Source organism: Dermacentor albipictus, chromosome 6 (assembly GCF_038994185.2).
Source record: "Dermacentor albipictus isolate Rhodes 1998 colony chromosome 6, USDA_Dalb.pri_finalv2, whole genome shotgun sequence".
In the NCBI taxonomy this organism is placed as follows: Eukaryota; Metazoa; Arthropoda; class Arachnida; order Ixodida; family Ixodidae; genus Dermacentor; species Dermacentor albipictus.
Genome location: NC_091826.1, coordinates 85,229,132 through 85,354,005, shown reverse-complemented (window position 1 = coordinate 85,354,005; position 124,874 = coordinate 85,229,132). Strand labels below are relative to the sequence as shown.

Below are 124,874 nucleotides of genomic sequence, written 5' to 3'. Positions count from 1 at the left end.
ACTGAGAGGTTCCCCAATGAGCTCAATTCATTTCTATCAGGCTGCGTTCCTTCTCATTACCCCTGGCACCTATGACTTAATGGTATGATAAACGTACCATTTCTTTGGTACAAGAACTTGATCATTAATCACAAATTTACGTTTCCTTCACATCGCGGTGAGAATGATTTCACATTTTTGGACAATATTTCCTGCACTTACCACTGCAATTTCTCAACACGTGTTCTCAGTCATTTCTTGTTCGCAATGTCCAAGGGTAATGGAGACAAAATTGTCAGCTATTACCAGTCAACTGCTGAAATATTCCGCCATATTGCTTTTGCCTGATGTGAACTTGTGATGTGAGCCATTTCTTGCATGCATTAGGAGAAGGAGGAGGAGGAAATAATTTTATTGCGTGTCCTGCGAGTTGTTCGGAAGGGCCAAAGGCCCCGCCTACGTGACGGCCAGGTGTTCGTGGGTCCTGGAAGCATCCTCGGCCAGCTGGACGGCCCATAGTTGACCTCGAGGACGGGGCTGAGCAGCGCGGCTTCCCAGCGCTTGTGAAGGCTGTTGCTAGAGACCGCGTTCTCATTATTGTTATGTATCCCTTTGGTTAAAAAAATTGCACTACAATACACTTTACCATGGAACCAAGGTAGCGATGTATCCTATTGCAACCGCCGAGACTCTTTTATGTACAAGATGTGTATGCAGCCGGGTTCCCTTGCCGCGCTTCTCACTAAACGCGCTGCGCCATCTAGAGGCACCGCCACAAAGTCCTCACCTGGTGAACTTGTGAATAAGTAATGAGACAAGATTTTCTGAGCGTAAATGACGCGGGTTTCATTCACGTATGCACTGGATAAATTTTTAATAAACATTTTGCCATTGCAGAGCGGCCTACCAAAGGGTCACACACACAGTGACCCAAGTTGACGTCAGAACAGTTCATTTCAGAGTGGTACACAACTAGCAGCACATGCCATGTCGCACAAGCAAGCATGGAAGATTTTCATTGAAGGGTGGCACATAGCTCAATGACTCAAACTGGTCAAACGGTTGGTTTCAAAGTTAGCTTCCACAGCACCACAGCCCTACGCTGTGTCCGTTAGATCAGACTATCAGTGAAACCGCTAAATCTAAACAGGTAAAGGTAGTTAGTACTCTGAAAGCGCCGCAAGTTCCCTGTAAATGGCGAACAAATTAGTAAAGAAATTGTTTTTTGTCTAAAATTTGATATCTTGTACTTCGCTACCAGCTATAAAAAAGCTGATGCATTTGGTGGCTAGCTTTCCTTTATGATCAAATAAAGGTAGCAAAAAAGTGATAGACTCGCTAATGGGCTTACTCGATATAACGTTATGTTGCGGAGAAAGACAACGCCGATTCGATTGTCAGCGGATTGATTGTCAGTGGGAAGGGTTGTTTAGAAAAAATCCTGGTATCACGCATGTGCTTTATTCTTTGGCGACTTATGAAGAAATTCCGAGCCACCATTAGTGGCTAAGCGACCTGTGCTCTCAATGCGATGTTACTCCTAGTGCAATGTGGCCCAATCTACCATCGCTATAGTATACCTAATTTACATTCCCAGAGACTGCGTAATTCCGCAATAAAAAATGACGCAGATGTTCCTTTTTAGTTGCCTACATTTTCCAAGGTGGCGTCGTATTCTCCCACCATGCACCCTCAGCACAAGTTGTCCATAATTTTTGGTGCGACTCCACAGTGCACGATAACTTTGGTTATTAAGAGAGGGCAGTCACAAAGTTCTGGTCGCACGGCGAGGTCCTTTCGATCATCTTAGTCATGAACTGGATGGGACCGATGCATCACTATATTTAGGAACCCTTCACCAAAAAGAACTAGGGAAAACCCAATCCAGATGTGTAGTTCCATGAACGGCTTTATCCTTCCATTATATTCTTTCAAACGCCTCCTCATTGCAGTGCTAACTGGAGCACAAGCCATTATAGATAATTTTTACTGGGGGAGAGGGAAGAAAACGTTGCGTTATTTCATCTACGTGATATTGTTACTGAGCTCCGAAATTGCAGATAATGTATGGAAGGTAAGTGAAAGTGCTCAGAGGCAATCGTTCCTTTAATTCGTTCTTCTTACTCAAGCTGTCTCTAAAGGTTCTGTTCTTGGTAAACGTTTTTGCGATTGTTTGCGTTTGCTGAAGTTTTTATAACATTTTCATGTGGGTATTAATGTGAAAGTTACATCCTTTTAATTTCATTAGACAGTTCATTTCTTTCTATCTACTTGCGCTTATATGGTCAGGTGGTCACAAAATTTATTGTAATGCAACGGCTGATTAGTTGTTTGTGCATTTGCAAGCGGTTAAAAGAAAGCTTTAGCTCGGGTGTTCCTCTCTAAATACATGTTCATGGGGAATTTGTTTTTCTCGGCAACCACTGAACCGAATTTGACGAGGTTTGTTGCATTTACAGGAAAAACTTAAACTATCATCACCATCATCATCATCATCATCATCATCAGCCTAGCTACGCCCCGATGATGTGCTAATTGTGGCCATGTTGTCCCTGCAAACTTCTTAGTCTCCTCCGCCAACATAACTTTCTGCCGCCCCTTGCTACACTTCCCTTCTCTTGGAATCCAGTCCGTAACCCTTAATGACCATCGGTTATCTTCTCTCCTCATTACATGTCCTGCCGATGCCAATTTCTTTTTCTTGATTTCAACTCAGACGTCATTAACTCGCGTTTGTTCCCTCACCCAATCTGCTCTTTTCTTATCCCTTAACGTTACATTCATCATTCTTCTTTCCATAGCTCGTTGCGTCGTCCTCAATATAAGTAGAACTCTTTTCGTAAGCCTCCAGATTTCTGCCCCGTACGTGAGTACCGATAAGACAGCTGTTATACACTTTTCTCTTGAGGGATAATGGCGACCTGCTGTACGTTGATTTGGGGCACAACAACAAAAAGAAACATAAATAAAATAATTGTTCTACAAAAAACGATAATTCGCTACGTTGGAAACATTGAACGTCTGGGAAACACACGCAAATCATTTGAAAGGTTCAGTATCGTTCGGGTTGACAATATTTACTCATACCGCTTGTTGAACACACTCTACTTTTCAAACAGAGAACTCTCGGACTTTATTACAGCCTTATCATGTCTAGAGCGTCGTGTTATCACAGTACCTACAAGAAACACCCATATATGGTCTATACCGCGATTTCGTACAACTTATAAATATCAAACTTTGGCATACAACGTCCCAACAACACTAAACACGTATGAAAACACAACCAGTTGCAGTAAAAAACAGTTACGTTCTTTCTTTTGTTCTATTGTTTGCTAGTAAAAGACTCAGTATCTTAAAATATCTACTATATATAACATATATGCTGCTTGCAAATCGGTTATTAAAAACATTAATTTTTTTGCAGCATTTTTAGAGTGTTTGTGTGAGTGTAAATATGCGGTACTATGTGTCGAAATTTGCATATGCATTTTCATGTGCATCGTATTTCAAATGTATTTGTGTGATTTATGAATGTTATATTATGCATTGTGATCTGCATCTTTTTCATTTTTTGTAACAGTGTATCTTAGTACTTTTCCTCTGCACTTTGTATAGCCGCTGCCATGTAACGGTTACCTGGGCCCCGTCAAGCCGTTTTTACGGCTTTTAGCCCAGCGGACCTTCCAGCATATTTTCTGGTAAATAAACTTGAATTTGAATTTGAGTTTGAATGATCTGAGAATGCCTGCCAAGCGGTCCCCAGCCCACTCCCATTCTTCCGATTATTTCAGTCTCATGATCCGGTTCCGCAGTCACTACCTGTCTTAAGTAGATGTACCCTTACCACTTCCAGTGCCTCGCTACCTATCGTAATCTGCTGCTCTCTTCCGAGACTGTTAAGCATTAATTTAGTTTTCTGCAGATTAATTTTTAGACCCACCGTTCTGCTTTGCCTCTCCAGGTCAGTGAGCAAGCATTCCAATTTGTCCCCTGAGTTACTAAGCAAGGCAATATCACCAGCGAATGGCAACTCACTAAGCTATTCCCATTAACTCTTATCCCCAGCTCTTCCCGATGCAGGTCTCTGAATACCTCCTGTAAAAACGCTGTGAATAGCATTCGAGAGATCGTATCTCCCTGCTTGACACCCTTCTTTATTGGGATTTTGTTGCTTTCTTTATGGAGGACTACTTAAAATATAGCGAATGTTTTTCTTATTTTTTTGTTGAACTTGTCCATTTTTTAGCTAAAGATTGGAAAAAAATCTATAAACTTTGTGAAAACGAAACTGTCAAGTTTACAGCTCGCTAACTCAGCAAGAAGAAATGATATGACAATTCAGTGAATAGCATCTGATCGTAGATCTAAAGGGGACAAAACATATATGTTACACATTAATCTGAAAAAATCTGTAAACTGGACATACAGCTTTTCCAGAACCCTTGTGCGCTGCGTAACGAATTCACGTAAGATATAAATTGACATATATAATTTGTCCGCTTTGAATGACCTAATAGATGCCTCTTACAGAATGGCGATATCTGTTCATGATGCTGAGATATTAATTTATAAATTTCGTGCGTCTATCTTTTTTTTTATCATGAGAAGCCTACAAACACTGACACCAAGGACAACATAGGGGAAATTACTTGTGCTTAATGAATGAAATAAAGAAACGATAAATTACTAAATGAAATAAAGAAACGATAATATAAGAAACCTATGTTGTCCTTGGTGTCAGCGTTTGTAGGCTTCTCATGATATGACATATAAAAATCGGGCCCCTCGGTCAACCCCCTTTCATATCTTTTTTTCGATCATTCCAATTTTTGTAAATTCTTTTGCCAAAATTAACGCCTGAACGGAAATTCCGCTTCCAACTGTCACTAGAATTGAACTTTCTCTCTCAAACGAAACAAATTTAATTAAAATCGTTCCAAGGGTTATCTCAGAAAATCGTTTTTGCATTTTGTATGTGTTTGAGTTGGCCGCATCGGAGTTGGGCCCGAGCTGAAGCTTCCTCTTAAGAATGATGCCTCTACGTCACTCAGGCTAGATGTATTACGTTTTCTTTGAAATTGTATAAAACAAGACTCCCATTAAAATATTTATAATATTTCTGTGTCTCCTTCCCTCCCGTATTAATCACCGTATGTAATCGACGAATTTGTACTTTGCCTAAACGTCGATGTGCTGCCAGCGCTTTTGTTACAAAACAGAATTACCTATTAAGATTGCGCTGCGTAATTTTGTGTTTAGCCAATCCAGCGCTTTCGTACTAACTCTAACGTCGTTCGTGTGGGTATTCAACTGTATGAATATTTGACATAGTGGACACGAAGATATCAGCACTCAGCGCACTCATTCCCCACCGCGTATCGCTTTGAAGATAGCGGCCACCGCCGGTACAGGATCCCCCCCGCCTCCCCGCTCACTATGCCTTGCGCACGATGGAAGACAGCACGCTTCCTCCCCTTTTTCCTCCCTTGTGCACACGAGATTGAGCCATCATCGTCGGTTCACCCTCGCGCGCTTTCTCTCGACATGGAGCATACGGTGGGCGGCGATGATGCTATCGTGCTTGTACTTTATGCACAACATCGCGGAGACACAGCCGACTACCTCAGAAATGTGCACCGCTTGTACACATAATCGTTATACCAAAAAAGAGGTTTAAATATGTTTCTCCGCCTTCTAATGACCTAATTGGGGCTTGCTTGTATATACTGTATATATGGCTTCAGCAGCTTGGTGCTCGTCCAGTAAAAATGAGAAGAATCGGGCTCAGCACGCCAAATATAAAATAAATATCAGGGAGTTGTTCATTATTAAACGTAGTTTCGATACAAGATGATAATAACGATCAGGGGGGAACCCTGAAGAGAATATTCATCAATATTCATCATATATCAGAACTGAAGCAAGAGGAGAGATATGCGGTCTCCCGGTGATCTAGAAAGACATGATTAACAATCTTACCGGTCATTGAAGATACCGGCTAAAGTGTGGCATCGCAGCCTGAAAGCAATACGGGAGTGTCCCTTCTTAGCCTATTGGCTTTTTTATGCTCAAACGCATTCACCTAAACACGTAGACGAGTCTCTCATTAAAATGGATGCGCCTAAAATGTCCTCCGAAATAAATGTGCCGCCCTCACCCTGTGAGTTTTGAAGAGCGTTCATTGGCACCGCAGTAAGTAGTAAGCGTGGCAGCAGCTGTAAGTGTACAAGCATTATGGGAATCATGCACGTAAACTGTCATTGCAGGTCAAGTGCTACCATTTATTCTACCATATCTTTAAGATATTAGTCGAATCAACTCTGAGATACGCCTTTGTATAGTAGTAGACACAAGACCTTGTTATTCTTCAGAAGCATGCCAAATTCGTGTAGAGGCAGGTGATCGGGCCAAGCTTGGGCACTAGTCACCTGCGTCTTTGGTAAATGTCTAGACGGAAATTAGCCAAGGTGTTCTCGTTATTTTATCTCCTGCAGGGCGCCCCAGCGAACACGGTGTAAATGCGCTCACAACGTTTAACAATGCACAAAATATGCAGGCTGCAACTTCTGAACTTCAGTTTTTTCACATCAAACGTTGCGAGACGTCCGTTTGAATAGCAATGTTTGTTTTTTTTTTGTTCATTCGGCTGTCTTCGGCCGTTTTGTGCAAAAGTAATACCGAATATATCAAATGCCAGTTTTAGTGTTCATCGCTTCAGCTTAAAACGCCTCGTGATGTGTTCAACGTTAACAAGTCCCTTACCCGCTAGAAATCAGAAGCGAACTTCAAAAAAAAAAGTTTGAAAACTACGCGCTATTGATTTCCATATCCGGTGGACTGAGTGTCAGTGTGTTTCCCTACGTGATTATGCAGGGTGCTTGCACTTCCTTTCCTGTTTTTATGGTGACGACCTCCAACTCTGGAGCTGTCTAATTATCTGATGCCACGTAATAAGATTTCTGTATTTAGAAAGCTTCCAGCCTTCCTTTGCAAAATAGGCAATTTAAGTGGTGTGTAAATTTGGAAGCTTGGCCGAGTTAAGGCTTCTCATTGATGGTGTCCACAACATTGAATTTTATGTGCACACACTCTCTAAAACACTGCCGTGTGCTTGTGAACACACTCGATATAAGGTGCAGTATCGACATGTAAATCATGTAGCAGGCTAGCTACTTGATCACATTTTGTATGTAGCCGTGCGCATCGGCCTCGATGCACGTGCCACTGAGAGTTCGACTTCGCCACCGCTCTCGTAAATGTTGCCGTTACTGGTATGCATACCGGACCTTCAAAGAACATATCTGATGTTGATGCCTCACAGAATGTTCCCATGGCAGACTGGTTGAACCTTTTTGGATGAAACGACAGAATATAGAGTAACACTAGAATTATAGACGTTGAAGCTGTTTTACGATGTGCTATCGGTTCATTAGGTGCAGCCTTTACAACTTGTCTGTCTTCCCTGTATACAGTGTTAAGAAAGGTTACATGGGCAAATCATTATAGAGATTCGCTTAGTATTGAACTCGCGCTTAGCTTGATAACGTTTACGTACATCGGAAATACAGCGAAGAAAATCAGATTCCGGGCCCTGGCACTAATATTGGAATAAACGTATCGTTCTTTAGCAATCGTCATAGTTCCGCTGTTTCCTAGCAGTTCATAACGATATTGACGTCTGTTTTGCTGGAGAGAAGTATAGTGCAACTTGGAGTACTTTACAGTAATTTAGACGAAAGGCTAATAACACATGCAACGGAAACAAACAAGTGTTCTGCATTTTTCCGCGTCCTTTATCACTTTAGCTCGCTGAACTTGAGCAGTGAAGGAATATGAAATCGTCAAGTTTTCAGTTTTATTGCAATTCTGTTAGTTCTTAATGCAACTTTGCGCGGTATTTGTAAACATGAGCCCTTTATTCAAATAGGCTTCTAGATGTTTTTTCTTAATGCAAAAAAATTACATAACGTTTCATCTGCTGGGCATATTAGCTAACACAGATTTGAATTATTTAGGTGTTGCAGTCAGATGTTTGAGCTTATCTAAAACGCATGGCTTTTTAGGCCTTATTATTAAATTATTAAAATATGTTCCACTATAGGGCAGAGTAATAGGCATTACTACAAAACGCCGGCGTAGGTTGTTCTAATGAGTGAATGTGGCTTGACCTTTGCCACCATGATTTCCACTAGAGATGTATATAGAAGTAAATAGATGACTCATTCCCTACTTTCATTTGTCTACATTTAAGAAAGCAATACCCATTTCATTTCTGTGTGTATCGGGCATACCTCTGTGTCCATGGCGCCAGTTCTTCATTTAGGCAATTTCGGTGAAATCTTACCCTAAAGAACATGGATGGTTTCTCGCTGATCACGGATACTGATTCCAGAACTTTGCCACCAATTCTCGCCATGTTCTCTTCATATCAGCAAGGAACCAATTAGATTATGTATGTAACATATCTGTAAGATATATGATAGTTGATGTTCTTACTCGTAAAAGAAAACGTTTCTCTCTAGGAACACACTATTCGGTGATAACGACCGTGTTAGCTTTGTGTTGAATAACTTAAAAAAGTAATACAGTAAAGCTTTCGCCCTTTACCGGTGCCGGTTACCTACATGTTGTGTACGTAGTTGAGTTTTTCCGTTCTTATCCCGACCCCCTTGAAATCGTGCTTCATGATTGCGTTCTAGCAATATCGTAGGTAAGCAGCTGGTTATTTTTTCGGGCCGCTTCTAATTGATATAACACAATCTACAGATACATGCAAGGCACGGTTTTTCACGTACGGGCTTGAAATCGTTAACTGTCTAATGATTTCTTTTGTTGTTTATGGGCAAATTCTCGATCTTATTCTAAAAGCTTGACTACTTCCTCCAGTTTTTTCCCCAATAACCACAGCACACTTTCTTTTGAAAATATGACTGCTTCTAAGCAGATCTTCCAAGAAACCAGATTTGTTTTTTTAAGGCTCTCTGTGCCCGTGGACTCCGACCAACAAAGCGCCTTCAATATTCAGATATACATGCTGATTATTCTACACGCAGGTGCCGCAGCACTGCCCATTTAAAATACAGAATCGCGTCTCCAAAGTTCGGGCTGGCATTCGCCACTGAACATCAGCATAAACAGTATATTGACCTCTATAGTCGCCTTTGCTATGTCAAGGCTGACGTCTCTTACCAAAGGTCTGTTAGCGAAAATGTTTCCACCAGGACGGCCTCACCTGGAGTTAGGTTACACCGCCCGGTCTTATAAACAAATCTTTAGTTCAGTACTAGCGCTATGTTTGCGGCTACTTGAAATGCTTTTCAATGCGCTTTACTGAAGCAGGCGGCCTACGCACAACTGCTGCCTTGTCTTTGGTATTTACGAGAGCGTGCAAACACAGTCATGAAAAAAGTAGCAGTGCAGAACAAAGCAGAATGATGTTGTAGCTGTCTTTGCGCATACTTAACACCTTACTAATTTGGTGTCCCAAGAAATACGCACTAATGAAAGAGTTGTCCATTGCAATATAAAACTAGCTGCTCTAACAAAATGCACAGTGCACAAAGTACATACTACAAGCCATATCTGAAATCACAATGAAAATAATTACCTGATGACTCCAGGATAATGCGTCTCTTCTTTTGCCGCTTTCTCTCTTGTCCGTTTCGTTTACCTGTGGCTTCCTCGACGCTAAGCATTTCAGAATTTCAGTGAAAAGATAGATGCTTTCTAGAGAAGAGGCTCACAGATTTCCCAGTTTCAGTGGACGACATTTCCCAGTGCATCTTAAGCGCCGTATGTGTTGATATGTGTCGTTAGAACACTATGCCTGATAAAAAAGTAAGCTTTGTCTATTACTACGTCTAATACAGTATATTAACATTTCAAGCTCAGAGTATTCTGCTAATACATGCTAAATCACTTAGAACAGCTTCGAGGTGCAGTGGGAAATTAAGAGAAGGAGCGGAAGAGAGGCAAACACAGGAAAATTAGAATGTGTTTGGACCCCTTGGCTGCCCGTAGTGAGATTCTTGGTAACCCAGTTTGGTGGAGGCAAGGAATGCATGTTTTAACAGCTGGGGAACGGAAAGTCGACTGGCTTTATTCAAAAATAAAAGCAGGTTTGGCGAGTGGCAGTGGTGGCGCCTCAGTCGAGCAGCCGCTTCGGTTCCAAGAAAGAGCAGGGGGCAATGACCCCCATGGCGAGGCAAAGTAGATCTTCCGAGCAAGGGGCAATGGCGGAAGGAATGAAGAGTTAATGTTCGCACGCGGTCGCGCGACACTGTCACCTCTTTGCCACGAACGTCAATCTTCAAGGTTTACTCCGAAGCCAGTGGGGGCTTGATAGACGTGTGTGGTTGAGTCCATTGTCGGCAATCTAAACACAGGCTGCCCGAGGGCGATACATAGTGGTGCGGAACGAAGGTGCTCGAGCCAGGAATGTAGCCTATCTAACCGTTGCGTGGCCACTCGCGGAGTGCTTTTCTGGGTGCCGAAAAAATGGCCTAGAATGCGGATTGCTGACCCATAGAGCACCTTGGCTGCGCTGGCTCTGAGGCCATCCTTCACTGTTATTCGCAGCCCGAATACCACCAAGCGCGACCTTTCCACCCAGTGGTGTTTGTCGAGGGTGGTGATCAATGATGCCTTCAGTTGTCCGAGTAGAAGCTCGACCATGCCATTGTTCTATGGGTGGTAAGCCTGCTGAGCCTGTGAGTGCCTGCTGAGTAGGGCAGCCTGCTGGCTGCCCTGGCGCCTGCTGCTGTGGCAGGGCAGAAAAAAAGCGAGCTATGGAATTGTCCACCTCGTTTAGTAGTTATGTGGAAAGGGCAACCGTACCGCAACGCCCACGTAGCAACAAATGCTTCCGCCACTGTTTCGGCCTCGATGTCTAGTAGGGGCGTCACCGCAGGCCAGCTGTAGTTTCGGTCGACACGCGTGAGGTGGTACCTGAAACATATGCACGGCAAAACAGGCCCCGCCAAATCTAAATACAGGTGATCGAAATGGGTGCACCTCTGAGCGTCTCTTCCGGGTCAATTTAATGGCCCGTGCAGTGAAGCGAATATAGGCTACCGAAACTGATGGCGCATCAATGGGCGAGAAGCTACCTGCGAGCTACCTGACCGGTGCTATTGTGTAAGGAAGCGGCACCTCTGCAAGATGGAGGTACCAGCATTTTCTCCGCAATTGACGCAGCTCGGGGTCGTTTTGCTGGGCAGAGGCTAGAGCTACGAAATCCACAAGGCCAGCAGGCACAGCCCCGATATGCGACCGTGCGCCAGCTGCCTGATTTTCATTCTGAGAGATATGGCAGATATCCGTAGTAAACAGTCTGATTACGACTGTTCTTGAAAACTAAGGCAAACGGCTTGTGGTCTGTCAGAATGTAAAGGCTACAGTGTAAAGGCTACAGGCTATGGTAGATAGCAATGAGGATAGGGTAATTCATACCTGCTCATAGAGACTAACATGGATAATGAGCGGAAGTGGCTATTTTGCTCTGTTTTGTAACATTTCAACATTCTGTAACTAGAAAAGTTTATGATATTTTCGATTTCAATGTTATTGCTTAGGCTTCTACTTTTTTGTCTCTTCGGTATCGGAATGGCTTGCGTCTGGACAACTGATATTTTCTGCAAGTTACAATGTGTCGTGGTTCCCGTGCTAATTTAGAATAATTGGAATGAGAAAAAAAAAGATTGTGATATAAGCTAAGATTTCCAACCAAAGCAAAATTTAACAAATTCGTTTTAAAATTCATTAAATTACTTTGTTTACAGGAACTTTCCTCCGAAAGTTGACGGCAATCTGAGCATTTTTCCCCGTGTTCTTGCTTATTTCGCTGTCGGCCATTTTGGATTCCATCGCTCGGTCACGCCGCTAACGACGACGTCGGATTTCGTGTAGTAATGTGCGAATGCATATAATGCATTGGCATTATTACTAATCTGGGCATTATCTATTTATATAAATAATGTTAATAATAAAATAAATACAGAAATAGTCACGCACTGCAGTGTCGTGATATTTATGTGAAGCGCTGCAAAAAATTCGTGTACCCTAAAGGACGGTGAGGCGCAGGTTGTCGACGTGCCCCTGCATATCCTTACTGCAACCGACAATGTGAAAACTAGGGCTATTCCTAAGATAAGTAATGTTGTACTGCCTAATAATGTCGTTGCATCGCACATATTAACGCGATAGCGTTATGGGCCTCGTGTCGCAGGAAAGCTGGCGTCGGCGTCCCGCCTCCAGCGTTTTCTACCACGCATACCCAACCACGCAGGCCCTCTGTGTAGCGCAATGAAGTTACTGAAGAAATTGAGTTTTTCGCAGTAATACGTGCCAGAAAAATTGTAAACTACGACTTACAAACAACCTACAGATATCATAGCGTGGGATTGTAATTTGAATATAGTCGAAAACATAATTCTATTGCGCAGAAATTAAACATCAGCCCCTTTTCCAGCGTTTCTGCCATTCGTAGAGCGGCGCGCTGCTCTCGGTTCCTTGCAACAACACCATCCTGATGGTGCTCGTCTCCGAGCATCGCGACTCACTCAAGAGGCCGCGTTTCTACCAGAAAACTCGCCTTCGCACATAGCCTTTGCTGCCAGCGTTTCAGGGTAAATATTGCGGTTGCCTACGCTAAAGTTGCCGGAATGCGTGCGAAGCAGTCAGGGATCTTTGAATGCTATCGCCTTCCACTCTTAAAGATGAAGCTTAAGCGCCCCCCAAATTTTCCATACGGTATCTGCAGTCACAATTAATGTTTCAATGCTTTAAAAATCACGTTTCAAATATGATTTTCATTCCTTATATCATTTATGCTAAATAGCAGCTCATATATAGTTTGCTTGTGTGAAGCACTGAATATTTTTTTTTGCGGAGAACGAATTTAACAAAATGATGCAACCGAAGTATTTTGCTAGGTACACTATGAGAGCTACAGAAATAGTGAGAATTCCACTATGATCATTTGTTATTATTTCATCAGAGGCAATTTTGGCAGACTAGTGTATTGCGGAGCTTACATCTGCAGAAATTTTGGTTTCTAAAGTTTTCAATACCCAATGCCAAATGTGCTCTCCTATCCATTTAAGCGTAATTCCTCTGGTATTGTTGTGACATAAAAGGTGTGGCTAATTTAATCTTAGCTTCACATTTAAATATTCCAAATAGTCAGTTCTCATTACACGATTTCCTGCAGCTGTATCCCATACTTGATGACACGATGTAGGGGACGGGCTCAACCACAAAGAAGAGGCATACAACACTTCGCTATTGTCGATATCTAAGACCGATTAATTCTAATGGCCGGTCACTGTATCTCTCTGGGTTCCAAGCTGACGCATTTATTTCTTATTGCGCCATAATATAATATTCTATGAGTTTTGCGACCATTTTCTTCACCAGAATAATGATTCTAGGTGTTCAACTGCTTGCAATCTGAATGGTATGTGCAGTGGCAACTAAAGTTCCAATTCTTTAAGAAGAACCTTTCAAATATGCATTTCCTTGCTTAAATTGTTGGAGTTAAAAAGCATGTGATGTTCTTTATTTTTGTGAAATGTTTAGTTTTTTCTTCGTTTGCTTGGAATGAACTAAACAGAATGGCGGAATCTATGCATTTTCTAGGTGTGTTCTAAAATCTACAGATTTTGGTGATAATTACGCGGAGACTTGTCGTTATTGTTTCCTGAGAGGAAATTTCTGTAGACTCCTTTACTGCTGAGAGCATATTTACCCACAAACTGCGGTCTCCCGAGTATTCCGAAAACGATGCAAAATATACTGCCGGAAGAATTCAGGCGTAATGCCATTGGTGGGGATCTCGCATAAAATTTGTGGCCAATATAGGTTCCTGAACTTTACATTCAAGCTTTCGAAATCCTCAATTTTCTTTATAGGCTTTCTCATAGCTGTAGACTTCCCTCCCAGGTGGCACGTCAGGTTGGGCCAACGTTGGAAACATATTGGCACTTCTTGGCCCAATGACGGCCTAAGATTAACAGCGTGGTTCCAATATTGGCAGTGCCATTCTGATTCCTGGCCCAATTATGGCCCAAGGTTAACAGCGTGGCGCCAATATTGGCTGTGCCATTCTGATAGAGATCCAATGTTGGCCCAGTTTACACAGTCAGTAAACAATATTGGCTGTGCCATTCTGATAGAGATCCAATGTTGGCCCAGTTTACACAGTCAGTAAACAATATTGGCTGTGCCATTCTGATAGAGATCCAATGTTGGCCCAGTTTACACAGTCAGTAAACAATATTGGCACTGCCGTTCAACAAGGCGGGAATTATTGGACTGACTTTCGTATGGATTTGCCAATATGGGTTACTAGTTGGCTTTCTTTGGAGGACATTGGCCCGTAATAAGCCAATTTTCGCCTTGTCGGCTTTTAGTGCTCTACGACTTGCTGAGATTGAACAACGTGTTTTGAAAACTAACGCACTGATCACAGGCACACTGTGCAGGAACCAGGAATATGTTCTCCCATGTCAACTCCATGAATGGTACACCGCCATTATTGCACTTCTAATTTACCGAAATGCGTCCCCTAAAGAGATAAGCCAGTGTACCACGTAGCAAGCAGGGGAAGTCGCATAAATTTACCCGCTGCTTTATTGATCGTGAATAAGAACTTGAGCTTTCCATAAGAAGCAACGGTATTGAGAATTTGCCTGCGCATTGTATATTTTGCATGTACGCTCGTGGGCTTTAGTGGGTCAGGATTCTGAGGAGAATCGAGAATTACAGTGCCTCAGAGCTGATGGAACCATTTTATATTGCATCGAGATGGAGCGCATATGTATTAGTGAAACTATTTGTTTGTTTAGCATGCATGGCATGTTGCGGCGACATAATCATCATGCTCCTGTTATAATATATTTGTTTGTTCGTGCAGGTGTAGTAAGCTCCTTGTATGAATGCCCCTGACAGAAAAAAAAATAATTGCATGTTTTGCCATTTGCGTGTCAACAACCTCTTGTCTTTGCCTTTAGTAGGCACGACGCATTCCGGATTTCTTTTTTCGGCCTAGCTTTCCGTCCTTCAGCCGCCCCTTGCTTCTCCCCCCACGCACCCAAGTGAGCCTGGTCAATGCTATGAGTCAAGCGTTCAGACAGCCATAAGCTGCTGTGTCGAATTGGGTGCTCTCGGAAGCATAGGGGAAAGCGGCGGGGTCACTATTGTCCTCCTTGTGGCCCTCCCTCGCCGTCCCCCCAAAATGCGGTCGGGCTAGGTTCAGCGGGGGAAAGTGGCGTTTACGCCGTATTCTTTGTTCACCCTTTCCTTTCGCTCTTTCCTTCTATGCGTCGCTAGCACGCCGACTGGGTGCAACACGGCCTGAGTGCTTGCCGTCTTGTCCGTTCTTGCCAGCGCACTCCTCTCATGAAAAATGCTCGCTTGCGCTCGTCATTCCTACTGAGAAGCCTACATGTTGAAATACGCAGCAATGTGGCCACGAATTTTTGTGAGTGTTATAATTAATATAGACGAAACAACAATTAGAAAAAAAGTCGGCGCCCGTGGCCACCGTCTTCGATGTGGAATGAACTCGGATACAAAGAAGCATGGATCTTACAATGGTGAGTGCATTTGTTTTGCGCATGTTATAAGTTTTATAAGGAGCAATATCACCCAAGCTATATCACCCAAGCAATATCACGCGTTATATATATTACTGAAATAGGCCTGGCTAATGTAGAGTGCCTGTAATTAAATAGCTCTTTTTATTTGCAGCCTTTGAGTAGTGCCTGGAGTAGAACCACGTGTAAATCTCTGTGAATTTCACCCAAATTCCAGGACTGTGATTTTATCAAGCCACGCGCGCGGCCTGATCCTGCTAGTGATACCGAGGAACCACGCTTCTTCTCACTGTTATAGGTCAAGCATCATTTTCAGCTGACAGTATTTCTTTCTTTTCGTATAATAAATGCCTCTTTTACTAGTGTTTCCTGACGGAACTTCTCGGTTTCCAGATTAAAAATTTCGCACGAAGGCCGCATTGTGTCTACACAGTCTGAAACTAGGCTTTTTGTGCTGCAGCAGGTTTTGCTGCGATTTTTTAATTATATAGTGCTACGCTGACTAGGTGTGGGCTGTAAAGAAACGGACGGATAATGCGCATTTTATGTCTGTTCTAAATATTACGTTACACCTTGTACAAGGTATGCCATATATGCCGAAATATTAAGAAGTGTTACGTGACAAATCTCTTGCAAGAAAGTTTCTTGATTCACCCCTTCGAACTCTCTGCTCAGACTTATAATATTGTTTCAGTATGGCGATTTTTCAAATGAAAACGCTCCCACATACATTTTTCATACCAACATCTCTGATAATGTTTCTTTCTCTTTTACAGTGCAAGCCTTTCCTCCAACTAATGGTGAAGTCGCTATGGGATATGGCAGCAATATCAACGAAACCACCATGCTATCGTAGTCCTCGGGGGCCTGATAAGCCCGCTGTCATCCAAGCACTGACAAACCTGCCTACCGACGTCAGCTCCCTGCGCTGAAACCCCTGGCCAGCCCACCGTCCTCGGCACCTTGCCCAATTCCTATCATGAGGGCAGTGCCTGTAAATAAACTGTTTGAAGATAACCGAGCGTCACCGATCTAGGTCCATGGAAAATGCGTGTTTGCGAAAATTTATTCGCAAATAAACTGTCATAAACGTCAATTTCAGTATTCTTTTATTATTATTTGCAAGCATATATGGCTTCTGCTTCTTGACATCTTTTTGTCGAGCTTTCCTAGCTACTATTGAGGAAGACGGTAAGGGGACAATTGCTACAAAAAATGCCGCTAGCAAAACGTTTGCGGTAAGAATGTGTGCGTGCTCTAAAGCCAGCATAGCTAGAATATTCGTCATGCAAAGGGCATTGGCTCAAAGCTGGCATTAATAATGGCAAGGATATGGCTCAACACTGATTCTACGCTGGCAGCACGATGGCTGCTGCATTGGCATAACATTGGTCCAATCTTGGCTTTAACGCTGGTCCTACGATGGCTGCTGCATTGGCATAACATCGGTCCAATCTTGGCTTCAACGCTGGTCCTACGCTGGCAGCACAATGGCTGCTGCATTGGCATAACATTGGTCCAATCTTGGCTTTAACGCTGGGCCAGCATTGGATTGGGTTGCACTTTGCCAATATGCCAACATTGGTCCAACATTGATACCAATTTCTGCCAGCATTGGGCCATGGTTGGACCAATGCTGGTGTGCTGCCTGGGCTGATGGCATGATGTAGCACAAGGGCGCAGCCAAATGAAAATGCTTCCAGGGCACGCCAGAGGCTCGGCGTGTTCTGTGTGTCAGCTTTCTTATACCCATTCCCTACATCATGTAAATACACAAGCACTAACTTTCGGAACAAATTTGCTTCTTTTAGCCCATACATTTCCCAGGATTGGTGGCAGGATAGATTATCTGGTGCGAAACCATAATTTTGTGTCATCTTCTTTAAACGTTGCCTGCACTGGATTACTTAGTGGGCACCTAACTACTCACCACAGTTTTTGTACAAGCATCCCGCCGGTTACGAAAACTCAAACTTGGTAATATTTCGAGTAAAGATGCATTCGTTGTTCTTCTAGCTGCGCACGCCTTACAGCAATCATTTATTAGTAAACAAAATGCCACAACAACATCACACTTGCAAAAAGAGTACTCGATTGCTTCAATTCAAATGTCATCGAAGACTACAACTTAGCGCACTGTTTGTTCAGATATGTTGCGTAACCTTTCCCAACATGTGTAGTTTATCGTTGTCATCACGATTAACCGAACCTTAGTGAACATATTCACTTCAAAGTCCTCCCATACTAAATTCGCCAGGGTGGAATTGTTCTTAAAGTTCTCGAAATCGAATTGAGTGAACTCAGGAAACGTTGTTGTGTCCAGTAAAAAATTGGTTATCAGGCACTGTACTATAAGACCTGAAAAAAAGGAGAGAATATATTAAAATAATGCAATAGTAGGAGATAGCGACGTTAATTCATTTCATAAAAGTACACTAGAAAAATTGACACTCATATTTCAGCTTTTCATCCGTTCCTCCTCGCAAGATTTGTTTTTCATCCCGGGGTATAGCATGGTATAAAGCATCTGGCGCTTGGAATAAACGTGCTTGTGTTTGGAATAGATTTTCCTGGGGCTAAGCCGATTTGTGCTGGTGCTAGGGCTAAATATGTTGGCCCTAGAAATATATGTTTGGCACTTGGGCCAATACAATCTGCCACTAAATTTCTTTCCGTGGCGCTTGGATAAATCTTTCAGCTCATGCTTGGAATAAAAATCAGCCGGAAACCCTGTTCAGGAAAATAAAGATGGTACCATACACGTCTGTGTCGACGGTCGACGTATAAAAAAAAAAAATTACCAGCAAGAATGTGTACCGGTTGTCACGTATTCACGATGCACTAGAATGCTTACAAGGTAGACGATTATTTTCCCCTTGGGGTCTGCCTGCTGACTACTCGCTTATTACTACTGGCCTGTGGCTGACGCTCACCGCCTAAAAACAAAGTTTGTAAGGTCATGGCCTCCGAGATTTGCACGCTCCGGCTGGTTTTCCTCCGGCCGTCCCAATCGCATGAAGAAAGCGTAATTTCGCAGGGGGGTGTGGCCGGTTCCTCTACGGCGCGACGCTCTCAACTGAGGCGTTGTAGGCGTCGGGGGATTTTCGGGTGCTCTGGTACTGTTGCCGCAGCTCGGATAAGGCGAGAAAAGAATGTTTTTGCACTGTTTACTTATTTTGTACTGATATGCAAATGACGGCTCAAGGTGTAGAGGGTCAAAGTGCATGCGGGAGCCTATTTTCTGAAGTGCTTAATTTTTTTTAGCAGACATACTTTCGCTACATTCAAGTGAGCACACAGAAGTGGAAGGTATTTGCAAAATATCGCCACGTGCTGGAAACGTATTATACTTCGACGTTTGCGGATTATATAGACGCGTTTATGATTTTGTGAGCCAGTTTCAAAGCTGGCTCACCAACGCAGCCAGTTTCAAAGCAGCTTAGCCAGCTGGTATAGGCGCTTGCTTTTGTATGTGCATTTCGCCGTGGGGATATGGCGAGAAAGAAAGCGTAGCGCCACCCGCCCAAAGAAATGTGTCGCAATCCCCACTGTAGTTAGATTGATGTATAATTAAGAGGGCTCCGCGGCATGGCGTGCCTCATGATGATACCGTTTTTTTTCCGCTTTTCTTTTTTTTTTGCCGACATTATTGTCGACATATCGACAATAGCGAAGTGTTGTATGCCTCTTCTTTGTGGTTGAGCCCGTCCCCTACATCGTGTCATCAAGTATGGGATACAGCTGCAGGAAATCGTGTAATGAGAACTGACTATTTGGAATATTTAAATGTGAAGCTAAGATTAAATTAGCCACACCTTTTATGTCACAACAATACCAGTGGAATTACGCTTAAATGGATAGGAGAGCACATTTGACATTGGATATTGAAAACTTTAGAAACCAAAATTTCTGCAGATGTAAGCTCCGCAATACACTAGCCTGCCAAAATTGCCTCTGATGAAATAATAACAAATGATCATAGTGGAATTCTCACTATTTCTGTAGCTCTCATAATGTACCTAGCAAAATACTTCGGTTGCGTCATTTTGTTAAATTCGTTCTCCACAAAAAAAAAAAATATTCAGTGCTTCACACAAGCAAACTATATATGAGCTGCTATTTAGCATAAACGATATAAGGAATGAAAATCATATTTGAAACGTGATTTTTAAAGCATTGAAACATTAATTGTGACTGCAGATACCGTATGGAAAATTTGGGGGGCGCTTAAGCTTCATCTTTAAGAGTGGAAGGCGATAGCATTCAAAGATCCCTGACTGCTTCGCACGCATTCCGGCAACTTTAGCGTAGGCAACAGCAATATTTACCCTGAAACGCTGGCAGCAAAGGCTATGTGCGAAGGCGAGTTTTCTGGTAGAAACGCGGCCTCTTGAGTGAGTCGCGATGCTCGGAGACGAGCACCATCAGGATGGTGTTGTTGCAAGGAACCGAGAGCAGCGCGCCGCTCTACGAATGGCAGAAACGCTGGAAAAGGGGCTGATGTTTAATTTCTGCGCAATAGAATTATGTTTTCGACTATATTCAAATTACAATCCCACGCTATGATATCTGTAGGTTGTTTGTAAGTCGTAGTTTACAATTTTTCTGGCACGTATTACTGCGAAAAACTCAATTTCTTCAGTAACTTCATTGCGCTACACAGAGGGCCTGCGTGGTTGGGTATGCGTGGTAGAAAACGCTGGAGGCGGGACGCCGACGCCAGCTTTCCTGCGACACGAGGCCCATAACGCTATCGCATTAATATGTGCGATGCAACGACATTATTAGGCAGTACAACATTACTTATCGTAGGAATAGCCCTAGTTTTCACATTGTCGGTTGCAGTAAGGATATGCAGGGGCACGTCGACAACCTGCGCCTCACCGTCCTTTAGGGTACACGAATTTTTTGCAGCGCTTCACATAAATATCACGACACTGCAGTGCGTGACTATTTCTGTATTTATTTTATTATTAACATTATTTATATAAATAGATAATGCCCAGATTAGTAATAATGCCAATGCATTATATGCATTCGCACATTACTACACGAAATCCGACGTCGTCGTTAGCGGCGTGACCGAGCGATGGAATCCAAAATGGCCGACAGCGAAATAAGCAAGAACACGGGGAAAAATGCTCAGATTGTCGTCAACTTTCGGAGGAAAGTTCCTGTAAATAAAGTAATTTAATGAATTTTTAAACGAATTTGTTAAATTTTGCTTTGGTTGGAAATCTTAGCTTATATCACAATCTTTTTTTTTTCTCATTCCTATTATTCTAAATTAGCACGGGAACCACGACACATTGTAACTTGCAGAAAATATCAGTTGTCCAGACGCAAGCCATTCCGATACCGAAGAGACAAAAAAGTAGAAGCCTAAGCAATAACATTGAAATCGAAAATATCATAAACTTTTCTAGTTACAGAATGTTGAAATGTTACAAAACAGAGCAAAATAGCCACTTCCGCTCATTATCCATGTTAGTCTCTATGAGCAGGTATGAATTACCCTATCCTCATTGCTATCTACCATAGCCTGTAGCCTTTACACTGTAGCCTTTACATTCTGACAGACCACAAGCCGTTTGCCTTAGTTTTCAAGAACAGTCGTAATCAGACTGTTTACTACGGATATCTGCCATATCTCTCAGAATGAAAATCAGGCAGCTGGCGCACGGTCGCATATCGGGGCTGTGCCTGCTGGCCTTGTGGATTTCGTAGCTCTAGCCTCTGCCCAGCAAAACGACCCCGAGCTGCGTCAATTGCGGAGAAAATGCTGGTACCTCCATCTTGCAGAGGTGCCGCTTCCTTACACAATAGCACCGGTCAGGTAGCTCGCAGGTAGCTTCTCGCCCATTGATGCGCCATCAGTTTCGGTAGCCTATATTCGCTTCACTGCACGGGCCATTAAATTGACCCGGAAGAGACGCTCAGAGGTGCACCCATTTCGATCACCTGTATTTAGATTTGGCGGGGCCTGTTTTGCCGTGCATATGTTTCAGGTACCACCTCACGCGTGTCGACCGAAACTACAGCTGGCCTGCGGTGACGCCCCTACTAGACATCGAGGCCGAAACAGTGGCGGAAGCATTTGTTGCTACGTGGGCGTTGCGGTACGGTTGCCCTTTCCACATAACTACTAAACGAGGTGGACAATTCCATAGCTCGCTTTTTTTCTGCCCTGCCACAGCAGCAGGCGCCAGGGCAGCCAGCAGGCTGCCCTACTCAGCAGGCACTCACAGGCTCAGCAGGCTTACCACCCATAGAACAATGGCATGGTCGAGCTTCTACTCGGACAACTGAAGGCATCATTGATCACCACCCTCGACAAACACCACTGGGTGGAAAGGTCGCGCTTGGTGGTATTCGGGCTGCGAATAACAGTGAAGGATGGCCTCAGAGCCAGCGCAGCCAAGGTGCTCTATGGGTCAGCAATCCGCATTCTAGGCCATTTTTTCGGCACCCAGAAAAGCACTCCGCGAGTGGCCACGCAACGGTTAGATAGGCTACATTCCTGGCTCGAGCACCTTCGTTCCGCACCACTATGTATCGCCCTCGGGCAGCCTGTGTTTAGATTGCCGACAATGGACTCAACCACACACGTCTATCAAGCCCCCACTGGCTTCGGAGTAAACCTTGAAGATTGACGTTCGTGGCAAAGAGGTGACAGTGTCGCGCGACCGCGTGCGAACATTAACTCTTCATTCCTTCCGCCATTGCCCCTTGCTCGGAAGATCTACTTTGCCTCGCCATGGGGGTCATTGCCCCCTGCTCTTTCTTGGAACCGAAGCGGCTGCTCGACTGAGGCGCCACCACTGCCACTCGCCAAACCTGCTTTTATTTTTGAATAAAGCCAGTCGACTTTCCGTTCCCCAGCTGTTAAAACATGCATTCCTTGCCTCCACCAAACTGGGTTACCAAGAATCTCACTACGGGCAGCCAAGGGGTCCAAACACATTCTAATTTTCCTGTGTTTGCCTCTCTTCCGCTCCTTCTCTTAATTTCCCACTGCACCTCGAAGCTGTTCTAAGTGATTTAGCATGTATTAGCAGAATACTCTGAGCTTGAAATGTTAATATACTGTATTAGACGTAGTAATAGACAAAGCTTACTTTTTTATCAGGCATAGTGTTCTAACGACACATATCAACACATACGGCGCTTAAGATGCACTGGGAAATGTCGTCCACTGAAACTGGGAAATCTGTGAGCCTCTTCTCTAGAAAGCATCTATCTTTTCACTGAAATTCTGAAATGCTTAGCGTCGAGGAAGCCACAGGTAAACGAAACGGACAAGAGAGAAAGCGGCAAAAGAAGAGACGCATTATCCTGGAGTCATCAGGTTATTATTTTCATTGTGATTTCAGATATGGCTTGTAGTATGTACTTTGTGCACTGTGCATTTCGTTAGAGCAGCTAGTTTTATATTGCAATGGACAACTCTTTCATTAGTGCGTATTTCTTGGGACACCAAATTAGTAAGGTGTTAAGTATGCGCAAAGACAGCTACAACATTATTCTGCTTTGTTCTGCACTGCTACTTTTTTCATGACTGTGTTTGCATGCTCTCGTAAATACCAAAGACAAGGCAGCAGTTGTGCGTAGGCCGCCTGCTTCAGTAAAGCGCATTGAAAAGCATTTCAAGTAGCCGCAAACATAGCGCTAGTACTGAACTAAAGATTTGTTTATAAGACCGGGCGGTGTAACCTAACTCCAGGTGAGGCCGTCCTGGTGGAAACATTTTCGCTAACAGACCTTTGGTAAGAGACGTCAGCCTTGACATAGCAAAGGCGACTATAGAGGTCAATATACTGTTTATGCTGATGTTCAGTGGCGAATGCCAGCCCGAACTTTGGAGACGCGATTCTGTATTTTAAATGGGCAGTGCTGCGGCACCTGCGTGTAGAATAATCAGCATGTATATCTGAATATTGAAGGCGCTTTGTTGGTCGGAGTCCACGGGCACAGAGAGCCTTAAAAAAACAAATCTGGTTTCTTGGAAGATCTGCTTAGAAGCAGTCATATTTTCAAAAGAAAGTGTGCTGTGGTTATTGGGGAAAAAACTGGAGGAAGTAGTCAAGCTTTTAGAATAAGATCGAGAATTTGCCCATAAACAACAAAAGAAATCATTAGACAGTTAACGATTTCAAGCCCGTACGTGAAAAACCGTGCCTTGCATGTATCTGTAGGTTGTGTCATATCAATTAGAAGCGGCCCGAAAAAATAACCAGCTGCTTACCTACGATATTGCTAGAACGCAATCATGAAGCACGATTTCAAGGGGGTCGGGATAAGAACGGAAAAACTCAACTACGTACACAACATGTAGGTAACCGGCACCGGTAAAGGGCGAAAGCTTTACTGTATTACTTTTTTTAAGTTATTCAACACAAAGCTAACACGGTCGTTATCACCGAATAGGGTGTTTCTAGAGAGAAACGTTTTCTTTTACGAGTAAGAACATCAACTATCATATATCTTACAGATATGTTACATACGTAATCTAATTGGTTCCTTGCTGATATGAAGAGAACATGGCGAGAATTGGTGGCAAAGTTCTGGAATCAGTATCCGTGATCAGCGAGAAACCATCCATGTTCTTTAGGGTAAGATTTCACCGAAATTGCCTAAATGAAGAACTGGCGCCATGGACACAGAGGTATGCCCGATACACACAGAAATGAAATGGGTATTGCTTTCTTAAATGTAGACAAATGAAAGTAGGGAATGAGTCATCTATTTACTTCTATATACATCTCTAGTGGAAATCATGGTGGCAAAGGTCAAGCCACATTCACTCATTAGAACAACCTACGCCGGCGTTTTGTAGTAATGCCTATTACCCTGCCCTAGAGCGGAACATATTTTAATAATTTGCAGGCCTAAAAAGCCATGCGTTTTAGATCAGCTCAAACATCTGACTGCAACACCTAAATGATTCAAATTTGTGTTAGCTTATATGCCCAGCAGATGAAACGTTATGTAATTTTTTTTGGATGAAGAAAAACATCAAAAAGCCTATTTGAAAAAAGGGCTCATCTTTACAAATACCGCGCAAAGTTGCGTGAAGAACTAACAAAATTGCAATAAAACTGAAAACTTGACGATTTCGTATTCCTTCACTGCTCAAGTTCAGCGAGCCAAAGTGATGAAGGGCGCGGAAAAATACAGAACGCTTGTTTCTTTCCGTTGCCTGTGTTATTAGTCTGTGGTCTAAATTCGTCTTTCGTCTAAATTACTCTAAATTACTCCAAGTTACACTATACTTCTCTCCAGCAAAATAGACGACAATATCGTTATGAACTGCTAGGAAAAACCGGAACTATGACAATTGCTAAAGAACGAAACGTTTATTCCCATATTAGTGCAAGTGCCCGGAAACTGATTTTCTTCGCTGTATTTCCGATGTACGTAAATGTTATCAAGCTAAGCGCGAGTTCAATACGAAGTGAATTTCTCTAAAGATTTGCCCATGCAACCTTTCTTAACAGTGTATACAGGGAAGACATACAAGTTGTAAAGGCTGCACCTACTGAACCGATAGCGCATCGTAAAACAGCTTCAACGTCTATAATTCTAGTTTTACTCTATATTCTGTCGTTTCATCCAAAAAAGTTCAACCAGTCTGCCATGGGAACATTCTGTTAGGCATCAACATCAGATATGTTCTTTGAAAGTCCGGTATACATACCAGTAACGGCAACATTTACGAGAGCGGTGGCGAAGTCGAACTCTCAGTGGCACGTGCATCGAGGCCGATGCGCGCGGCTACATACAAAATGTGATCAAGTAGCTAGCCTGCTACATGATTTACATGTCAATACTGCACCTTATATTTAGTGTGTTCACAAGCACACGGCAGTGTTTTAGAGAGTGTGTGCACATAAAATTCAATTTTGTGGGCACCATCAATGAGAAGCCTTAACTCGGTCGAGCTTCCAAATTTGCACACCGCTTAAATTGCTTATTTTGCAAAGGAAGGCTGCAAGCTTTCTAAATACGGAAATCTTATTACGTGGCATCAGCTAATTAGACAACTCCAGAGTTGGAGGTCGTCACCATAAAAACAGGAAAGGAAGTGCAAGCACCCTGAATAATCACGTAGGGGAACTCTCTGACACCCAGTCCACCGGATATGGAAATCAATAGCACGTAGTTTTCAAACTTTTTTTTTGAAGTTCGCTTCTGATTTCTAGCGGGTAAGGGACTTGTTAACGTTGAACACATCACGGAGGCGTTTTAAGCTGAAGCGATGAACACTAAAACTGGCATTTGATATATTCGGCATTACTTTTGCACAAAACGGCCGAAGATAGCCGAATGAACAAAAAAAACATTGCTATTGAAACGGACGTCACACAACGTTTGATGTGAAAGTATTCAAGTTCTGAAGTTGCAGCCTGCATATTTTGTGCATTGTTAAACGTTGTGAACGCATTTACACCGTGCTCACTGGGGCGCCCTGCAGGAGATAAAATAACGAGAACACCTTGGCTAATTTCCGTCTAAATATTTACCAAAGACGCAGGTGACTAGTGCCCAAGCTTGGCCCGATCACCCGCCTCTACACGAATTTGGCATGCTTCTGAAGAATAACAAGGTCTTGTGTTTACTATTATACAAAGGCATATCTCAGAGTTTATTCGACTAAAATTTTAAAAACATGGTAGAATGAATGGTAGCACTTGACCTGCAATGAGAGCTTACGCGCGTGATTCCCACAATTCTTGCGCTTTTACAGCCGCTGCCACGCTTACTACTTACTGTGGTGCCGATGAAGGCTCTTCACACTCACAAGGTGAGGGTGGCACATTTATTGCGGGCGACATTTTAGGCGCATCCATTTTGATTGAAGGAATCGTCTACGTGTTTAGGTGAATGGCGTCTGAGCATAAAAAAGCCAATAGGCTAAGAAGGGACACTCCTGTATTGCTTTCAGGCTGAGATGCCACACTTTAGCCGGCATCTTCAATGAGTGGACAGATTGTTAATCATGTCTTTATAGATCACCGGCAGACCGCATATCTCTCCTCTTGCTTCAGTTCTGATAAGGGAATATTCACTTCAGGGTTCCCCCTGATCGTTATTATAATCTTGTATGGAAACTCCGTTTATTAATGAACAATTCCCTGACATTTACATTATATTTCGCGTGCTGTACTCGATTCTTCTCATTTTTACTACATATATGCAGTATTTATTTATTCAGCATTGATTTAGACACAGTGAAGGTCTTGGATGGCAAGGCTAAAGGCAGTACATTGTGTGCCTGACTAAGGCCCTGTCACCCATACATTGCTCAACAGTGCGGTAGCATATAACATACAGATAGTATACACACATATCAATAGCGTGGATTAGACGTACATAGCATACATTGCAAACATACGTGCATTAAATACAACAATCACGATACAACTTTCTAAGTAGAAACAGTTTAGGATCAACAGAGTAATATGAACACGAAAAAAAAACACTTTATATATATATACAAGCACAAAATGAAACGCACTTAAAATAATTGTACATAAAACACACAAAAAACCAATTAGCACAATGTCAATCAGAATAAGAAAGCAAATATTTTTTCATGGCACTTTTAAAGCAGTTTAATGATCTGAAGTTTTGCGCGATAGTGATCGTGTTAGGATATGCATTTATGAATGATGGGACTAAGTATGCTAGTTGTTTTTTACCGTAGTTCGTTCTGCAAAATGGAACTCTAATATGGTCATGCCTGAAATTGTATTGGGTGTAACTTGAAAGGTGGTTTTGTTAAAAAATTAGTGCATTTTTCACGAGTTCACCTCGTATGTATATAGCGAGCTTAAGTTCGTACAGTTGATTATTTTTAAAAGTGCATGCTTTATGAAAAAAAGGTGCCGCGTGATCGCGGGGTCCAAGGTTCTCAACACAGCGAACTGCTTGTTTTTGGAGGCATATCAATCTATCCCAGTTTCATTGGAATGTAGTCCCTCATACCAACAGGCAATAACTAAGATGAGACTGAATTAAAGCATAATACAGCCTGCGTTTCAACCAAGTAGGAACAAGGTATCTAATTTTAAACAATATACCTATTGACCTACAAATGCTAGAATGAATCTTCGTTACATGAGGTGTAAAACTCAGGTTCTCATCAAAAAGCACATCTAAAAATTTAAAAGCTGAAGTCGGCTCGATTACACAACTATTGAACTTCACACAAAAAGCACAGTCATCAGGCCTATTTTTAGGCTTAAAAACCACATATTTCGTTTTATTGACGTTTAATTGCAGGTGGTTTGCTGATAACCAAGCCGGAAGTTGATTTAACCAATTATTAGCTGTAATTTCTAGCACTCGTAGACTGTCACCTGAGGAAAGCAAACTTGTGTCGTCAGCAAACAAGACTATGTCTGGAGTAAGCGGTATGTTTACAATATCGTATATACAAGCAAGCCCGAATTAGGTCATTAGAAGGTACAGAAACATATTTAAATCTAAGCCTTTTTATTGGTATAGCGATTACGTGTACAAGCGATGCATATTTCTGAGGTCGTCAGCTTTGTCGCCGCGATGTTGTGCATAAAGTACAAGCACGATAACGTCGTCGCCACCCACCGTATGCTCCATGTCGAGAGAAAGCGCGCGAGGGTGAATCGACGAAGATGGTTCAATCTCGTATGCACAAGGGAGGAAAAAGAGGAGGAAGCGCGCTGCCTTCCGTCGTGCGCAAGGCATACTGAGCGGGGAGAGGGGGAGGATTCCGTACCTGCGGTGGCCGCTATCTTCAAAGCGATACGCGGTGGTCACTGAGTGCGCTGAGTGCTGATATCTTCGTGTGCACTACGTCAGATATTCATATGGTTGAATACCCGCACGAACGACGTTAGAGTTAGTACGAAAGCGCTGGATTGGTTCAACACAAACCTACGCAGCGCAATCTTGATAGGTAATTTTGTTTTGTAACAAAAGCGCTGGCAGCTCATCAACGATTAAGTAAAATACAAATTTTGTCGATTTCATACGGTGATTATTACAAGAGGGAAGGAGACACAGAAATATTCTAAATTTTTTAATGAGAGTCTTGTTCTAGCACAATTTCAAAGAAAACATTATATATCTTGCCTGAGTGACGTACAGGCATCATTCTTAAGAGGAAGCTTTAGCTCAGGCCCAACGCCGACTCGACCTACTCAAATACATGCAAAATGCAAAAACAATTTTATGAGATATCCCCTGCACCGATTTTAATTAAATTTGCTGCCTTTGAAAGAGAAAGTTCAATTCTAGTGACAGTTGGAAGCGGAATTTCTATTTCGGCGTTAATTTTGACAAAAAAAGTTTCAAAATTTCGAAAGAACGAAAATAACATAGAGGCACGAAGTTTATAAATTATTAGCACGGCATCAAGAACGGATATCGCCTTCTCAAAACGGCAACCATTAAGTAATTCAAAGCGGATCAAATCGATATGTCAATTTATATCTTAAGTGAATTTTTTACGTTGCGTACAAGGGCTCGGCAACAGTTGTATGTCAATTTTACTGATTTTTTGAGATTCATGTGTAACATATATATTTTGTCCCCTTTAGATCTGCAACTAGATGCTGTACACATAATCGTGACATCATATTTCCTTGCTAAGTTAGCGAGCTGTAAACTTGACAGTTTCGTTTTCAAAGAAATTATTGATGTTTTCCAATTTTTATTTAAAAAATTGACAATCTAAAAAAATAAACAAATGGTCACTATATTCTGAGTAGTCCTCCATGAAGAAAGCACGAAAATCCCAGTAAAGGAGGGCGTTAGGCAGGGAGGTACGATCTCTCGAATACTATTCTCAGCGTGTTTACAGGAGGTATTCAGAGACCTGCATTGGGAAGAATTGGGGATAAGAGTTAATGGAGAACAGCTTAGTAACTTGCCATTCGCTGATGATATTGCCTTGATTAGTAACTCAGGGGACAAACTACAATGCATGCTCACTGACCTGGAGAGGCAAAGCAGAAGGGTGGGTCTAAAAATTATTTTGCAGAAAACTAAATTAATGTTTAACAGTCTCGTGGGGAAGAGAACAGCAGTTTACGATAGGTATTGCGAGGCAGTGGAAGTGGTAAGGAAATACATCTACTTAGGGCAGCTATTGACTGCGGATCCGGATCATAAGACTGAAGTAATCAGAAGAATAAGAAGGGGCTGAGGTCCATTTGGCAGGCATTCTGAGATCATGAACAGCAGGTTGCCATTATCCCTCAAAAGAAAAGCGTATAACAGCTGTGTCTTACCAGTACTCACGTACGGAACAGAAACCTGGAGGCTTACGAAACGTGTTCTACTTAAATTGAGGACGACGCAATGAGCTATGGAAAGAAGAATGATAGGTGTAACGTTAAGGGATAAGAAAAGGGCAGATTGGCTGAGGGAGCAAAGGCGAGGTAATGATATCTTAGTTGAAATCAAGAAAAAGAAATGGGCAAGGGCAGGACACGTAATGAGGAGGGAAGATAGCCGATGGTCATTGAGAGTTGCGGAATGGATTCCAAGGGAAGGGAAGCGTAGCGGAGGGCAGCGGAAAGTTAGGTGGGTGGATGAGATTAAGAAGTTTTCAGGGAAAACACGGCCAGAATTAGTACATGACCGGGGTAGTTGGAGAAGTATGGGAGAGGCCTTTGCCCTGCAGTGGGCGTAACCAGGCTGATGATGATGATGATGCAGCGAGGAGGCGTTTGGAAGAAAATAACTGGAAGGATAAAGCCGTTCATCGTACTACACATCTAGATTGCGTTTTCCCTATTTCTCCTTTTTGGTGAAGGGTTCCTAAATATAGTGATGCGTCGTTCTCATCCAGGCCATGACTAAGATGATCGAAATGACCTCGCCGTGGGACAAGCCCTTTGTAACTGCCCTGTCTTAATAACCAAAATTATCTTTCGCTTTGGAGTGGCACCAAAAGTTATGGACAATTTGTGCAGAGTGTGCATGGTGGGAGAATACGGCACCACCTTGGAAAATGCATTCAGTGTTTCTAGTGCGAACATCATTGATCAATAATAGATAAAAATGTAACTAAAAATGGTGCCGAAAAAAACAATATAAAAGCTCCCGCGCATTTAGGCAACTAAAAAAGAGCATCTGCATCATTTTTTAGTGGGAAATTACACAGTCTATGGGAAAGTAATTTAAGTATACGAAAACGATGTTCCGTTGAGCCAAAATGCACTAGGAGTAACGTCGCATTGCGGGCGCAGGTCGCTGAGCCACTGATGATGGCTCGGAATTTCTTCATATGTCGCCAAAGAACAAAGCACAAGTGCGTTACCAAGATTTCCCCTAACCAAACCTTCCCATCGTTGAGAATCGAATCGGCGACGTCTTTCTCCGCAACATAACGTGATATCCAGTGAGCCCATTAGCGAGTCTGTCACTTTTTTCTTACCTTTATTTGATTATAAAAGAAAGCTAGCCATCGAATGCATCAGTTTTTTTATAGCTGGTAGCGAAGGACCAAATATCGAATATCGCACAAAAAACTATTTCTTTACTAATGTGTTCGCCATTTACTGGGAACTTGCCGTGCTTTCAGAGCGGCGAATTCTCTCTTCATCTCTATTTATCTAGCCGTTTCACAGGTAGTCAATGGTGTAACGGATACAGCAGGGCTGAGGTGCTGTGGAAGCAAACTTTGGAACCAACCGTTTGATCGATTTTGGTCATTGAGTAAGGTGCCACCCTTCAATGTACCTCTTCCATGCTTACTAGGGGCACATGGCAAGTGCTGCTAGTTGTGTACCACTTCACACTGAACTTTTCTGACGTCAGCTTGGGTCGCTGTGTATGCGACCCTTCGGTAGGCCGCTGTTCAATGGCAAAATGTTTATTTAAAATTTATCCAGTGCATATTAGAATGAAGCCCGCGTTATTTAGGCTCAGAAAATTCTGTTTAATTGTTTAATCATAAGCACACCACGTGGGACCTTCGTGGCGGTGCCTCTAGATGGCGCAGCGCGTTTAGTGAGAAGCGTAGCAAGGGAACCCGGCTGCATGCACGTGTTGTGCATAAACAAGCCTCGGCGGTAGCAAAAGGACGCATCGCATCCATCGTAAGGTGAATTGTAATGTAGTTATTTTTTTTTTACTTAAGGGATACATAACAATAAGGAGAACGCGGCCTCTAGGAACTGCCTTGGCACGCACTGGGAAGCCGCGCTGCTCAGCCCCGCCTTCGAGGTTCAAATATGGGCCGTCCAGCCGGCCGAGGATTCCGCCAGGGCCCACGAACACCTGGCCGTCACCTAGGCGGGGCCTTTGGCCCTCCCTAACAACTCGCAGGAAACGCAACAAAATTATTTCCTCCTCCTCCTCCTAATGCATGCAGGAAATGGCTCACATGACAAATTCACATCAGGCATAAGTAATATGGTGGAATATTTCAGCAGTTCGCTGGTAATAGCTGTCAATCTTGTCTCCATTATTCGTGAACATTGCGAACAAGAAATGACTGAGAACACGTGTTGAGAAATTGCAGGGGTAAGTGCAGAGAATATTGCCCAAAAAGTTAAATTGTTCTCGCCGCGTTGTGAATGAAACGTTAATTTGTCATTCATGATCAAGCTTTTGTGCTAAAAAATGGTACGTTAATCGTGCCATTAAGTCATAGTAACCACGGGTAATAAGAAGGAACGCAGCCTGTTAGAAATCAATTGAGCTCATTGGGCAATCTCTCCGTATAACGAACGGACGTTTGTTGTATGAATAAGAACACAATAAAGGTTTCATCTGCTCTTGGTACAGTGCTTAGAGATAAGACACAGACAGCATACATGTGTTGACTTACACATATGCGTTCTGTATTCATTGTCCTGATGCTTATGTGGTTCACCAGGGTAGTCAAAAACAAACTGGTCGCAATTTGTCCTATTGTGCATTCTCAGACATGAAAACTGCTATATTTGGGTGCAACCAGGGAAATGAAATTAAAGTTGAATACCTCCTAAAATCCATGGAAGAGCTGTAGTCCATACGGAGAGAAAAAAGTGGGCAAATACTAGAAAAAAAAAAGCGCAGGCATATGGAACAAACGTAGCTCGATGACACACGAGCTTAAAATGAAGAGGTCAGGATGCGTGGGCCATGTATCGGATACAACACACATTCGGTACTATGTTAGTGAAACTAGTAAAAGGCCCTTCTCCAGGAACCAGTCTGAAACAATCAACACAGCACTTAAATTCTGGTGCGTGAAATACTAGCCAGTAAGGGCAGGTGAAATCAAAAGAGCATAACGATGAACTTTCGTAAAAGGTTGACGTTCGACATTAAATGCAAAGCTGAGAGTTAGAGTTCGCGAAATGCCACACCGGCAATGTGTTCGAAATGACAAGCGACTATAAATTGCTTGTTTGCCTGCAAACAAATACTAGTTTGTCTCTGTATTAGTGGGTATGCCTCAGAAGTTTTTGTCATTGAGTACAGGACGAAATATCCCTTGCAAACGGTTTGTGCATTAGCCGAGGTAAGACAATGCCCTTTCTTTCTTAATACTTCGGCGTAACATTGAAGCCACATCTAAGTAAATGAGGCTAGAAAATAAGACAAGGCCACCTGACGGTACAAGTAGGAGGGTGTTAGGGTGGTTACAAGCAGTGGTAATAGTACTTTGGCACAGCAACAGCTCCCGTCCTCTATCGAAGAAGTGCGTTTTGTCATCTTGAACGCGGCGGCATGCAAAACGTCAACATTCGATTAGAGGCGTTATTAATTTTATGAGTGCAATCTTGCGGAACATATTGCGCCAGTTCGGGCATTGATAGCGCGATAAGTATACCCAAAAAATGTACACAAGCAACCAGCAAAAGCCAGACACACATAAACATGTGCGTCTTATTTTGTATTTTGTGTGGCTGGCGTTAATCTCCCGGGAACGATATGGCGGGCTATGCTACAGGTCCCAGTGGCCTGTTTCACATACAACGGTATTAGTACCATACGCTATTGAAAAGCATGCAAGGAACAACGTGATGGCGGCGGACGTGGTATTGCGTTGTCTTCACATTTATTCGGGACGACCAAAATGACGAGCGTAACGGTGGCGTCTAGAACGGCCGATAGTGTTAGGGCTTCTTTTTTTTTCTTTCTTGTGGATCACGAGCCGAGACACAGATGAGAGCAGTCGATGTGCGATGACGTGTGCGATGACGTGACACAGTGCGATGACGTGGCTAATTTCCACCCAAGGATTATTTCATGTAAGCAGCAAGGCAGTACAATAAACTCCACTGTATCAAGAACCTTCTGAATAACGAGTCAGCTGACGCACACAGCGGTTAGTTGAACAGGCTGGGTGCTGGCAGTGCCAAGCACAACACCAGAAAGTGACATGGAGTCCTTCCCGAGTCCTCGGAAATGCATCTCACGTAAGCAGAAGCCAGTGTTCCCATGTGAATGAGTGCAAATGCAGCGGTCCTTTAACGTGTGCTTCGAAACTGTTTTGCCATGATGTCAGAGGCCTTGATCGTTTAGGCGAGCTTGCACGTCTAGCTTTTAGAAATGGACACTGATAACAAAATAAAAGACGCATACCTGTCCGTGTATTTTATTCTGCTGTCCGTGTCCGATTTCTTGCACCTAAAAACATTTCTAAAAGCCACGTAGCAACTAGACCGGCAGCAGACGTCGCACCTCAAGCCTCCTTTAAGAGGGCCTTTATTCCCAGTATGTTTTCGTGATAAATATATTATTTCGTTATTGATTGAATATTCGCTTGCACCAAGCTGCCTGAGACCTTTCTTTTATTGGAACGTGAAAGCTGCGAAGAAATGCTTTATTTTTAGGACTTGACGATTTCTTCGATTAAGAGCCGAATAATTTGCTAATCGCTAAGTCACAGCTGATCTTTAAGAAGTGTTAACGTGTGCAAAAGTGTAAAAAAATAGCTTAATGTGCCATCTGAAACTCCTTGGGAACTCTTTGCGATATCTGAAAATATACGAATATATGCTTGTGCTCACCTCGTTGTAATTCGTCGTCCGAAGAGACGTATTGAACTGGAGTTGGTGTTGGTTCTTGCCTTAACGGTAGTGCAGCAACTGACACGGCACGAAGGAAAGACAATAGCGTGTACAAAGCATTGACTTTCAACTGACAAATATGTGTCATATGCTAATTACGCGAATCATCATAACACGAAGCCAAAAGAGGAATCTACTTAATATGAAGCTTTAGCTCGCGGCTAAGATCGCTTTTCTCCAAAAAGAGCTAAACCACTAAATGCATCGCTCATATAGCCGCTGTAGTGATTTTAATAAAGTTGGTTCAATTTGAAAGAAATAAAACTATGTTGTTTCCTCTTGGAAGCAAAATTTCATTTCAAAGCCGGAATTTTCACAACTGCCAAAAAGTTGTGTACTTCAGATGAACTGAAGCCAAAAGTTGACGAATCATTAACTTGGCACACACATGTAAAAAAATAAAAGATATAGAAGTTCTCTAAACTGCCTCCTTTAGGGTACCTTGAGTGGACAAATTTGGTATTTCAAGACAGGGCTTTGGTCCAACTGTTACAATGTTTGAGAGTGTTTTCCAAAATTCTACTAAAAGCTTAGTGGTATGCTTCAGAGTGTTGTGTAATACGCCCACTCTGTTTGTTTGGATGTGTCATTACGTGCAGTTCACAGTGGCGTAACATAGCTCTTTAATCATACACTGTGGTGTTTGCTGATTTATACGTGGGTTTAGCTAAATGGTGCAATATTGAATTAGTTAAAATACAATTATTGTATTAAACACATTTCCACTGCCTACAGTCATTATTTTTACATTTTCTTTAAAGGGAAGCTGAAGAGTATGTTGAATTCAATAAGACTATCATATACGGATGCGGGAACCATATAAACCATGTAGGTAAAATTTGTTTTTTTTTTCAATTAGGAGCGACGTAATCGTCGGTTGAAATTGCGCTGTAGCTCCGCCTCCCGTTGAGTGAGCGAGCGGAGCGGAGACCACGAACCGCGGTGTTGTGACGTCAACTCTGTTTCGCTTCTTCGCAGCGTCCGCGACCGTGCTTGACGGCACTTGTTTCTGCGTGCATGCCATCGTAATCTGGTTCGATCGACCCTGCATTCCTTTGTTGGTGTGTTTGCGTGTATGTAGAGCGGTAGTCAGCGTGCGTGGTAGTCAACGTGAGTGGTAATCAACGTGAGTGGTAGTCAACAGATGAAGGTCACTACACGTACTGCATGAACCGGGAAGGTTTGCACGCGTTTAAACCGTCTTTGTAGATTGCTGACAGCTTTGGACAGCGCACAAATGCCGACGATCGCATCCCCGCTTACGTTCCACGAGGAGGCATGCAGGAACACAACACTACAGTTGTTTGACCGGAAACGAGCTCTCTAGATCGGCGAAAGATCGGCGAGATCACTAGATCGCTTTGCAAAAAACATACTCACCAAAGAGCATTTTCAACACGAGGAGTTCCCAATACTTTGCTTTCGTTCGCGTCGAAAGCACTGCTCGCACCAGCATTGTTTGCTTCTTCGAGAGGCCGGCTCTTCGCAATCGGCTCGTACATGTAGGGAGTAACGCCGAACTCCTCAGAAAAACGCAGTCTCTCTAAATTTTCCATTACCGTCTCAGAAAAACAGCACCAAACTACCTGGCACCGCGCTTCATGTGTAGCGGCAGCGGTCGGTTACTAGAGTTGACGTCACGAGGCGCACCGACCAATCACAGGCGGAAACGAGAGGCGCGAGCTGGGCGTGTCCGCTGCTGCACTTTTCGTCGAAATAAAATATATTTGCGCTTTCTTTCACTCAATTTCGATACGATATTCGAATTCGGAGGGTTAAAAACCATTATGTACAGTTGTTCACTCATTTTTTCTGGAAAACCTTTCAGCTTCCCTTTAAATATAAAGAAGACCTAATGAAGATCGGCAGGGTTTTTACGGATAACAACGTGCTCGCAGTTCCCAAAAATGAGGGATGACTGACAACCAAAGTTGAAGCGTCCTCTTAAAGATCAAGGCATCCTGTGCGGCAGTGACTATTGTTGACGAGTACCATGCCTACAAAATAAAGCAATTAACACCGCATGGCTGTGCTCACGCAAAATCGAGAAAAGCAGCGGCATCTTTTCAAACGAAGCAGCACCCAACATTTCTTTCTCATTTGATTAAGATGCGCCAAATTACCTCCCACAAGTCGCATTTCCGGCAAATCCTGGCGCTTTCAACCATAAAACTGAACTGAACTGAACTGAATAACATTTATTCTAAGCGCCAATAAACGCAAACACGAAGAAGAGCCACATCGTCGCTGGTCGCTTGGCACTTTCGGGTTTCCTTGATGCTTGGAAAAATCTTTGGTGCACAACGTACAGAGTGACGTAGAGGTGGATCGCGAATTTTTCATGAGGGCCTAGAATTTGCTGATCGACAATTCGCTCCGATTATGTTACTTCAGAAAGAAATAATAATAACAATCATGTTATTACGCAAAATAAAAAAGATAAACAGTCTGTATGGCTCCAATCCCCCGCAAACAACAAAACCTTGGCTCTGTCCAGCTTCGTGGAACTCGTGTATTGTTAATTCTTGCACAGGGTACGTGATACAACCATTATACTTTCTACGAACAAGAAAATAACGGTACTAAAGCATAACATAAAAAAAAGTTGCTTGCAATTGTGAACGTTTATAACGTATTTCTTTTTTCAAACTGCTCTACTTACGTTAAATTGGCTGTACAAGCCAATTGCTAAAATTGTTTGGTTTTTAATTCTAGACTTTACATGAGGAGGTCAAGGAAACTAAATAATTGTTGAGTTATTTGCATACGTGCATCATGCATTTTAAACAAAATTAGTCTGGGGCTACAATGGTTATTCATCTTCAAAAAGTTGATGCAGCAATTTTATGAGTTTTTAATCTCTATGTCATCCACACTGTCATGGTTGGCCAATCTGGCTTGCTGAGTGAACAATTTGGAGAGTCATGTTCTAGAATATGTGCATTGGTTACTCAAAAATGTCAATACCATGTTGACATTTTATGCATTGAACTAAAGGTTAAGGTGGTAATCAGGGGAGCCTCCCTTTAAAGAAATGATTCAGTGTCATTAGCATAGTTGACGCCTGGCCCTTATAGGGCAATGGTTTGCAAAAAGAAACAGCACATAACCTGGCTTACATTGTTCATGAGAATTCATTTTTATTGAATATTAAGTTGTATGTACCTGTCAGGTGTTCTTGCATGTCGTTTAATTGCAGGTAAACTGTTTTGTCCCCCTTGCATGTGACTAAAAATTAAAACGAGACAGATCTTGTATCGGACTGTCGCCCTTGACCTTGCCTTCAATACAAAGCTAGTCGCAAGCCAAAGTAATTTGTTCTCGTCCTGTGTTCTTGTTCTAAATTACCCAATGGCACTTGCTGCCTATCAATCACTGCTGGCGGAAGAAATTTTGCCAGAACCTTCGCCCTGAATACCGAAACTTCTGAAGGAAAAAGTTTTCTTTTGTGAGTGCCTTTAGGTAACACTTTCCCATAACAAATTAAGCATGAATCATGGTTCTCTAAATTGGTTGTGAAAGGTCGTACTTGTGATTACTCTACATTTATTATATATATATATATATATATATATATATATATATATATATATATATATATATATATATCCTGAGCATTATTCATACGCTTCATATTCTCACCTGTACATACTCATCATCATCGTTTTGGGGCGTGGTTGTGGGGCTCTCACTCAAGAGAGCAAAGAAGAGACTGGCTGCCTATACCTCGTCTCAGAAGTGGGGGAGTGTGCTGTCCGGTTCCTTCGTCCTCTCGCTCCCGGTCTGTCTCCAGCGTCACCTACGCTACATCGCCGGAGCTTCGCTCGGGTCGCCGCCTCTACCAACTGCACTCAACCATGACGCAAGACCAGCAGACCAATACCACGATATCCACCTTGCCTGCTCCTGTGGGAACCCCTTCTTGAACAGACCCCTCAGAGGGATCCACCGGTGTTTGCAGGGCTTCCAGGTGACGACATTGAAGACTGGTTGGAGCTATACGAGGACGTGAGTGACTTGAACCACTGGAACAAATCAGCAAAACTTGCTCACGTCGACTTCTACCTAACCAGCGTTGTGAAAACACGGTTTTACAATCATGATCTTGATTTCGTCAACTGGGACACCTTTAAACACCACATAGGCCTGATTTTCGCGAACTCATCTGTCCACTGCGATATCGCCAAGAAGCTTGCTGAGCGTGTTCAGCACTCGGGCGATTCTTACCCTTCGTACATAGAGGACGTCCTCGCCCTCTGTCGCCACGTGAACACCTCGATGGCAGAGAGTGACCGTGTACGCCACTTGCTTAAGGGTATTGGGACTGTGGCATTCAATGCTCTTGTATTGCCGAATCCGACTACCATTGCAGACATCATCAGCACGTGTCAGCGTCACGATGAGCTTCATGTGCTCCGCCTACACTCTGATACACCTAATCCAAGGCGTCCAGCAACAGCGAGCTACGTGCCTTGACTCGCTCCATCGTCCTTGAGGAACTGCACGCCCAAGCTTCGTCAACCCCTTCTGAGGTCCATCTGATGCCTCCTGGGGGCGGCCTACGCGATATCGTGAGGCAAGAGATAGCTGCCGTGACCTGCCCGCAAGTCCCGATCCCGCCCCCTATCCCTACACCAACATACGCTCAGGTTGCCTCTATGTGCCACCTTCCCAGCAGCCCCACAACAGGCACCTGCACTGCACGTGTCCCTGAATACTATCACTACAAGACCACCACCTGTTTCGTCTTACAACGCATGCAGCGCCCACCTAGACCGGTTTGCTACAACTGCGGCATCCGTGGCCGCATTTCAAGGTTTGCCCACGCCATCAGCAAGATGAAAGACGTGGCTATGACAGGTTTGAAAGAGATGAGTTTTCTGGCTTTGTACCACAACGTTGGCGTTCTGACTACGATTACTATCCACGACGTTCCCCATCTCCACAGGACTTCAACACTGCCGGTTCATTGCGTTTCCCGCGTCGTCGCTCTCCATCAACGATGCGGCGCTCCTATTCCCCTTTTCGACCGGCTACTTCGTCCTCCGATCACCGCCCGGAAAACAAAATGGTGCCGCTTCAGAAGGGAAAGCCGCATCCTTTGGACAACGTGGAACTCCTCCGGAGCGCCAATAAAATGTACTTTTGATGTGTGTTGAAGGTGTCCGAATCGAAGCCTTGGTTGACAAAGGTGCATTCCTTTCCGTTATTAGTACTGACTTGTGTTCTCGATTGCGAAAAGTGAAGACACCGTATAATGGCCCTCCCCTTCATTGTTCTAATGCAGTCTTTGTTAAACCCTCCGGTGTTTGCACTGCGCGCGTTTTCATTGATGGCATCCTTCACCACTTTCAGTTCATCATGCTGTTTTCAGGTACCTGCGAGATGATTTTGGGATGGGACTTCTTTTCCTCCGCTTCAGCTTTCATCTTTTGCCGTCAGCGAACTATTCATATGATGGACACTGAATCTTCATCCGCTGTCGATGTTCATAGCCTACGTTTCGTGACGTCTACCGACTGCTTCATTTCCTCGGGAAATTAACATATCCTCACACTGACTTCCGACACTATTCTTAATGGTGATGCGTTCCATGCACCGAGTTGTCACTGCATATCTGGTGGGCTTAGCGTTGCTTCTAGCCTGGTGCGGTTTTAGGATGGCAGAGCGCTCGTCGCTGTTCATAACCCTACTTCTTCGCCAGTTGTGCTCTCCCGGGACACTACTGTGACTTGCTTTACTGACACCGAACCACTTTCGTTGGTACTGCTTCACACCGAATCGCCACCTTTGTCTACCACTACTAATTATCATACTGCTGCCACTGCTTTGAGGGCCGCGATAAATCCCGATCTGACCGCTACACAAAAAGAAGACCTTTTCGCACTCCTGGAAAAACACAGCACCTTATTTGACGTTCATTCTAAGCTTCTATGGTGCACTTCCGTCGCAGTGCATCGCATCGAAACCGAAGGCAGTTGGATTGTGCGCCACCGCCTGTATCCCGTGTCTTCCGCAGAGCGGAAAATCATTGCGGATAACGTTGATGACATGCTCAAACAAGACATCATTTGTCCATCGTCCAGTTCATGGTCGTCTCCTGTTGTGTTGGTTCGCAAGAAAGACGGCTGTGTACGATTTTGCGTCGGTTATCGAACCCTTAATAAGATCACGCGCAAAGACGTATATCCGATGCCAAGAATCTACGATGCCATTGACTCCTTCAAGGGTGAAGAATATTTATGTAGTCTAGACCTCCGATCCGGGTACTGGCAAATCCCCATGCACGAAGCGGACAATGACAAGACAGCCTTTGCAGCACCAGACTGACTTTACGAGTTCAACGTCATGCCCTTCGGTTTATGTAAGGCTCCTGCAACATTTGAGCGTATGATCAACACAGTTTTACGTGGCCTTAAGTGGAAGACCGGTCTGTGCTATTTAGATGACATAGTTATTTTTTCTACAACTTTTCGTCAGCACCTTGAGCGTTTGGACGAAATTTTTACGTGCATTTCCAACGCTGGATTCCAACTCAACACAAAGAAATGCCATTTTGCAAAAAAGAATGTCGAAGTGTTGGGCCACCTCATCAGCAAAGATGGCGTTCGATCAGACCCCGACAAGTTTGCTGCCGGGCTTCGCTTCCCTCATCCTGAAAATCAAAAACAATTAAGAAGTTTCTTGGGCCTGGCATCCTACTTCCGCCACTTGATCATTTTGCTGCCGTGGCGTCGCCGCTGCCCAAGTTGCTCACGTCGAGCACTGCTTTCCTTTGGACAGACGACTGCGAACATTCTTTTCGAGCCCTCAAACAAGCATTAACCACCGACCCTGTCCTCTGTCACTTCGATGAGAACACACCAACTTGTTTGCGCAGCGACGCTAGTGGCCATAGGATTGGTGCTGTCCTTCTACAGCGTGATACCACCTCACGAGAGAGAGTTGTTGCCTATACCAGCCGCGCATTAACGGCTGCGGAAAAGGTCTACTCGATCACAGAGCAGGAATGTATCGTTGTAGTTTGGGTGATACAAAAATTTCGGCCATACCTTTGCGGACGCCACATCACGGTCATAAGCCACCACCATGCCTTATGCTGGTTGTCGTCAATCAAAAATTTGTCTGGACGCCTTGGTCGCTTGGTGGTTCGATTACAGGAGTACGATTTTGAGGTTGTCTACAAGTCCGGGAAAAAGAATCAAGATGCCGACGCTCTGTCTCGCTGCCCGCTGCCACTATTATCTTCGAGTACATGTCTCCATTGCTCGCCACTTAATGAAGAGACTAAGTCGCCACTCCCGTAATTATATGCAGCGGTTACTGACACGTTATCTTCCATGACTCAGTCACCGTCCATCACCGTCACTGAGCTCGCCTTTTGTCAACGTTCTGACCCCTACTGCAATAGCATTATCCAACGCCTGTGCGGAACTACTTCTGCACCAAATGCCAGATTACGTCGACAACGGCGACTATTTAAGCTCGACAACGATGTGCTTCACCCCTACATTTACAACTCCAACGGAGACCGCTGGGTACCTGTTCTTCCGCGTTCATTGCGCACACAAGTCCTTGAAGCCTTTCACGACGACCCATCTGCTGACCATTTGGGCTTCCACAAAACGTACCACCGCGTTAGGAGCCGTTCCTTCTAGCCCGGCACGCCTACCTTTGTGGCCAAGTACGTTACTTCTTGCGTCCAGTGTCAACGGCGGAAATGACCAACTTCACATCCTGCTGGGCTTTTACAGCCCGTCCCATGTCCCGAGACACCGTTTGCCATCGTTGGGAAAGACCTAGTCAGCCCTCTGCCCATAACGCCGGCAGGCCATCGATGGATCGTGACAGCTGTTGACCAGCTCACACGTTAAGCAGAGACTGCTTGTCTACGCTCTAGTTCGGCCTCCGACGTTGCCACCTTCTTTCTGGATGCCATTGTGCTGCGTCATGGTTCACCCCGTGTACTGTTAAGCAACCACGGCAAGACTTTCATGTCAGCAGTGATCGCAGAAGTACTCGGAGCTTGTGGCACAGTTCATAAGAGGACAGCCGCATATCACCCTCAAACAAACGGCTTAACAGAGAGATTTCATCGCACACTAATAGATATGATATCAATGTATATCGGGCCAAACCACGACAAGTGGGACAAACATTTACCCTTTGTGACCTTTGCTCACAACACCGCTATCCCACGAACTACGGTGTACTCACCTTTCTACCTAGTTTGCTGCCATTCTCCGACATTCACCATCGACGCCACTTTCTTCAATGCCCCAACTAACACATCGGCCAGTACACCCGACCAGTTCGTCTTGAGAGTTGAGGAATGCCGTCAACGTGCTCGCTTCAACGCAGAAGTCAGTCAGCTAGATCGGAAGCAACGTTACGACATCTCTCGTCTCGACGTCTCCTTTTATCCTGGAGAAGAAGTGCTCCTTTGGAAGCCCAATTCGTACACCCGGTTTGTCTGAGAAGTATGAATCCCGCTTCCTTTGACCCTATATTGTTAATGAACAAGCATCCACCCCCGTAACCGCGTGTCACATAAGACCGCGTCACATGGCATGTGAAACATGTCCCCGCGCGTACGTGTGTCCTGGTTTCTCGGGTAAGTAAGGCGGCTGGCTCCTCCGTTTTTACCTTTCGTTTTTGTAAGGGCTGTTCACATTTGTTGGAATGTCCAAGGCACCTAACCGCTTTCAAGTTCACATACTTACGCGCGGCTCAGAATCACGATGTTAGACCTTTTTTTCTTCTTTTCTTCATCTTTATTTTTCTTCTCTTGAGCCTATAGACGTGACAAAAGACAATGGAATGGCGCTCTGTTTCTACAGCTGTAGGAATAATATCGTCCTATCCATCCTGATGAGTTCTACTTGGTTAGCCTAGCACTGCTTTCTAGAATAAATAAATTGCAGCCTCGTCCTTCCAATTCACATACGTGACAACCCGTGGCCTCGGGCCTAGATGTGGCACTTGCCTTGTTCTGGTAATCATTCATTGCGCGGTTGCTCTCCTGCGAGAAGTGTGCAAACCAGGACTGACGGATCGCAGACGCGTTTCCTGTAGCTTAAAGGAGGCATAACATTCCGGATTGGCTACAAGCTGAGTCTGAAAAGTCTTCTTCGATCATTGTAGCAGCAGCAGAATGTGTCACCATGCGAATGTATCTCTTTGTTTGTCAGGTGAACGAGGCCGCGCGCTCCGACATTTTTTCCCCTTTAGTTCTCGTAAGCGTTGTTCAAATTTGTTGAAATGTCTAAGGCGCCTTGCCACTTTAAAGTGAACCGGCTTACGCGCGGCTCAGAACCACGATCTTAAAACTATGTGTAAATATTTTCCCCGCTACTAATTTTTCTTCTCTAAGGCCTATCCACGCGGTCAAAGACAATAAATGGCGCTAGATTCCTCGCTGAATAAACATTATTGTCCTAACTATCGCGATAACATTGCGCTAAGCTAGCCTAGTACTGTAGCACCCGTTTCGCGGATAAGTCAAGTGAGTTTTTAGATACCTGGGATCCTCTGGACTGGCCGTCTCCGCAATAAGGTGGCCTCACTACCTACAGGTTTTTCTAAGCATCTCGGTGGCTCATTTGCAGTAGTAAGAAGTTATTGTTCCTGTTTTCGAATATCGGACTTCTAATCTGATGGTGCTAAGTTCGAATTTTCCTACACTAAATGTGCAGGCTAGGATTGGCGCCTGACACTGGAATAAAATGGAGAGACAGTGGGGCTATAGTATTCCAGGTGCAACCAAACAAGGAAAGCCTACAAAGCTTCAACAACACAATGCCTCACCAGGTCAAGAAATGTGCTCCCTGGTGCAGTATACGGCCACTATCTCCCTCATCACTCCTTTTATAAAACCTCGGCCTACAGTCCCCAGCAGCTGTGGAGCACCTAACCAAGGCTGCAGTCAGACTTGCAATGCAGCAGAGAGTGCTAAGACCTCCGGACCCCAACAGGCCGCCACTGGAAACTGAACCTGGCAATGTTCAACACACGAACCCTCTCGAGTGAAGCTGGCTTAGCAGGACTCTTCGAGGAACTAATAGGCATTGTGTGTGATATTATTGGCCTTAGTGAGGTTAAAAGAGCTGGTGATGATTACAAAGTGCTGACTAACCGCCACGTCCTCTGCTATACAGGAGTCCCAAACAAGAAGCAATACGGCGGAGGATTCCTAACCTCTAAGGACATAGCGGGAAACATTTACCAACCCTACAAAGATAATTAGAGGGTAGCAGTAGTCGTAATTAAGCTAAATAGGAGATATAGACTAAAGGTACTGCAAGCCTATGCTCCAACTGCAAGTCAAAATGATCAATAGAAGAGTTTTATTAAGATGTTTAATTAGAGATGAGTAAAGTGCAGACTCAGTATACTGTTATCACGGGTAACTGCAAAGCATAAGTGAAGAAAAAGCAGGCTAGTGTAAATTTGTAAATCTTTTCCTCTCTGTTAATTTTTGTTCTCTAGTACCTATCGACGGGGCAAAAGACAATGGAATTGCGCTGGATTCTTCGTTTAATAAATAATAGCGTCTCACCTATCGCGAAAACGAAATGCTAAGTTAGCCTAGTACTGCAGTTGGCAACTACGGCATCGATTCTAGGAACACTAGAGGAGAGATGTTGGTAGAATTACCAGAAAAGAATAAGCTCCATATAATGAATACCTTCTTCAACAAGAGTAATAACATAAAGTGGACCTGTAAATGCCCTAATGGAGAAACAAAAAATGACAATGATTTCGCACTTTCTGCCGATCTCACTAAAGTGCAGGATGTAGTAGTGTTACGTAGGGTAAAGTGGGATTATCATAGGTTAGTGAGGGCTAAGATTTACCTCAGTGTGAGAAGAGAAAGAGTAAAACTCTTCAAGAAGAAACAGGCAAATGTAGACGCAGTAAGGATAAAAGATGTCCAATTCAGGCTGGTGCTTGCAAACAAATATGCAACCTTAGAAAAGAGAGATGAAGATGACAGCTTGGTGAATGTGTTTGGTATCGCAAACTCACATGTGCTGGTTTGTGGGTACATAAAGTCATCTGGGGCAGTAAATATAATGATTCCCGCGGAAGCATTATAGAGTTTACCGCACAAAAAGTAATCTGATCGTGTGAAATTACAGCTCTCCAACGTTCGTGCGGGGGTTTCGTTACTCAACCTGTATAGGTGTTGCGCAGAACGATGCGCAGAACGTGCCTACAGCCGCAGTGGAAAAGTGGATGACTACACGATGGCACAGAAAGTTCAGTCAACTTCGCGCAGGCGCTTACAATAATTAGGTACCAGAAGGTGGCGAGAATACTGCGCCATCGTTGTCTCCATTACTCCAGTTCCCAGAATATGGTCCATTGTCCGATCTTTTAGTGGTCCAGTTACCCAGAGCCATCCCTTCCGAGCCCTTGCCGCAGCTCGAAGCACTCCGGAAACATCGGTTGCTGACGAATTCTTTCAAATTATATCCAGACCCGGAATTCGGTCTACTTGCCTACAGTTTACAAGTTCGACAACGCTAGCAGAACAGAAGGTTCATGCATGCTTTATGCCACAACATCCTCGACTTGACTGTCAGTTTAGTTTAAATGAATTCAAATCTGCTCTTTCGTCATGCCGTGCAAAGGCAACCGCAGGGCCAGGTGGTGTTACGTATGTGATGCTAAAGAACCTTGGTCCAGTAGGAAGAATGGCTCTTTTGAATATATATATATATATATATATATATATATATATATATATATATATATATATATATATATATATATATATATATATATATATATATATATATATATATATATAAGCGAGACTTTTCCAGATTTGTGGCAATCAGCTCGGGTAATTCCAGTACTAAAACCCGGAAAGATGCCCCTTTGACTTGACTCGTATCTTCCAAGTTGTTTTTCCAAGCCCATAGAGAAGATGGTAGACAGTCGACTGCAATGGTGCTGTGAATATAAAATGTGTTTTCCAACTACATGACCCTTATTCGACAAAATTGGTGTACAGTGGATGCAGCCTTAGACAACATTTCGACATGCGTCTAGCATGAATGAATTTAGGAAATGTGACAGTAGCAGTATTCTTAGACATTCAAAAAAGCATTCAACACTGTAAGTCACATACACGTCCTTGGTGGCATGTTTAAGCTTGGCCTACACGGTCGAACGCTGCGATGGGTATCAAATTTCTTGAAAGATAGAAAAATCTTTATGTAGACAATCGAAGGAGAGAGTAATTATCACAGCATCCCACAGGGCGTTCCGCAGGGCAATTTTCTCATTCCATTTTTATTTATCTGTGTCATGGCAGCCTTACCACAAGAGCTCCGGTCTGGTGTACAGCATTCTCTGTACGCAGATGGCATCTGCATATGGGCCTCTGGATCTCATATACAAGAGATTGAACACAACGCTACAAGAGGGTCTTGGTAGTATTGATACGTTTTTCAAAGAAAGAGGCATGAGTCTTTCATACGCAAAGACAGCCGTACTTCCTTTGACTAGACGACAGCTGAATTATTTCCAACTTAGGCTTAATGGGGAAACTTTGATGTTCGGGAAAGAGCAGACATTTCTTGGAGTTATTCTTGACCGCCAGCTGACATGGGTATCACAGATCCGCGCAATCGAAAAGCAGACCAATGCTGTAATAAACGCACTTCGGCCACTCGCTGGCACAATGTGAGGAACATCAGTTTCTTCACTACTACAAGTTCATAACGCTCTCATAAAACAAGAAGTGCTTACTCGGCACCTGTTCTCAATGGTTTATCGCAAACTTCTGAGGAACGTCTCCAATGTTTACTAGCAAGGGGGCTGCTAGTGTGCCTTGGGGTTCCCCAGGCTACCTCATGTTCTTTAGTAATTGCTGAAGCTCATCACTCACCATTCCCAGTAATGCGAACGGCTGAAACATGCCGACATATTTATCGCATCTTACCCCAACACGGGAAGCATCCATTAAACCTAACGCTTACCGAAAGAAACAAAAACAAAATTTATGATGTTGTTCGTGAACATAAAGCAATATTACCAAGATTTTAATTAAGCGAAGTGGATGTTAGTTACCCTCCCTGGATGTTAACACTTCCTAAAATAGAATTATCGGTCGGCGCGAATAAAATGCTCATGGTAGCCCCACAACAACTGGCACTCTTCCAAAGTTACTCATTATATCCCCAGTACATCCTCGTGTATACAGACGGTTCGTGTCATAAAAATTCCTCGACTTCAGCATTCGTCATTCCACATTTAGCACTAGAGCAAACATTTAAATTGTTCCAAGAGACCACATCCACCGTGGCAGCACTATTTGCAATGATGTGTTTTTTGCGTTTCATAACATCAGAAAAGCATTCCCGAAAAGGGGTTATCATTTCGCATTTCGATAACCATTTCGCATTCGCGAAATGGTTATCATGCGCAAGTTGCTGTCACATTACTACAGAGCAGTAAAAAAAATTATTTGAACACTTTGACATTGTATGAGATCCTCAAAAAACTTAAAAAAGCAAGCGCACCGAACCACGTAATTGCATTTTAGTGGATACCAGGGCACTGCAATATTCCTCGTAATACTGCAGCGGATGCAGCTGCGAATCGGGCGCACAATAACGCAGAGACAACCAATCTTCCCCTATTGCATAGTGAAGTCCGTCTGATCCTGAGACATATTTCCTCTCGCCTCAGCAAAACTACCTGCTTTGATCAGCAAACTAAGAACTGGGAGTTATACTTTATAGACCCATGTATAAACGTATCAATGCCGAAATATCTAAGAGACAACAGAAAATTTGAAACATTGGCACACCACCTGCGTCTTGGTATTGCATTTACGAGACACTTCTTGTACAGGATAAAATTTGTCTCTAGTCCGCTGTGCTCCTGTGGCCATCCTGGCAAAGATGTGCATCACCTTCTCCTCGAGTGCACGAAATACGATCCCCAAAGAAGGGTGCTGCAAGCCAATTCGTTGCTAAGAAAAGACCATTCACGCTAAGAATGATACTTGGCCCATAGCCAACTGCAGGCCTGCAGGAAAGAGCACTTTTTGCTCTGAAAAATTTCTTAAAAGACACCAACCTTTTGGGAAAATATTAAGTTTCAGATGATCCTTATATGCTAAATGAGTTACATAAATGTGTTTCTGGGTTTTAAATTGATTTATATGGTGACCGAAACTTTTACGGAATATGTATAATTAAGTTTTGTACTTGCAGTGTATTACATGTGTTGTGTGTTTTGGCTGTTCAAAATATCTGATTATATGTATGCGTATATGAACTGAACTCATGCACAGAACTTTGCGATTCGTGTACTGCTGGACTGTATATTTTTGATTCATCCGGTTTTCTACTGAGTGTTATATTTTGTGTCACTATTCTCCCTTTTTATGCAAGTTTGTTTCCTTTGTTAAGTGACAAGGAGTAGCCGGTGCCACCATAAAGGCGCCAACCTCTCCTAATATATAAAAAAAGGCGATGGGACGACGATGATCGTATTACGACGATGGTACGACAACGAATGCATGACGATGATTGTAGGAAGACGCTGCGACGACGATTTCGCGAGAACAGTTACATGGTCACTATTAAATAACAACAGCTCGATCATGATGGAATGACGAAGAGGAAAAAGCTACAGAAATTCTGAGTATTGTCTACTTATGCGCAGGCATTGATTATTTGGCTGTGACTTCGTTTTTATTTAGTTTTGCTACTTGCTTAGCTTGTGCGCGTGTACCCATGGCCTTTTCTGGGGCAAAAGGTGCTTGCGCTTTAGTGAGTGAGTGAGTGAAACAACTTTATTTTGTCCACTATAGACGTAAGTAAACTCCACGCCACCTGGCTAGGCCCACTCGGGGACCATCAGGTGGAACCTGACGGCCCTGTCGCGAGCCCTCTGGACTGCCAGGATTTGAGAGGTCGGATCCTGGGCCCTAATTAGCCTCATCATTTCCTCGTGAGTGAAAGGGGGACCGGCAGAGGCGCAGCCCCACAGGACATGTTCGAAGTCCGCATAATCACCACACAGAGGGCAGTCCGGGCTTGGGAACCGTTCGGGGTACATTGTGTGCAGCGCCGCGGGGCTCGGGTAAGTGCTTGTTTGTAGAAGTCTGAGAGTGACTGCCTGGGCCCTGCACAGCGAGGAGTGCGGCGAAGGTAGGACTCTTCTTGATAGATAATTGTATTTGCAGATTTCGTTGTACGAGCAGAGAGGCTCGGGTCGCCCAGGAGAGGACGCGTTGCCCGGCGCACGGTCAGTCAAACCTCGTGCAGCCGAGTGCGCCTCCTCGTTGGGGTTGATCGAGGCACCCTCAATTGTTCCAAGGTGTGCAGGGAACCAGGCCAAAGAGTGATGTTTCATGTCTTTGGCACTTCGGATGATACGTAGGGCCTGGGGAGCCACCATTCCCATCTGAAAGGCCCTGACAGCGGCCTTGGAATCCGAATAAATCGTGTCATGTGCACTGTCCGTCAATGCAAGAGCAATAGCAACTTGCTCTGCAACGCTGGAATTAGAAGTGCGGAGGGTAGCGCAGCTAAGGATTTTAGAATCACAGTCGATGACCACTGAGGAGAAGGCCTCTTCTTGACCGTACGAAGCAGCGTCTACGAAGCATGTTTGGTCCTTGTTCAAGTGGGCACTGGCGAGCAGAGCTTTACCCCTGGCTCGTCTTCGTCCTTCGTTGTAGGTGGGATGCATATTTCGTGGCATCCGGTGTATGTAAATCTTGGACATGACGTCACTTGGCAGCTTCACAGCGTCGAGACTGACGACCATGGGGTTACGTCCCAGCTTGCCAAGTATGGCTCGGCCCGCTGGGGTACCGGAGAGTCTGACAAACTGGGAAAATTCTTGGGCTTCAACGATTTCTTCGAACGTGTTGTGAATTCCCAGATTGAGGAGGTCTTTTGTGTGCGTTCGGATGGGAAGGCCGAGGGCAAGCTTGAAGACTCTTCTGATTAGGGCATTGATCTTGTTGCGCTCCGATACGAGCCAGTTGTGCATAGCCCCTGAATAAGCGAGGTGGCATAGCACGAAGGCGTGGATAATCCGGATCAGATTGTCTTCCTTGATTCCGCGGTACCTGTTGGCGATTCTTCGGATCAGGCCGAGGGCGCTTTCGGTCTTGCAACAAATGCGTTTGAGGGCGGCTCCATTGGCCCCGTTCGACTCGATAAACATCCCTAGGACCCTGATAGTGTCTACCCGCGGTACTGGGGAGCCCTTGCCGGTGAATAATGTAATGTGGCTCTCTGTTGCTGGCTTCCAGGACCGGTGTGAACCGCCTCTGGGCCTCTTCTTGTAGAGCAAGAGCTCGGATTTAGCGGGCGAGCACCTTAGCCCGGTGGGGATAAGATACCGCTCCGTCACATCGATGGCCTCTTGCAAAGCACCCTCGACCTGCCCTTCACATCCACTGGAGCACCAGATGGTGATGTCATCCGCGTAGATCGTGTGGTTAATGTTGGGGATTTTGTTCAAGGCCCTCGACAGGTTGATCAGGGAGATGTTGAACAGCGTCGGGGAGATAACCGCCCCCTGAGGTGTTCCCTTTGGCCCCAGCTGGATTTCGTGGGTCAAAAACTCGTCAATCTTGAGTCTAGTGGACCTTGAGGAAAGGAAGGATCGCACGAAATTGTACGCCCGTTTGCCGACGTTACACTCTGTCAGGCTCTTGAGAATAAAGGCGTGCGATATGTTGTCAAAAGCCTTTTCCAGATCCAAGCCGAGAATTGCCTTAGTGTCGGCGGAGGTAGAGTCAATGATCTGGTGCTTTTTGTCGCCGCAACCGGTCCTTCCAATGCAATCGCAGCAGTTGAGCCGGAACGACGGGCACGATCGCGCCTCGATGGAGCAGAGCGGTCGAAAGGCAACACCAGCTGCAGCAGTAGCGCGTGAGGCGTTGCGCAGGAGGGGAGGGGGGGAGGGGGTTGCTTTACTGCGATGCCATGCCACCCTTGCTGCCACTCTCGAAAGCCTTTTTGTTGCGCTGGTTTTTTGTGCACGCAACGTCTCGTCTGCGTACTGAGTGCGCCTCGGTAAGGCCTAATGAAAACCCGTGAAGCATGTCAACGCGCTCGCTTACCAGCGAGGCGTTCATCAGTCGAAGTGTGTTCAGCAGTGTACGAAAAGACATCGGTCCTTCCAGTAGCGTAGTTGTATCGAAGGAGCCTCATGCCGCGGTTGGTTTGCGTAGTTTTAGTATTTATATCTCGGGTGGTACAGTGCATATTGCTAGTTGACATAATTTTATTCTGTATATTCTTCGTATTTATTTCGGGAATGGTGCATTGCATCTGCTATGTCAATTTTATACGTAATGCGGAAGCAAGGACATATTATGATTCTCTCTTGTTTCCGCTTTTCTTTGCAGTTTTCTGGGTGTTTCTGTTCACTTCTGCATGTGTACACGCGTGAGCGAAAGCATATGGACCACAGGGTAGCCGAAGAAACTGAATTTCCTCGTAATTAACAAACATAAACTAGAATTAAGGAGCCCACTGAAAAGTTCGGAATGCCAAGTTTGGACTGCAGTCTCCAATTTCAAGTTGCCTTCACAGGCAGAGGAAAAAAAACGGCTTTATCGCGCAACCCCTGGTCCGTATACTTTTGCTCACAGGTGTACATGCCAGCAGGTGTATGGGCTACTCATTTTTATCTTTTGTAGAATTAAGAAAGATTTATTAGTGCACATATTTCTTGTCATTTCGGTGAAGTATTCAGGCAAGCGGGCATTACTTGCACGAGAAATTGAAACACATATTCAATAATAAAGAATCCTAAATTAGCTTTGAATATAATTAAACTACGGAACTCGTGGCATTTTACAAATTGTAGCCGGTGAGCTTGCAAAGCGCATTCCTTTGAACATATATTCATAGATAATAGCAGCTTCGAGATGCGCGGAAAGAAATTCGGCTGAAGAATGCTCTGTTGTTACAAGCTTTCATACATTCAAGCAGAAAATTAACTCTAACACCCATGTGTTTCGTCCCACATTTAGGGTAATAATATCTACAAACTGGTACAACCCTGAAAATTCATTTCGAATGAATAAATATTGCAAACCCACCTGCAGCTATTCACAAATTCCAAATTGTAACTGCTATCCGCTCATTACCTTCTTAATTATTTACTTCACTGCACATAAAGTAATTTTTAGGAGCGTAATTAGCGGATTTCGGTGAAATAGTTACGCCCCCCCCATATGCGTTTTGATTTTTCGCGCCACTAATGTCCTCCTCTATGAATTATGCAGCTCAAGCAGAAAAATTATGCTATCTGCCACAGGCGTTATTCAAAAATTTCGTAAAGCTTTGAAATTATCGCGCTGAATGTGTTTACTACTCTTCTCTTTCCTCATTTAACTTGTACTCCAGGGCAAGGTCCTTTTTCAAACCAATTTACTGCTGTTTGAGTCTGTGAACGCAATACTTTGGTGTCGTAAAGTAGTTGATTTGATTTGATAATGCCATCCGCGGCAGGACAACTAAGGTCATCTAGTAACAGCTGGCGGAAATTATCCAGCATGTGGGCATGCGCACGATGGTCAGTGAATGGAATGGAATGGAAAACTTTATTGACTTTTTAAAGGTTTTAGCGGGTCGAGGCCAAAGTCTTCATTCTTTAAGCTTGGGTCCTCTACAGCCATGGATGGGCCCCTAGTCCAGGGCTCCACTGAACCGGGCCGCATCGCACGCGTACGCTATTAGAGCTCTTTGAGCCTCTAGCTCACGGCTGGTGAGCCAACTTGGTGGTTTGTGTTTGTGGAATGCCTGGTTTCTTGTACACTCCCATGTAATGTGGTATAGTGTTGGTTTAGCTCCACACCACGGACAGGTTGCGCTATACTGCGTGGGGAACATCCTATTTAGTTAGTGTAAGTTTGGGAAGGAGCCCGTTTGCAGTCTCCGCCATCCTGCGGCCTCCTCCTTTGTTAATGCTTTATGTGGCGGGGGATATTGATATCTTAGCCCCTTATGGAGGTTTAATAGATCTGAATAGCTGTTCCCGCAGTTGATCTGTGGCCCCTCTGGGGCGGTTGCCGTTCCAGCTCGGCTGGTCATCCCTCGAGCTAGGCTGTCTGGCCCTTCGTTGGCCCTGATCTCTGCGTGGCTTGGTATCCAGATAATGTTATGTGTGGCTTGTCCCTCAGCGATTGGAGCTCTGCTGAGGATGTTGAGCGCCGTGTTATTAATTATGTCTCTTATATAGCTGCGGCACGCCTCTTGTGAATCTGTTAGAATATTGAGGGATATTCCTGTTCTATAACCTTTTCCCGCTGCCGGTGGGACAGCAATTTCCTCTGCCTCGGTTATGTTAGCCACCTCGGCCGTGAGTCCTGTGAATAATTCTCCTTGACTATTTACTACTACCGCTGCCGCGTTGTTTTTGTGTGCTTGTGAGTATAGGGACGCATCCGTATAGAGTGTATTGTCCCGATGTCCCATCGTCTTTTCGTAATACTCTGCCCTAGCCTGTCTCCTACTCGCATGGAGGTTTGGGTCCATGTTGCGAGGGATAGGTTGTATGCGTAGTTTCTTTCTTAGTGGGTCTGGTATTGTGACCATGCTACTTTGTGGTTTTTCTATTTCCTGACCTAGCTTTGTCAGGAGCGCCCTTCCCGCTGTTGTATTGCTGAGTCTCCGTAATTATGCCTTGAGCTGGCATCCCGTTAGTTCTTCAAAAGTGTTGCTGATTCCAAGTTGCATGAGTTTGTCGTTGGATGTGTTCCTTCGGAGGTGGAGAGCTGTTTTAAACGCTTTCCGGAGGATAGTCTCCACTCGCTCTTTTTCGGTTTTGTTCATTGCATGGTACGGCAGTGAGTATGTGACCCGGCTGACTGTCAGGCTGTTGACAAACATGAGTGTGTCCTCCTCTTTCACGCCATATCTCTTGTGTGCCACTCTGCTAATCATTCGGCCCACCTGTCCTGCTGCTTTGTTTAGCAGGCAGATTGTGTGGCTGCAGGATTTTTCGCAGTCTAAAGTGGACCGAGGACAGATTTAACATAAAGACAGGCGTTACATCAGTAAATACAGTACGCAGAAAATAGTGGCTATTTACTTACTTCAAAAAGGCATATTTGGACCAAAATTTGCTTAGTATCGCCGCACAAAACACTCAAGGTTCTTTACCTTCTTTACCAATTGGGTACTGTGTGTCGTTGAGTTCCTACGGGCCTTCAGGAAACATTACTGATAGCGTTAGTATGACACTGTGGAAGGTATGAATTGCTAATTTTATGTAAATGCTGTAATTAATTCACTTACATTTAACACCACATGCACATAGTCCATAATGTTTCCCCCTTTACCGAAATTTGGTCTCATTCGGCGGCAGTTAAAGTATTCGTTGAAGTACAGGTGAACAGTGAGTGGTTCAAGTATCGTGCAATTCCCAAAACGCACTACGCTTGCAGCACTTGAATGGGTGATTCGCTGCAAAGAGCCTAGCTGAGGAACACACTTCGATCCTCTTCTACATTTACCCAAAGCCAGTGCCTTGTTTTACAGAATACAAACAGGGTGCTGCTTTAGTAGACCCAAACATTGTACAACGCATAAGGAAGGAACAGGAAGAAACCAGTAATATGTATATTCAACAAATATAATTCGGACATAAACGTTAAACATTCTTCACATTTCAGTCCTAACGTGGACCCCATTTTAGCTAAATTTCAACTGGACATACCGTATAAGTTTTGTGGGACTCTAGGAAGTATTGCCAATAACGGCTTTATAACGCCTTGGAGTACCTGCTTCGAAAATTTCTTGCGCAACTCGTATTTCACTGGCGCTCTTGAAGCACTGTCCGCGCATCTCTCATAGAATTTCTCCTATTCCTACAAAATGTTACTTTGTAACACATTGAGTTTTCTAAGAATATTAGACAAGCTTTCTACATAGTTCGTAAAATTTACCTTTAAGGATTTGAAATGCGTGTATTAGAAACGGGCAGCAAATGGCGCAATTAATCTCCACACTTCAAGCTTTCTGTTACATTATGGTAACTTATACAGTTACCTACATACTTCCGACTATAAAATTGCTGCCACTTTCGTTTCCGCCAGGGCAGCAAGTGGCCATGACGGTAGAGATTGTCATGCGGGAGCAGGAAAGCATGACGTTTTGCTCCAGCACGCATGGTCGTCTTTGCTGCCCCTTCGGCACTAATAAGAAATAGCTGTCTAGGACGCGCTCGATCGAGGCGAAAACAGTGTGAAAACGTGGTGACGTCGTGCTCCCATTGGCTAATTTCCGCATTATGGCGTCACGACAAAACCACTTTTGGGAAGTGAAGGCAATGCTGGTTGTAGAAAAGTTAATATAGCAATTCAAATGGCGCACTGAAGCTTCTGATGGTTACTCTCAAAAGTTTCGAGGTCCCGGACCTTCATTTAACAACAAATATATGTAATAGAATATGATATGCCAGCAGTGCTTTAGTCACAGACCATTTAGAGGTGGTAAGCAAAGCCGCAATGCTAATCAGCATGGGTCTACAACGCCTCAACGCTATTCGTACTTCGGCGCGAAGAAGGCTTTGAGATGTTAGATTAATTGCTCCCCCAATGACGTCCATTACGTGGCTTGAAGCTTTTGGATGCTCTTGGATTTCAAGCTTTCCGTCATTACACGGAACTATACAAACATCTTCAATCGCATGCCCATAGCAACCTACCACCATGGTCGCTAACAGCTAAGATAGAGCGAGACTCTTACGCGTTGCAGTAAAAATCAGAGGCCAGCTTCAAAGTTAGAAACTGTGTGTCGAGACGTTGGCCAAGTGGCAGCATATATCTCTATTAGAGTTGTAGCTAAGCTGGTTTTACTGCCATAAGGTATCCTTTGTTATTAAAACAAACACTGCTTTTTCTTTGACTTTCCCGCTGCTGAGGTCTCGTCGATTGGTTGGTGCCGGAATTTCCGTCCGATAACACAGAAGAATTACGAATACTAAGTATCAACGCACACAGTATTCATACCGAAGTGGTCAGCTTGAGGCGATTAGTCTTGTTGCAACCCACATTTATTCGTAATAAACGAAATTTGGCTCCATGAAAGCATTATTTATCATCATCATCATCATCATCATCATCATCTTCATCATCATCTTCAGCAGCAGCAGCATTTGTTACGCCCACTGCAGGGCAAAGGCCTCTCCCATATTTCTCCAGCTACCCCGGTCAGGTACTAATTGTGGCCATGTTGTCCCTGCAAGCTTCTTAATCTCCTCCGTCCACCTAACTTTCTGCCGCACCCTGCTACGCTTCGCTTCCCTTGGAATCCAGTCCGTAACCGTTAATGACCATCCGTTATCTTCCGTCCTCATTACATGTCCTGCCCATGTCCATTTCTTTTTCTTGATTTAATCTAAGATGCCATTAACTCGTGTTTGTTCTCTCACCCAATCTGCTCATTTATTATCCCTTAACGTTACACCCACCATTCTTCTTTCCATTGCCATTGTTCATAGGGACATCTTTTCGAGTACTTACCGTGCTTTCTGCCATGACAAATCCACGAAAGGCGGTGGTCTCGCAATTTCAGTAAAAAATTACAGTATTGCTCTTTGGTCAAGCTGCTATCCTTGAGATGAACTCGTTAAATATTTCATGCCTGAATACATCTCTATTACTGTTTACTCTTTATCGTGCGCTTTACACTGCTCATGCGTCAAGTTGTTATCCTCGAGAAAATGTATTTAAAATTTTTATGCCGGAATAGCTCTCCGTTACTATTCGCTCTTTATCATAGTCCGCAGGGGCGTCTGTGTCCGCAGGCGTTTGGTGTGTTACGCAGCTACGGACCCGAGCAGATGGGGTCGGACTCTACTGCGCTTAGACGTGCAGGGCTTTTCTAAGTACGCCGCCCACCCTAAGTACGCCGCCTATTGAATCGTGCATGTTTAGCGGCTGTAGCATACTTAGGTCGCAGTTCTTCGTATACCATGCGCCGAGACGGCACTTTAGCACCCGGGGGTCCTGTTATAGAGGGATAAAAGAAAGAGCGGGCAAGAGATCGCGAGACGCTGGTTGTTGCGTGTTGTTGCAGGTCAGTCATCTAAACCATATTGACTTTGCTTGTGCATATATTGTAAATAGTCTGTTCACACCCCCAAATCCCCGTAACAATATACACTGAGGAAGGTTACTGAGCCAAGCTTCGGCCGAACGAAACCAGATAACTCCTTAACCAGCGCACAGTTTGCTGGACGCCTTCTGGGTTATATTTATCACTGGCAAGAAATAGCCAAAACGGACGGGGCATATGGTGCTCTCCGAGACAAGACTTCAAAGAGCTGTGCCTGATGAGTTGCCTTGAGATGGTGGCAATATTCTTGAGAGAAAGATATTGTCAAGGGCTTGACAAGCTAGCGGAAGCTAGTGATTATAAACTGGAGGCGCAGGGGTTAGCCAACCTGTGCAAAGGTAAAGACGAGAGAGAACATAACAAGCCACCTGGTTAAGCTCAAATATATTGGCGGCAAGAACAGAAAGAAAAGCCACGCCGATTTTTTGTGGTAAACGCGGTGACAGAGCTGCTGACTGCCGGACGAAGACAATGACTTCGAATACAAAGACATCTTTCTGCGGAAAGTGCCGCCGAAGAGCGCATAAGAGGGGTGACTGTTTTAAAAAGGCCCACATTGTGGAGAAAGCTTCGCGCTCGATACAGCAATCAGATGTGTCCAAGGCAAATAACGAATCGAAGCAGACCTTGTCTGGAGTTCCCGAAATTTCGGAACTCGCGAGAATGCAAACGCACAAACTAAACGAAAAGTCTATGCCGACAGCTGAAGGTTGACTTCAAGGGCATCCCACTACTGCTCCTTGTACCAGACATAAAGCTGACAGGAAAGATTCCCTCGGTCTGTCTTCCGGACCGAAGATTGTTGAAACTACCTGAGGTAGATGTGGAAATATGACACTGTCTTGGGAAACGTCAATGCTGTTCGGCATGCCTCAGGTCTTGATTGTAAATGAAAAAGATGTCGTTATACATTAAACATTGCGGGGAAATCCTTTAGAACAGAAAGTTGCAACGGTCCTGCCAATAATCGTTCTCTGCTGACACTTTATCATCGGCTGCTAGAGAAACAGTTGACAAGTCTGAAATGGCAGCGACAACCAGAAAGACAACACCAAGTTCACATAAGCTACCCGTACCAGTTTTAAACCCCCTAGACGTCAGCCCGGAGCGGGAATGCATACCTTGCAGCGTTTTGCTTATTGTTCGGGTATTTTGTTTTTTTAGATGTTATAACGAGGCTGTTCCTTCAATAAAGTTTTTCAGTTGCTAGCACAGAGCTTTTCGTGTTGTGTTGGTGTTCGATTCCTCTCCTTGCCATCTTCACGCTCCTTCAAGTTGTACTTTGTTAAATGAAGTTGTTGCAGACATTATGCAAACAGTTGCGGCCCCAAGGGACGCGGTAAGGGAGGCACTTGATGCACATGAGTCTATGCGTTAACTTCAACAGAGAAAACACCTTTTTTGTCATGCCGTGAGCGTAATTTGATCGCTTTCATTCTACTGTGATCTCCGCCATTGTCCTACCGTAGTCGTCATTCCACCGTCGTCACTCTGGAAAGCACGATGACGGGACTTAAGTCTTGGCAATGACTTCCTGATCGAACACGGCGCTGTTATCTACTTAGCAACCAAGCGAATAACGCGGTTATGGATCAAGCGATACCACGTGATAGGTGTCTCAGTCACCCTACCTTGAGTGCATTGAAGTTCAAGTCCGCATTTCGCTTGAAGTATCTACCATGATTTTCGTCGGGGCAGAGGCAGCCACCAACATAGAAGGCGTTGTCGCGAGTGAACAGCTCGTGCTGGTCGATCATGAAATCTCCGTCGCAAGGTAAATTTTTCAACTGCATGGAGGAAATGTACAAGCGATCGTGACAGAGTTCATCAAAGAATGTAAGCACTTAAACGAGAGCGCAAACATCGCACACGTGGCAGAAGTTACAGCAGTCGGGAATGTATTTGTTCTCTCAGATCCTTGCAAAGCCTCCACTACAGTCCGACTTTCTGAACCAGCTTTCGACAGTAATCCGTCTTCCCAGGTATACACAAGAGCACCTCGAAGGTATCCCAGTAATAAAAGGATGGCTTTTAAAGGCCTTGGAGGATTAAATCAGATTATAGTTGTAAAGTATTACTTGATAACGCAGGAACCCGCTGTGCCGCTTTGTTAGAGCTTGTATCAAGTCTCGACCCAATAACGAGAAGCCATAAAGCAGCAACTGGATGAAATGCCACACGATGAAATTATTCAGCCGTCCAAGAGTACGTGTACGTCTCCGGTTGTATTAGTTAAACGAAATGATAGAACTCTGCCTGCCTCTCTGCATTGATTATAATCGCCTGAACAAAATAAAAAAGGAGTTCGTTTATCATTACTGACTGACAGACGATTTCCTGGACGAGCTATGTAATGCAGAGTCCTCTCCGCTCCAGTGTTTGCAGCACATCCCGACGAACTTACTTAAATCCTACATCGGCATCCGGAAATGAGTAAATTGTCGTGGCTATGGGCTACCTTACTACGCCGAAACTAAATCTGTGCCAAAAGTAGCGAAGATCGTCAAGAAGGTTCTGGTACAACGTGGTGCCTCAGAAGTCATCGTCATCAGTGACGAAAGAACGGCTTTCGTGGCAGAGCTCATTGAAGTCATCCTGCAATACAACCAGACAAATCACCGCAGTACAACCACCTGCTAGCCACATACCAATGGCCTTAAACAGCACCGGAGTAAACCCCTCGTCGACATTTTAGCCGTGTGCATCGACGTGGAACAGAGAACCTGTAATGCCATCTTTCCGTATACGTCACCTTTGCTTACAAGGCGGTACTGCGGAAACAGCGCAAATGACGTGCTTCAAGCTGGTTCAAGTAAGGAATGCGGCAACGACGCTGAGACACCATGCTCCGGAACTTCAGCGACGAAGACAATCTGCACGCCGCCGCCTATCTCCAGCGGACCGAAGAAGCACAACAAGCACACCTGTGCATCATGAAGCAGCAAAAAAAAAATGTGGATCCAGCGCACTGTGGCAATCGATGTACACAAAGCTATCATATTTGTTTTGACGGACGATAATTAGTAGCGATGCTGGCGGTGAATGTGTAATTTCTTAAGCGTTCAGTCAAACACGAGAGTGGTGAGCAGATGTTAAGCGTTACCCTGCGTGTACCAATGCTGTTTGTCTGCATAGTCCACAGAACACACAGGGAGACATGTTTGCTTTAGGCGTTGTTGTGCACCATTGTTCATAATCTCTGAGAGAGTGGAGCACTTATCATTGCCTGACATGGCAAATTGTATCGTGGCAGAAGTGTTAAACATTAAAAAACTAAGGGAGCTGTGCGCAATTCAACTATTTATTATGAAATTGTATGTATGCATTGTATACATATATTCGCTGTTTGCACCACGTTTCGCTGAGTAGCGAAAACGCTCCCATTACGCGCGCCGCTTCTTTCGGGCATGAGTGTCCTCGACGCTGAGTGCACGCTTTGGAGCCATTTTGCTGGTGGGTGTTAGGGCTCGTTCTGCATACGTGGCCAGCACGCTGTTGGGGCGCCACGTCAGAGAGCTCCCTTCAGGTTATGGACGATTATAATGTTTACACTATCACAGCTCAGCATGCGACCTCGACAGACCAGCACCTGCATTTTTGTCGAGTTCGAAATCAAGCACGGCACGGGCAATACGCACACACACCGAACTGCTAGCGCGATAGTGCCGGCTGGGATGGCTAAATAAATGGGTGGATGCTATGAGGGGGCTATTCGGAACGCAGCGGTGGGTTGCACCGCCAATCTCTTGTAGCAGACTTTCTGAACCCCTATTGGGAACTTTGTTTTCATGTACCTCTGTTGTATGTCGCTTGCCTACTTTTGTTCCACCAATCTTCGAATTGCCTCTTACTAATCTCTATTGTGGACATATTTACTTTTCGCCTGCTCTCGCTTAACCCAACGACTTCAAGGAGGCCAGAGGTGCCTAAATCGACCGTCTGGCAGATATCGTCACATTCTAATCAAACATGCTCCTTGTTTCCGTAGTGTTGCTACAGTAAGCACATGCTTCTTCTTTCTTGCCGGATCTAGCTTTATAGGTGCGTGTTCTAAGGCATCCTGATCTCCCTTTGAAAAGTGGCGAGCTTCGCTATGAGTAATCATAAGTTGTTCATTCCTGATTTCATTTGTTCCTCTTAAGTAGTCACTCATAGCCGGTTTCTGTTACCATTGCCGCCACCCATAAGATAATCTCAGCCTCTCTGATTTTCCGGTTGACGTTATTTGTTGCCATGTTGCTCATCATACAGGTCGCATACTAACTGGTAAGCTTTCTAGTTCTACTTCCTACTGTGATTCAGTATTTTTTTCTGTACAAATATCTGAACAATCTCCCAGCCCATTTGCTTCCTTCCATATTTCTGAGTCCTTCTTCATAATCAATTTTAGTATGAGTTCCCCACACTTCAAAGCTTGTCCAGCCCATATCACGCTGCACAGCTTCATTTGCAGTCTTCCCGTGAGCGTCCGATGCGAGGCGTCCGCTTACGTTTGGTTGCCATCGAGTTCTGATTGTACCCCTGATTTCAAGCAAACAACCACATTTCCAAATGTAAGTCCTGGAAGCATTACACTTTTCGACACGCACCGGAGCACCTCGTGCCTATTGTGTCCCCATAGCGCTCTATGTTTAATGATGGCCATATTTTTTTCCTGCATTTCCATATATCTATTGCCTTCGTTTATCCATATACCAAGGTATTTATATTTTTTTTCACGTGAAGTATTTTCTGGCCCTGTATTGACCCTGTCCACTGTTTTCATTCAAAATAATAACACGTGATTGTTTAACGCTAAATTTCAGACGTTCCTCATCAATTTGCTTGTTATCTTGCAACACAATATCATCCGCATAAAACAAACCTGGAAGCTGCTGTTCTACTGCTGTACCCGCCTGTTTCTATAAGAGCTTAAATTCGATAGTACTTCGTTCTAGTGCCATGTTCATACTCACCATGTACACCATAAACAGCTGCGGGAATAAAGAGCACACCTGCCTCTGTTCCTTGTTGATACCAACTTTCTCTTCGCTCCTCATGCCTTCCCATTCTACGCAAACGTTATTTTCCAGATAAATATCTCTCGAAAGCTATGTAAAATCGATGCCTAATCCTTCCCATTCCAGAATATCTCACAAGAAGTTGTGGTCTACGTTGTCATACGCTCCTGTATTGTATAAAGAGGCCACATAACGTTTTATTTTCTTCTCTTGATTTTGCAGTACGCTGAGTAAGGAGAAATAGGTTATCTTCCTGACGCCTACCTATTGTGAAGTCATTCTGAAGTTCTACCAAAATATCATTGCTCTTTGCTCGCGCTTGGACCTTTAATTGCCTGCATTGCTATCTTGTATGTTACCGATGTAAGTGTCAACGGTCCACAGCAGAGAATTCTATCTTCCTCCCCTTATATTTATAAATTAAATTCATTCTACTTTGTCGCTAACTGTCTCGTATTCGTCTATATTTTAAAGTTTCTTCCACTGCTTTCACCAGCGCTTCCTTACTTTTTGGTCCCAGTTCATTAATCAGCTTAACAGCAACTTCATCTAGCCTTGTGGCTGCAGCGCGTTTAGGAATTTTCTCAGCGGCTTTCTTCCAGTTGAAATTTGTCAGCACCAGTTCCTTTTCCATCTGGTTCTCTTTCATGCTCTTTTTTTCTAAATTACAGCCACGTCATTGCATTGGAAAAATTCAGCTGTTATTTTTCTGATGTAATTTATTGCGGCGTCCCTTTCCAGTTTGTTACCATCTTCGCCTAGGATATGTTGTTGCAATATTGTTGACTTCCTGCCTAACAATTTTATGTGGTTCCAAAACATTCTAGGTGCAACTTTCTTTTTCTCACACATTTTTGACAACCAATGTTCACTTTCCCGTTTTATCTTAGCTTGCGCCACTATTTGAACCATTGACTTTTTCTCCCGGTATATTTCCCATTTGCTGGCCACTTCATCCGGTAGCAACTGCGCCTTCTTTGTCGACCTGTGCATTTGGCGTCCTTTCTGTCATTCGGCTATCAGTTCTCGCATCTCCCTGTTCCACCAGCTTTTCGGTTTCTTTTTTTCCTTTCCAACGAACATGTCGTTTCGCTTTCCGTATTGATGTCGTTATTACACTTAGAAGCCCACCATACTCCCATTCTTTACTTGGCCATTTGAAAAGTTCGTCCTCGACCCTTGTGACTACATATGTTATTTGTTCAGCGTTCAAATTTGTACTGGCCATTTTGCGCTCCTTGCAGTCTTTCCCAACTCCATATCCCTAGTTCAAAATGATGTGTTTATGGTCACTCCCTACGCTGCTATACTCATCGTCGTCAATAAGAATTCATTTCAGCTTATCCTGAATTCATTCTGTCATCAGACAGTAAGCAATGGTGGAATGCCCATTTCTCATTTCCCACGTGGACTGCCCGTCACACTTAGGCCCCGTATTCATGATAACGAGATTATCTTGCCCACAAAGATCTAGTATTGACTTCCTATTGTTGTCGGTATAGCCATCTATCCTAAATTTGCGCATTTATGCCACCTAATAAGATACTTTTGACACCATTCCCGAAACCCATGATATCAGCATTCAGACATTTCTCTAACTCTTCGTTTTTCTCTGTGCAACTATTGCCACTCCACGAATACGTTACGCCCAGCCAAGTTCTAGTTAGACTAATTGTACAGAATAACCAAAGATGCTCTTGACATTTTGATTTTTTTTTGTATTTGGCTCCCTTATGGATGAGCATTCCGACTATTCCTCCCTTTTTTTCCAATTTAGTGTCGTTCCACGCTTTCCGAACATAATTCTCAATGACTGCCGGCTTTCCTGAGTCTCTCAGGTGTGTTTTTGTAAACGCATATACCCCTATTTGCTCGCTATTTAACTTGCCTTGTCTTGTCTTGTCTTGTATCCCAGACAGTGGCTGCATTTCAAATGGTACCTACTTTTTATTTCTTCGACCATCCTGCATGCTTATGTAGCCTATTGCACGGCGAGCCTTCATTGATGTTCTGCTCTTCCTTCTGTTATTGACGGCGATGTTATCCCGAGGTTCCCCTAAGGCACCTTCTTGATTACTACCTACACTGGCCTCGTGAGGCTTGCTCCTCCAGGGAAGTGTGGAAGCGAGCGCCATCTGTTCGTGTTGCAGGAAACCAAACGGGACATGCGGTGAGACCCTCACAACAGCGGCAAAAAGTCAGGAGACAAGGCATGGAAAGCTTCGATTAAATCACCGGCAAACGACAGTACAATTCTTGACGACTCTAGGTGAAATATCTGCCCTGCGGCAGAGTTTGCGTGTCGACCCAAAAACGGCTACATGGACTCGGATAAAAGCTATTGCGACTTCATTTAACACCATACAAGATCGCCCGACGTATTGGTGCATTGGACTATGATCGCGAGCCGGACGGCATTACGCAATCGCACTGCTGCCGCGAACCACCTTAAATCATCGACACAAAGTGCGTTAAGGCATTCTACGAGCGCTCGCAAACTCTACTACTTTATTTCTGGTATTGTTATTTTTTCATTACGAGCACTTTTTTTTGTTGCTTTTTGTTATGTTTGCCGCATCATGATGATGCTTTATAAGAGGGGGAATTGACGCGGGTACTTGTTCATCTTTACCTAGTGACCAATTTTCGCCGGCCAACGAATGATACAAAGTTATCGCTTAGCACAATACACATCGTGTATCGGAGCTTTCTGTAATGCTTTCGACGAATTCATAGCGAGCGAATCATGTTTAATCGCACTGCGTTCCCGCGCCATTAGTGATGTACATTCTGAAGCACGCGAACCCCAGCAATAACGCTGAAACCTACGACGAGTAATCAATAAATAGAAAATGTGTTAAACCAGTAGATCTGATTTCTGCGACCGGCGATTGTACCCGCCCTATGATTTTACCATCGGTGCTACTTTTCCTTCCGGGCGCATGTTCCTCCAATCCGGAGTCATCTTCTTACATCACGCCGTTGACAGTGTCTTATCTTTTCCCGTCATCAAAACGTGACGATTCATCACGACATGGTCCTGCACAAAGTTGACATTGCTTGCATGAATTATCTTTCTATGTCTTTCTAGGCACTGTTGTTTGATCGATGAAGAGTGTAAAAGTGTTATATCCGTTTTATTCCGGAGTCCTGTAATGAACACATATTCCATCTAGATCCCCTTACGCTGGAATGTAAGCAAATATCTCCTGCTGCTGTGGAAGTCTAACTACAATTCCAGGGATAATTAAGCTATTTCAAGAAAGATTAGAACATATCCACTTCTTGCCTCTATTGGGACACGGGAGAAAGTACCTATAGAAGTTTTCCGCTCTCCTAAAAGAATATGTGGACCGCCACGCCAAAAAGAAAGTCTGCACGCTCAAGAAACATACATTCATTAACGTCTGGACAGTCTCATTACATTGCGTTGTTCGCTTCTTATGACTTGCTTTTGCCCACCAAAATACGTCGGTTCGAGTGCCTTAATTAGCTATATAATTATTAGCTGTGTTTGAATTAACTTAGGCTTAACATCAAAAGTCGTAGGTACTGCTTCCATCAAAAGTTGTGGGTTCGAATGCCTCAATTAACTATCTTAATTAACTTTGCCTTTTTTGGCGTGATAGGCGGCATGGGAGCCAGCTGTGAAGACTACGACAAACACACGAGCAGTGGCACGAGCACGTGTCTGCTCGAGGCGAGCTTACATGCCTGAGTGAGTGAGTGAAGAAACTTTAGTGCAGGTCCAGCGACGATGCGAACTCGTCGCGCACCCGGCTAGTCCCACGTCGGGACCGGCAGGTCTAGCCCACTAGCCCGGTCGCGGGCACGCCGGACAGCCAAGATTTGCTTTTCTAGAGCTGGGCTACGCAGAAGCAAGTCCCACTCCTCCTTGATGAACGTGGGGTATGTCGACCCACACTCCCAGAGCATGTGCGCTAGAGTGGAGGTCTGGCCGCAGGACGGGCAGGCGTCGTCGCGACACATGTCGGGGTAAGCCTCGCGGAGCACGGACAGACTTGGACATGCGCTTGTCTGCAGAAGTCTAAGCGAAACGGCTTGCGCCTTATTCAACTTGGAGTGAGGTGGTGGAAAGACGCTTCTATACTTGTAGAAGAATTTAATCACCTCATTCTGAGTAGCGGGAGCATCCCTGCGGCCGTAGGGAGGAGGGGAGTCGGCGCTCCTTACAGAGGAAGGAGAGGTCACGCGCAGCCTCGTAAGCCGACTCATAGAGGTTTGGAGGAGCACCCTCGACCAACCCTACATGAGCGCGAAACTAGTGGATTGAATGATGCGTGAGAGCATATGGACTCTAGCTGCTAAGAAGACGAACAGCTTGCTTGGCGATGTAACCCTTTTGAAAAGCCCTAACTGCCATTTTCGAATCGCTATATATCTCGGACACACGACCGTCTAACAGGGCAAGGGCGACCGCGGCTTGCTCCGTGACTCCACGGTCTGAAGTGCAAATGGAGGTGCTATTGGAAATCTTGGCGCCTGAGTCGACCACAACGACTGCAAAGGTCTTCCCATCGCTGAACTCCGCGGCGTCCACGAAGCTTGCTCTAATGTCTCATTGCTTGATCTGTTGGAGGATGGCTGCTGCTCTGGCCTTGCGTTTGCCCTCGTTGTAGACGGGATGGACAATTTGGGGCACATGAGTCACTTCGAAGTTGTCTCGAATGCACCTAGGGATCGGGGTGTTTACCATCGAGAATCCCGCAGGGTGGTAACCCAGCTCTTCGGGGATGCGTTTACCTGCCGCTGTGGTGCTTAGGCGAGTGAGTTGCGCACGTTCTTCAGCTTCGGCAATCTCGTCCGCGGTGTTATGCACCCCCAGCTTGAGGAGATCCTCGGTACGGGTCCTGATGAGTAGCCCGAGAGCCCTCTTGACCACTTTGCGGATGAGAGAGTTGTGCGTCGAAGTTGTGTACATGAAGTGGCATAGTACGAAGGCATTGCTCAGCCTGAGGAGATTCTTTTCCTTCATGCCTTGGTCTTGGTTCCGGTGTGCAATTATGCGAACGAGGCGGAAAGCGTTGTCCGTCTATGCGATGATCTTGCGGAGAGTCGTTCCATTCCTACCGTTGAATTCGACAAACATGCCCAGGACCCGAATAACGTCGACCCTAGGTATCACCCCTACCTCCCCCCCCCCCCCGTCACAAGTTCGAAGAGTGATGCTGCTTTCGGAGACTGTCTTCCAATCATTGGGTTTGCCTCCCTCTTTTCTGTAAATCAGAAGCTCCGACTTGGCGGGGGAGCAACGAAGTCTAGTGGGGCAGAGATACTCCTCGATCACGTCGATCGCTTCCTGCATGACTTCTTCGACTGTGCCCTCGCAGCCGCCGGGGCACCATAAGGTGATGTCGTCGGCGTAGATGGTGTGCTTGGCGTCCTCGACACGTGCCAACCTCTCGGAAAGACCAATCATACAGATGGTAAACAATGTGGGGGAGATGACGGCGCCCTGAGGAGTGCCCCACCCTCCGAGGGGCCCATCGTCAGAGCAGAAGTCCCCAATGCGATGTTTGGCCTTTTTGTCCGTTAGACAATAGCAGACGTAGCTGCGGAATTTAGAACCGAGACCTAGGTCTGAAATGGTTTCTACGATGAAGGTGTGGAGCACGTTGTCGAAAGCCTGCTCGAGGTCCAGACCAAGGAGAGTCTTGACGGCTCTAGAATGACCATCCACAATCTGATGTTTGATTAGTTTCGTGGCATCCTGCGCCGAGAGTCCGGCGCAGAAGCCGATCATGTTGTACGTGTAAACCTCGTTATCTTCGAGGTACCCGTTGAGCCTATTGAGGACGACGCGCTCCATGGCCTTGCTGACGCAGGAGGTTAGAGAAATCAGCCAGAGGTTCTTGTTGTTCGGGGCCTTGCCGGGCTTGGGAATGAGTACCGTGCAGGCCATCTTCCATTCCGCAGGAACAACGCCGCTCTTCCAGGACTCGTTGATCTTGTCGGTCAGAAAGACGATCGACGTGTCGTCGAGGTTTCTCAACATTCTGTTGGTGACTCCGTCTCGACCCGGCGTAGACTTGCGGTTGAGTGTGAAGATGGCCTGTCTGACCTCAGCAACAAAGAAGTCTTTGTCCAGCTGGGGGCGTGGAGGGCCTCGGTAGTCCGGGAGTTGGATCGACGGATCTCCGTTGCGACGGACGGGCAGGTACTTTTGTATGAGTTTTGAGACGTGTTCATCGACTATGCAAGACCTGGTGGCTTCGTGAAGGGTCCGGGCCAACGTATGCCTCTGGTTTGACTTCGAGCCACTTTCGTCGAGAAGGTTCTTCAGCATACTCCAGGATTTGCCCTTGCGCATTTGTCCGTCGATGGATTCGCAGAGGTCCTCAGACTGCTGCTGGCATAGCGTCTTGCCGTAGTCATCGATGATCTTGTGTAGCTCCGAGATCTTCTTTCAGAGTCTGCGATTGAGCCTTTATCCCTTCCATCGACGGAGCAGGGCGTTTTTGTCCTCGAGTAGGTGGGCGAGTCTGCTGTCCATCCGCTCGACGTCGAGATCGGTTACCACTTTCTTGGTGGCCGCGGAAGCGTCGTTCCGGACGCCTTCACTCTATCCTTCGAGAGTGGCGGGTGCCCTGGCTATGCCGGGTTCTTCGCGAATCTTTCGAAAATGGTACCAATCGATGAATGTGAATTCCCTAACCTTGCTCCGAGACACCTTGAAGTTGGTCAAATGACTTTCTGTACTACACGCGGCCTTTTCGCGACTTTCGGGGATATGAGCCACTTAAGGATTTTGCCAGAATAAATGTACACGGAGTTTAAATTTGGGGGCAATGAGATTTACGCGGTGTATTTTCTGCAGTCTATGTTGAATTTTTACAATTATTCTGGCTTTTGAGGATAATACTTAATACTGGTTTGAAGATAAATACTTAAAACTGGTTTGAGGATAAGTACTTTATACTGGTTTCGATCGCAATCGCCATAGCGTGCTTTGACCAAAGACATCTAACAAACAAACTAATCTTAGAATGCCGACATCATAAGGCATCGCAGCGGAGGGCGGCGAGGGCACTGTTGCAGTTTTTAAGGGCAACAGAATGCGACAAGTGGCTGTAGCCTGAACAGATGTTTATAGTGATGCAAGTGCTGCTGTGTTGTGCGGTGACGGTATGCGGTAACAGTGACGAACTGTGATTGTATGTCCATGCTCTTTCCTTTCTTTATCTCTACTTTGCTCCCCTCTCTCCTCAGCGTAAGGTAACAAACTGGATCTTACCATCTGGTCAACCTCCTTGCCTTCCCCTTTCTTCTGTCTACCCCTCTCTCTAATACTGGTTTGGAATATGTTATCAGAGCGTGTAAAAAGGTTGCTTAGAACTTAAAATCAATGACACTAGGTGATGAGTTTCTACTCACCTGAGGATTGGGAGCATGCGCCATATTTTAGGCATTGTGGGTAATAGCGAGCTTTAGAGAAAAATTTAGACTGAAGGATTCGTGGCGTTCTCCCCATGCTTATATTGTAGTGTAGTTAAGACTGCTCATGCCAAATAGCCCTCTTTCTCAGCATCTGGTGAGAACTGAACATGTCACCGAGTTTACATCTTTTAAGAGTCAAAGGAAGACTTGTAAGCTGTGTTGCAATCGATAAGCCGGAAACAAGGACGGTAACAACCAATACAACGGAAGCGAAAAAATTCAGAAGATCGCGCGCGCTCTCAAAATCACTGTACGCGATGCCTGCAAGTGCTAGCCAGACAAAATTGTGGGCGATAACACGGAACTGCACATTTCAGGGCTGCACGCGTCTTTCAGTCAACATGGCGAACTTTTCAGGGCAAGCGGAAGCTTATTAAACAAATAAACGGGTCGATTAGCAACGTACGCCTTGATTGAGGTTGCATAAATGCGCCACAGCGTCGCATGCCATGAGATACTCGTGGCATATTTAGTCGACGAAAGTGTTCCGCAATTCTGCCTTCATTGTTAGCTAGGAGCTGCACGTTCTTGCTTTTCATAAGTAAATTATTCCTATGCGACGAATCTAACGCACCAAGCGTATTACAACCTAGCTTGTACGTGGGAAACTTGTAAAGGTGCTTTATCCTGTCTATTTAAGCATGCGTCGGTGACCTAACTGTCCTAGTACTGGGCTTCTGATCAGATGCAACCATCAGAAATGTAATGTTTCAACATACGCCTATTATAAGGGGTGTATCAACTATCAGGCACCAATATTTGAATATTTTCAAATGACACGTACGTCTATAGACCCAAGTTAACGTTGTTTACCGTCGCTTGGAGATTATCAGATTTGTTTTGCATCCCCCCTAATTACATAAATAGCCCTACATTATTATTAAACTTCTCGAACATTATATTTGATTAAAGTTTAGACGAAAAAAATGACAGAAAAGCAAGAAAAACTGCTGGTACAACTTTCTCTTCGTCAAAGCGTGGTACACGAAAGTGTTTTTCAGAGCATTAAAGAACACCGCGAATACATGCAAAGTGTCTCGAGCGGCCAGTTCCGCAGAAATTTTGCTAATTCGTATAGCTAATACTTATATTTTGTAGCCAGGGATACTGAGCCCCCTTGAGCAACAAGTGTTGAAAAAATTCGACAGCTTATTACAGTGCTCGCATGCTTGAGCTCATACGTTCTACTACTTACCTTTGTTTCAGCAACATCCACTTACGAGTTTAGTGCAATTTGTCTGAATACGACATTTCCATTTGTGTTGCAAGAATGCAGGCGCTTTGCTACGTGTTGGTCCTATTACTTGCAGGTAAACTATATTCTGTCCTTTCCTTTTCTTGAAACGTTCAGCATAAACTTTTTGTTTCTGTGCTTCTGCAGGGCTGGCGCTAATCGCTGTTGATAATATAATTCAGCCCACCTTACGAAGCACTCATTGACAATTAAGGTGCGCGCAACAAAGTGAAGCAGCTGATGAAACGGTACTTTGTTGTCTCAATTTAATTTACATTAACAGGCGTACGCGCCACTGACATTCACGGACGCGATGAAGTGCTTCAAGCGAAGCAGTTCAGCTGCTGTAATTTTAAACTTGCAGCGCTGTGTAATACGCATGAATGTAATCTTAATGTCACTATGCTTCCCGGTGCCCAAAGCAAAGTGCAAATACACACGCGATAAATGAAACTGTACACGTTAGCTGGCTTTGAATTTTGTCCTCTGCTTCTCGAAAATAAGGCAATTTTACCAACTCACAAAGACTTCAATTCTGTCCTAACAGCAAATCGAATGTGCCTCTTCTTTCTTGCTTTTTTTGAAGGAAGTACCTGGAAGAACAGTGTCGCTGATGAACAAAAGCTCCTACAAAACATATTTGGTGGCATAATGAAGGATAACTTCCCACTGAAGGATATTTACTTCACTCTCCTCCCAGACGGAGTAACAAAGGATAAAACATTGTACCGTTTCAACCTAACGTATGGCAAGATCGTCAACATTGGCAAACTACTCACGCCCAAAAAAGAGGTCTTTAAACTTTCTTTATTATAAATCTTTTAGAGTAGCTTTAGTACAGCTCACCTTTACACCGAAGCTGTATATGGTTAGCAGATCCCTCCGTCCGTCCAGCTGTAGGTCGCCTGTACGCCGAAAACTCCTCCATCGCAACCTCCTGCGCATGCCTGAAAAAAACAACGCATAGAATGAGAGGCGCGCGAGTACTCCAATCCATGACGTCTTATTAGCTAGCGGAAATTTCCACTGAGAAGATTGGCGTGATGAAAGCGGTGTCATCAAAATCGCTGTTGCCTTGATAGCGGAAAGGCCTTGTGCTAGGTAGGTGGTGGTGGATTAGTTGCCCTAGTAATGACGTCGTCGTTCTCTATCGCAGCTGAACGCGCGCACAGCAGTTTGTCTCTGACTCCGAAATAGGTGGACAAAAAAAGCAAGAACATTAAAATAGGATTGAGCATCTAATTAAGTGGCAGGAGGACTATTTGCGGCCGTAGAACAACTATGCAACAAATGCTTGATACCTTTATAACTTCTACATCGCTGACATTTACTTTAATCCATTTAAACTTGTTGTGTCACGAGAATTATACGTGGTCCAAAGCCTATTTTTTTCCCCTTTGTCGAATCATACGTCCACTAGAAACACAAACACTGAATAAAGACAAGAATTAAGATTGTGATAGTGTTACTTATTCTGTGTACCGCTTACCAAACGTAGCCTGTTTGACGCCGGTCGTAAGAGGCAGGAAATAAACTGAACCAAATTGAGACTACCAGTTATTGCTGGTATACGGAGAGGCAGTGGCGAGTACATATGCCCTTTTAGTCCTAAACATTCAACTTAGATCCGTGATTTCCAGATTTATGTTTCTTGAGAAACAATTATGAGAGGTTCGTTTTAGAAACGTGGTACAGGCGCTCGGTCCATATTTTTTGGTAAGATATGCTTCTGAGAACGCACGATTGCAGCCAACGAAAGTCGAAACCTCATAGCTGCGCAAGTCACACTTAAATTATATCTTTGTGGACACCCACTCGCCTCTCTAACGCCCTGACAAGTGCCACGAGGGCAGTATATACAATTAAATAAAAAATTGAATATTTAACAGAGTTGTTCAAAATGAAGCACACTCATACGAAGCATGTGAGGTCTTCTTCGTGCAAAGGTGATTTATGGACTCAGGAAGTTAACAGTTTTGCACTTAAGAAGATGGTTTGAAACATTGCGCAGCTCAAGCTACTTTATTTCTTCTTTTTTAAATAGCAGAAGCTCAAATCTACTGCCTTCAGTATACCTTAGACACTCCAACTGGTACGGCGAAATAAATTCTTCCTCCTTTGAATCAGGTGGATGAATAGATGGGTTTCAAGAGCAGTAAGTTTCTACCATTGTGAAAGGGGTGTGTCATGTCTTCAAATGAAGGCTCGAGCATTCTATGAATCCTCCCATCAACTTTAATATTTCAGTTCTCGAACTGAAAAGGAAGCTTAAACTACGGTGCTCCTATTCATGTTGATGGGAACAAAGAAATCATATCTTTAGGCAGTAAATCAACTGATAATATTCGTGATAACATTCGTTAGGATAAGTTCGTTGCATTTAAGAGAAATCAGTAAAATACACTACCATAGTTGTAAGAAATAAATGGTAGGTCTGTTGATGCGGCCAGGTTTCTTGTTCTTAAGAAAATGATTTTAACTTTCGAAATTGCGAGAAATATCCCGTACAAATTTTACAATTCTAACTCAGCAATGAAAGTATAATATCATAAATAGGTTAACTGCATGTAAAGTTTACACAGGCAACATATTTTCACAGATCTCAAAAAATTGTGAATCATTCCACTCTGTGAAGGTGGATGACCAGCGAAGCTGTTTAGCGCACCACATAGAGGTAACTTAGAATTTTGACCAAAGGTACGAACATACTTATTGTCCTGATCGGCAGTCATAGTGGTGATAGGTATGCACACACATTGTCGTAATCCTCTGCTAATAAATGCGTCCATCACGTGAGACAAAAGGTGGCTCATAACCCCTTTAGGTATGGTTCATACCACCGCAAATAAAAAAAAACAATTAACGCGGCCTTCCCATGACGATGACAGAGGATAAATAAAATTACGCTGCAATGATGAGTGGTAGCGGAGCCAGCTGTGGAAGAAGACGATGAGGACGAGTGCATCAACCGTGGCACGAGCGCGTTCACGCGGTTGCGCCGAGGGGCGCTAATGAACTATTTCGCGGGTTGTTCGCGGACGACGGAAATGCCCTAGCCATATACAGGTCCTGTGTGATATATCGTTAATTCCTTAGTAGGGCTCTTGCAAGCCCTCCTGAATATCTAAACTTGCCCGCTAGAGATGCTCTAGCAGTTGTATTCCACAAGGCTGACACCCCTTTTCCTTTGTTTTTTTTGCAGTTAGAAAAACTGAGTTTCAAGTTCCTAATCTGGCAGAGATAGGACATACTTGTAAAAAAATTTAGAGCTCCAAATCAAAATTTTCCTTTCTAGGCGGGCCAGACCTAATTTCTGTTTCTCCCAAGCGCAAAAAAACACACACTTCGAATATATACTGAGCGGTTGTCTCATTACTGGATTTGTGCGCTTTACGTTCATCTGAATGGGGAAATAGGTCTTGGTCACGAGTCAAAGTTCCTTCTCAACCATTTTTCTTTGTTTATTCTAGGGAGATTCTGTCAAGGAACTATCTCCTATAATGTCCCGCAATACTGTAGGAGCCCTCAACAACGCGTTTCTGAGCGGCTATTGCGGAATGCTGCCACAGAGGTACCAAGTTATTCCTAGAAAATGCGTGCCTAACTTTCCTTCTACGCATTAATATAGCGCCTACATTTGAGTAGAATAACTCCTCACGTGAATACTCATCAACCGTAACGAAGTAAAAAAAAAAGGTTAGTTTCATGCTTTCATCAAAAAAGTAAACAAATTTCTTGACGCTGAATTCGCGGGCATATTTTTTTTTCAAGAAAATATATTGACATGCATGGCACACCTCAGCATTTCACGAGCAGCAGAACCATTTACCTCAAGATATCTTGCATTGTATAAGGTAATTTGTTTACTATTTGAGAATTTTTTGAAAAATGTAAAACTGCATTTCAGACTTTATGGTAGAGATCAGCCGTAACGCCATTCAGGATGCAGAGCACGTCCATGCTTAGGGCGAAACAATGAAATGTTCCTTACCTCAGTAAGGAAGCCTTCATTGCGGTGAGGCTACCTTATGTCCTTCCTCACTGAGGGGCCCTCGGTGAAGGCTTCCTTGCTGCTTCCTCAGCATAAGGTAGGTCCAATGCTACCTTCATGCGTCCTTACGCCGCTCCTCGCCGTGAACGAGCGCTTCGCCTCACTGCTTAAACACGTGACGTTTGCTTGCGCATGCGCGCTGTCGCCCACCTGCGGAGAAGCGCAAGCAAGGTACGTCTTGCCAGGCATCTTCGTTTCAGTCACGCGTGGGGCATGAAAGCGTTGCTAGGCGTTGCTAGGTGTCGCACGACGCCAGCGTGCCAGCGTTGATGGAGCACATCAAGTTTTGCGCTGTAATGCGCTACATTTTTTAAGTTTAGTAAACAAAACTAGAAGAAAGCGTCCACGCTTCTCTATATTAGCTCTTCAATTTAAGGATTGTGCGAAGATACAAATTTTTTTATTGAATAATGGTGTTCGTGCAAAGCTTTTAAGAGATAATATCGAACCCAGACATGCGGCAACCGTTCCTTACGTGAGGACGGGCGAAGGGAGCTTTCAGAGTACGCTTGCTTCCTCCATCGATCCTTCGCTCTAAGGAGGCCTCACGTAAGGTTAGGAAGCGCTCGCAGGAAAGGAAAGTTTCATTGTTTGGGCCTTAGTGTCTAGCACCAATCCAGCCAATGAGCCGGAGCGAGTGGGGCACTTGTGACGTCACCCCTGAGAGGGTGCTACTTTAATTTCTCGTCACTAATAACAATTGCTTATTTTAGACGTTTGTATTTTAGTCAATTAGGGATAAGAAGAATTCAGATCTTTCAGTATAAACCAAAAAAGAAGGCACCGAATAAGGTACCCTCAGTGTTTTTTTTTAGGAATTTGGCATTAATCGTAAAGGGTGAGTGAAAAAGATTTCCCAGATAGTTCATAAGCCGATTGCCTTGCATCTTCAAGCCAACATGCGCGCCGATGCAGCAACCAGGGGGCATATTCTCTAAGTATTCACTTAGAGGACACTTATATTTTGTCTGCTGCTGAAGCGCTCATTGGCTGGGAGCACCTGTCTCCTTGTGGTGCACTATCCAGCACAGCCAATCAGCACTTGAGCCGCAGACAAAACGAACATGTCCACTGTGTAAACACTGACGTATTACGTCCTTGGATAACGCATATCACCAGCCTCCGTTTCACAAATCGTTACTATTTCCGGATTTTTGTCTATTTTTCAGAAGCGGCAGTGATAAATGTAGGAAGTGGGGAGTGATGATGAGGCAATGAGCAATCTGGTTTTCAAGGCAGGAGCAGGAGGAAAAAAAGCAATAGATACGAGATACCATGGAACGCGACACGGCACAAATGAGGCGCTGCCTTAGAGGAGAATCCCAACAAAGTGGGTACCCGCAGAGCCTACCACACCAGCTGCTGTTGATCACGTGGAACCTTGACCCAAGGCTTGAAAATTTTCACGTTTCGACGAATGAACTTGGCTAGTTCACTGATGGTTGTCTCCCAGTTGTATCAACCATATATTTCATTTTTCTTTCTGTTGTAATTCCGTAGTTGCTCAATGTTCCAAATTCTCCTTCTCTTCGTGTGCTCAAATATAACATGTGTTCCCTTAATTTCTGCGAATGGCGTCATGTTGCCGCATGACGTTATTCTGTTTCCATAGACAGCTTATCAAAAACTTTGTTTATCTTCGCACTGTATGCCCCTGCACTGTCGAAGAGCGGGATCTGGAATCGTGCTGCGCGATTAAGCTTGCATGAAATTACTTACCGAGAGATTTGCTGAAAAGAAGCGGTAAGCTTGACGCGGAAAATTAACGTAGACCGAGAAAGGTCTGTGAAAGTTCATCAAGTCAAACATACTCAGAAACACGAAAACAAAACGAAAAACAAGCATAGCTGTTAGGTTGAAATACAAATAAGAAATTTTACGTTGAATTTTGGTATACGAATTCGCAGGTCCAAACGGGCATTTTAGAATCTATGTAAGACAACGCTTTGTTGAAGTGTGTAATCAGATTATATCAATTTGCCCATTTCATTAATGCGTCTCCCGGCGTAAACTGCCGCGCGCATCTGCTCTCATGCACCCGTGTTGCGCAGTGGGACATAAATGGCGATGATCTCGAAAAGCTCGTTGGCGTTGGCACATTAAAAGTGTTTGTAGGAGCGTAACAGTTGTTACAACATCGGGCTGCTGTACCGAGGGTGCGCGGTTTGATCCCGCTGCCACGTGCGTGTGCTCATATTTTTTGTTACGCTTGAGGTACTTGACAAGACAACGCTGCACCGAGAAGCCATGGTCAAGAACGTTCTGGAGGGTCCGCAAAGAAAAATTTTTTGTAAAGATATTGAAAACGCTGATCTTTACACAAAAGGAAAGTGAACGAAATCAAACAAGGATATACCGATACGTTGGTCTAGTAGTCACTTTCTTGTTCATAAACCTGTAACAGAAAATTCTAAAGCGACAAATAAAGCCACGTGATTCCTAACCTTCAGCGTAATTAACATAATGCTCGACTAAGAAGAAAGTCTTGAGATTACAGAGCCACAAACAATCTGACACGATGCCTGTCGCAGAAGGAAACTGCCGACTAATTTCGAATCCCGGATGCCATCTGCCGCGCATCTAATCTATGGTAGATGAACTACTTTGCATTCCATCCCCGTGGAACTGAAGCCACGACAGGTGGCACAAAGTCCGCTACCATAAGCACGGCAGCAGAACGTAAATACTTGCCACTGGGCTACTTAACGGGTATGAAAGTCGGCTGAGAGTAGCTGATACATTACATTTACGTTTATCAATGCGTAAACATTCTTTTGCGAGCTCCCCAGCCTTGTCACGCGAAAAGTGCAGTGCTTTCTATTGGCAGAAAAATGCGTAATTTGATAAGTTATGACATTTTATTGTTATGAAAGTATACATGTATCTGACTGGTTGCTTTTAAGCAAGGAGGAACAGATTAAAGGAAAAAAAATGAAATAAAAGGAGAATACTCTTAGAGATACATAGATCTCTTGAGAAAAGTCATAGTGAAGTTTATAGTAGGGGTGGACCAAATAAAATTTGGGGCTGGGTCAACGTGAAATTCGGAAGAGGGTCATCATGAAATTCGGATGTGGGCCAACTTGAAGCTCCGGAATAGGCCCACTTAACTTTGGGGCTGGGCCAACTGGAAGTATGGAAGTGAGCCCACTTGAAATTTGTGGTGAGCCAAAGTGAAATGTGGGGTAGGCCAACTTAAATTAGAGGCTGGGACAACTTGAAATTAGGGATAGGCCAGCATGAAATTTGGGGGTGTTCGAACTTGAGTATGACGGCGGCCGAGCTTACATTGGGGTGTGGGTGAAATTGAAATTTGGACGTAGGCCAACTTGAAATCTGGAGGTGGGCCAAATTAAGTTCTGGAGTGCACCAAATTCAAACTTTCGACTGGGTGAAGTTAAATTTAGTAGCGGGACAACTTGAAGTCTAGGGGTGGGCCAAGTTAGATTTGGGGGTGAGCAAACTTGAAGTTTGGGGGCTGGCCAAGCTAAATTTGGGGGTAGGTCAATTTGAACTTTGGGGGTGGGCCAACTTAAAATTAGGGATGACCTAAGTTGAAATCTGGTGGTAGGCCACCTGAAATTTGGGGGTGGGCCAAATCAAGTTTGAAGGTAGGCCAACTTGAAATTTTCATGTCTGCAAACTTAAATTTATGGATGGGTCAAATTGAAGTTTGTGGGTAGGCGAACCTTAATATTGGGGTGGGCCTACGTGGAATTTGGATTGGTACAACTAAAATATGGAGTTGCGCCAACTTGAACATTGGGGGTGGACCTACTTAAACTTGATAGTGAGACAACATGAAATGATGGTGTTGGCCAACTGAAGATTTTTTTTTTTTGGGGGGGGGGGGGGTCTAATGGGCACTTGAATACTACCGAGCGTCCTTCGATTTATACCTCGGGGCCAAGAGAGCGTGTTGAAATGCTTGGCGCGTTTTAATTGGGTCTTACAGAGGCGCAGTCAGAACGCAGGCGAGAGCTAGAGTGGACAGCGAGCGTGTGTATAAAGGTAAGTCGTCATTTGCGGAAATAAGCGCGCGCAAGGCGGCGCGAATAAAAACGCGCGCCAGGGAAGGCACGTTCACGACAAGAATTCTCTGCCGTGCGAGGAGGGGTTCCGAACCTATTTTTTTCGGGGCGCTGCGTTTCAGCAACCCTTAGAGAGCCAATCACAGGCGCTGAAGTCAACACGTGGGCGGTGGGGTCAGTGCTCTCGCCGGCGTTTCCGACAGGGCGCGCGCGCCATGTCCCAGCGCCGGGGAAGAAGAACGACTGAAACGCGCGGGAATTCTCGCGGGATCCCGAGGCATCTCGAAAGAGGCCGAGAGCTCTCGCCTGCCCGCCGTTCTCCGCGATAGCGAACGCGCAGCGGTGTGGCCTTCGAAACGTGGCGCGCGTTTTTAGGCACGCCGTCTTGCGCGCGCTTATTTCCGCAAGTGAGGACGTACAGTCGCCCAAATCTTTAACTGGTGTGCGGGAGCAGCGACTTTTCCGTGCGTCAGCGCCGTTTGACGGGGCGAGGCTGGAAACAGTCTGAGGCTAAGCGCATGCGGACAAAGCGCGCTCAGCTGGGCCCATCGTCTACTAGGCTGTTTCCAGCCTCGCCGCGTCATACGGCGCTGACGCCCGGAAAAGTCGCCGCTCCCGCACACCAGTTAAAGATTTGGGCGACTGTACCTTAACACAGGCTTGCGATAGCAAGAGTGAGGGCGACATGGCCTCGCGGCGTGCACTCTCCCCTTACGCAACGCCTCACTCACTGGTGCGGCAGCTGGTGTTGCATTTCGACAGCCCAGCTCCGTCGAGGTGCGCTAGTACCCAGCGTTTCGGCTCAATTGGTACAATCTCGTTGAAACGGCCAGATGCGGCGAGAGGACCTGACAATTGTCTGCGAACGTCGAAGCATTTTACAGCGAAGCTGTTTACCTCTAACGACCACCGATTCTTTCGTAGCCGTCCACAGAAAACTTCCGATTCATGGGTTGATCCAGAAGATAGTGCAAAGCTGGGCTGACCCGCGGCGGAGGTGAAGCAGGCGTTAAGCACTCAACTTACGAGCGCCGATCTCGAAGCAAGTGCAATGCCGGGCCGACCCGCGGTGGAGGCAAAGCATGCGTTAAGCACTCACCATACGTGGGCCGCTCCCGAAGATAATGCAATACCGGCCAGACCCGCGGCGGAGGTGAAGAAGGCGTTAAGCGCTTCCCGTACGAGGGCCGATCTCGAAGTAAGTACAATGCCCGGCCGAAGTGCAGCAGAGGCGAAGCCGGCGTTAAGCATTCCCCATTCGTGGGCCGATCCAAAAGATAGTGCAATGCTGGGCCGACCTGCGGCGGAGGTGAAGAAGGCGTTAAGCGCTTCCCGTACGAGGGCCGATCTCGAAGTAAGTACAATGCCCGGCCGAAGTGCAGCAGAGGCGAAGCCGGCGTTAAGCATTCCCCATTCGTGGGCCGATCCAAAAGATAGTGCAATGCTGGGCCGACCTGCGGCGGAGGTGAAGAAGGCGTTAAGCGCTTCCCGTACGAGGGCCGATCTCGAAGTAAGTACAATGCCCGGCCGAAGTGCAGCAGAGGCGAAGCCGGCGTTAAGCATTCCCCATTCGTGGGCCAATCCAAAAGATAGTGCAATGCTGGGCCGACCTGCGGCGGAGGTGAAGCAGGCGTTAAGCACTCCCCATTTGTGGGCCGATCCAGAAGATATTGCAACGTCGGGCTGAATCGCTGGGGACGTGAAGCAGGCGTTAAGCACTCCCCATACGAGGGCCGATCTCGAAGTAAGCTCCACACCGAGCCGAACTGCAGCGGAGGTGGAGTAGGTGTTAAGCATTCCACATACGTGGGCCGATCCCGAAGATAGTGCGATGCCAAGCCGTCCATTGGCGGAGGTGCAGTTCACCATTAAGGGGCCCACATACACAGCTTCGCTGCTCAACTTTCTTCACAGAGTCGAAGGGCACTGAATTTTTTTGCCACCGACATGGCCATGGGCAGGCGCGCATATGCTAAGAAAAGCATTTAAGCAAGACTAAACAAAAAAGAAATTCACAGTCGAGCCAAACAATGCTTATGCTTAGTCGACAATTCTGAGTGCTTAGTCGACAATTGTCAGAATTTCTGTAGCTTTTGGTTCCAGCGCACGTTGGTCGATTTCTTATCTCCTTGAATAGTAGCAAACCTGTGCTATTTTTATTTGTGGAGTGTTATTTTCTTCCTATATGACTACATGAGTCTGGAAACACCCTCCCTACTTGAACTTTGGTTCTGCGGTATTTTAAAACTAAAGAGGAGTAGGTACAATTAAAGTAATAAATAATGGTATAATTAAAAAAATTATTAAATATGCCTAAACATAAGTTGTTTGAAAGCGTGTATTATATGATCCTTGCTTTTAAGCTCAAAAGTGACATTTGATAATGTTATCTTTTTCTAAAGACCTGCAGATTGGACCTTACGCATAATGCAGTGTCTGCATCATGCGAATTTAACCTCAAGAACGCAGAAGTTCACTACGACGGCGCGATGTCCTATGGAAGATACGTACGGGAGACGTTCAGTCTCTACGCTTTCATAACTGAGTTCCCTTTCGGAGATCACATTAACCCTGCTTCGCTGACGATGATAGTCTTGTTCAAACCTGGTGGATCCGTAGGTAAATGCCTAATATATCTTTCTTTTCTTCGTTTACATTATTACGTGTAGCACCTATTATCGCTTTGCTACAGGAGCTGTGCTGCTCTGGTGCTGGCACCAATCCGGTTTTGACAGAAAGACACTTTCTACCGTTAAAGCATAGTGAAAAAATAACGCGCTCAGCACTTCCAATGTCTTTTATCAACCTACTGCCGGCGTTACGAAGCGCTGCACTGCAACATGTCTGATAGATCATGCTTAACGTATGAGCTAATTGCCTCGCAAAAAATTTCAGTGTGTGATCACACGGCATAGGAAGCACCTACAGCAGAAGCGCAAAAACGCCGAAGAAAAAAGAAATCACTGCCTAATCATGTTACCCCTAAAGAATAACAGCCCAATTTCTAGGGAAGTTTCTTTTTAGCTCGTGAACTAGGAATTACCGTTGCCTTTAACTAAACGACACAATAAAAAATGTTGCCTTCATATAATGCCTTCGAGAAGTACTTAAAGGATTTTTAGGTAAAGGCAACACCTCAGCCAGGCGTTTTTAACGTTGCCTGGGAATCAGCCAAAACGTCCTATGCAGCCATTTCAACCAAATATGTTCTTGGTGACAGCTGTACTTCTGCCCTGACAGCGAGCTAAGTTCTATGCAACCACGCACTATCAAGATCGCCTACACATGACTGATAACGTGTCTCACATTTCTATGAGAAACAGACAAACTTTAGTTCAGTGAGTACACCCTGGGTGTTTGAAAATAGAAACAAATATTGTAAAAAAATCGAGAGTTCAGATATTTTTAACAATTAAAATCACATCATTAACGTTACTCCCACACATATAACCCCTCACTTTTGGTCCTTATTATTCATTGATTTATTCATTTATTCATTTAACTCGGTATTTTCAGCATCTCTGTGGTTCTACATAGAGGAGTGGTTTATCACTTATACAATGCAGTAATTCAACCACACACACAAAATCGCTTACCCATCATGATAACCTGTCCCCTGTTTCTACGAACGAGATGTATACAAAGTTTAGTTAAGTCATGACAACGTAGGTGCTTGAAATGACTAATGAATAGGCTAAAAAATTGAGAGTGAAGAATTCCAGTCAGAGGTAGTATTCTGTAGGAAGGAATTTGTATACTGGTTTGTACGGCATCAGGGCAGAACTCTCACACTGTGATTGTTGCGGAAGGAAATGTATGAAGAGGCAGAGACAAGCTCGCACTTTAACACTTGAATACGGAAGAAGATTTTCTAAAATAAGGCACAGTTCATATTCTTCTAAGAACTAAGTCGGGTAGTTCGAGAGAACGAGTTATTGCTGATATGCTTGCATTGGAGGAATAGTACCTTGGATTTTGACGTATTTTGAATGTGATCTCCTAAAATTTATTTTTCCAATAGGATTCCAAAAGAATGGAAATACATGAGAAACATGTGGAATCTTAGTACCATGATATAATGGATCGATACAGATCTATACAGCAACACACCTATATGTACACAGCAGAAATTTCAAGTTTTTTTTGTGGATGTGTTTATGAAGGTGGCAAACGTCTCGTATTGCAACTATATTTCCACAATAATACAGGTCGTTGTACAGGTGTTTAAGCTTATCAAAAAAGTATTTTTATTTGTTTCACTTTAACTGTTCTACAAAGTTCTACCAATGCTGCATAGTCACCTCTTCCCATGCACATGTCTTACAATTGGCTGCAAGAATTTCCCAGCTTCGTAGCCCCGTGTTGAGAACTGGGAAGGCATGACTGATAAACAGGGAATTGGAGTATTATTACTTATGCAACCATTCCCCATAATTGTAGTTTTATTGTTTATTACGGGTTGAAAGGCATATATAATATTTCTTAGGGTGGCTTGGTTTGGGCGGCATAATTTGAACTCGGCAAAAACGCCTTGCCCGAATTTCAAAAACTCCAAGTGGCTTGAAGAAAGAATCACACGTATGGTCTCATTACTCTAAAGAATTTTATAACTAACTGCGGAAAAGAGCAAACTTGACTGTTCTCAAAGTCGTTACATCAAGAAACTGGTGACATGAATATCAGGAAGCAAGGACTGCTTAGCTTTTGCATAGCTACTCAATATTCACTTTGCGTTTCAAATGATGCTCTGTTACAACGCCTAGATTTATTAACCTAGTAACACCTTCAATGCGTTCTTCACCTACCTTAGCACACATGAGTCGAAAGATGTAACTCTGTGAAGAATAAACGAACAAATGTTTTGTTCTCATCTTAAGTTCAGTAGCACCTTATTAGCATAGAACGAGTGCCTAAGAAGCTTCATTAATTCGTTAGCTATTCGTAAAGCTTCCGCCGTGCACTCATGTTCGCAAGTTAGAGTAGTGTCATCCGCGTTCTTGCCAACATGAAAATTAAGCAATATCAGCGGTACATGGTTGATGTATAATGAATATAATAAGGGTCCCAACGTTGATTCTTGGTAGACTCCCACTGTGACCGCAGAAAAAGTCTCATTCAACAACGAGAAATCGAAACTTTTGTTGTCCATTAGTGAGATAGCTGCTGAAACATTCTATACAAGAACTATAGAAGCTGCGATGTTCTAGTTTCTCAAGCAGCATCCCATTATACACAGTATCAAAAGCTTTTTGTTAATGAATAAATTATCAAGAATTGCCAATGAATAACACGATATTATTGCTTAAGTAGGTGCTTACAATAGCTGAGAAAGGTAATATAGCGGTGGCGGTTTACCTGTTCCTCCTGAATACATGCTCGCTTGGTATTAGCACTGGTTACCGTTCAACGAAATTATTGACCCATTTCGCGATGAGTTTTACAGAAGCTGCAAGAATGGCAGTCAGAACAGATATTGGGCGACAATTTTGCAGGGACGCTTCAATCTACATTTTTTGTGTATAGCCGCAACTTTAGCAAGACCTGGGTACGTAGGTCTCTGAAAGGCATGATTAAATATAATTTCCAATGGAACAAGAAGAGCCGCTATACATGTCTTTAACATAATCAAAGACCATGTCCAGCGCTGTGTTTGTCGGGCTTCGCGTTGACTTGTACGACGATCTCGGTGGCTGTGATTTTAGAGTAACCAAAGGAATTCACCATTCTGACAGAAAGACTCTAAAATATAACGCCAGTACATGGATTCGTAATTTCCTTGGCGACATTACAAAGTAATTATCAAAAGATTACACTATGGATTCTGCCGAGATTCGTTTCACCTTAGCATAGCACATATTGTATGGATTAAGAATTGGTTTTATTATTCAGTTTATCTGCCAATAATTTTAGTATTGAATTTCTAACATGACGGGAGAACAGTCTTCCTTACGAGCACGCCTGATTTGCGTCACCCTATTTTGAACTATACTGAAATTTTCTTCGTATAAATATTTGCCCTGACTCTGCTAAATTTTGTATGCCGACTGATTTCTTTTGATGAGCTGCAAAATAGCACAGGTCATCTATGAACAAATAGGCTTTTTGAAGTACCACCTCTCGCGTATGAAAGGAGATTGCGCTATGGCTTCTCTCAAGTTATAAGTTAATAAGCTATATTGCTGGTTTGCTTCAATACGGTGCTGATTTATATCGCTAATTTCTAGAACACCTTGTTGTAAAATGTCAATATATTTTTTTATGGTAAGAGATAATTTTTACACATATTATATTCACGGCGAAATATGATGTGTTTAGACAACGATAACACATTACTGTGTCATGAATAAGTGACTGTTGGCGTATCGAAATTCCGAAGTATGTGATCAGTCGACGTTGGCGGCGAGGGAGTGTCCCTGATAAGGGCCGTAATAGTATTACGAAAACCATAGAAACTGATCAGGGAACAAATCCTCTTTGTATTGTAGAAGGTACCGCTTACTGATATTTTTTATTGAATCTGGTCAAGTGAAGGAGCAGTGCTTCAATGTAATGCAAAAAGTTATCATTATGTTGGTTAAGGGCTCGACAGACAACAACAATTGTTGCAGTAGTACTTTTTACAAGGAAGTGAAATTCATGCAGAAAAGTGTGTGAAAAGAGTGGGACAAAGGGGACACTAGATATTATTGTTCGTGAACACCGCCTCACGTGCGTGACATGACAACCTTGGAATTGAAAAGAATGACAAATCTCGTATATTTTCAACTACTCCAGGATTCAGCTATGTCTAGGATACAGCAACCAAATCGAAGGGAGACGAATCAGTGGCTAGTAAAAAGCCAACTCTGCGCATTGCACTGTACCCGCCAGTAAGACTATTTAATGAGCGGTAACTGATAGAAAGACACATCTACAATTCTTAGCATATCTCTGAAAGCCCTTCCTCAGTGTCAATATGTACAATGTCTAAATTCTATGTTCTCCTAGCAAGAATTTTGCTAATTACCACCGAAGTAAAGTTCCAGCTTTTTTTTTTCTTTTACGAGCAGCAGCCTTGGCAAGTAATATTTGGTTTTCTATGCTAGAGCTCATTGATGTATACTGCATTACTTCTTTCAAAATCAGTCAAAATCAAATAGTTTTTTTTGCCGCTTGCAATGCACTAGCACAAGCTGTGTGGATGCGAACTTGACGATTACGTTCGGCTTTTCGTTGTTTTAGCTTGGGACCACATGTATCACATCCATGCCTGCATTATAGAGCAATTCGAGTCTTTTTCGTGACTTCTATCATTGTGTCGGCTAGGCTTTTGTTGGGTTGCTTAGGCATGCCCATGGTCTCGATATTTTGTTGACAACTGTATTTTTTTCAGTTCGATGAATTGTTTCCAGGTTTCTTTAGTTTATCGTGCAGATATATATCTTTGTTCCTGAAGAGTGCTTGTTCCTGCTTTAATTTTCGAGCATGATTTTGAATTCTTGAAAGCATTTTCATGATTAACAGTGAATTGCCTGCTCGCATTTCTGCGCATATTTTCCTGCTCAAAGTCAGGTAGCATTTTAGCGGCTTCCTTCATTGTTGCATCTTTTCTATTTGCACAGTACACGAACTCTGTAGGCCAGCCTCCAAGACACTACGTTACCGAAGCACAAGATACGCACCTGACAACAGGGAAGACCAATGCATGAACAACTGCTGCGGAGAAAGCGCACGTGCCTGGGCTACCCGCAGATATTAAAACTGGAGGATAGTTCTGAACAGTTCGAAGAAATTCAGTCAGTATGGAACAGGTATTTGAGATACACGAGCCATGCTCAAGCTTGGGTCCGGTAAGACAAAAACAAAGGCATGACCGGAAGACAAACTCTTGAACTTCGATGCAATGACGATGATTGCGTGACGATTGGGGCAGAGTGTCCATTCACTGACGACTACAGGATACCGATAGAATCACCAACACGGAATGATATCGACAAGTCCACCAAGGCGGTACGATAATGAAAGCACGTCGAGAACCGGGAGTCGATGTTAGAATGACGACGATGGTACTACCGCGATATCACAACGATAATATTACAAAAAAATGTATGACGACGAGTGTATAAGGACAATGGCGTGGCAACCATATGAGCTGATGTAATGACGAAGAATGTTTCCTAAAGCCCGTATGCCGACTATAGTGCGTTGACGAAAGCTTGCGGTTGACGGCATCATGAGAGTCGGATGATGAAGCTGTAGGGCTGACGAAAGTGCGACAGCGAGGGCATAACGATGATGGTTCAACAAGGGATGCATGATAGCCACTGCTCAGTGGTGATAGCGCACAGCTGTGGTTTCATCATCATCATCACCATCATCATCATCATCATCATTATCATCATCCTGGTTACGCCCACTGCCGGGCAAAGGCCTCTTCGATACTTCGCCAACTACCCTGGTCATTTACTAATTGTGGCCATGTTGTCCCTGCAAACTTCTTAATCTCATCCGCCCACCTAACTTTCTGCCACCCCCTGCTACGTTTCCGTTCCCTTGGAATCCAGTCCGTAACCCTTAATGGCCATCGGTTATCTTCCCTCCTCATAACATATGCTGCCCATGCCCATTCCTTTTTCTTGATTTCAACTAAGAAGTCATTAACTCGAGTTTGTTCCCTCACGCAATCTGCTCTATTCTTATCCCTTAACGTTACATCCGTCATTCTTCTTTCCATAGCTCGTTGCGTCATCCTAAATTTAAGCAGAACCCTTTTCGTAAGCCTCTAGGTTTCTGCCCCATACGTGAGTACTGGTAAGACACAGCTCTTATACACTTTTCTCTTCAGGGATAATGGCAACCTGCTGTTCATGAATTCAAAATGCCTGCCAAACTCACCCCATCCCATTCTTATCCGATCCCATTCTGGAACGGCCGTTGTGTCTTGTTTTCCGGGTTTTAGCATACATATAGTTCGAGTGACGACGACTTCCCAGATTCATATGTACGTTTTGAAGATGTGTTTCAAGACCAAGCTGACGACACGTAAATAATTTGGCAGCAGTCATATCATTAGATGTGGCGTAGAAGCAAATGGCATGTTGTAGACATGTTGAAGAATCTCAGCAGACGTCTACTGAAAACGTCGTGTCGTTGTCACATGGAAACGCAAGCAACTTGACAACCGATATGCCTTGGGGAAGAACTTGCTTTGCCATAATAAATTGATGACGAAGAGCCATGTCCACTTATCGGCAACGATTATGACGTAGTAGGACACAGCAACATTGTTCATCGAAAGCAGATAATAATAATAATAATATATGGGGTTTTACGTGCCAAAACCACTTTCTGATTATGAGGCACGCCGTAGTGGGGGACTCCGGAAATTTTGACCACCTGGGGTTCTTTAACGTGCACCTAAATCTAAGTACACGGGTGTTTTCGCATTTCGCCCCCATCGAAATGCGGCCGCCGTGGCCAGGATTCGATCCCGCGACCTCGTGCTCAGCAGCCTAACACCAGTCGAAAGCAGATCCAGAACACCCATGTGTGACCACGTAATCACCATCGGGTACAGGCAAAGATGATCGCAAATCGACTAAAGTCAATGCTGTAAGCGGCAGGCAGACGTAGGCGGTCGTACTAAAGCTCCTCTGGAGGTTCGCACGAAAAAGCTGGAGAAGATCTTTTCCCACATTTTCTTCCTCGAGGAATTTTGAGGCAAAAATTACCGGTCCAACAGTTGATCAGAGCGGAACTGGCGGCAAGGAAGTCTTGTCCGAGGATAAGGCGATGGGGCAGTTGGTCAGCACTGTAGAAAGAACAGGACTGTGGCGGCGGACGATGCTTATACGGGCTGTACACATTGCAGTAACGCTAACAGTGCTGCCATCGGCGACGCGTACGACTCTTATAGTAGCAGCAGTGAGAACCTCCTTCAATCGGTGACGGAGGTTCACATTCATTATCGACACCTGGGCTTCAGTATCCATTCATGCCAACAATAAAACACCGTCAACGTGAATTTCAAGGTAATTCTGAATAGCTAGGAATATCAATGAGGATCTCCGCACGATTAACATAATGCAGCACTACCCTCCGTTTATTTGAATGTGGGAAAAGACAAGAAATAGTGCATAGAGCTGGAAACGTGCTCAACGCGCTCACCAAGAGCGTCGGCCAGGTCCTTCAGAATCTTTCAATGTTGATTTGCCAAAAACAACGTATGGTTTTGCTGCCCCTTCAGCCTTCAGCCCGCCCCAAACTTTCACCTCGTGTGTGTACGAATTAATACCCGAGAGAAACCTCTCCCACCTAGCCCTTCTTTTTTGCTTTCGCGTCTTCCCTGCGATTTAATGTGTTTGAATGCAGTAGGACTCTCCACATTAGGATATTGACGGAGAATACCCCACGGTTCACTTTGTTTCTCAGGTACTTGTCAACGTTCATCCTTCCACCAAAGGACTCGTGTTTTGCATGAGTTACGATTTGGACTTTTCTGTTGTGTCTATCATAAGAGTGGTAAAATATGCTACGGCCTCGTCTATACTAAATTCGCTTATAAAATCTCGTGACAAAGAAAATCGATTCTTTAAAGTGTTCCAAATCAACTGACGCTAGTTTCCGCCTAGGAGCATGTGTAGAGGCGCCATGTTGTCTAAGATTGAAGTTACTGGGCAGGAGACCCTCCTGTATGGGCTTTTCAGTACATTCCATTCTAAGTAAAAGAAAAGAGAAGTAGAGTCACCCGACAGATTTATTGATGAATATGTATTTAGATAGAGATTGTAATACGTTAGCTGGTTCTTGCGGAAGAGACATGCACGGGAGTTGACTAGGAAGTTTTCCCATAGCCAGCATCCCGCATCGCACCGTGAGTCTCCCCAAAAAGCGTAAGCGGCAATAAAATCATTGGCGATCAAGTGTTGTTCTTGCAGCTGGTCAATGAGGGTTTGAAATTCTCTTTTCTTGAGGTGATAATTAGGTGGTACATCAATGCCATAAATTGAGATGAATTATTCGCACAAAAACAGGCTCGAGGGGCATCCGAAGAGAATGGTTCTGGGAAGCAACATATCTACAATTATTGCTACTCCTCCGGACGAGGTAACAGTGCCGTGGCGGTCTTTCTGGAAGATAGAATAATGCCCGAGGAAGCTTGTTTGTGTAGACTTTAGGCATGTTTCACCAGCAGACAGCACCTTCGGACAAAGGGATGTTTAACGTCATCGAGACGTTAAGGAGAATTCCCCTGGCCCTTCACTGCACTATTTGCTTATTCATATTACAAGCAGTTTGTGCTGTGTGTTTAAAAAAGAAGGTTACCTTACAGAGCCTTTGCAGGCCATGTGATTTGTTTTTTCTCCTTTTTGCAGTTGTCGAGAGATTCGCATCGTGCCTTAGGTGCTAGCTGCGCTGTTCAGCTGGAAGTTGTGTCCATAGACTCTCGTGGGGGGCAGGACACCCGCTCTTGCGAGTGATGTGTCAGACGTGAAGGCCTTGCCTCGGGGGAGAAGACCATTGAGGCCACCAACCCGGAAGTTGATGGCCCCTTCTGTTGGGGAGGCGGAGCAGCGCTAGTAGCTGCAGCTGCCAAGGAGGCAGATTGCGTCACTGGCGGCTGACTGCCTGTGGGCTGAACAGTCGCCGAATGCTGTTGTGTGGCTGCCTCTTGACACGCTGCATCGGCAAAGCTGTTCTTGGGTAGTCATGATACCGCCGTATGTGCATCCTTGAATGAGATATTTTCTTTGACTTTGATTGTGACGATTTAGTTTTTATTTTTTTTCCAAAAGAAGTACTACCACCAGTATGTGGCATGCTCGCCATCACAGTTGACACAGTGTGAAGTGTTCGGGCACGTCTCAGATGAATGATCATTGTCACTGCACTTGGCACAAGTCAGCTCGCCTCGACAGTTTAGTGAATTGTGGCCAAACTTTTGGCACTTGAAGCACCTGAGAGGATTCGGCACATATGGCCTAACACGGATCTTGAGGTAATCAACCTCGGTGTACTCGGGCAGAACACTTGCGTAGAAAGTAGGTACTAGGTGTTTCTTTTCCCTCCCACCACATATTACTTCGTTTGACACTGAAGGCGTTCTGATCACTCCAGCACTCGGGGAGTTGAGCCTCAAAGAGCTCCGACAAATCAGCGTTGACGACGACGCCGTGGCTGGTAGTTAGGGTATGGCATGGGGTAATAGTTCCTCGAGCATCCCCGAAGGGCAGATTGGGCAGTTTTTCATGTTGTTTCTTGTTTTGAGCTCAAGTAACAGATCACCGCTTGCCATTTACGATGCTATGTAGCCTGGACCGAACAGTTGAGTCAGGAATTTCGAGACGAGAAGGGGTGAAATCATTTTCGCAATCTTTTCAGTCTTATTAAAATAGATGACGTGAAAGCGGAAAATTTTCTGTGCTCGGCTGCCAAAAAAATGAAATGCTTCTTCCGTGTGCCACAGTTTCTGGCAGCGATCAGCAAGTGCTGCGAAAGCGCTGTCTATATATGTAGACTGTGTTTCGGCAGAGGCGCCAGCCACTCACGATGGAACCCAACATGCACATGCTACATTATCTGTAAAGGACAGGCCCTGCAAGCACCAACTGTGCGTCACTGCTATACCAAAATATGAAAAAACAAGATTGGTTATGTCAGGCATGGTTCACCCTTGCTGCCAGGACAATGGGAACGAAACAGGAGAGATAAGAAGACAGGAAGAATTGAAAGTAAGAGAGAAAAACGAAGACTGGAAGGAGGGCTGAAAAAAGCATCTACCGGTTTGCCCAGGAGAGGTCAGTTCAGTGGTGCCGTCTACGTGAAGCTGACGCCAAGCGAGTGCGTGCCCTCTTCCGAGTGGCCATAAAGGTACAAGCACTGAGCACTGGCTCAACCGCCAGGATACCATTTTTTCCCGGACACGGATAAGCCGCGGGCGGCTATACGAGGGACGGTTCAACCCTCGTGTGCTCGGGTACGCGGTGTCGCAGCCCACCAAATACGTGCTGACGTAGACGTCCCTGGAGGGGGGGGGGGGGGGTATACGTTCTGTCAGAGTTCTACTAACAGAAAGATGGTTCCTATCTTACTGTCTTTCTAAGCATGGTTGTATTATTCTTCATAAATTTTATTATTTTCTTCAATAGGTGTTACACATGACGAGCTTGCAGTGCAAGCATCCTTACTTTATAACAGCTCTCCTGCATAAACATGTTGCGTAGTAAGCAACCACTGAATTATCCACTGAATTAGGTGACTTGTGACTTATTGAAATTGTGCACTTACCCTCGCCTTTGCACCAATATGCACGAAACAGAGTGAACCGAGGAGCTGAGGTATGCGTTATTAGCGGGAAATTTAGGGCACATATTTCGCATTTACCGTCCGCAGGGGTGTTCCTGAGGTGAATAATTCGGACGGTCTTTTTTTTTTCAGCTGTGACTTCATATGGACCAATATTGAATTATTTGTTAACTCGTCAATTTTTGCTTTTGTTTTTGGTTGATGTATTTTTATCTTAAATGTGAAGGACACAGTCTTTTCCAAAAAAGAAAGAATAACAAAACTAAGCAGATTTTACGCAATGTCGCTGTGAATGCGATCAGCACAATGTTTCGCAATCATAAATGCTCATTTTATGTATGTTGTGTAGACAGACTTGAACTTGAACTTTCTTTCCATAATCGATGCTGGGGCGTAAATTGCTTGACTTGCGCCCTTCCCCCTCCTGCATACAGCAGATGATCCAAAAACAAACAAAAAAAAAACACAAGAGCCTAAAATAATCGCAAAATAAATAAAATAGTATTGTCATAATATTAATAACTATACAATAAGATGTTGCAATGTAAATAAAGCTTCACTAAACAGAGGCTGTACGTTTAAGTTACCAAGTGTATTGTAACATACACAGCAATATCAAAGAGGAAATATATGTATCTAGAATACACTTACTATGGATCATTAAGTATATAATCAAGGTACGACACTCATTTATGATTGATACCATGGCGTCATTGAGCATTGTTAATTCTAAGCTAAAGCCTTCTAAGAGTGGCTATAAATTGTTTTGGAAGTTACATTCCTGTAGTTTTGCTGATCATTTTAAATCAGGGAAGACAGTCTTGTCCACTCACAATAATTAGTTCGATCACCGTCGTTGTGTAGATAGAGTAACCTGTGAGATATTTGGTTTTGTATCAACGTGCTGTCATGTAACTGGAAGCCGTTATATATTGGAGATTGCTTATCGTGGCAAGCGCAAATGGAACAGGATAGAGAGATGGGAGTTGTGCTTCCTCATGCCAGATCTCGCAGTAGTATATGTCAGTGCCAATCATAATTTCTTTTGAAAAATTCGCCATTAGTTTCGCGCGAAGCGGCTGAATGTGTTGACCGTCACAATAAAGATTCGTAAAGTGCCCTATGCCGTCTTTTGGACATGAGTCCGTGCCCTGATGCTGCGAGCGTTCGGTTGCTGTGCTGGTCCATTTTGGCTGGCAACCTCGGAAATGCAATTTCCCAATGCACACAAACCCGCATACACACAAACGCATAAAAAATAAAATTACATGCGCATATACATATCTATACATATATATATATATATATATATATATATATATATATATATATATATATATATATATATATATATATATATATATATATATATATATATATATATATATATATATGTATATATATATATATATATATATATATATATATATATATAAACGAGAAGAACGGGGGTTAGCAGGGGGGCCCGATTTTTATTAGTCATATCATAAGAAGCCCACAAACACTGACACCAAGGACAACATAGGGGAAATTACTTGTGCCTAATAAATGAAATAAAGAGAAGATAAAGTATTGGAAATTACAGTGGATGAAAAAACAACTTGCCGCAAGTGGGAACCGAACCCACAACACGGAATGCGAAGGTTGTGGGCTTGGTTCCCACCTGCGCAAGTTGTTTTGACCTAACAAAGGAACCCCGCAGGGATCCGTGATCACACCAATCCTTTTCAACATTGCAATGATTCGGACAGCCCGGAAGCTGGAAGAGACCGACAGCATACATCATGTCACTTATGCCGACGATATCATCGTCAGGAATAACCAAGCCTCGTCAGCCAAAAAGAACGACCACAAGCCGCAGCAACATGCGTGGAAGAACGCGTTAGGGAAAGAGGCCTCGCCTGCTCGACGGAGAAGTCCGGGCTCCGGAGAGTCAGAAGGGAAAACGCTCGAGAGAACAAATCAGCCTCACCCTAGAAGAACAGAATATACCAGAAAAAGAAGCCGTCAGGATTCTGGGAATGTGGGTGCAGAGCAATCAACGCTGCACACACTCCAATGACCAAGAGCACCAAAAGAGCACTAAGCGGGGACCACACTTCTGCGCCCACTTTCCTTCCTGAAGCGCTTGTGTGGCTCTCGGTTCCTTCCGCTGCAACTGGTCTCTCTCCAAAACTACTACCCTAGTATGAAGCGCCCTACCATGTTGTCGAACGCTCGTCCGCCATAAAATACGTCATCGAGCCCGTTGAACCGTGTTCGGACATGCGCCGTCGTGGACGAGACATTTTCAATGCCGAGTGCGTCAAGCCGCACTATGATGTACTCATACTGAGGAGCTGCGAGGTTGCCGGACGGCTCCCTTTTCGTTCCTGGGAGTAATTGTAGCGAAGAAGAGAGATGGCATAGTGGCCCGTCCTCTCAAGCACTTTCTAGGGGGTCAATATGTTCAGTACTTTTGCTCGGAGAACGCTGCTCCTTTTGGGGGTCCGTGTCCTGCTTTAACGGTCGGTACCAAACATCGGTGAGTAACAAACCTTTTACAGTATATATGGTATCGCAGGTTGAAGACTGAGCCTGGCCAAATAGGCGCTGTCTCTTTTTAATGGTGGACCAGAATAGCGTGTTGCTGACAGACTTCTCCGTCTTTCATGGCGCCTACCTTCGCGCGTTCCTTTCCACGGTGTTGAAGCTCCAGATCATTGTGTCAATTGAAGTAGTAACTTAGTGCGATAACAACATGGAAACCACAAAGGTGGACAAGGACAAGCGCTACTCATCATCATCATCATCAGCCTGGTTACGCCCATTGCAGGGCAAAGGCCTCTCCCATACTTCTCCAACAACGCCGGTCATGTACTAATTGTGGCCATGCCGTCCCTACAAACTTCTTAATCTCATCCGCCCACCTAACTTTCTGCCGCCCCCTGCTACGCTTCCGTTCCCTTGGGATCCAGTCCGTAACCCTTAATGACCATCGGTTATCTTCCCTCCTCATTACATCTCCTGCCCATGCCCATTTCTTTTTCTTGATTTCAACTAAGATGTCATTAACTCGCGTTTGTTCCCTCACCCAATCTGCTCTTTTCTTATCCCTTAACGTTACACCTATCATTCTTCTTTCCATAGCTCGTTGCGTCGTCCTCAATTTGTGTAGAACCCTCTTCGTAAGCCTCCAGGTTTCTGCCCCGTAGGTGAGTACTGGTAAGACACAGCTATTATACACTTTTCTCTTGAGAGATAATGGCAACCTGCTGTTCATGATCTGAGAATGCCTGCCAAATACACCCCAGCCCATTCTTATTCTTCTGATTATTTCCGTCTCATGACCCGGATCCGCCGTCACTACATGCCCTAAGTAGGTGTATTCCCTTACGATTTCCAGTGCCTCACTGCCTATTGTAAATTGCTGTTCTCTTCCGAGACTGTTAAACATTACTTTAGTTTTCTGCAGACTAATTTTTAGACCCACTCTTCTGCTTTGCCTCTCCAGGTCAGTCAGCATGCACTGCAATTGGTCCCCTGAGTTACTAAGCAAGGCAATATCATCAGTGAATCGCAAGTTACTAAGGTATTCTCCATTAACTTTTATCCCCAATTCTCCCCAATCCAGGTCTCTGAATACCTCCTGTAAACACGCTGTGAATAGCATTGGAGAGATCATATCTCCCTGCCTGACGCCTTTCTTTATTGGGGTTTTGTTGCTTGCTTTATGGAGGACTACGGTGGTTGTGGAGCCGCTATAGAGCGCTACTCACAGCTGTTTAATGGAAGGAAGGATAGTACATATATATCCTCTTGTCACGCATGCACATACCCAGCAGAAGAGAACACGCACATGCACATGAAAGGCGGTGGCGCAGGAAGTTAAATTCGGCATCTAGTAATGAGATAGAAGGCTTACTTATACATCTATTTCTATTCTGTTTGATATAGAAGGCCTCAAGAACGAATCTAGAAGAGGGGTTGCCGCTTCTGCCCAGAATAGTATTCGCAGAAAATCGAGCGTCACAACTACACGCTCTAACATGAGCCAACAAATGTGCCTTCTATTGTGCCAAATGGGCCAAATGTGCCAACTACTATTCTGGACAGGAGCGGCAACGCCCCTTCCAGGCTCGGTCTTGAAGCCTTCTTTATCAAAAAGAAAAAATATAGATGTGTAAGTGAGCCTTCTATCTCATTACTAGACGCCGAGTTTGACTTCTTGCGCAACCGCCTTTGATGTGCTTGTTTTCTTCTGCTAAGTAAGTGCATACGTGACAAGAGGATATATATGTACTATCCTTCCTTCGATTAAACAGTTGTGAGTAGCGCTTGTCCTTGTCCAACTTTTTTGTTTCCGTGTTTTTATCGTGCCAAGGTGCTACTACAATTATGTACGACCAAGTAGCCCAGCAATCAGCTCTTGTCGAATTGTGTCAATTGCCACCCCCATGCGAAAAGCGACGGTGTCGCTGGCTTTAAAAAAGTTATTTCAGGGGCGTTCTTAGTAAGAAATGGAGCTCCTGAGGTGTAATCCGGATGTTCCTTCACGCGCATAAGCTTCAGGCACACTACATGAGCAACTTCAGTACGAGGGCGACGTCAGAGCGAATCAGAGGACTGTAGGGGACTAGTTCATAGGTTACATCTATGGGCCAGTGTGCAACCATGTCGAGACCAAAACACCAGTCCAGCAACTTTTCTGAGTTCACGGTGAGGGATGAGTGTCCAGACCCACACGCAGTCGCCGATATTGTAATGGACGTTGCGTCGACCCTGGTTGTATACAATAGTGTCGGTACGCTCTTGGCTCCGGATACGATGTCGACCGAGCTGGCTCGTTTCTTGGATTTTTCAAGAAAAATATTCACCATGTGTTTGCTTGCTGGAATATTATCAGCCACAGGTAGCATGGCATGAAGTGTTGTGGTGAGAAGCCGCCAGTACACAGGTTCAAGCGCCGTAAACAATGTAGTCCCCTGTGCAACAGTGCTTTAGGCACGAGTCACATATTGTAAATTCTCCTCCCATGTCTTGTGCTCTTCGTTAACGTCAATGGAAATGATATGAGCCAGTATTATGTTCAAACACTCCGATAATCTGCATGTTTTAGGATGACACATGGTGCTCTTCCAGAGACCTGCGCGTTGACAAGAGAACGTTCTGCATAAGTTCGGTTGTGAATGCTGCACCACGATCGGTGATGAGAATAGAGGGTACGTGATGTATGACGATGTGGCGGATAAAAACCTCGGTCATCTCATAAGCATTGCCTTGCTTCTGCAAGGCAATGCTTAACTTCGGTTTATGGGTACCACATTAAGTAGTCGGTAGCGACGACTATGCACACGTTACACGACATCGTCACTGAAAATGGACCAGGTAGATCTATTCCTATATGTTGGAATGGTGCTTTAGGACACTTCACAGGGTTGAGAAAGCCAGTTGGTTTAACGGGCAGTTCCTTGCGGCACCTGCAATCATGGCACGTGTTCACATACCATTGCACAAAAGGAAACAGCTCAGGCCAGTAATAGTTGTGTCGTATCCTTGCTAACATCTAGTAAATCGCACGTGTCGCGCAAATGGCTTATCACGGCCGACTTGCAAAATGCCTTGGAGCTGTGCCGATGGTTCAAGGAGGTACAATTTGGAATCGCTTCCTCAGTCTTTCTTGTAAAGAACGTTGTTACACAGATAGTACAATAATAAGCCATGCTAGGCCGAGCGAGGTAAAACAGCTTCAACTTCTTCAAAGTGCTCAACCAGTAGCAGCAACTTATGTTCAGTGCACTGTTTCTTCAGCTAGCTAGACGGCGTGGATAACACAGGCAAATGGAAAGTCGATTTAAGGGTCCCATGGTGTCGTCTGGAAAGGTGCGCATGAAAAGGAGCCAGAATTGTTATGTGCCCTTCCAATTTGGTAGACAACGGTAATGTCATATAAATGTAGGCACAAGCTGCCTGCCGAGTCCTTCACGTAGACAAGCCATCACGGGCCGTGGTGATCGCTGACAGTCTAAAACGGTCTACCGCACAAGTACGCTCGCAAATTTTATATTGGCCAAACATCGCTAAGTAATCTTTGTACTGGTTGAGTAGTTTGCAGCAGCTTGGCGAGACTGCAGCTTGCATAAGGAATGATGCGTTCCGCACCGTCTCGCCACTGCACAAGACTTGCGCCGAGACCCACAATGCTGGTATCAGTATGAATTTTGGTATCAGCATGTTCGTTGAAATGAGCTGCTTTTGCGGCAGGTTGTACACGCTGACGCAGTTCATTGAACGATGCCTATTGGTCGTCGAGCCGAAGGAAAGGCACATCGTCGCGTCAGAGGCTCATAAATTTACCAGCATCACTCCACAAAGCCCCTATGATATGCGCACAAACAAAGGATGCTATGGACAGCTTTCTTGTCTGAGGGGGGGGGGGGGGGTGTTCTGGGAATTCGTCGACGGCAGGTAATTTGTCAGGGTCTGGTCGGACGTCTTTATGGACAACTACTCGTACATGGCTAAAAAATTGGTATTATGGGAAACAGAAGTAGCATTTTTCAGGCTTAATGGTGCGATCAGCAGCCCGGACAGCACTCAGAACGCCCTTGAGTCATGCGAGATGTTCGTCAAACGAGCTCAAGGATACGACAACAAATTCGAAAAACACGAGGCAAGTTTGCCACTAGAGTGCAGCAAGGACGGTATCCATCATCAGCTGAAAGGTGGCAGCCGCAGAACAGAGACTGAAAGGGAAGCCTATGGATTCGTAATGCCCGTCAGGTGTCGCAAACGCTGTTTTTAAGAGCCTGGTCAACAACTTCGATTTGCCAATTCCAGGACTTAAGATTCAAGAAGTAAAAAAAAAAAACTTGGCATGCTGTAAGCAATCTGATGAGCCACCGACTAGCGGCAATGGATGAACATTGCATTTTGCGACAGAACTCTACTTTGTTTATCTACACAGAAGAGTAGTGTGCTGTCCTTATTTCTTACACTACAGGGGAGGCCCCCTTGTGCACAACTGGATTACGTCGTCCTGGAGAATTTCTTTCACCTACTGCTTGATCGTTTCCCTGCCCACTGAAAATACTCTGTAAGGATGCTGGCGAACAGGACGTGCTATCTCGACCATAATAATGCGGTGTTTTGTCACGGATGAGCGTCGCACTTTGGACGTCATCAAAAAATAGTAAGACATTTAATTAACGAGACTCAGTAAAAGTTTTTTATTATGGCCTGGGAGATCACGGTTGACGGGAACGCGTTATTTTACGCATGATAACTCAAACTGCTGAGACGATGAGAGTTCCAGCGCGCCAATGGCGGTGACATCAATGATTCCGGAAAGAATGGCGATTGTCTTTTTTCGCGGTGAATGAAGATACTAGTAGCTAAAGTTTGCTAGCAGAACGACGGAAAATTTGTTTCGGAGCTGAAGAAGCCATCTCGCTATGCAAATGGTGCGTTCAAGAAGCAAAAGAACGATTGCCTCAGGAATGCCGTCGTCGTCGTCCATATTGTATTGGACAACAGTCAGCAGGCTGCTCTTGGGTTGCAAGCTCACGTGATCGTCGGCTACGCTAAGTGCAATATCACAGTCGTTTTCATTACGCTGCGCGGTCGCTTGCGTAGTAGCGGAGCTGACACTATGCTCTTGCAGGTCGATGATGGCACCGTTTGCTTGAAGGAAATCTGTGTCGAGTATAAAGTTCCTTGAACATTCAGGAAGAGCGACAAAGTCGACGAACAACGTGAGGCCCCGAATTTTAGCTTATGCCATGCATCGACCAACTGGAGTTATCAAGTGCCCTCCTGCAGTATGAATCTGAGTTCCAGGCCATTGATCCGAAGGTTTCTTTAGTATGCGCATAAGATTAGGTTTTTTAACTTTTCTGCACGCACCCGTGTCGATTAGCGCCGTGACTTCATAGTGATCTATGGTTAATGGTACGTCGCAGTATACTGACACCTCATGACACTGCTTTCTAGGCGTCTGAAATTCGTCAGGTCACGGTGGTCGAAGTGCAGGATCTTCTGCTTTGGCAACGTCAGTGTCCTCATCTCCGCGAGTCACTGGACTCAGTTTTCTCGGGTGACAGGCTGCGTGAACGACGCCTGGCAGCGCTCGCCGTTAAAATGGGGCTGGAAGATCTGTTCCAGGAGGAAGACGGGAACCAAGGTTCACGATATTGTAAAGCAACGTGGTCCTGGCCTCCGTGAGGTAGCGTTACATCACCATGGGGCGTTCGCCATTGCGTGGCCAGGGCGCATTGAGCAAAAACCTGATCAGCGCAACTAGGCGTTAAGAACATGCCCTGTAGAGGTGGCTGGTCTTACCGCAATGAACACACAAGGGCCTCCGGTCTGCAATACACCACACGTCGCTCTTGAGGAGTTGCCGTGTTTCAACCATAAACAGCATACTGCGAGGGTTGAAGTCGCCAGTCGCTTGCTCAATGGTGCGCATACCATGAATATCTGTCACTACGCTCATGCAGTGAAATATCGGGGACAACGAACGTCACGCAGCCTCCGCATACGACATGCATTGCAGTGGCTGCCACACTTGGTGCTCTGTTTCGCTTCGCACTGGGAATTGGACAGCCTGCTTGATTTCTTCATGGACGACCTGAGCAAGAGAAATTCGTGGTATGAATGCCGGAGCCGCCTGAAGAATTTAGATTTCTCGCTCAGCAATCCTGATGAGCTCCCGTGAGGCATCGGTATTGGCCAAGGGGACAGCGATAGGGCCTCGCGAAAGGATCGACACGTCTCGTTTATACTGCCCTGTTGGCTGCTGCCACGTCTTTTCCACTGATGTGGCTTCTATGAGAAAGTCTGCAAAGGTCTTTGGTGCGTTGCGTATCAGGCCACCGGATAAATAGTTCTTGCTTCACAATACGCATAAAATTCTTGAGCTTCTTTTGTTCCGGCATGGATGGATCCACGCTGGAAAGGTCTGCTCATACCTTACACAAAGATTGCAACCCTTTAGTTCGGCCGCGGTAGCCCACCTGAATTACGGAATCTCAATGTCAATGCCTGAGGTCTACTCAATTTACTGTACGGCGGCGGATATTACCGCCTCCCCAGATAAAAGCACTTTGTGAGTTCGTTGCACGAAGCCGGGTGATCCCTATTGTCCGGAACATCAGCGCCGCACCACCCGGTTGGTGCGCCGTCGACGATTCCTCGCACAGCCCTGTGGGCGGACTCGTTCAGGTTGGATGGGGTGCCCTTGATCTGTCCCATTGGAGCGTGGAACCAGAAGATCATGTGTTGCGTGATTTCCTTGTAGTGTAAAATCCATAAAACTGGTTTCGAGACGGTGCCCTTGGCGAATACTCGGACCGCTATATCGAGTAGCTGTATATCGTCCTTCTTCCGTCGTCACGCAGGGCCAACGCTATTGCGGCCTGTTCCGCAACCTCAGCCGCCGTCGTCCGGACCGTTAGGGAATTTGTGATTTTCCCTTCTTGACCGATGCTGACAGTAGCGAACGCCTTCCCTTCAGTGTACCGGTCTGCATCGACGAAACAGCAACTACGGGCGCTTTCGCCGGCCTCTTCCAGGAGGGCTTCAGCCCTATCCCTTCATCTGCCCACGTTGTACTCAGGGTGGACATTCCGACGAAAGGCGGCAACGGTAATGCGCTCACTCTATTTTCGAGGTATGGTGCAGAAGTATTTGGGAATTCGCGACTGTTTATCGAAGACTTCGATGGGTGTGGTTGAGGAGGAAGGATTTAAGTATTCAACTTTCTGACATAGTTAGTTAGAGGTTCATGCTCAGAGGGTAGTCCTTGAAGTCGACGCCTCGTCCATACCCGAAGAGGAGTCAGCTCGACTGGACTTCGTGCAGAGCTTGTAGTCGGGGTTCGATCTAGAAACAGTAGCATGCACCCCGCACCCACAACAAAAAAAATGTAACGGAGTATAAAGACGGAGGCTGGTAAAGCGGACGCTCTCTCTTTAATGACACACCGGAAGAACAACGTGCAGCCGACGCGTTTCATCATCTTTCATGGCGGGCAACATTGCGCGCACATTCCCGCGGAATGGGAGCTACACGTTATTGCGTCAATATGCATACTGTGACGTCGCACAATGCACTAACCATTATTGAACCTGAGAGACGCGGTGAAGGACCCTCGGCACAGTCCATGCTGATATGCGCCCACACGTGCGATGAAGAAGAAGGGAACACACATGTTGATAATACTTCTCTATGCACTTACTTCTGCTCGTGTCCGTTTGTTTGCGCAGTACCGTTTTCAACTCGTTTACAATCTCGTGTCGATAGCGTGCTGGAGATACATTTGATAAAGCAGTGGACCCACTTTATAGACTGATGCGCGCGTTCATGCGCTAGTATGGTTGGCATCGCAGTTACAAAATACGGGACTGGCGAGAGTGGTGGCATTCTTTTCCGCGGACGCTCGACCACAAATGTGGTTTTTGCCGCCGCCGAACACTGTTCCCAGAAGTTCTGTTATGGGCACAAGTTCGCCCAAATAAAATTTATATAATTGCGAAGTCACCTACTCCCAGTGCCTACGGACAAAAACCGGTGCTTACAGGTGATAATGTACATAGGATGAAGTGCACAATAAATGCGCACACTAATATCCCCCACGCAAGAATGGTCATCCTGGCCGCAGCCTAAATGTACGGGGAACTACAAGTAAAGAACTTCATATGGCAATCGAGGGCCACTTCGGTAGAGCAACAACGGCATTCAGTTGAGTTTATAACAGATGCCACATGATAATTAACGGGAGAAGTTATTTCCAGGACTGTGTATGGGCCAATAAAGCGGAACTGACACTTCTCACCCAACCCAGGGTTGCGAACTGGGGTCCAAAGCAGCACTCCTTCGCCAGGCTGGTAGAAAACTACGCGATGGGATGCGTCCTATTGATCTTTGCGGTCCTGTTGTCTAGTTTCAGTATTGAACGTGGGAACTCTGGTGAGAATGGACATGGTGGGAAACATTCTTCGCAGGAAGATGGAGATGGACCGGTCGGAGCAGAGAAGAAACGTTGAGAAATGAACTGGGCGAATATAAACAAGGTGCGTTGAATGGCGGTGTTATACGCGAACGTGACAAATGGCAAAATTGCGTCCCAATTTTTGTGATCTTGTTGAATGTAGGCGGCGGTCATGTCGGAGAGCGTACCATATAACCGCTCAGTGAGGCTGTTGGTTAGAGGATGGTAACTTGAAGTAGTCTTGCGAGTAGTGCCAGAGGCTTTCAGCACTTCGCCTACCAGTTGTGAAAGGAATGTCTTTCAATGGTCGCTCAGAAGAATACGAGGGGCGAGCTGAAATAGGATTACAGGATGAAATATGAACGCAGCAACTGCGAAAGCAGATACATAACTGACACAAGCTGTTTCGGCATAGTGCATGAGCTGGTCGATGGCTAGCTGTCCCTGTTTATCTACTACTGGCAGGAGTCATGAGAAGTCGCCCATTGAGATCGATACCAGCAACCTCGAACAGTTCCAAAGGACATGAAATCAGTTCTAATTTCCCTGGATCAGCTGATGTTCACCGCTTTAGACGCTGGCAAATGGCGCAAGAAGCGACTTATCTCGCGATACTGGTAGATAGGCCAGACCAGTAGAAGCGACTTTCTTCACTAGTTTTCTGAATACCAAGGTAGCCAGCAGTCAAATCGTCATTAAACTCTTGAACAAAACGCGCAAAGAACAGGGAGGCAGTATCGACACCCAGCGTCGTCCGTCAGGATGATGAATATGGAGGTACAGCATGGCGTTTTCTAGCTTGAATTCTGTCAGCTTTCGACAGACTTGGGCATTACGCGCTTGCGAAGCTGCCGGGAAGTGGTCTATAGTACCTCGACAGTACAAGTCCGCAAGTTGAGACGAAAATTATTCATGGTCCTCCGAATTGAGATGTCAAGAGTGGCGCAGGATAAAACCACCGTAGAAAAAACTTTGATGTGTGCGTCACTGGTGTTGATGGCGGGATCATTCATGAATGCGGCTGCAGGAAGCGGGCAGCGAAGAAGAGCACCTGCGCCTTGGTGCTTTTAACCAGACTTGCAGATGTCACATTCTTCGAAGAATTTAGTGACCAAGACGCCGTGACATGTTCTTCAGCGTGGAACAACAGCATAAGACGTGATGGTCAGTAATGATGGTAAAATGGTGGCTGTGAAGATAAGGGTGACACTTCTGGATGGACCAAACGACATCTAGGCACTCCTGCTTGGGGATGGTATACTTCTCGGCAGGTGTGTGTACGCAGCTGGCATATGCAACTACTTTCTCACGCCAAGAGTTGTCTCGCTAAACAATCACAGTACTAGTGCCGTGCCCGCTAGCTTCTGTGTACAAAGGTGTGGGTGCAGTCTCATCAAAATGGCACAGGACAGGCTCAGATGTGAGGTTGCCCTACAGCTTGTCAAAGCAGATTCACACTCCAGTAATCACACGATGAGATAACCAGAAGGAGGTAAGTTTTTTAAAGGAGGAGCTATAGAGGCGAAGTTGTGTATGTATCAGCAAAATATAGGAAGCGATGCCAGGTAAACTGTACTTTTTTGGTCTTTTCTGGACAAGAAAAGCAAAGCACCACGGAAATATTGTCAAGATCAGGTCGAATATATATATTCACATGTGATCATTCTGAGGGTCCAGTAAACAACTGCCACATAGATACATACGCGTATATATATCAAAATCTCTAAATGGGTGCTCGGTAGCACAGCGAGACACCTTTTGCTTTAAAATGACCTTTTTGGTCAAAATTCAAATTATTGAAAGCAATAGCAAGGTTTAGCATTGCGCCAGAGCTCCTCGGATGGTTTACTAATACACGTAGGCGACATTTACGTGCTACACAGGACCCGAGGAAACTGCTTCTGCGAAGGATAAGTAGCACACTGGAAAGGACGAGCGGTCTCAGGTTAACATTCTCATAATATGTGCCTAAGCGATAAAGTTACCCTACAGTTCTCCCATCAATCTCACATTTTTGCTCGATGTCATTAACCTCCAGTCGGATATTGGAGATTAGGTCGTACTCTGTACCAGTCGCCTTGCATGCCGGAAACATCTATTTTAATGTCACCAAATACAATTTTCTGGGGCGAGTGAACAGCGTTAATCTAATTATATTTCACGAAAGCAATAAACAAGCGCTGCCAGATATCAGACGCCATTCAGGTGTTGTGTTTCTCCAGCAAGATGTGGCCATGATGGCTATAGCACAGCCCCCCCCCCCCGCCCCCCTCCGCAAGGTTGCAAAATCAAAGGTCAAGCTGCCCGTGCACGGTACCATTTTACACTCCTCCTGATTAATAAGCTCCCTGCATATGTTTTCCGCTAAGGGTTACTTATGCGCAAACTGCCACGGTGGCGGCAGCTTGGCGGTAGCATATGAAGACGGGTGTTACGATCGGCCCGCAGGGTTACTGCTCTGCGAACCTATCTCAGCCCGCTGCTGTAGTTTCGATCATTCTGCGGGGGTAGCGTCCTTCAGAGAACCAGCGACGGCTGGAAAAGTTAACTGACCATGAACTTCCTTCGGAGAACTGAAGACCACGGCAATGTTAATCCACCATGCGCCTTCTTCGGAGAGTCGGCGATGGCAGCAAGGCTGACCACGTTTGGCGGACCGTATATTATGGTTGATTCGCCGTCACCTTCATGGTCTATTTGCAGCAAGAGAGCTTGTCGGAAAACGGTTTTGTGCGGTGGGTTTTTCCTTGCGCCCCAGGATTCATCAGTCTGCTGGCATTCGTGGCGGCTAGCGGCGGAGAAGTCAGCTCTGGAATTGAGAGGCGCTGGATGCGGTCAAGCGTGACAATCTCACTACGAGGACCCGGTCAACTTGGTGGGCTCTAGAAATCCAAAGTGCGTATGTGAGTGCGTGAGCCCTCCCCCTCCAAGGCGGGTCGATTATGCCTCCAAAGACGGCGGACGGTCCGATTGGACGAAGGTTGGTCAACAGTTTGTCGGCTGCTAGGATGTGCTTGGAGCTTTATGCTCGTGTGCTGTGCGCTTCGTGGTGGGAGCTTCATGCTCGTTTTCGCAGTCATGCTAGGCTGTTGACATATATCTCATGTTTTAATGTAAATATTGTAAGTAAACCTTCTACTACTAGTTCTCGATGAGAGCAAGTTCCTCGCTAAAACCACGTCCCAAGCGTGGGTGAGTTAGATGACGGCATGGGCCAGCTACCACATAGTTCATGCCCGACTACAGCCCTTACAACTGGATGCCAATGGTGAGATGGTCCTACAACTCTAATACGGGAGTGGTGTAACTACACTTTCGTACGTAAACGAAGAACTTGCCTTGTAACTGATTTGTGCTGTGATAGTGATATAGGAAGGCCACGTAGGGCGAGGACTCCTGAAGAGCAGCGTGTATAGAAGGTGCGGCGAATTGGTCGTCACTCTGGTCTACTCTTTGAAGGTGTACGAACTAGCGAGGCATGGCAAGTCACCGGCCGTCGAAACGTCTTAAGCTAATAATTACGTACAGTACAGGTGAATGTCGCCAGGTGAATTATTTCAACCTACGTCGCAATGGGTACTCGTTCTAGTCATCGTTTACAGCTTCGCTGTTCAACCACCTTCTCAGCGTTACTCGGAAACCATTTTGTATCTTCGCTTTTCTTTAATCGCAGAAAAGTAGTGATTGTGTCATTTTCATTGCAATAATATTTCCATTATAAGCGCTATGTTGCATTATTATTCGCCTTGAAGAAGACATATGTGCGTGAGAGAAATGAAGAAATATCACAAATAGCTGTAGCATGCCCAATATTACAATGTTTCCTACTAACGTTATAAACTGTAGCAACGGGTCACGACCACCCAAGAAGAGGGCAATAGCTTGTGATCAGAAGAACGTGTCACCTAAAGCTATCATCAGAGGTGCGCGAGATGTTAAGTGCTCTCAGCGAAAGTATGAAACAGTTAGGTGACAGGATCACTGAGATGCAAAGCAAGATGACGACCTTAGAAGCAAGCACCAACCAACGGTTGGCCAAAATGGGATCCATTCTCGAGATTGTTGTGGGCCCTGTAACGCGAGCGAACCCACCGATACGTCTTTCTGACCCAACAGCTAGCAACGTAGCCCCGATTCTAGCCCCACCTAGGGTCGGTGTTCAGCTCGAAAGAGATGGCTCCGCCTCTTGAGACATTCCGAATTTGGCAATGGATGTGGGGGCTCATCTAAGAAGAAGGCTCCCCTACAGCAATATCTGCGCAGTTGTAAGAAGGTGCCCCAGGTTATCTTACGACAGGAAACCCTCTCGCCTGGCATCTCAATGACTGGGTTTTGCTCGGTCGCCGTGCAGTCGGTGGGGGGGGGGGGGGGGAGGAGTTATATACTCTCGTTAGTAAGAAACTCATTCATGTGACACATGATCTCAAATTGGCTAGCCGTAATATTGAGTATGTTATGGTAGAGACCATACCTGGTCGGGTCAACCGAGGCAGCATATATATTCTTAACATATATAGTAGTCCCAACGAAAAAAGGCAGAGATTTAAGACTCTGCTCCGCAAGGCCGTAGACATGGCAGGCTCAAGCCCTCTTATTGCCGCAGGGGACTTTAATGCCCCGCTTCATGTCTGGGGTTATAAATACGACACCAATAAGGGTAAGCATCTCTGGCAGAATGCCATGGATCTGGACCTGACGCTGATCACTGACCCTAACTTTCCAACCCGAATCGGGACATCCACGTGTAGAGACTCTTCCCCTGATCTCATCTTCATCAAGAACGTGACTGAGGCCAAATGGAATAACTTGGCTGAGAACCTTGGTAGTTACCAGTATACTTGTGAGGCCCAGCTTCCTATAGTGGGTAAAAAGCAGCGCGAATTCTCCTACATAGACTGGGATAAATTCCGCAAGCTTCGGGAGGAGAGGCCTCCCTCAGATTCACGACCTACCATAGAGCAATGGATGGTTCAGGTCCAAGAGGATGTTCGGTGTGCAACCTCGAAGGTCTGCACCGGCCTTCCTGTTGAGAAAATGGATAGCAGGTTAGCCCATCTGTTAGAGGCCAAACAGTCCATTCTCAAGAGATGGAAGTGTCAACGACTTAATCGTAGGCTACACAAAAAGATATCTGAGATTAACAAACACATTGAGGAGCATTGCGTAACCGTCTCTAAACAGCAGTGGGGCAATTCGATAGACGGCCAAATTCATAATGGTAAAACTTGGAGCTTGCTTAAGCATCTGCTTAACGAGACCAATACTAAGTCTAACCAGAGGCATGTCATTGGTAGAACCATAGATGAGGCCACACGAACGACCTCTGAGAACGAATTAATCCGCACGCTTGCTAACAGATATCTCCCACTCGGCTCAGGGCGGTCTCCTGTACATCTCGATTACCAGGGCCAGGCGAATTCCTACCTGGATGCAGAGTTTGGTGTTGAGGAGATTTGTAGGGTTCTACATGGACTCAGTGGTAGATCCGCACCAGGGCCGGATGGCATCACCAACAAAGCGTTGCGAAATCCGGATGAAAAATCAATCGCATAACTCACAGAGGGCATTATTGAAATTTGGAGGAATGGAACCGTCCCATTACCTTGGAAGACGGCTTTCGCAGTACTCATCCCCAAACCTGGCAAAACACCTAGCGTTGGCAACTTGAGGCCCATCTCGCTTACATCCTGTGTGGGTAAGGTAGCGGAGCATGTGGTCCTGAATCGACTCTCCCGGTTCCTGGAGAAAAACGACATTTACCCCCATAGTATGATAGGATTCAGACGAAGCCTATCCACACAAGATACCATGAAACTGATTAAGCATCAAATCATAGACAACGACTCTAGCGACACTCGAGCCGTTTTGGGACTTGATCTTGGAAGGCCTTCGACAGGGTTCTACATTCGCATATCCTAGCCTCCATATCTCGGCTCAATCTGGGTGGTAGATTTTAAAACTATGTTAGATCGTTTCTCTTGGATAGGAAGGGTGCCCTCTGGATGGCCGATCTCGAATCACAACTGCTGGAACATGGCGACAGGGGCACACCACAGGGGTCAGCCATTTCCCCCTGTTTATACAATATAGCCATGGTCGACCTAAGCAGAAAGCTTCTCTATTTTGAAGGCATCAAACACACTATGTTTTCTGACGATATAACTATATGGCGCACAGGAGCAAATGACGGTCAGGTTGAGGGAGCCTTACAGGAGGCAATAGACACTATCGAAACCTATCTCGAACCCACCGGTCTCAGATGCCCCCCCTTAAAGTCGGAACTTTTGCTGTATAGTCCCAAGAAACGCGGTCCAAGGCCTAAGGGATGGACATCATTAGAAAACAGAGACATTAACCTATATACAAGAAACGGTTGCCGTATACCCAGAGTCGATTCAATCAAGGTCTTGGGCATGATCGTTGAGTCAGGGGGTACAAATGGCAAGACTATACGCAAGCTAATTGCCAAAACTGAAAGTGCTGTTCGTTTAGTTCGGAGGGTATCAAATCGACATCATGGACTCAAGGTGGATAACCTCATTCGACTAATGCATGCCTTCGTTCTGTGCCACTGTAGATACAAGGCAGCCATGTATCGATGGAAACGGGCAAAGCGGGATAGATTGAATGCACAGCTTAGGAAGATTACCAAGAGGGTTCTCGGGTTCCCTGTATACACTTGTACAGAGCACTTATTGCAGCTTGGCATTCATAACACTGTTGAAGAGATTGCAGAGGCCCAGGAGCGCGCACCGCTAACTCCTCTCACAACAACGAAGGCAGGGAGATCCATCCTGCAGGAACTCGGATATCACCCTTATAGAGTAGCGGAGGAGTTCACTGACATTCCTCCGTCGATTCGTGAGAACATTACGGTCGCGCCAATACCTAGGAACATGCACCCCGATCATAATCGCGCTAGAAAGATGGCAAGGGTGGCCAACCTCCTCAGGCAAATACACAGTGATAAGCGACAGGTCAGCTTTGTGGATGCCGCTTCTTGTAAGGGACGTCGAGCGTTCACCATCGTCACTGTTGATGGTCGGAAAGGAATCACCAATGCTGCCTCGGTTCGGACGAGGGACTCCGAAATAGCTGAACAAATGGCTATTGCACTAGCCCTGCTGGATAGCTCACGGGATGTCATCTATAGTGATTCAAGATCTGCACTCAGAGCATGTCAAAAAGGCACCACTTCCAAACAGGCCCTCAGACGTGTTAGGGGCGAGGCAATCACGCACCACTTCATTTATTGGTTTCCCGCAAATCAGGGTCAGATAAAGGGGGCTCCTCCCAACCTCAACGAGTCGGCTCACGAGGCTGCGCATGAACTTGCCCACCATGCTACCCTCGACCAATCGGAAGCCGACTCCCCAGAGAACAGGGACACGACCTCCACCTACAACGAGATTACTAAACACTACCATCTCAGCCGTTGAACCTACTTTGTTCCTCATCCACGCCTCAATAGAGCTCAAGCATTAACGCTCCGTCTACTACAAACAAATACCTATAACAATCCGTCGCTTTTACAAAAAACCGAACCGGATACTTACACCAATGCTACCTGCCACGATTGTGGAGAAATAGCAACGTTAGACCACATGCTCTGGCGGTGTGCCCGGTCAGGCACACCGCCAGAGCATCGCTAACAGCTCGGCCAGATGGGAGGCGGTTCTCCGCAGCCCTCTTCTGGCTCACCAACTCTGGGCTGTCCAGGAGGCCCACGTTGCGGCCGAGAGGCTCATCCTTCCGGTTCCCACGTGGGAACGGCCCACTTCGTGAAGACTCACGATCTGCAGGACTTAAAGTTATACCATACCATACCATCCATTAAACAAGTTGAAGGGAAGCTGAAAGACTTTTCGAAAAAAAAAATGAGTTCCCTGCAGCTTCCTACAGTTTTGAGTCCACTGAACACGAATATCTCTTTTAAAAAGGGCGGAAACAAACGCAAGCGGCTGTTTTTTTTTTTTTGCAAGAAAACGCGCACCAGTGCCTCAGGGCATCGCGCGAATGCCGCTGTTGCCCGTAATTGGTCGGAACCACTTTGACGTCATTCACGGGGATCGCCGGTCGGCGCCGCCGTTTCAGAGCATAGCACGCTGTTCTGTTCTGGCTTCATAGCCGAGTTGTAAGCATCATGGAACGTTCTCGCTGTCTCGGAGAGCTTGTATTTTCGCCGTACATGTTCGAACCGACAGCCGATGCAGAAAACGATGGCGGCAACGGGGGCAACGAAGATGTGTGCCAACAGCGAGAGCGATGTGTGCACCTTCTCGCGCGTTGGAAATCGTAGCTGGTACGTATGTCTTTTCATGTAGCGGCATGTTCCAGTGACGGGAGAAAAAACGCGCCAAAGTGTCACTGGGAACTTACTGCTGGAAGAATGGCGAAGCGCTAACATCTCATTAGATTGTAAACACGGGTGCAATTCCGCGATGTCATGCACCTTGCCGCTGCTTGTCTAAAGTTCCGTGTTTTTTTGCGTGTTGATACACGATCGCGAACATAAGTGCCGCGTTTCGCTACTTCAAACTGTTCAACATTATCTGCCAGTGTCACACTGGCTGCTTCAAACTATTCGATTGGTGATTGTAGTGGAACAGGCTTATCAGGGGCTCTGTTTTCAATATGCGCTGCTAGAACCTGAAAGAGTGCAAGGCATGAATGTCATGAATTGCAGCATATCATGCATATCAGCGAACATGACACTAGTTCGATTACTTACAGTAATTTAAATACTTATTCAGTAATTTATGTGATGGATTAGTTGTTTAGTGATTTAGTAATGTGAATTATTTGGTGTCTAATTTCATGGCTAAAGTAATTTATTAATTGCGTTAAATATGCACCAGTAAGCTGTGTACCGCACCAGAACGTTGGTAGTGTCGTTAGGTGTCGTGGAGGCACATGGTGGGGAGGGCATGAAATGTTGGCAAGAGTATGTTACCTTGAAGAAAGGTTAGCATCCCTTTATACTTTGCTTCTTGCTTCTTGTATGCAGGAAAACTTTTTGGAAGCAATCGTAAAGTAATACCGTTACTTTTTTGAAATCGGTAATTGGTAATGCAATTCAAATCAATGAGTGTAATAAGAAAGTAATGAGTAGTGTATTATACTTACTTTCAAACAATAATTTTGCCATGTGTGATGCATAGCTTGTTAAAGGCTAAAAAACCAGCAGCGTCCAGCAGCGCTGCCCGTCTAGGCCTGTTCGACCTGGCTAGACCACGTCGAACGCTGACAAGTTCAATACCTCACAACGTTACTTCATTATTTGAGCCCGTTCGCCTTACCACGGGCGCGGCTGTGCCGACGCTCGTTTTTGCGGCATTTCGCTGCCAGTAGCAAGCTGTGAGCCCGAAATCTACAGAACGAAGTTTTTACACGGCGAGTTCAACTACTCTAACGCGAGCATGAAAATATTACCGCAACGCCCTATGTCGTGTGATTTAAACACGAACGCTGAACAGCTAAACCTGCGGGCACCGCGTGGTAAGATGTATAGCAAATATCACTGAATGCGCAAGCGTACCCCCGGCCAGTTATTTCACCGTACCAAAACTGCGCCGAACAAACAGCCGTAGTACAGTGTTCCGTGACAAAGCGGAGTGGAAAAGCAGGATGAAAACGGCAAGCACTTTGCACGCATGTGCATATTCCCGGCTGTGCCTCCACCTCGCTTCGTCTTAGGCCGCTGTAAGGCCGTTTGTTCGACACTCAGGTGATCACCCGTTTAAAAAATTGCCCGTGTGCACATTAAAACCCTTACCTCACCCTTTCTCCTCTTTGCGAAGGCCGCTCTTGGAAGTGGCGAGGTGTTTCTCTTTTGGGACATTATAGACGGAAGAACGCCGGCCTTCAGTCGCACCAATTTAATTAGAATACCGATTGCCCGCATCCTTGTCAAGCACCGATGATAATCACTGTCGCGGAAATGGTCCGAACACAGAACAGTTTATTTCGTCGGCAAGAAATTATCTCTCCTCACCACACGGATCCACTGCGCTGCAAGTTTCTTGTCCTTCCGGAACATGTGAAACACCACATCGTCTTACTAGCCTGTGTTCGCACAGCCGAATGCTGCACAGAACGAGGGCATGTTGGGCGCTCTTGGCTGGAGGCACTCACGTAGCACAGAAATGAAGCAAAGTTCATGAAAATCGCAAACGAAAACAAACGTGAGCGGCGGCAGGTCTCTCGTAGCGTCGTTAAGTAAAGCGCAGGATGGAAAAAAACATGCCAGCACATGCCAGCATGCCGGTCCGGCAGTACGGTCCTCGGGAATGACGTCACCCTCACCGGTTCTCTCCTCCGGCTGCCTCCTTACCCGGCGTGCCGGGAAGCGACGGGGGCGTGTCCGCGGGGGGGGATTTAGAAAGCAATTTCTGCCCCTTATATTGACAATAGCAAGAAAAAATTTCAGAACCGTAAAATAATTGGTTTGTTCTTCCCAACCCCAGCAATTCATGGAAATTGAAAACCGTTTCAGCTTGCCTTTAATACCACAGTTGCTTTCGCAGAGGTGATGTTTCTAGATGTCACTAATATGGTCGAAGCTGCAGACACGATGCGCGTATTAGACAATGCTATATTGTTACAGACGCACTTTAGTGTAATGGAATTATCATGGAGGAAATATCCTCATTTCTGTTCAATGAAACGGTATATTTCTCGTATACATATGATGCTCTGAATTGTGGAGAATAACCCAAATCAGCGGGTATCATCAAAATTCAATAGTTTCGCTGTGTCAGCCTTAGTGAATTTTATTTTCCAAATTATTGTAAACACGAGTTTACTGAGCAACAGAAGCTTCGTCTTATATCAGCAAAGACAAATAATTATTCGACAACAATTATTGTGAAAACGAAATAAAAAGAAATGAGTCGAAGTTGCCGTATTTGTGCTGCTAGAAATCATTTTACTGAGAATGTATGGGCTGAACTAGGAATTGTTACCGGAAATTTGATAGCATAACTGGGTTACCCTGGCTTTGTCTTTTTAAATAGTTGTTTGTTGTAGTCTCGCCGTGGTGCCTTTAGAAGTTTTTGAAATTGCGGACCGATATAAGCTCGAGTATCAGATTTCAAGATTTATTTTAGCAGAATATATCGACATTATTAATATTCAAGTTTGCAGGAATGCGCTACACATCACTGTCTCAAAAGTTCGCTTAAATTGGGTTGGTAATCAGGAATAAAAAAGACATTGATCCACCCATTCAAGACCTTTAATTGCAGATCTAGACGTTGGACTTTTCGGCAATGTATAATAAAGAACGATGTAATGCTTTAGGTGCCGACTTTTGGGGATGTAGTGCACGACACGCTGTAGGAGGCTTCGTCATAGTGTGACTAGTCGCTTGGGGGTAAAGGTATATCTAAAACATAAGATGTATAATATTATTCTGAAAAAAATTTTTTTTATTTCACAATAGTCATAAGGGTTAAGCTATTAAAGCACAACACACTATATCTCGCTTTCCTTCTATTACGTGCACAGCGTTAATAGGCTTACGTCGTTTGTCCTTTGCCACTGCTTTTATTGCTGCTACAGATTGGTGCTTCGTCAACACTCTGCTTGCCAAGTAGGGCGAGAGCAATTTCAAAAAGTAGCAAACTTGACATTTGGGCGAGTTGGTTAGATTTGATATCAACTGCATTCGATGCAGCAACCTGAGCTGCTTTTCAGCGCTGACAGCATGGCGTACATCCTTGTGTGTTGGGTGCCACAGTATTTATGTTAATATGCCTAACATATCATGCACAATAACAAAACTACCATGCTGACAGAATACACTATAGCAACACCCTTACGAAGAACCTCCAAGCCTAACTGGTAAACACGTAATAAATTCAATGTACCTTGAATAAAAGGTAGCTTGGTACTGAACAAGCAACGAAGTCATCATATCAGTATAAAAGATATTTCTTTAAATACAAGGGTTCATTCCTCTCGGAGACATAACACAATGACTGGGAAGCAATCGCCCACACTCGCATTCCTATTTCTTGGTCTTTAGGCTGTGTATATTTAGAGTCCGTATACCAAAAATTATTTTTTCCCTTGCAGTATTCAGCCCTTTATTTTACCGAATGTACTTTTTCTCATATAAAAATGTTAACGTAATCAACTTCTTTCGGCATTGTGTCATGGTAGTTAGTACAATATGTTTTTTTCTTGCAGATATACGGCAGTGCTTTATCACGAACTTCCTGCTCAGTACGGTGACTTTCCCTCCATTCTGGAAATTCAGCTATGCTCCATTTAAGAACGAGACTCTCGCAGTAGCCGTATGGCATGAGTTTGAAGTCAAAATGTTCACTCATGTTAGACTTACAGTCATGAATGCAACAAAAGATACTTGTATCGAGGAATTCAACAAGAAAAATATATCTACAACGGCTTGAATTCGAAGGAATAAATGTTTACTGAAATTGCAAAGGGCTCTCCTGGGCTGAATTATCTGCTACATCGGTAGTTTGCAACTAACACTAGGTCCAGATGATGTAAATATTCTAGTTAATATCGAGCGTCATTTTCGCTTATGCAATTATGCCTGTTGCTTGCGGGCACAAGTGCGCATGCACAAGTGCGTAGTGACGTGTAACAAGAAAATACTCCGCTAGTGTTTCTCAACTGACATGATGTTTATCTTTCCAGCACTATTTTCTAAGCAAAAAACGCAGACATAGCCCAGAATGGCATTTCAGTATTCGCACACATAAAGCTTTGGCACAAAAAACAATTCTCCTCATACGTACCATTTTAAAAGCAACATAGATGAAATGCTAATGTTAAAGAAGCAATCATTATTTGGCGTTATTGATTCGCTTTCTATAAAACAAGTGACACTTTACGTGCCTTTTTAATCAGACTGTTTCTGTCTTTAGACGCTACAATGTTTTGTCTTTCCAATCAAACTTTAATCTCACTTTAATTACACGGTTACATGCATTTCACAGCGCAGAGAAGCAGTTTATTTCTGTTATCACGGCGCTACTGCGAAGCCACACTGAGTTCCCAATCTAGAGCTGCAACACGAATGGCGTCTTTCAGTGGTGACAGCTTCACGTTCTGCGCTTTTCGCAACATTTCGTCGCTACTCCTCTTTGCTAATTCGTGCATAAACAGCATGAGCTTTAGTATAAACACAACATACACAGGTTAGGTAATACATAAATACAGGCATGACGCTTACAGACAGCTAAACCACTCTGTATGCTAGAAAATGTGTCAACATTATCGTAGAAACTGACAATCACCAACAGGCTGGAAAATCTTTGCCGTTTAATTTAATTTCAATTTCTGAAACCAAGAAGAAATTTGGAGGATGTTTCAACCTTCTCTCGAAAGTTCATAAAATTCCCACCACATATATCCCAGGGCGTCCAATGGCATCGAATAACTACACTCCAAGAGGGAGCCTCTTCACATTTCTTAACCACTTCTTTGGTAATTTGCCCTAAAAGATGCTTCAGGTATTATTACAATGTACCCCCCAACTACTCAGAATTATGCAGACACAAATACTAAGGGCAACTAGTGCAAAACGTAATTTTCGCAACACTAACACTCATGGCCCGACAGATTTTACTGTTTACTCTAAGGCACCATGTTTGTATGAGGGATCGCAGTGAACGTTGATAGACGAACATGCTCTTGAAGACTTGGCGCGAGACCTGAGAGGTCTCAACAAGTTTGCGCGATTGACAAACTTCTTAGGGTGTCGTTAGTAAGTTTTGAGCTTCGATATAGCCGCAAAATTGAATGGTGACAGACCTGAAGGCGCTGCCATTGCTCTGTCCATTACCGAAATTGGAGGCGAGTCAAGTTTGAACATTGCTAATAGGTAACACACATACAATGTGGTATTATTCCATACTTAGGCTTGAACTCTAATAAGATATCACCCAGGTGACAACAATCACAGGTGTCTCCGCGTGTCATGGGATGGGTCGCACCAGCGTACATATACATACAAGCAAGTAGCGAAGCTTCAAGGAAACGAATTTGGCTAGCTTTCTGGCTCCTAGAACTTCCGTCGTACAATTCTCTAAGCATTGTTAACACGGAACCCGGCAACCAGGCTTTACAAAAAAGAAAACGTGCACAATAAATCGACCGAAACGGCCTCATGACAGTTGCCGCCAATGTGCCACTACCAACCATGCGGAAGCGATGAGTTGAAAGAATATGTGCGCTTTAAGGTCTTGAGTGATGCCTATGCAAGGGCGCCTCGCCGACCCGAGATAGCTGAATAAGGAACAACTGTTCTCCGCAGCAGCCGCATTTTTTTTCTGAAGCAATAAAGCACGCAATGCGCAGCGACTACCAGACTGATTGGTTTGCCGATGAAATGCGCAACCACGAGAGAGGTCATGTGAGCTATAGAGGCACCGGTACATGGTAGGCATGACTTTGGGTATAGAACGAAAAAATAAATACACCTTCATTTTATTTGTCGGCACGTATTCTTTTCATAATACGTCCCCGGTCAACTTCCATCAGCCCTTTCTTTTGCCAAGCATGATAATCTAAGAAAATATTGGAACAGGCTAACTTTATTGCCTCATTTACCTCAGTAGGGTAGTCTGGCGACGGAGCGCACGGTGCCGCCATAAGACGACGAGGCAGGAGAGCCACGAGGTCTGCGTTCGAAGGAAAGGAAAAAGACTGGTAGGCGACCCTAATCCTTGACTTAGGTGCCTTTATTAGTGGCACGCGCAGCTCGGCATTGGTGTTCATTGGCGTATCCTTAAGCGAACGCAACGCAGGAACTCAAATCGGAGGCAACTCTCTTGCATTACCTACCCGGTTAAATATCCGACTAAATATCTTACCGCCTTCTTGTGTGTGACGTCACTGGTGACATCATTACTTCCACTTGCACTTCTAGGTTTCCAGGAGTTTTGCCAAAGTAGTGCTCACGTGGCGAGTCAATAAGGTCTAGGATTATGTGCTTTTGTGTGCGGTAATAAGTGATTTCTGAATAATTTGAATTATTCCAGACGTTTCCGTAATTCAGCTTGTAACTAAACTTATGCCCTGATATCTTATATATAATGAAATCCATGAATTTTGTACTGTCATATTTTATATAATTTTTCTGGTATATCTTGAGTTTTGTTCGGGTCGTCTCAGTGATTTCTAATTATTTCTTATTATACCAGACACTTCAGTAACTCAACCTGCAACTAAACTTTTGCTCTGATGTCATATCTCTAATGAAACCTATGAATTTTTTATTGTGCTATTTTGTTATATTTTTTCTTATTTACTTTGGACTTTGTTCTCGGTCGTCTCAGTAATTTCTAATTAATTCTAATTATTCCTAACACTTCAGTTTCTCAACTTGTAACTAAACTCCATAGGGCATAAGGGAGACCCCAGACAAGCACTTAATATCGCTGTCATTACCACTACTTGATATTTTGGAGGTCGTCACTAAAGGCAACCGTGGCCCCATATATTAGTTAACCGTCGGCGGTGGATTTCCCGGGCGAACCACTTGTCCTTGGCCGCCGAATACTTCGTTTTCTGGACTCTTCGTCATCCTTTCCTCTCAGTAGCACTGAGAGCAGCGGACTATACAGGTACCACTGGAATGTGTTCCCCTACTGAGTGATCTAAACACGAGTAGATTTCGTTCACGTGGATGGTAATGTCGTGAGACCAGAGTTAAAAATATCAGCAAGGAAACCGTACTTGTCACGCTGTCCTCCCTCTTCCAAAGTCCAATTTTCTTCACGCATACATAAAGATCAACAGGAAAGGTACTTACGTCTTAGCGGATACCATGTGCTTCATAGACCATTATCAATCGGGCAAACTCAAACAACGATCAAGATGGGCAAAATAAATTCTTCAAGCGCAAAAATATTTTGATCCTTGACCGGTTTCCCGCAACTCCACCAGTGTTCAATGATTTCCAGGCTTATTAGACGGAAGCTGAAGATATTGTAATGAATGAAGTTTCCTCCATACTAACGACATCTGCCAGAAAGTGTATGAACATTCTTCACCCAAAATTTATTGCAAGCACTAACGCTATTTAAAATGATGTACACTGAGTGAGAAACCTCTTGCGTATCTTGCGTATGTGGGAGTTTACGTACCACAATATATGTTTGGTAATGGCAACTTCGAATCTCAGTGATATGATACTTCGACTGTTCTAGTGCCTGTCGCATTCGCTGACACGACGAGAATGGCTGAATAATAAACGCCAGAAAATGTTCGGTGGTGAGATCGTCAAGTCATGTGCATCCAGATTTGCGCACTATTGCGATCAATGCAATGAAGACGGCACACCCAGAATACGCTCGTGCTATTAAATTATGACACTGCAGGCAGTTTTACTCACGTTCCTTGTACTAGGAATTGATGGTATTTTCAATGAAACTAAAGGATATCAGTTGTTCTGACGAACAAACCTCTTTAAAGCGTACTAGTGCGCCACAGGGTGAAGTGTGCAGAAAGTGCCCAGCTTTCAAGACCCCTTTTGATGCATAAGCATGTAATAAGCAGGGTGTGGCACACAAACTCGAGGCAGCTGTAGTGATGAAGACGAACACTATGAATTGAATAAGACGAACACCACCAACAGCAGCAACATCGTCGACACTTCACGCAAGATGAGCCTAAAATTACATTTCTGAGCGCTGCCCGGCTTAACTGTTCTAGCCACCTGTTCCGAAAAATAAATCTCGCTGTATTTGGCGGAGGTGCTAGGATCGACTACCAAGCGTACCAAGCGTCCATGCCCGAAAACGCAATTTCGCCCATGCCCCTACAACCCGTCACCTGCTCTGGGTTCGCTTGCGGATCCGGTGGTCTTCAGCGGCACCGACGGCAGTGATGGAGAGCACTGGCTATTCTCTTACGATAAGGTAAGTGTCGACAAACGATAAGGTGACACCACTATACTCAACAATGTCATCTCATATCTTTCCTACCTGATCGGCATTCAAGGCAACCCTCATAAATGTATTTCGGCACACCACCATAGGACAGTTGCTCGCCGTGCCTAACAACACAGCAGATCTTCAGAAGAAGAGAATGAACAAACCAAGCAACAGAGATTAGATGTCGGCTGCGTACAGCAGGAGCTCGAACTACAGTTCCTCAGAAATCTTGTAAACTTATATTCAGTTGTGACTAACAATATGCCAAGGAATAATTCATTGAATATATTACCATCATTTAACTAGCGATTCCTTAGGAGTATGTGCTCGAGCAACGCGCTATATCTTGCCACCATTTCGGCAAGAGGAAGCGAGGTACAACCTAGGGTATCTTTAATTGATCGTTCAAGAAATGTTGGAGCGACAGCTTCAAGTAAAAGACATTGGCTATTTGTGTGTGATAGACTGAGCATAAGACCAAAACTAATTGGTCTACCATGCCTGGATTTGGAGAAGATCGCCATGGAACATAGCAGTCTAATGTTTTTGTTATTACTAGCGATTGAGCGCTAGTAATAACAAAACAAAACAAAATTTTCAACGAGATCTACGAATATACTGCATTATAACTTTACTGGGAGGACATATTATACACGAGAAAAACTGGAGGCTCGAGGACAAATCGTTTAGGTTCCCCGCATTGAATAAGAGATAGACTTGAACACATTAAGCTATTGAAATACACTCGTAGACAAACGAATCGGTTTAAAATTCCTTTTAGACCCCCTTAGCCATGGCTGGGTGAAGGTGAAGGTGGCAGAGTTTTTGCTGGAGAAGAAGATGTGGCACTCTGTCAAAAACATTTTTTTCAAAATCTGTAACAAGCTTCTAGAAGACTCATCGAGCAGTGATTCACTCACGATAACTTCACGAAGCTTAACGTCACTGGCTTAGAACGTTATGAAATACACTACCATTCCTGCAGTTTTTAATGAACTCTTTCTTCTGAAAGCATCCTTTCTGAAAGCACCGTCAAGACTGTTACTGTGTTAGTGAACGTATTACGAGGAGTGTCTTAAAGACTGCATAGTCGTTAATATGCTACTGACTATGAACTAGTTGTTAACGACTAGCTGAGAAATTTTTTTGATAGTTAAAAATGACCTATTCCTACTAAGTTGGGTATTTATTAAACGATCTCCTATCTACGGCTTCTTGAAGTACTTTCGTAGCCGATACTTCAGTGTTCACATGTGTTTAGTGAACACATTCCTTTTAGAAAGGAATGTGTTCCTTTAGAAAGGAACACAGTGAACACATGTGTTCACATGTGTTCACCAAGGGCCTCCAACACAACATTTCGTGCGGAATTACCGTTACTGTAGTAGGCTACAGCATTGTGTAGAACCCTGTGTAAAAGGGTTCTACTCAAATTGAGGACGACGCAACGAGGTATGGAAAGAAGAATGATAGGTGTAACGTTAAGGAATAAGAAAAGAGCAGATTGGGTGAGGGAGCAAACGCGAGTTAATTACATCTTAGTTGAAATCAAGAAAAAGAAATGGGCATGGGCAGGACACGTAGTGAGGAGGGAAGATAACCGATGGGCATTAAGGGTTACGGACTGGATCCTAAGGGAAGGGAAGCGTAGCAGGGGGTGGCAGAGAGTTAGGTGGGCGGATGAGATTAAGAAGTTTGCAGGGACGGCATGGCCACAATTAGTACATGACCGGGGTTGTTGGAGAAGTATGGGAGAGGCCTTTGCCCTGCAGTGGGCGCAACCAGGCTGATGATGATGATGATGACAGCATTGTAGGTTACTGTCTGTTAGGGCAGCTGAGATGAGTTGGTTGAGTGACTCATTGGTGTGCTGTGTTCGTCCGTGAAGACATTTGCTCAGAATACCGATCACTTTTGATAGTTGTCTTTCTGCTCCATTTGCTAGACGATCATGTAATTTTCTACGCAAGCGACCACGACCACGTAAGCAAAAGCAAGAGTTCGACGTAATAGTTATTTTCTACAAAAGACTATTACGTCAAACTCTTGCTTCGAATTGTTGACAAATTCGACATCGCCCTGCCACCTGTTAGCCGCCTGGTTAGCTCAGGTGGTAGAGTGGCTGCCTCATAAAAGCGGCGGTGCAATTCTCCCAGCATTGTACAAAATATAAACCAAGATATTTTCCAAAAAAAGAAGGGCAGCACTTGACGTGAGTCTACGAAGAGAACACGCAGGGTTCAGGAAGGGATACTCTACAATGAACCACACTCACGTCATCAATCAGGCAATCAAGAAATCTGCAAAATACATTGAAAAGGCATTTGATTGAGTAGAGATACCAGCAGTCATAGAGGCATTACGCTATCAAGGAGAACAGGTGGCGTATGTTATAATCTTGGAAAATACCTACAAAGAATCCACAGCTACCTTGATTCTCCACAAAGAAGTAGTAAAATATTTTTAAAGAAAGGGTCAGGCAAGGAGACACAAACGCTCCAATGCTATTCAATGCATGCTTGGAAGAAGTATTCAAGGTATTAAACTGGGAAGGCCTAGGCCAATTATCAACTGTGAATGTCTCACAAATTTCGGATTGCAGATTACCTGTCCTGTTCAGCAACGCTGGAGACAAATTGTAGTAAATGATTGAAACCTTAACAGAGAAAACTAGGAGTTGGGTTGAAGATTAATTTGCAGAAGACAAACATAATGCTCAATAGCCTGGGAAGTGCACAAGAGTTGAAGATGGCCGGTTAGCTCCTATATTCTGTGAAGGAGTACGTTTACCAAGGTAAACTGATCACAGGGTACGCTGATCATGACAAGAAAACTTGCAGAGCCCAAAAATGAGTTGGAATGCAAATGGCAGACATTGCCAGGTCATGACGGGCAGCCTACCATTGTGATTTCCTAAAAATTGGCAAAGAAAGGTGTACAATCAATGCTAACATACGGGGCGAAACTTGGAGGCTGACAATGAAGCTCGATAACAAGTTAAGGACAGCATAAAGAGCAGTGGAACGAAGAATGTTTGGTGTAACTCAAGAGACAGGAAGAGAGCGATGTGGATCAGAGAGCAAATGGAAATGCCGATATTCTAATTGACATAAGGAGGAAAAGATGGAGCTGGGCAGGTCATGTGTTGCATAGGTTAGATAACAGGTGAACTATTATAGTTGTAGAATGGGTGCTAAGCGAAGGAAAGCGCAATCGAGGCTGGCAGAACACTAGGTGGTGTGATGAAGTTAGAGAATTCGCAGGCGCAAATTGGAATCGGTTGGCGCAGGACAGGGGTAATTGGAGATAGCAAGCAGAGGCCTTCGTCCTGTAGTGAACATAAAACACACTCATGAAGATGAATAACGAGCGTGAACATTAATTTTTTTTTTTACAGTGGACGTTCGCTTCCTACAATAGTCGCTCTGGGCACGCAGCGCTTAGGATGAGTCTCTCGAATTGAAATTTAAATGTTGTAGTTATCTCTAGACTCGCCAAAAGTTCGTTCCTGATGCGTTGCAATCGGCATAATTTTTTTAGGTGGGCCGGCAAGGTTCCTGCCAAAAAAAGCTAGCCATTTTGCATATGCTAAGTGCTTCACAAACGAAGCAGTTTATTCGTAAGTGTTCTTCAAAAAAACACAATAACAATGTTCTTCTGGCCCCTACGTAGCATTGTTTCTTTGTATGTCAAGTTGAATGACAGTGACATGGAAGCCTTGGATATAAATAAATGGCCATGGTGGAGATCTTTTCTGAGAAATTCAGTGAATGAAAATAAGTCTGCACTTGTTCCGTATGTTAATTCTTAGTCCCCGTGTTGTTGCGCAGTTGTAATGAATGAGCACCAAGACGCTCAGCTGTCGCTACTTCTGATAAAAGCAGATGACTAATTTGGAAATCTTTTCCCGCGATTCTTTCATATGCGTATACACGCGGATTAGGAAATTTTGTGCAAAACTCCTAATTCAGCCATATACTTCCTATTTACTTTCCATGCACATAAGCCATGACATTAACCTAGTTTTACCACATTTGATCTAGCTGGTTGTTATATTTCTTCTAGATCAGTTAGCTAACTTCCGTGTCCTTCTTAAAACAAATGATAAAGCTCTTCTCTGATTGCATATGTAAGTCACAGAAAGGCCTTAAATAACCAAGGGACCTTCAGCTTTGCCT

General features: G+C 44.7%; 1 long non-coding RNA gene across 1 annotated transcript; it reads left to right on the top strand.

The window, feature by feature from the left end:
- Positions 1–32,995: 32,995 nt before the first annotated feature.
- On the top strand, positions 32,996–116,227 carry LOC139046953 (uncharacterized). Its single transcript, XR_011507002.1, has 5 exons — positions 32,996–33,081; positions 71,418–71,521; positions 72,032–72,237; positions 81,930–82,146; positions 115,976–116,227. It is a non-coding gene; the product is annotated as an uncharacterized lncRNA (long non-coding RNA).
- The last annotated feature ends 8,647 nt before the right edge of the window (positions 116,228–124,874 follow it).